This window comes from Gymnogyps californianus, chromosome 1 (assembly GCF_018139145.2).
Source record: "Gymnogyps californianus isolate 813 chromosome 1, ASM1813914v2, whole genome shotgun sequence".
Lineage (NCBI taxonomy): Eukaryota > Metazoa > Chordata > Aves > Accipitriformes > Cathartidae > Gymnogyps > Gymnogyps californianus.
Genome location: NC_059471.1, coordinates 161055210 through 161190658, shown reverse-complemented (window position 1 = coordinate 161190658; position 135449 = coordinate 161055210). Strand labels below are relative to the sequence as shown.

General features: G+C 56.1%; 11 protein-coding genes across 14 annotated transcripts in view; 5 read left to right on the top strand and 6 right to left on the bottom strand.

Moving 5' to 3' along the window:
* The window catches only part of NOL12 (nucleolar protein 12), a 3686-nt gene extending 2977 nt beyond the window's left edge, over window positions 1–709 (bottom strand). The window contains exons 1-3 of the mRNA XM_050915393.1: window positions 633–709; window positions 434–539; window positions 179–227 (exon numbers count right to left, since the gene is read on the bottom strand). Coding sequence (XP_050771350.1) covers window positions 179–227; window positions 434–539; window positions 633–709 — 232 coding nt within the window. The remainder of the gene's footprint in view (window positions 1–178; window positions 228–433; window positions 540–632) is intronic.
* A 1543-nt stretch (window positions 710–2252) lies between these two features.
* On the top strand, window positions 2253–9792 carry LOC127029651 (arf-GAP with dual PH domain-containing protein 1-like). The gene is made up of 11 exons (XM_050915389.1): window positions 2253–2370; window positions 3375–3505; window positions 4447–4538; window positions 4628–4710; window positions 5448–5560; window positions 7161–7307; window positions 7739–7822; window positions 8160–8222; window positions 8733–8804; window positions 9322–9553; window positions 9641–9792. The coding sequence occupies exons 1-11, from the start codon at window positions 2280–2282 to the stop codon at window positions 9667–9669; spliced, it is 1137 nt and encodes a 378-aa protein (XP_050771346.1). The 5' UTR covers window positions 2253–2279; the 3' UTR covers window positions 9670–9792.
* A 3403-nt stretch (window positions 9793–13195) lies between these two features.
* Window positions 13196–14374, top strand: LOC127029656 (urotensin-2 receptor-like). The gene is given in 2 exon segments (XM_050915395.1): window positions 13196–13929; window positions 13932–14374. Coding segments are annotated over 2 exon segments (1104 nt in total). The 5' UTR covers window positions 13196–13268.
* Window positions 14375–16882: 2508 nt separating this feature from the next.
* Window positions 16883–20420, bottom strand: LGALS1 (galectin 1). Its single transcript, XM_050915397.1, has 4 exons — window positions 20365–20420; window positions 19036–19115; window positions 17485–17656; window positions 16883–17091 (listed from the first exon to the last, which is right to left on the bottom strand). Exons 1-4 carry the CDS (start codon window positions 20371–20373, stop codon window positions 16948–16950), a joined length of 405 nt encoding a protein of 134 aa, XP_050771354.1. The 5' UTR covers window positions 20374–20420; the 3' UTR covers window positions 16883–16947.
* Window positions 20421–44182: 23762 nt separating this feature from the next.
* Window positions 44183–45533, bottom strand: PDXP (pyridoxal phosphatase). The gene is given in 4 exon segments (XM_050915391.1): window positions 44183–44407; window positions 44410–44651; window positions 44946–45167; window positions 45170–45533. Coding segments are annotated over 4 exon segments (909 nt in total). The 3' UTR covers window positions 44183–44326.
* A 1108-nt stretch (window positions 45534–46641) lies between these two features.
* Window positions 46642–56212, bottom strand: SH3BP1 (SH3 domain binding protein 1). The gene is given in 19 exon segments (XM_050915377.1): window positions 46642–46832; window positions 46835–46996; window positions 47471–47586; window positions 47753–47882; window positions 48071–48168; window positions 48597–48713; window positions 48820–48900; window positions 49404–49485; window positions 49581–49692; window positions 49777–49919; window positions 50211–50301; window positions 50696–50764; window positions 51404–51539; window positions 52216–52292; window positions 52389–52500; window positions 52796–52872; window positions 53734–53838; window positions 54220–54262; window positions 56151–56212. Coding segments are annotated over 19 exon segments (2004 nt in total).
* A 3838-nt stretch (window positions 56213–60050) lies between these two features.
* On the bottom strand, window positions 60051–69550 carry GGA1 (golgi associated, gamma adaptin ear containing, ARF binding protein 1). 4 transcript variants are annotated; one of them, XM_050915382.1, is made up of 18 exons: window positions 69517–69550; window positions 68785–68869; window positions 68405–68480; window positions 67685–67783; window positions 66248–66371; window positions 65641–65741; window positions 64476–64556; window positions 63920–64057; window positions 63696–63777; window positions 63165–63272; window positions 62708–62863; window positions 61866–61930; window positions 61543–61721; window positions 61315–61431; window positions 61148–61230; window positions 60761–60930; window positions 60404–60514; window positions 60051–60227 (listed from the first exon to the last, which is right to left on the bottom strand). In XM_050915382.1, exons 1-18 carry the CDS (start codon window positions 69545–69547, stop codon window positions 60117–60119), a joined length of 1917 nt encoding a protein of 638 aa, XP_050771339.1. In that variant the 5' UTR covers window positions 69548–69550; the 3' UTR covers window positions 60051–60116. The 4 variants fall into 4 exon arrangements, with proteins under 4 accessions (XP_050771339.1, XP_050771340.1, XP_050771338.1 ...); XM_050915383.1 differs by having other exon boundaries at window positions 61315–61427; window positions 61551–61721; XM_050915381.1 differs by having other exon boundaries at window positions 61148–61431.
* A 5120-nt stretch (window positions 69551–74670) lies between these two features.
* Window positions 74671–86327, top strand: LGALS2 (galectin 2). Its single transcript, XM_050900499.1, has 5 exons — window positions 74671–74731; window positions 79071–79126; window positions 84533–84615; window positions 84907–85066; window positions 86157–86327. The coding sequence occupies exons 1-5, from the start codon at window positions 74671–74673 to the stop codon at window positions 86301–86303; spliced, it is 507 nt and encodes a 168-aa protein (XP_050756456.1). The 3' UTR covers window positions 86304–86327.
* A 1358-nt stretch (window positions 86328–87685) lies between these two features.
* Window positions 87686–95652, bottom strand: CDC42EP1 (CDC42 effector protein 1). The gene is made up of 3 exons (XM_050915386.1): window positions 95532–95652; window positions 91223–92122; window positions 87686–90162 (listed from the first exon to the last, which is right to left on the bottom strand). Exons 2-3 carry the CDS (start codon window positions 91662–91664, stop codon window positions 89354–89356), a joined length of 1251 nt encoding a protein of 416 aa, XP_050771343.1. The 5' UTR covers window positions 91665–92122; window positions 95532–95652; the 3' UTR covers window positions 87686–89353.
* Window positions 95653–110964: 15312 nt separating this feature from the next.
* Window positions 110965–127609, top strand: CARD10 (caspase recruitment domain family member 10). Its single transcript, XM_050900414.1, has 21 exons — window positions 110965–110971; window positions 112857–113102; window positions 113474–113611; window positions 113933–114258; window positions 116192–116374; window positions 116729–116884; window positions 117013–117138; window positions 117312–117506; window positions 117604–117750; window positions 118519–118634; window positions 118889–118929; window positions 119636–119753; window positions 120245–120425; window positions 121244–121367; window positions 121721–121961; window positions 122265–122334; window positions 122681–122780; window positions 123266–123424; window positions 125646–125767; window positions 126416–126531; window positions 126778–127609. The coding sequence occupies exons 1-21, from the start codon at window positions 110965–110967 to the stop codon at window positions 126983–126985; spliced, it is 3120 nt and encodes a 1039-aa protein (XP_050756371.1). The 3' UTR covers window positions 126986–127609.
* A 5132-nt stretch (window positions 127610–132741) lies between these two features.
* MFNG (MFNG O-fucosylpeptide 3-beta-N-acetylglucosaminyltransferase) overlaps window positions 132742–135449 on the top strand; it is a 10240-nt gene continuing 7532 nt past the window's right edge. Inside the window, exon 1 of the mRNA XM_050915390.1 lies at window positions 132742–133080. Within this exon, the coding sequence (XP_050771347.1) occupies window positions 132742–133080 (339 nt within the window). The remainder of the gene's footprint in view (window positions 133081–135449) is intronic.

The following is a 135449-nucleotide window of genomic DNA, read 5'->3' as shown; positions in this document are numbered from 1 at the left end:
GCTTCCCAGGGGCACACGAGAGGAGCGAGGAGCTGACGTTGGGGGACAGCGTGTGAGCACCCCTGCTCCAGCTTTTATCACCCAGCCAAGGGTGTCGGACCACGGGTGCCCACCTCCCGCCTCTCACCCAGCCGCCCCACCGCCGAGGGCCCAGCGCCCGCGGCCGGCCAGCACGTACCGAGCGCCTCCTCCCTCTCGCTCAGCATCTTCAGGTACTCCTGGTGCCGCTGGGGGATGGAAACAGGTCACTGCGGCGTCTCTGCCGCTCCCGCCGCCCGCCCTCCGCCCGGGACGGCCCCATCCCCCTGCAAGCCGGGCAGGGGAAGCCCGAAGATCCCTCCTGCCCCGCGGACCTGCTCCGCTCCCAGCCCGCCATGGCGGGAGGGGACGGACCCTTCTCCCACGGAGGACCAGGGGGTGTTTGTAGGGGTACCTCCTCCTTCATCTTCCTCTGCTCCTCCTTCAGCTTCCGCTTGATCTCCTCCAGCGCCGCCTTCCTCCGCTCCACCTTCCGCTTATGGAAGCCGGTCAGGTACTCCCTGCCGCCGGCAACACAGAAACCCCCCGGCTTTTAGCGACCCCCTCACCGGGGGATGCCTCCGTCCCCCGCCCCGGGGCCCGCCCGACCTCACCTCCGCCTCTCCTCGTCGAAAGCCACCACCAGCCGCCCCTCACGGCCGCCCGCACCCTTCTTCTTCTTGCGGCCCATGGCGTTACCACGCTGCTGCTGCTGCCGCCGCCGCTGCCCGCCCCTTCCGCCGCCGCCCGGCGGCCGTGAGGGGCGGCCCCCTGCTCCACCCGCCATTTTGTGCCGCCCGCGTCCTCGCCGGGCGAAGGGGGTGGAAGGGTTGGTTTTCCTCTGTGGTCCCAGGCGGGAGGCCCTTGTCGGCTGAGCTGCTGCTGGGCTGAGGGCAGAGCGGCCCCAGGGTGCGGGGGAGCCCCGAGCATCACCGGCGGTGGGCTGCGGGGCGGGAGGGAGGGCATGCCAGTGCTACTGCCTTCGCTGCGGGGCGGCTTGAAGGAGCAGAGTGAGGCCGGCATCGGGTCCTCTTGTCCCACTGGTGTGTGGGGCGTCCCCTCGCCCGCTTCTGATGTGCTTTCTCCCCCCCCCCCAGGCTGGGGTGGGAGAGAGGAGCCATCATGGACCTTACAGGTGTCTGTTCCCAGCCCTAGCGTTCAGCCTGGGGTGGACAAGGGGTTTCTTCAGGCTTGGGTGCCTCCAGCTCCCGCTCCTCTTCAGCTCCCTCCCAGAAAAGGCTCTTATGGCACCGGCTTGTGCCGCCAGCGTAGCACTCGATCTTTTGCCCTGAGACACACTCTGCCACTCCTCTGAGTATTTTACACCTGCATCTCTTTATAATAAAGGTCACTCTTCCAATTATTTAACATCTGCATTTCTTCAATAAAGGTCTGAGAGTTTATTTCAAGCTATCGTAATTTCTTGGTGTCAGTGGCACCTGTGCTGCTCTTCTTAGCTGGGGAAGGCAAGTGCGGGCATGGGTCTTGGCTCTGACACTTGAGTCTCAAAGATGCAGGACCTGGACAAACCGCCATAGTTTCTGTAGTCGATGGTGGAGAGAGGTACCAGCATGATTTAGGTGAGGGCACCAGGCCTGCCATGTTTTTGTCTGCTGGCTTGAGCGACTTCGGGCTGAACTCTTGAACCTTTCTTGCACTCCCAGTCCTCGCCTTAAAAATGGGTGTAATGCTCGCGTGGTGGCCAGCTGACTTTGGTGGAAGCTCCTAAAGTGCTGCGGGGGCAGCCAAAGCCAACCCCCCAAGCCCACAGAGCGTGACAAGTCCTGACACGGCCTGGTGGCCGCTCGTCCAGGGCCCGCTCAGGGCCCGCTCGCCTTTATCAGCTTGCTTGCTGCTTGCGCTCTTTTCCTGGCCTGTCCTTTCACCAGCAGAAATGCGGAAAAACCAGTTCTGTGGTTAATTGCTGCACTTCCCTCCACGCCCATGGGGCAGGTCTCCTCCTCCTCCTCCTCACTCACAGTCTGGGTGCACTTCAGCCTCCAGCCTCTTTCCCCCTGCCTGCACTCAGCCGGCTCAGGTGCGCCGTCAGGCCTCCGCATTCCTTCCATTAACCTTACGGCTTCTCCTGCCTTCCCCTTTTCCCTCTGTCTGCCAGAGCTTCTGTCTCTCTGGTGGCTCCTTCTCCCTTGGGTAACCCAGTGGGTTGGCCTGCAGGTGCAGAAGGCACAGGCAGCTGCCCTCCTGGCCTGGCCCTGCCCTGCCCTGCCCTACCCTGCCTGGAGGGATAGCATTCGGACGTGATGGCCAGAGGCAACGAGCGCAGCATGAAGGCCCTGAAGGAGGTGTGGAGAAGAGCGGAAAACTCTTTGTGCGCAGACTGCGGGAAGCCAGGTGAGTCCCTGAGGGCTGCTGGAGGAAGAGTCAGAAGCAGGGAGCCAGGGCTGGTCTCTAGCAGCTATTTGGTGCCAGCTATCTGGACTGCACAGGAGCCTGGGGTGGAGAGGAAGGAGAGGCATTGCTCTGGATATTCGATTCCTCTCCCTGGAGGTGAGTTGGCAAGGGAGGAGGAAGGAAATGCTGCCACAGCACTGGTGGGAAGAAGGACGGGGACGTGGTAGTGCCAGATGAGCAGGGGCTGTGTAGCTGCAGCACTGTGGGTTGTAGTCATGTCAGATCTCAAATACAAATCAAGGTCATGCCCAGTCAGGACCTGACAGGAAAGCTCCCGGTGAAATCCTAACTGCTCCAGAAAGAAGGCATGATTCAGGAGGGCATTGTCTCCTCCATGACTCAGCTCTGAACTGACAACCTGCCACAGGCGCCTCAGAGATTTCTTTTACTGAAGGGCTTGCCCTCTCGAAAGGGTACCCAGTTGGAGGTCCTAGAAGCGCTGCTAAAAATACCCATCGTACTTCTCCCAAAAGGGGCACGTGGAGTGTGCCACCCAAGCCAAATTAAGACTGGGCTAATTAGTACCATTTTACCTTCTTAAATTCTCCCAGGAAAATTTTGGATTCAAGGCTGCTTTCCACTTCCTGAGCTAAATACTGTTGGGGGTTTGCTGTGCTGCACTGAACAGCTCCTGGAGTCTTTTCCCAGAGGTGATTTCATTTTCATTGTGGGTGACCCATTACACAAAGGGAGTTCGCAGCACGCTTAGGAGTTTTTCAAGGTTCAGGTCACTAGAGATTCAGATGCAGTGGTTGAAGCAGGGGGAATGAGGGACTAATAGGTATGCTTTTTTCTGACTGGCATCTGTACCTTGGGTGTTAATTAATGAGCTCAGATGAAACTGTGGTCACCCAGCTCTCTGTTTTCAGGACTACATTCTCAGTTGAGGCATATCTCCCAGGGGAATTTACTGCTTCTAGTCATACCCTTTTTTATACCCTCAGATCCTGACTGGGCATCCTCTACTTTGGGTGTCTTTATATGCCTCAGCTGTTCAGGAATTCACCGCAACATCCCTAGCATCAGCAAAGTCAAATCCCTGAAGATGGACCACTGGGATGATGCTCAGGTGCAGGTGAGATCTTTATCCCCACTGGTGTGTCAGGTGGGTTGGGTCTAGGCCATAAACTAACTGTCCTGGGAGAATCAGCCCTTTGTCCTCACAGAGTTGGAGATTTAATCTGATTTAATCTGTCCCTTTGCTACTCATGCTCTGGATACTCAAGCAGGGATAGCTCCCCATAACCCACTGGGAGAGGTAGGATGCACTTGCCTTATGTGTCTCCCGTGTCCTGTTACTTCATGGCAAATGCAGAGCTCTTGCAACGTATCTTGCCAAGGCTCAGGGTCTTTAGCGCTCCAGGTTACTCATTTCCCACTCTCCAGCACCATCCAGCCTCAATGTCTCCTCTTGGTTTCAGCAGTCCGAGGGGGAAATCTCGGGCAATTCCATGCTCCGAGAAGAGTTTCCAGATATAATGTGATCTCTTGAGAAAAACAGCATTTATGGGAACTTGACTTCTCCCTGTTACAGCCCTCTCAACCAATTAATCGTCAGGGGACTGAAAAAATTTTCCAGAGATCCAAAGAAAATAATCTGTATCTCACTGCTCTTCGGAGGAGAGCGAAGAGGTTTGGAATGTCCTCCTAGACAGCGTTGCAGAGCTGTTGTTGAACTCGGTCTCCCCGGAGATGTGGGGCATGGCAGCAAGTCCACTGAATGTGCATGCACCCAGCCTCACAGAAGTGACATTTATAGCATTCTTTTGATTCAAGTGCAATCAGTGTAACTTCTTAGAGTAGACAAGACCTTTGAGGCCCACCTTTCTGTAGCCAGAAAGCTTTGCCCTCTGTAGGGCTGTAGCCAGCCCTTCGCTGGGATGTTGCAATGGAGAGGAATGAGAATGCTCCATTAGAGCTCGATGTGCATCTAGCCCTGTAGTGGGTCAGGAAAGAAAAAGGTCCAACATGAGCCTGCATCAAAGGAAGGCACTAACTCTCTGTCTAACTCTGCAGTTTCTGGCCAAGCATGGGAATGCTGTGACTAAAGCCACATATGAAGCTCACATCCCTATTTACTATTACCAGCCAACCTACAATGACTGCCAGTAAGTTGCTGCATACAGAAGAAAAGGGGGAAGGGCAGTTACAGGTTCCTCTAGTTCGTTTCTGAGCTACCTGTCACCTCTCTCCCTAGAGTGCTGAGAGAACAGTGGATACGGGCCAAATATGAACGCAAAGAGTTCACCGAGCCGGGAAAACAGCTGCCATATTCTGATGGTAAGAGCAGAGCACAGCATCAAAAGTATCCTGCCTGTTGACTTCGCTGGAAGCTTTTGAGCACCATGAGGAGAAAGCTCATAGTGTCAGTGTTGCAAATCACACAAATACCCCTGAGAACCCAGCTGGTTCTTACAGGGCATTGTTTTTGGGGGGGTTAAATTGTGGACAGCATAGGTTGGCACTGACATGGGTTGCTTCCAAGCCTGGTATTACCAGCTGATATCTTTCAAAGGCATTTGCTGTCCTGGTGGAGCCAGACTTCTGCAGTAAGAAATTTCTATCCTGCTGCATGCCACCTCCTCCAGCCATGGCAGTTGTCTTTGAAATGACACTGCTAGTGCTGTGACACAAGGCACTGGAGCCCAAAGGCCTGCAGAGTCAAGTGGGAAGAGTTTTGGTCCCATGCCAGGGTCTGCATGGGCCAGGACTCTGGTGTTCACAGGAGACACGGCTCTCACACTGTCAGAGGCAGTATTGGGAGCCGGACTAGGAGGTGAGAAGCATCTGGGAATGTCTTTTGGTGACCGTTTACCTGGGCTGCAAACCCAGGAACACCACCATCTTCAGCTGTAAGTCAGAGGTGAGACTTCTCCTTCTCAAGTGTTTGTTCTCAGCAATAGTCCATCATGTGCTTTATCCCAGAGGTGTGGCTGGGATCCCAGGCTGCATGCAGCGCTCTGAAGCCTGCTGTGCCTGTGGGAGGATGCTCTTAAAAGTGGCCTTTCTGCTCCTAGGGGTGAAGGAAGGCATCCTCTGGAAGCGAGGTCGAGACAACGGGCAGTTCCTACCCCGCAAGTTCCTCTTGTCTGAGAGAGAGGGATGTCTAAAGTATTTCACCAAGCAGGATGTGAGTATGGTGGTCAACTCCCACCTCAGTGCGTACTCCACCCACGGCAGTGGGGTCACAGAGATGTTTCTATTTCCTACGCATGTTTCTGAGGTTGCCTTGCTCATCCCAGGCCAGGCATGATAACAGAAACATGTCACTGAGGAGAGGGGTGCCCTTCCTACTGTCAGGGTGACATTTCCCATCCTCCCTTTGTGCTTCCCTACACCTTTCCCTCACTGCTGATAAAAGGTCTGATCTTTCACTTCACCCCTATCCATTTGCCTGGCTGTGTAATCCTGCACCATCCCTGGAACCAGCCTCACCCCGCTGTGAGCCAAGTTGGCAAAAACCTGTTGTTTGGTTTGTTTTGAGGAGGGCTACTTTTCTGCTCATTCATCTCCCTAAAATGAATGGGGCAAGTGCTAATATACTGTCACAAGGGAGGAAATGGCTTGGGGTAGGGAGGAGCAGGAGATGCCATGGCAGAGGGACCTGCACAAGCTCAAGAAGTGGGCCCATGTGAACCTCATGAGGTTCAACAAGGCCAAGTGCAAGGTCCTGCACCTGGGTCGGCACAACCCCCGGTATCAGTACCGGCTGGGGCATGAAGGGATTGAGAGCAGCCCTGTAGAGAAGTACTTGGGGGTACTGGTGGATGAAAAACTGGACATGAGCCAGCAACGTGCGCTTGCAGCCCAGAAAGCCAACTGTATCCTGGGGCGCATCAAAAGAAGCGTGGCCAGCAGGTCGAGGGAGGTGATTCTGCCTCTCTACTCCGCTCTGGTGAGACCCCACCTGGAGTACTGCACCCAGCTCTGGAGTCCTCAACACAGGAAAGACATGGACCTGTTGGAGCGGGTCCGGAGGAGGGCTACAAAAATGATCAGAGGGCTGGAACACCCCTCCTATGAGGAAAGGCTGAGAGAGTTGGGGTTGTTCAGCCTCGAGAAGAGAAGGCTCAGGGGAGACCTTACTGCAGCCTTTCAGTACTTAAAGGGGGCTTATAAGAAAGATGGGGACAGACTTTTTAGCAGGGCCTGTTGCGATAGGACAAGGGGTAATGATTTTAAACTAAAAGAGGGCAGATTTAGACTAGATATAAGGAAGAAATATTTTGCAATGGGGTGGTGAAACACTGGAACAGGTTGCCCAGAGAGGTGGCAGATGCCCCATCCCTGGAAACTTTGAAGGTCAGGTTGGACAGGGCTCTGAGCAACCTGATCTAGCTGAAGATGTCCCTGCTCATTGCGGGGGGGTTGGACTAGATGACCTTTAAAGGTCCCTTCTGAACTATCCTAGGATTCTAGGAGTGGGCTCTTTCCTTTTGAGGTCAGTTAGCCTTTAGACTGGCTCAGCTGTAAAGTCAGATGCACTGTCAGTATTTCACTGGCAGTTCCAGAGTAGGCACAGCTCAAATCTAAATTGGAGGGGCTGGGCCACTCTTTGGGCTCGAGCACACCACACAGTGAAGGGAGTGTGTGCTGCAACAGTTTTGTTGGGAAGAGGCAGTTATTATGTTTTAAAACCCTCTGACCCTGCCTTACCCCAGTAAGTCAGTAGCTCAGGTCTCTTTTCCACTAGGATTGCTCATGCATGACCAATGCCATTCTGTTTTCAGGCCAAAGAACCCAAAATCAATGTTAAAATAGATGTCATTAATGCTACGTTCCAGCCAGTGAAGATTGGAAACCCCAATGGCCTGCAGATCACCTATCTCAAAGACAACAAGACCCGGAATATATTTGTCTACCATGAAAGTGGAAAGGTATCTGGTTTTAGCATCAAACACTGCAAAGCACTTGAGCTGATTTGAGAAGCTGCTGATATTAAGTAGTCTGAAGCATGGGTAGGACGGGGGGGGGGTGTGTGAGTTGCTGTAGGTAACAGGGTGGGGGTTCTGGCTCTGTGTTTGTGTGTCTGTGAGAGAGTTTTGCTGCAGGGAGCAGGGCAGGAGCATGGGCTGAGTTGGTTTGTGTGGGAGGAGCTGCCGTAGAAGATGTGCAGATGTGCTGCCTGTGCATGTGGGGAATGGGGCAGCCGTGCTGGCTGTGTGGGTGTGAGGGAGATGCTGTAGGTGCTGGGGAGGGAGAGCTGGCTGTGTTTGTAGTTAACATAGGGTTGGGTGCAGCTGGGTGAATTTAGATGGCTCACTGTTGCTCTGGCTAAGCTTTCTGTCCTGTCCTTTTTCGTTCTCAGGAGGTAGTGGACTGGTTCAATGCCATTCGCTCTGTGCAGTTCCATTATCTGAAGGTAGCATTTCCCATTGCCAGCGATAATGAGGTAAGGCAGCACTAGAGCGCAGTGTTGAGTCTCCCGCTGGTACTCGGTTATGTGATAAAAGAGCCCATTAGTTACTATTACAACCCCAGGTACAGAAGTGAAAATGGCAGTGTTTAGATAGAGGGATGAGAAAGTGTGTGTAAAAGGGCCTGTGGTGGCCAGAGAACAACCACTCTCTGCTGTTTCTGGGCACTTTGGAGGCAGAAATGACTCTTGGCTAGGCAGTTCTGCAAACATGAATTTAAAAGGCAACTGAATTTGGGGGAATAGAAGGAAGGGTCGGGGACAAAAGCGAAGGAACATGGCTGAGTGAATGTTATTCTTGCCTTTTGGTTAGATTAAAAATCGGCTGACAAGAAACTTCCTGAAGGAGGGATACATGGAGAAGACTGGTCCCAAGGTGAGCTGCTGTGGGAGAAAAAATCTAACAGGGACCTGCCAGAGAGCCACTGACCTTCCCTACTTCAATGTTTTTCTCCTGCTGTTTCCCCATTCCCCCCTGACTCTTTAGACACCCGTGGGAACAGTGTGTGTGCACCAAGGGAGGGGAGAATAAAAGGAAAGGGAAGGACATATGTGAAAGTAGATGAAGCCAGAGTCCCTGCTTTCTCCCAGAACAACAGATCTCTCTGCATGTGTCTGTGTGTGCGTGACCTTACAGGTATTTAGCATCTAGATTTCTCCTGTCTCAACTCTGGGGTCCTTCACAGAAGTCCAAGAGTTGGGGACAGCAGTTGGGACTGAAAAACTTGATACTGATCCTCACTCTCAGCTCAGAAAGGGTGAGGAGGAGGTTGCTGTTAAGGCAGGGGCTTGGTTCAAGTGGTTGGGATGAATTTTGGGTATCCATTTGCACTGCTTGCAGCAGAGGGCACTGTCCCCTTACATATGTCACCTCTTCCCTTCACAGCAGAGAGAGGCTTTTAAGAAGCGCTGGTTCACGCTGGATCACCGCAGGCTCATGTACTTCAAGGACCCTTTGGTGAGGGGGAGATCTGACCTCTGGCAGCTGCAGGCAACAGTGCTGAGGGCAGGGTCAAAGTGCAACCAGAGTCTTTGAGAGTCTTTGCCCTGCAGTAAGGGAGGCTTGCAGGTTCCCCAGCTGCTCTGAATGGACTCTAGGTCTTCCCCTTTTCGTCCCACTTAGTTCATTGCATGCTTTCTGTGTTTGTTTCACTGCCTGCAAACAATGGGAACAGGGAGGGCAGTGGTGTAAAGGTGGTGATGGGGAGGAGAGTGACATGGGGGGTGACATGGAGAGACAGGAGCAGCAGTTCTTCTCTCAGACCTCTTGAGATCTATGCTCTTAAATTTCCCTTTCCGCCACTGCCTTTGAGCATAGCCTCCCTGCTCTTCTGAATCCCCTGACCACCTTCAAATCTTTTTGCTGCTACATCCCTCATCCTCACCCACTCTCCTCCTGTCCTTAGGTACACTGCTATTATTCCCTGGTTCTTCTGGGATTCCATAAATCCCTCTCTTTCCCTCCTGATATGCAGGATGCATTTGCTAAGGGTGAGGTATTCGTGGGCAGCAGAGAGAATGGATATAGCGTCCAGAAGGGATTGCCTTTGGGGACACAGGGCAACTTCTCTTGGCACTATGGCCTCACCATTGTCACCCCCGACCGGGAATACCTCTTCACCTGCGAGACAGAGACTGACCAGCTGGACTGGATCGCAGCCTTCACTAGTGTCATCAACCAGGCCATGACACCACAGGAATATGCAAGTAAGTGCCTGGATGCTGTTTCCTTCCCCTCCTGCCACTCTGATTCAGGGTGTTGCCCTAATGCGCCACCTTTTTCCTTCACTACAGTTGAAGCCTACTTCAAGTTTAAATCCTAGGAAGCCATGCAGGAACCTCGCTATGACTCGACTCTACCTGGTCCTGTTGGGTGGGCTATCAGGAGAGGAGAGGAGATCGACATCAGAGAAACACAGTGCTCTTGAAGCACCCTTTGAAGCACTTTTTTCCCCCATAGATGGTCCACTTTGTTCTGAGGGCCCAATTAAGCTGCTTCCTTTCAAGTGCAAGACTTTGTGAGTCTGAATCCTCAGTGCAACCTGTCACTGTTAAATTGCTGTGATCTGACTGGATGCTGGCAGGCCTTGCCTGTCAGGCGGGCCTTGAAAACTTGGCACTTGCTATGTTGGACATGGGACCTAGCATCACTCCTGCATGAAACTGCAGACAGCCACCTACCTTACGCAAGAAAACAGCTGCCTGGCTGGAGCTACACCCCAGTGGGTTGCAGGGGCTGCTGGACTAGGAGAGACTGTTCTTTACAAGAAATGGCTTCTCTGCTGGCGACAGAGATGTGAAACATCTAGATATTTGATCATTTAGTTAGAGCTGTAGTTGAGAAAGGTCACTTAAAAGATGTAATCTGACAGCCCAATGTGAGGCCTGTTTCCTCCTGCCGTGTATAGGCTTGAAAGCTTCCTCAGACCACATTTGTGTGGAGACCTTCCTCCGATGATTGCTACAGAGAAGATTAAGAGATCCACTCAAAAACAATGTGTGGGTATACATGTATGTATGTGGATAATGTGCGTGTGTGTGTGTGCACGTAACAAAAAGCGATGGGAGGTGGAATACTGCCCTGGGGAACATACTGTGAGGGATATTCATGCCATTGAAGTTCAGCTGTCAAATTTGAGTCTCTAGTCAAACCAATGGAGAGAAGTTGGGTCCTGCAGAGAACAGCTTATGACATGACTGATACAGAGTTCAGACTCTCTGTTGTCTTTACTAGAGCCTAGGGGTTGATGTCTGAAGATAGTAATACGTGGATCTCTGCTCCGTCATTCTCTGTATGTCAAAGGCCTGGCACTTTCATTCTGCCATATACGTTACATATGTTTATATTGTATATCACATATACATATAATTTTATGCAGTAGTATAACAGGGAAGTCTGTATGTTCATGTCCTTCTAGTAACACTTAGCCCTAACCACTAAATCAACCCATGATTCATATCTTAAAGATCATCTCTTAAAGCTCTTCTGGAAGCGCTGTGTTTCACATGCTGGAAGGACCAGCTGAGTTCTGCTGATGACTGTAGTATATCTGATGTGTCTGCAGTTTTACGCAGGCAGTGTGAGAGTAGGCATCTCATGTGTTAAGGGGAGCTGACTGGAATTAATGAGGCAACCAGTATTTTAATTAGCTCCTAAAGAAATGAATAAAAAAATCCCATTGTAATTTATTTTAACTTCCTGAATGAGCTGAGCTGCTAACTGCTAAGGTATGAGGTCATTTTGAAAAAAAGCACAGACAATCAGAGCAAAGAGCCATGGCTATTCATTGCATTTCCTGGGGCACGTGGACTGTGAATCTTCCCATCAGAGCCAAATGGGCAAAGTCATGGTCCCCCTGTGCTTCTCTGGGGACTCCTCTCTGTGCTGAGACCACCACAACCTGTTGGGAGCACCAGCTTCCTGGATGAGAAGCAGCATCACTCATCCTGCTGCCATGGCACGATGGAGCTTTCCACCCAAAAGTGTATTTATTTTCACTGCAGTTTGGTGATCTCTCCCAGTTTGGAGCATGACTGTCCTAAAAACTGAAGGCCATTGCAAAGCTTGTGTTCCAAAACAAAGTGCCTTTCAGTTCTGGTAACATGAAATGGGGCAGATCATTAAAAAAAACCTCAAGCCCCATCTAAACAACCTGCACATTCAATTCTCTGTGAAGAAGAGTAGAGACCGTGACCCAGACATGCCAAGAGCTGATACAGATAACCCAGAGGGAGGCCTCTGAAGTTCCCTCCATCAATGCCGTATGTGCCATACGCCCACTCCTGTGGCATGGTCATGCTGAAGCTGTTGCTGTTGCATGGAGCATATTGCTTGGGAAGGTGCTTGGATCCTACTGCAGCGAGGGCAGTACCGATGGGATGGTTCCTTCTCCTGTTTGCTGCTGACTTATCGCTGCTGGAGGTGAGTGGAGGCGTTTGACTCAGCCACAAAGAAGCTAATATACTGACGATGCAAAAGAGCGTGGCTGGAGTGGCCTGAAAACCCCTGTGACCTAACAGCAGAGCACATTTAGTAGTGGCGCATCTGTCTCTGCTCTGCAAATTCTGTCCCACTGTGTCTGTTTCCTGAGGTGAATGAGGCTCAGATGTGCACGAAGAAAGAGCAGGGTAGCGAAGAAAGAGCAGGGTAGCGTTGAGTGCATGCGTGGGGGCATAGGTGTTGTGCAGTGATGCCCCACCAGAAGGCGATGGTGCCTACCTAACAGGCTTCTGCTCCCTGCTCTGAGGTGAGGCAGCAGGTCCTGGGTGTTCAAGGGAAGGAGGGGGAAAGCTTAGAGAAGGAGGATGGTCTTTGGAGGGAAGGGAGGGAAAAGTGGGTCTGAAATATCCAGCCCTTTGAGTCTCTAGGGGCTTGCTTCTGACTGGGTGACAAGGGTGGAACAGGGCCAGGTCATAGATAGAAAATGTGACATGTCCTACCATCTGCAAAATGGGGGCTACATCCATTGTCTACACCTCAAGGGGCCCTGATGTCCTTGGAAGGGAGTGGGGGACAGGCCCTCTCAGCCTGGCTTGGCTAAGGGCCAAGGAGAGCAGTGTGGCAGCTCCCTGCCTATTGCACTTTCAGGGCTGGCCCTTGTTTCCCTTCTAAAGCCACAGTGTAATGCTTTTCCCCCTCTTGCCACATTAGGGAGTCTTTGAGTTATCTCCTCTCTCAGATGAAGACAACTGTGCGAGGGGAAATGGGAAAAAGAAAGGGAAACAAGAACAAGAAGGAAGAGGGAGCAGGAAGAAGGTGCAGGAAGACATGGGGGAAGAAAGAGCGTGTCTGCAAGAAAGAGGAGGGAGCTGGTAGGACTCCTCAGCTAGTGGCTAAAAGCCCAGTATAAGCTGGGATTGCGTTCGCACCGGTGTGTGAAGCTGTGAGTCAGACACATTCCTCTGTGCAGTGGGCAAGGCAACTCTCCAGGGGTTGGTTCAGGGGGGCAAAGCCCACCTCTCCAGAGGCTGTCTGAGCTGAGAGGACACAGACTTGAGAGGAGAAATCCACTTGTCCACCAAGTCTGCTGGTTTCTGTGGGCCCAGTGAACACTGGAGAAGCAACAAATGAGGAGCTGGTGAAGAGGAGAGACGTTTCCTCCTGGCTGGCAGAGGTTATTTTGCACCTATTGGTCTTGAAGGGGAGGGCAGTGTCCCTTTCTCAGCCCTTTGATGGTTAAGGAAAACCACCGGACAGAGCTTGAGCTTGTAATGGACAAGATCAGCAAAATGGACTGGGCAGCTGGAGGTGAGAAATAGACTTCTCTGAAGTACCCTATGTCTGACGAACTCTCGCTGTTCTTCCCTTCCCTCAGCTGCTTTCCCGTTAAGGCTAGACGTGTCCTGTACAGCGAGGCAGGAAGGCAGGGGGAAGGAACGGGTCTCTGACAGCCTGACTTGCTCTTGCTTGCCCTACCCAAAGATGTCTTATGACCCTTCCTTCATCAGCGCAAGGCCTGGAGAGGATCCCAAGGGTGGCAGCTTCTTGGAGGAAAGCAGTGGCGGGGGTGACAACAGTAGTGTCCTGGGAGGGGACAGCCCGGTCACGGGGCCGCTGGGTGCAGTGCTGCTGGTCATGTGCCTCACTGGGATGGTAGGGAACATCTACACGGTGGTGGTGGCCTCCGGCAGGGTGGCGGGCCACTCAGTGGGCTCCTTGGGTGTCTACGTGATCAACCTTGCCCTAGCTGACCTCCTGTACCTCTCCACCATCCCTTTCGTGGTCTGCACCTACTTCGCCCATGACTGGTTCTTCGGGGATGTGGGCTGCAGGCTTTTGCTCAGCCTGGACCTCCTCACCATGCACGCCAGCATCTTCCTCCTGACCGCCATCAGCCTGGAGAGGTACTGGGCGGTGGCCAGGCCGCTGCGGGCCAGGCGGGCCGGCAACACTTACCGCAAGCTGGCCAGCGCCATCCTCTGGCTCCTCTCACTCCTGCTTACGGCCCCCATGATGGTGATGACCCAGCTGCGGGAGGGGGACGGCCCCCACAAGCGCATCTGCATCCCCACCTGGACACCGGCGGCCTTCCGGCTCTACCTGACGGTGCTCTTCGCCACCAGCATCCTGGCACCCGGCATGGTGCTGGTGTCATTTACACCCGCCTGGCCTGGGCGTACCGGTCCTCCACCTGGGGCCTGGGGCTGCCGGTGGCCGGCCGGGCCCCTGCCAATCGGCTCTTCTCCAGGATCTCTGCCATCGTGGTGGCCTACTGGGCCTGTTTCCTCCCCTTCTGGGCCTGGCAGCTGGCCAGGCTGTACCGGGGCGAGGGGCTGGGCATCAGCCCCACTGCCCAGGCCTACCTTAACTTCGGTGTCACCTGCCTGGCCTACGGCAACAGCTGTGTCAATCCCTTCCTCTACACCCTGCTCGCCAGCAGCTACCGCCGGCGCCCTGGCCACAGCAGGATGGGCACAGCACGGTCCCCGGCACCCTCCCGGGAGGCTGTGGGGGGCTCAGTGGGAGGCCACAGCATCCCCCTGGCTTTCGGGGAGTTGTCAGGGTCTGTGGGGGAAAGCAAGGGGTGAGCAGCGCCCCAGGTTGGGAATATCTCCCAGCCTTTGGCTGGGGTGGAGTCAAGAAATAAAAGTGCATCACCTTCCATGCTGGCGTGCAGTGTCTTCCATTGTTGTTGTTGTGGTGCCTTCCCCTTCATGCCTTCCCCTTTGCAAGGCCGCTCACCTTCCTCAGCTGGGGGAGAGGACGCTTGTCTCAAGGATCCTGACTCCATCCTCAGGTCCTTCAGCCCTCGCATGCCAGCCTCCACCTTGTGCAAGGCTGGGGAGTGGGTGGAAGGGAGCAGTCAGCCTCAATACGTGTAAATTATACAGCTGGGGAACCCTCGCCACCCCTCACCTCCTCACTAGAAACGGGCCAAGCCATAACAAACTCAGGACAACAGTGAGTCACAGATTTCACAGGACCAGTGAGTCACTTTTACTTCAAGAAGCAGCCACGCTAGCAGGAGACCTGAATAAGGTTCATCCTCTTGTGGTAAAGCTTACACTCAGCTTTCTTCCCCCACCCTCCACAAAAAAAATCTTTGAAGAGTCTTTCTAAAAAAAGACTCCCAAGTGCAGTTAAGAGGCATTGTGAGATTGCTCCGAAGTACTGCTCGGGGAGGTCGGCACATTTGCTCAGCTTTCAAGATCAGCCCAGCAGAGGAAGCTGCATGGAAAGAGCTCCACTACATGTCCCTCATCACAGCTCATGGAGGGGACTCTCACCAGCAGCATATCCCTGCTGTGGCTGAGGAAATCCCCAACTCTCTGGCCTACCAAATGCACCCTAGTCTGCCAGACTGTGTCAACACCACTGCATAAACTGGGCCGGGTCTCTTGCCTTGAGGTCATCTAGCTCACTTCCATACAGCTAAAGTCTCTTCTCATCCCCAGAAAGGATGGCCTCATCCATATCACCCCATGGGAAGAGTTCCCAAGCTATGCTGTCCCCCAGCCATGCCTGTGTACAGGGTGGCAATGTTAGATGTTGTGTTTACTATTATAGACATAGCCCTAAAGAGCGGGATGCGATCATCCAGAGCAGACTGGCTTTGGGCAACACAGGGCTTCAAGAGAGATCCAGCTGCAGAGCCTCAAGTTGCTTGTACACCCCAAGTGTTCCTGCCTCTCAGCTCAAAAGCCCATCTTGAGCCCTTGTCTCCAACTCGTCTCTCTCTTCCTCCTCAGCCCCCCAGTTCCTAGCAGCCAAGCTTCCCTCTGCATGGGTACCTGACACACAGGACCTGGCAGAGCCTCATGAATTATGGAGCAAGAACAGGAGGTGCTGCTGCCGGAGGAGCAAGTTCCCGTACTCCAGCTGCTCTGCAGCTGCTTAATGGGAGGAATCAGCCCAGCCAGGCCTGCAGAGAGTCCTTGTAGGACATCAGATTGTTTGTGCTTCGCGCTGCTCATGGCCAAGCCTGGAAGTGAGGGCCCAAAGATTGGGTCCTTCCATCCCAGGCCTACCTGGTAACTGCTGTGCACTGTAGAAAGGTCAGCTCCCACCTTTCCTGTGCCCACCAGGCACAGCCTGCCCAGCAGCAGTAGTCATTGCTGCCAAAGTAGCATTAGACTGGGAGAGCCCTCGAGGCAGCTGCTGGCTGACAGTTTGGGTAACAACCCACAGCCTGGTGAGAACTATGCTGTAAAATCAAACATGCCTCATCATCTCCAGACTCCTCAGAGGCTAGCCTCAGTTTAGACTGAGAAGTGCTCAGGCTCATTTGGGCTAACATGAGCAAAGGGGTAACAAAAGCATAGTGGACACATCCTCAGGATCCCACACCCCAGCTGGACATTGCTGCCTCTCCCAGCTCTGGATGGACCAGGCAAGGCACATGGTGCAGAATAAAAGCAGACCCTTCCAGGTTACTGCCCTCATGCACCACAGGAGGTATAGCCCAACAGTATTTGTGCTTCTGCAGTTATTGGAAGAAAAGATTTGGATGAGGAGCCCACTGCATGCTCTGCCACACCCAGCAAGGCATTCTTTTCTACTGCTGTCGCCATGCAGCAGCAAGAGGTCCCAAGAAGACATGGGAGAGCTGTGTCATGAGTAGGACCAGCCTCTACAGAGAGGTGCAGGCCAAAGCTAGCACAATTGCGGACATTCTGCTCGCTCCACACCCCACTAGGTTTGCCTAGCACAGCAACTCAAGGCTGTCTGAGGCCTGCCAGGAATGCTTAGTTTAGGGAGAAATAGATTTAATCAACCCATTTTACTCAGACAGGGTAAGGTGTCAGTCTAGACCTCAAGAGTGGGTGACTTTGCCTAAGGGACCCTTCCACTTTCCCCCCTAGTCACATCTAGCCCCAGTGCTTCCCCCCAAGACTTTCCTTGGGCTTTTTACCTTCTGCCTTCCCAGGCTTTTGACCCTCACCCTCCTCTCCATCCATGACTTTAAGGGCTAAGGCTGCACAATCCCACCCACATCCAGTACTCAAAGTTGGCTACTCTCCTTCCCCCACTCCCCCAGCAGGGTGACCAACCCATGTGGACTTGCAGCATGAAACAGATTAGATTTTGAAACTGGGTAGACCAAAACTCTTATTTATTGATTGCTTTTTCTGTATCTTGGATATGGAGGTGTCAGAGGAAGTTATTCCCAGCTGATGGACTGGAGTGCAAAGTCCCCTTGTGTATCAAAGTAGTCAAAGACAGAGAGACCAAGCCGGTTAGGGAACGTGAACTGGTGGCCTGGCAGGTGGACTGTCAGATCATTTTGGTTGACGCTGAAAGTGATCTGCAAGACAAATGGAAAAGTCAGAAAAACTTTCTGCCAAGATACCCTCAAGCGTTTCCCCTCTGCAGCATTGCTGTGCCACCCTCCGCTTTGCAGGGTGAACACGCTCAGCAGCATAACCTGCTCTTCCACAGCAGGAATGTTATTCTGGTCTCCCAAGAGACGCCTATTCTCTGCTCAGTTCAATATAACATCCCTTTGAGCTAGACAGAGCTTGCGTGTTTGATCCTCAACCTCCATCACTGCTCAGAGCCCTGGGTGGTGGCACGGGCCAAGTAGAAGCCAGCCACCTCCTGTACAGACAGTCCTGAGACAGCCCCTGCAGTTGGGTGCCCTGTGCCAAACACACTCCCTTCACCAGGGCATGTACAGAGAGTGCATCTCAGGCCTCACCTCTGCTGTGCCCCCCTTCTGGAAAGGGAAGACAGTCTCCCTGTGCTCTGCACCCCACTCTTCCACCTTCTTTGAGTTGCACACAATGGTGTTCACATCACCATGAGCATCAAAACGGGGGTTGAAGTGAAGGCCGAGGTTGGAAGCATCCTTCCCCAGATTCATCACAAAGCTGCAGAGAAAGACGACATCAATACTGTTTTAATCAATACTATGGTAGCATGTTGCTCATTACCATGAACATCTGAGTCTGTTGCTTCAAGCCCAGCTGAGGGTAACCAAAGAGAAACCCTTCGCTAAACTGTACAGCTTCCCTTAAAAGATGGTGCTGTGTCACTAAGGGGTACTCACCTCTGTTGGGGTGATAGGCCCCACAGTGCCATCCCTGGGAGAGACACCACTTAGTTTGCACAAAGCTTTTAACAAGAGAAAGGTTCAGCACTTAGAGCCCTGAACAGGGAGTTATCCTGCACCCAAACCAGCTCCCAAGAAGTCAGTTGCTTTCCACAGGTTTCCTTTCAGCCCCAGTTAGCTGGTGCTGCATCCTGCCTGACAGCCACTGCCTTCTCCCCACCCTGCAGGCAGCTGAAATAATTACCATGTCATTAGCTATCCCAAAGCATCTGCAATGGCAGTGGGAGGAAGCAGCCTCCTAGCCCAGTGTCCACCTTGCCTCCAGGCCTCTTACCCAGATGAGAAGAGAGGAGGCATATTATTTGGCAAGAGAAAGCCCAAGAGGCTTCACTCCAACGCTATCAAACTTCAAAGGCACCGGGAAGAGCTGGGACATATTTCCTGGAACACCGCTAGTGCTGGTACAGCAGCTACGGTCTCCACCTTACCCATCAAGAGGCCCCACCAGCCTCAGACCTGCACGGGGGCTGGGGGCTGCTGCAGAGGTTTCCCTGGTGGCCCCAGCCACCCTGATCCCTGCACATTTAGGAGCACATTTCCACTTAAGCCCACTTGCCCGCTCACCAGCTTCCCTCCTTCCTTCCCCACCAGCATCCGAGAGGCATCTCCACTGGGTGAAAGCAAACTTCAACACCCTGAGACCCCCTGCTGCAACATGCAGCCTTTCCATTTGCACCATCAGCTGGAGCTGTGGCTCAGAGTATCCATGGAGCCAGAGCACCCAAGACCTCCCAGCTGCTTGGGCCATAATCTCCTCCTGCCCAGTGAAGCAGGGCACTGTAATGGTGTCCCTATTCCTGGGCCATCTTCATGCAGGGGAGAGGACGTGGCTGTGGGGATGATCTCAAACCAAATCTCAGTATAGACACAGCTTCCGTTTCCTTTACCCTGCAGTAGAGAGGATGTGGTCACTGCCAGTGCACGCAGCTGGAGCTTCACATCTGCATTGGCTTAGTCCCTTGGCAGTAGAGTGCGTCTGCAACATGCATTAGGCAATGACTCACTGGGAAGCACTGCTGGTGTTAACCCCTTCCAAAGCTGCTCCTCTCCTCCCCAAGGGAGGGATTCCTTTTGTCCCCCACCAGCAGAAGACAACTTAGTGTGGTGCCTTGGCCATGCCTGGGCAGCACAGCTTACCTCTTGGCGCTTGGTGCAATTTTCCCCTTGACAATGAGGCGCTGGCCAGGCTTGAGACCCAGGTTGGTGCACACTGGTCCCTGGGGAATGTGGAGGCAGAGACATTAGCTCAGTATCTGCTGCCTCACTTGCGCTGACTTGGCAGCTCTCCCTGCTGCCTTGCAAGACAGTGCATTGCTTTGGACCGCTGGAGAGACAGGGAAGCTCCCTTCCCTTAGGGCATTGCACCAGGGACATCTCAGAGAAGTTACCCCAGTCACATGGGACATGTGCCCAATTTCCCAACCTTTCTCCTGCTGTTGTCATCAACATATCTGTATTTCACAGCAGTGAAGCTTAAGTACCTGCAAGCTCCCATCACACCCACCCTGTCCCAAACACACCTGTGTGCCTTGGGGGTCTCACACCCTCCCACACAAGCCTGGCTGTGCAGGGATGGAGCCTCCACTCCCTTCCCCTAGCTTGGATTTGAACTTCAAGCCTTGCCCAGGTCCAGGGGCTCAGAGACTTTGCTCCCCAGCTCCCAAGGGCTTGGGGTTTTTTTTGTAGGCTCAGCATTTGCAAGAACATTCTCCTGCTCCATGTACACACCTTTCCCCACTTCCTCTCTAGGAGAGCTAAAATACCCTGTTAAACCCCTATGTACGCATTTTCTATCACAGCAGAGGCAAGACCCCAAGAATACTAAGAATCTTTCCCCCATCCCACTTTAATAAATAAGCTTGCACTTGGGACACTCCCTGATTAACCATCCTCAGTCTAATGAAAGATAAGTTAATCAGAGAAGTGCAATCACTCTTCTGACACAAGCATCTCCTCAGCAGTCCTTGACACTCACAGAAGAATACTTCTGTATAGCGCATTTCCTTACAAGAAAGGAGAGAGAATGATTCAGTGACTCATGAAAACTTCAGCCAGGAAGCAAGCAGCAAGGCTGCCCAGAAGAGAAGATGCTCAGAGAGCAATAAATATTACCACAGCTACTTCCCCAGCGCAGAGCTGCTGTAAAACAGGTTACCCCGGCTTGGGAGCCAACCCAGCAAGGACCCCCCACATACCTCCCCAAAGGGATCCTGCAGGGGAAAAAAAAAAAAAACCACTCCTGCCAGAACAAGAAATAGCAGCCACGCCTCTGTAATGGATGCAGCAGGAATCCTTCCTCCCCAGCAGCAGGCACCCAGCTCCAGCAGACCCTCTGACACAGGGGCTGATGAGCAGGTGGAGGAGGACAGTGCAAGTACCCTCACACCAAGCCAACACACTCCCCACAGTCCCCCTGCCACGAAGCACCACCTCCAGCAAAGCCGCCCCATCCCTTTCTCTACTCACGCAAGACATGGTGCTGCTCTGCAGGCTGATGCTCCTCTCCACCAAGGCACAAGAGTCTCAGGCAAGTAGATGAAGGGGAGCCCCACCCTTGCCTTTAAATAGATGGAGAGCTGAGTTGTCCCACCCCTTCTCCACCCCTCCCGCCAATCAGACTGAGGAAAGGGTGGGCGGGGTTGCTTTTGGGGGAGGGAGGGCCTATCAGGCAGAGCTGCCTCCTCCCACCCTCACCCAGGCTCCTCTCCAGGATGCTAAACCCAACCCTTCCAAGCAGGCTGCCGGCCGCTCCAGGAGGAGGTCCAGCTGTGTGTGGCCGTGAAGCCAATGGAAAATAGTTTCACAATGAGTGTTTTACTATCCAAGGGTTTTATCCCACACGGAAAATGGTCAGATGGATTGAGACTTGGCGGGAAGGGTCTGGGGGGAGGGCTGGGCTCTTCAGCCCTGGCTAAATCAGGAGCAGAAGAAATATCACTGAGTGCACACAGTACCTCAGAAACTCTTTGTGGTCCAGGTGAAACACCAGGAGCAAAGGGCTGAAGCTGGATTCAGGGTCACCCAGCCGCACTATCAAGCCTTGCTGTCCCCAGAGGCTGCCCAGTTGCTGACCCAGCCCTTACCACCCGCTCTTGTAGGTGCAGGAACCAAAGGAGGGAAAATAGTCCTTATTCTGCAGCACCCTAGACGCCCTTAAAACCGTGCAGTTCGTCTTGGCTGTAGGGCACAGCAAGCCAGGAGGAAGCTGTCTTGGAGGGCGGGGAGGAATTATCCAGGAAAGCTCAGCGCCTCGCTCCTGCATCTACCCTGGACACACCTGGGGGACTGAGGAACAAGGGGATGGAGGAAAAACGCTCTATCGCAATAAGCCATAGGATCTATATGTCTTTCATCTGCCTCCATGTTCTCTTTGTGGCAAGTATGATTCATTCTGGGTGAAAGGATTCCTTTGGAAAAAGTTACGCAATTACTACATGGCTCAACTGTAATTACACTGAAAGAGGAGGGAAAAAATTCAGGCAGTGGGCCAAGCCTGTGGCTTAAAGCTCTCCTTGTCTTGCATATTTGTCTCTAAATCACAAGACGCTCTGTGATTTCCTTAAGAGGCCCACAACTGAAACTCACTGAAACACTTTCTTCCTCTCTTTCTATGAGGCCCATCAGTTCCCCATCTCCTGGGACGTGATAGTCCCCATCCCTCTTACCCCCGCCAAGCACAACCCCAGAGGCTGTCACTCCTGGGTGTTTCCAGTTGGCACCATCAATGCCAGCAGAGGTAGCAGGGAGACCCTCCTGCGTGCTGGAGCTGGGGAGGGCATGGAAAGGCTCCAGCCTTCGGCCAGGTCGCTGATCACCCAACGACACAAGGGGGCTGGAGTAAAGGCCAAAGTGGGCTTCTCTGCTCTGACATGCCCGCTCCCTCTTTCCCCCTCTGGAAATCTGCCTCAGGGTTCAGCCCTTGAGCCTGATCCCTTCCATAGGGTGTGGGACAAGGAGAAGTGCTCCATACCAGCAGGAGAAAAAGTAACTAAAAGCTTCCCTCTGCTTGGGATGTGTGTGTAATTAAATCAATTCCTTTCAAATCCAAGATTTTGTGAGACTGAACCCCTGCAAAGGACCCCAGACCTCTCTCCAAGCAGATGAGCTGCTGCTGGAGCCATGGTCTAGCAGGTTTCATGCGCCGGACTAGAAGGGACTGTTCCCTTGCAAGAAATGTTGGACAGGGAAGGGAAATGTGTAGATATTTGCTCACTTAGAGCTGGAGATGGGGGAGGCCATTTAAAAGGTCAGGGGTAGTTTCTGTGTTTCCTGCAGCGTTTCTGGCAGCTAGGCACTCTAACCCAGCCTTAGCAGCCACCAGCTCCTTGAGTCCTGCCTGTCCAGGGACCTTCCTCCAAATGCTGCCGGGAAGATTAGAGACCAGCTCATGGATAACAGGTGATAATGAGGCAGGGGATACCATCCCAGAGGAGATGCTGGAAGGGCTATTTACATCAAGGAAATTCATCCTTCAGACTTGAGTCTACCTCAGGCAGCCTGTGTTTGTCTGATGGAAGTCCAGGTGTTCCCGCTGGCTTTCAAGGAGCCTTGAATTAAATGGCATTAGCACAACAGGCTAATACCACAGGCAAGGGGGCCATGAGATGTCCCATTGCCTGTAGGCCACAAGCTACCTCCATCAGTACAATGCCATGTCTCCCTTCCTGCCTCTGGGTTGGAGCCACCATGATGAGGTGACAAAATGTAAAGCTCCAGGATCAGCGTCCTCACAAGGTATGGCTGAATTCAGAGGAGGGAAGGTCCCTGCTCACCCTGATGGCACACCAGACAGGGATGGTGTCCCCAGCTGCACTGACACCTGCTCCACCACACTGAAGATGCAGAGGTGCTTCCCCGTTATTTTCAGGAGCAATGTGGTGTAGGAAGAGCCACTGTGAATTGAGAAGGGCAGAGCCAGGCTGGCTAGAGCTGGCAATCCTCACCTCCTGTCACCTCATTCCTTATCAGTGTGTGGCGGGTCAGTCAGCTAGGGGATGTGCCAGCAGGTTATCGGCCCATCCAATCTGCAAAGGATGTAGATGAGGAAGATGAGGACAGATCACAGCAGACCTTGGTGGCATGGGCTTATCCTGAAGTGTGGGAACTCAGCAGTGAGACAGGGCTCTTCTCCTCCACCGTTCCAGCCAGGCTATTTGTTACCGGGAGAGCTCTCCTGCATCACATTGCAAATCCTTACTTTATATTAGAGGGAGAGACACTGATCTGCACCGTACCTTGGGAAGCAAAAGATCTTCTTTGCCCAAGCCAAAGGGAGTGACTGGACCTGGTGCTGTTACTGCAAACAGTGCCCTTGGCCATGCCAAACTCTTGGCCAGAGGGAGCCGCAAGTGTGGAGAAGAGAGTAATGTCTGTGGGATATTACTTCAGCAGTGCCTCATCTCTGGTTATGAGGGTGAGGCAGGTGGTATTTGCATCTGCACCTGCTTTCTCCAAACTGGGATTGTGTGTCCTGGACAGGACGGGGCCAGGAGAAGGTGGTGTAGAAGAACCAGCTGCCGTGACAGGGGCAGACCAAATTCACAGCCAGCACATGTGTGCAAGACCAGAAATCACAGCAAAGACCCCACCAAGCATGTACTATGCTAGGGGTTAGGCATCCCACTCAGGTCCTGACCCTGGGCACCTACACTGTGGCCCATGCTTCAGAGACAGCCTGGCTCCTGGGAGCGACTTGCTGCCCTCTCGCTAGCCTTTCCTTGCACAATGTCCCCATCTACTCACTCCTCCTTGGAAAGTGCAAATTGGCCTTGTACGGTGAGCAATCCCAGACAGTCCTCAAAGAACTGCTGCTGCCCTTGGGGCCTGAGCTCATCCCTCGACGCTGGCGGTGACCCATTATTCCCATAGAAGGGACTGGACATCCCCATCTGTAGCTAGGGCTGCCCATGATCTTTGTTGTAGCTCTTCTCCCAGGGCCTCAGCCTTCTTCCTGCACTCTCCTTGACACCCAAAGAGCCCGTGCTGATCTCTCCATGCTGAGATGGCATGGTTTCTTGAGTTCCCAGCTTTCTTCATGGACATCCCCACCCCTCCCAACCTCCAAGCTGTAATTCAGCTTAGGTTGAAGAGGGAAACATGATTGCTAAGGGTGAGTTTCATCACTGTGAGTAGCTTTGATTTAGGGCCTGCCTTCTGGTCTAGCTGATAGGCACTGGTATGCCTCAGCATACCCGGACTAGTCCTGCATGCTGAGGACTGGAGTCCAGCTACTGCAAGCTGTAGGGTTGAGTTGAACTGCTCCGCTGAGCTGTTGGGTGGCTCTAACCAAGGTGGTTTGGCAGCCGCCAAAGAAATAGCCCAGTCAGGCAAGTGTCTGAAGCAAAAGAGGGAAGATCTGCCCCCAAATCTGCTTGTGAGAGATGCAGCGATAGACGGGGCATCCCAAGTCATGACCTTGGAGGACTGGGAAAGGGCCTGGCTGAAAAGCCCGTGGACTACGTGACCGGAGTCCACCTGTACGCGTTGCTCTCCAGCTGGCAAAAGCCTGTTTCGGCTGCAATTACTCCTTCCGTGATTTGCAACATCTTTCCACTGGGAGAGCGTCTTTGTACCTGTTCAGCCACTTTGTGTTATGTGGGCTGTGGTACTTTAAATTCAGGATTAGGTGCACTAAACTCAGATTTATTATCTCGCGGACACAGAGCCTCACATCAGGAATGAGCCACAGCAGGATCTCCCAAGCTTTGCCGGCTGAAATGTTTCCAACCACATCCAATTTCCTGGATTAGGAGCCGTCTGTGAGGCTCCGGCTCCTGCTGACTCCAGAATCTTTGCTTTCATTAAATCAGTATGGAAATATGTTCCCCAGTGGTGAAGATGATCCTGCAAATGTTATCAAAGGGTACCTGGACAAGGTGATTTATCCGGGCAAGCCTGAAGTTACAGCTTGGGGAAGCGGGAAAGACTCCTGCTCATGCTAATGACACCGGGATGTGTTAGACACACCTCAAAGTGCATCCCAGGAGCTCCCCAAATCCGTGCTCCCCACCTCCTCCCCCACACTGCTGGCTGCTCACATTGGACTCCATCTCTCCTCTGGGGTGTAAACCCTCCCCGGGCACAGCCGGTGGGCTTTGCAGCGGTTGGCGGGGAAGGGAGTGCTCTTGGTTTGCCAGCCGGGGTGGTATCCCTGCGGCTGTGGGACAGTCACAGTGCCCTGGCGGGGAGGGCAGGGAGGGAGCCGGGTGCTGGGTCGCAGCCGCGGGCAGCACGATCAGCCTGCGTCAGCCAGCGGAGGTGGTTGGTCCAAGCCGTTCCAGTGCCCTTCTAGCATGCGAGAATGGCGAGAAGCCACCGACTGGTCTGGGTTAGCTCCTCCGCCTGGGCGATAGGCAGGAGGACTCCTCGCCTGACGGTGCTAGAAATACTGACAACACAGCAAAAAAGCACCAAGCCTTCGACTAACTTGGACGTGAAGGATCCTGACTGTGAGGCTGGAGCAGTGGAGTTAGCAGATCTTTAATCCCAGCCAGGCGGTGACTGGTTGGGAAGGCTTCAGGCCATTTGCATTTCAGTTTAAGGGCACTTGGCCCAGGGCGGCACAGCAAAGGCAAATCAAGGAGGGGCAGCCTGATGCTTTAGGAAAGCACGTTCTTGGTTTTGACACAGAGAGGCTGCTCGCAATGACGCAGCCCAGACCGGGTGGTTGCTGCACGTAGAGTATTTCCAAGAGCTGCACATGCAGGTTAAGAAAAGCCTTGCAGCAGGTCGGGCAATCGCTGCTAAGCCAGAGGGGGACAGCAGACTGGGGAGAGCTGCAAGGTGAATGGAGTAAGGCTTAAGTTCTCCTGTAGGCAAAGTACAATTAGGGACCTCATACAACTCTGCCATGCAGTTTGAAACTGATAATGTTCTTTTGATTTAAAGAAAATGGGAAATCAACTTCTGACCGGTGGTGTGAATTTCCAATTTTCTTTAAATAAATCTAGTTGAAGAAATAGAAGGAAAGGAAAAGGTAGAAGTGAAAATGAGTTGGGGTGCAGCATGCGTTGTTCAGGCTGTGCAGGCACTGCAGGCAAGGCTTCAAACCTAACCTTTAAGAAATGACATGTTTCGAAAGCAGAGCTACAAGCTCAGCAAATGCTGCCTATAGAGGGGAAAACGTTGCCACTGCTTGCCTGGACGTTGGCTAATGACTTCCAGAGGGCCTGCAACACAAGCCCAGTGCCACCACTGCAGGAGAGAAAGGGAGTATTGTGCTAAAATATGATGCTAAGGAATATTCCTGGGCTGCTGGTTAGTGCTGGGAGTTCAAGGGCAAGGAAGTGCAGCTCCATGTGGGAGGGTCAGATGTTTTGGCACTCATGTGCCGGAGCAGGAGAGCTGCAGGCTACCGACTGACTGTGGCCACCGGCTCTGCACTACCGTAATACCCAAATTGATGTCCTTGCAACGCCTTAGAAACCTGCCATTTGTTAAGCCTATTTCAAGCCTAGAAATTACCTGCTGAGGCATATTCCTTGTGTCAGGTTGTGTGTTAAAGTGACTTTTGAGACGCGCTGGGCAGAGGTTTGTTTGCTGTACTTAATATGCAAACTGTAAGTGGATGCTGTGTTTGAACACGTTACAGCAACCCAGAAGGTGGTTTCAGCCCTTCCAAGAAACAGTGCTCAGGAGAAGTATGTTCGTGGAATACAGGTACGTTCTCCTGCAACACCCTTGAGACCGAAACTCAGCAGCATGCCGTTTTTCAGCAAGTGATGTGTGTAAAAACCAGTCTGGAATGATAATCCTGAAGAAAAGGGTTGTCTTGAATAGGCTTTGCTGGCAGGAATGACAAAGAAGCCTGAAAACTCCCTTTTTTTTGTGCATGCAAAGTGGTACCTAGGGTGTAGGATGTGGTATTAGTCTCGACACAGGGCAGAAATGGCATCAGAGCTGCTCAGGAGGTGAGGCTGGCAGGGAGCCTGGACCACATCAGGTTTTTCTCACTGAGATGTACCCTTCATGGGCCATTGCATCTGCTTTGGCTAATGTGTTCATCTGGAGCCAGCCCACGAGCCAGCGTTAGGGGCAAATCTCATGCTTGGAGAGCCTCCAAAGCACATGGGACCACAAGGCATCAGCACAGCCGAGCTGAAGCCAAGGCAGGCAAAAGGCCAACTCGGCCTTTCCAAGGGGCAATGGGGCCCTGCCAGGCAGCAGGAGCTGGAGAAAAGAGGATTGCCTTGGGTGGACAGGTTCCTGCCCTCCCTTGGTGTCCTGCAGGTGGTACAGCTCATCATTCCCCAATGCGGACACATCCTCCTGGCCCCAAAGCCAGTGCGGCCCAGGACTCCCCTCCACTTATTGACTGGGGACCCCCTAAAACTCCCTCGGAGGTTTCAGCTGCATGTGCCATCCCTCACTTGGTGCCCCAAACAGTTAGGCAGTACTGAGCCCTGTTAGGCAGCTGCTGCCTGCCACCCTACAGCCAGCTGGAACAATTACCCTCTCACTAGCAAGCTGTCTGTTATCCACCGGGATCGGCTGCTGAAATGGGAGGGTGTTTCGGCAGAGCTTGGCACCCTCCCTTCCCCAAGGCTTGTGCTATTTGGGGAGAGAAAGCACAGGGCGCTCCTCTCCGATGCTATCACGGTTTGGAGGCAGTGGGAAGCGCTGGGATGCGTCATCCTCTGCAATGCTGTCGGTTCCCACTCCCTTGCAAAGGGGGCCCAGGCACCCTCTGGGGTCGGCAGGCACATGCACATGACTGCTGTGGTGCAGCTGTGTCACTCTTTTGGGAGTTTTTGCAAGCGGATCTCTCTGAGAAAGCCCTTTGCAGAGTCATCTCTACCCCTGCCAGCAAGCACGTCCATCCATCATCATGCCCCACACAGGAGCTTGCTCTTCCTCACCTCTGGCTTCTCCGACTTCCTCTGCTCCCCAGGCTGAAGCACCCCACCGATGCCAAAGCTGGGCTTCGCCTGCCTTCAGCACTCAGGAAGAGCTGGGCTTGGGTGCTCAGCCCAGTCCAGGTGTCAACTGTCCACACTTTATGGCAAAAGATAGGGTCCACACTTGGGATCGCCTCAGTTCCCTCCTCCAGATGCGGAGCTGGGGCAGGTTCACAACAGCAGCTGGTGGGGTGGTAATACAGGCCATTTCATCAGGAGCACAAGCTCACACTCCCCCAGCACTGGTGGCACAGACGTATCCTCCCTCTCTTCTGCCCTGTGCTCCAGGGTTGGGCTCCTCAGCCTTTCTCAAACAAAGGACCTTCTCATTTTTCTGGAAGAAAGCCAAGGACCAGCTCACATCCCAGCAGAACTGGGTGGCTTGGAAGAACGGAGGAAAGCATGTTGATGCACTTAGCACCAAAATAAACAACATGGCTTTGTTCTATGGGATCATAGTCTTGCTTTTGTTATAATGGACATTGAGGCTGAGCACTGACAAACTCCTGACTTTGTCCGGGGGCATAGATCTTGACATGCCAACTGACTGCGTGGCCATGTGCACATGTGTGGGGCTTTTCTTTGGGGCAACTTTGAGGATTTTACGAAGCATTGTTGGCCCATGTGCTGCTGGTTGAGAGACATTTCAGTAGGGAGTAGGGTCACAGATGGGGCAAGGGGCTGGTTAGACATAATATCAGCTTCTGCTTAGCCTCTTTGCAGCAGGAGCCTGGGGGAAGAGGGATGGACATTCACTTGGAGCATCTGTGCACCAGTGATTTGGCAGCAAGCTCGCAGCATGAAGCCTGCTCTTCTCTCCCAGCGCAGAATGTAAGGGAGAGTCCATCAGCCAGCCAGGTATTTTTGGGTGTACCCTGTGTAACCCCTAGGTAGCCAGTCTGTGGGGCATACATCGTGGGGCAGGTCAGTGCTGTCTGTTCAGCCCACAGCAGGTTCACCAGATACACCGAGAGGCCAAGGGCCGCTGTGCTGGCGGGAAGCTCAGCCCTTACACCCTGGGGTGCTGATCCCTGGGACTCCCCCAGAGCTGGGGAGGGCATTAATGCATTTAGCTTCTCTCTTGGCAAAAGCAAAGTAAATGGCTGCAAGGGAGTGCAGCCCAGAAGGGGAGGGCGGAAGGCACTGCCTGAGGATGGGGGAAGGCGCTGGGCACATCCCTGAGGGCATGACAAGACAGAAGCATTGAGAAGCAGAAGTGGGACCCCTGAGAAGCTCCCTTGTGGACAGAGGGGCATTTATCACTTCCCCTTTGCTCCAGCTACTGATGACAGTTACCCAACAGGGTTACTAAACCTGCCTGACTTCCCCTCCTGCCCCAGACCCTGGGCTGGTGACAATGTTTCAGAGATCACACTGAAATGGTTCACGTGGTGTCCCCTGCGCCCCTGGCTCCGGAGGGCTTGTTCATGCCTGTTCACCCTCAGCCCGGAGGTCCACAGCCTTAAGTCCTACAGTCTAAGAGTTTTCTTGTGCAGGGTGGATTAGCTTCAAAAACCCTGGACATCTGAGAGGTACCGTCCTCCAGGCCCTCGGGCATTTGCTCCAGAAGCAGGCGACAGCCGGGATGTGTCATTTCCATTCCCACCAAAGCAAACAGGGAAAACCAGGGAGGTTCTCCTGGCCTCTGCACTGGCTAAATTTAGTCAGGCAGGTTCAAGCTGTAATATAGTGCACCTTCTCCCATTCAAAGGGAAGATGGGGAGGCGAGAGTAGTCCCCAGGTCAAGCCCATGATAAGGAGGTAAGCTTAGAGGGAAAGCAATGTCCCTACAGGGTCTGCTGTTGTGTAAACTTGCCCCGAGCAGGACAGGCCCTTTGCAGGACCCAGCACTAAGCCAAGCTCTGGGTGAGGCATCCCCCAACTCGGGCAGGCTGAGCATCCTGGGCTTGTTTCACTGGCTCTGCCGCCCAAGAGCTCCTGGAAGGAGCAACCCAAGGGCCACTGCTGGGTGCAGATGTTGGGTTGGAGTGGCGTGAGCTTGGTGCTGGGCAGCCCCAAGAGAAGGCCACTTCTTTAGAGCTCAGTTTTGGCACCCCATTGGGTGCCTGCCAGCCCAGAGGCACATGGAGGAGTCCAAAAACAGGGGCCTCCCTGCACACCCCTTGACGAGCGCCAAGCTGGTGTCTGTTCAGGATAAAAGCCGTTGGGGAGGGAAGTCTCCCTGGGCAAGCAGGCATCAGCCGTGACTTTCCTGGAGAGAAACAAGCAGGGGGGCAAAAGCCCCAGCCCTCCCAAAATGAACTCCTTCTTAACAATAGCACTGTCAGCAAGGACTTGTGCTGAGTGGCAGGGCTCCCCATGGCCCTTGGGGACTTATCTAACCCCTGACGAGACGCAGGGAGACATGCCATTCTGACAGTCCTTCCCACTTTGGAAACAAAGGCGTTTGTCTCTCTTTGTGGTGGTCTGTTTATTTCAGGGAAAGGGAAGGAAAAACAACAGAGAGCAGAACAGGGCCTTGCCCCACGTGGTGCTTTATCCGGCTGCCCTGGGGATGCGAGCTCAGCTTCATGGGCAGGGAAGGTTTTACCTGCTGAGCAAGTCGAGGGCGACCTGCGCCCATGAGCAGGGATGAGCGGCGCAGGAGGGAAAGCAGTGGATGGGAGAAGGACCCATCGGGGCTGGTGGGGCAGGGCAACTGGGGGCCAGCCCTGCATGTGGACAGGACTGCTTCTCCAGCCGTGAAGGTCTGAGTCCAAGGAGGGTGGCCAAAAACACAAACAGCCTGCCAAAAACTGCGAAGGCACTCAGCCTTCCCTAGCTGGCTCCCCACTGATGATAAGAGGTTACCTCACTTGACCCAGGCACCCACCCACCTTCCCTAGGGGTGGGTCCCCTCTCCAAATGGCCCAGCCAGTCTCTTGGCTTGGATGCCACAGAGGAAACAGGGCTGCTGCTCCCCATCTCCTCCTCCTCCTTCTTCTGCTGTTCTGAAGGCTGCGGTAGGAGGACTGCTCGCCTCACCTCCCCACCATGCTCAACACTCCCAGCTGGTGGGCGAAGGTACTCCTGAACTTGCTCAACAGGTAAAACCTTCCCTCCCTGTGAAGTCTCTCCCTGCGTTTATGACTGCCTGCCTCTGAGCCAAGGATGCCTTTTTGGCAGCCCCAGGAGTGGGCCCGGCTGGGTGCGGAGCACTGTTTTTCTCCGGGATTTTATTACTTGCTTCGTTTCTCAGGGTGTCTCAGTTGGCCTTCCTTCAAACTCTCCATCACTTCATCGCTATCTGCTCTCTTCCTTCCTCCAGCCCTGCACGGACCCCGCACACAGCAGGGAAACCACAGATGGCACCTGGCAGCTCCCAGAAATCTCTCTGGCCGAAACACCCGCTACTGCGCTTCGCTACAACCTCCACGTAGACTGAGCCATGCAGCATCCTTGCGGCGCGGCCGGTGGGTTGGGGAGGAGATGGGGGCTCATGCAGGACCTCTGCTGCTGCTGTGCTCCCATCTCCTCCTGCTCGCTGGCTGTGCTGGGAGCCTGTCACACCAGTGCCAACACTATCTCTTGCTGGGCAATGGGGCTGAGCCCCCTACCGTGGCACCAGGCCACCTAGCCACGTGTCCTGGGCTACCTATTCCCTGTCCCTCTGCCTGGGGATTACTACTTGCCTGCAGGGACCCCTCAGGGCAAGGGAGTGGGCTGACCTCCCTGGGCCTAGGCAGGACCCTCCAAGGAGCACCACTGAGGCTAGTGCATCCATCCTTGCTGCTCAGACCCTCCAAGCACAGCCCTGGAGCTGAATCAGAGAGAAAGGAGCAGAGAGCCCAGGACTGATGTTCATCTCCAGATGTCTGGGGCAGCCCTCTGGCAGGGCAGGGTGCTGTGACAGAGGGATCTGGTCTCACCAAACACCAACCTTCATCTCTTCTTGCATTGTGCAATGTCCATCAGGCTGAGGCTTCCTGAAAAACACCTCCTCAGGTTCCCAAGACCAGCCAGGGAAGCCCTGTGAGCTTCCAATAGCCTGGACCGAGAGGATCTTTAGGTACTACAAGCTGTTAAAGGATTCACAAAGGTGCAAGAGGGCAAGAGGGTAGGAACCGACAGCAGCCGTTCTTGCTTTGGTGCAACTCTGTCCTTTGGGAACCGCAAACCTGTTGCTCCTGGGCCCTGCGTGTATTGTGGCCTGAGCAAGGTCAGGATCTGTGCTGGGACTGGTTCACTCAATGCAATGGGGTTGGAAAGGGTGGCTTCAGGGTTGTCAAACCCTTGGCTGGGGGGAGAGGCAGGCCAGGTCGCTGCAATCACTTGATTAGGATGGATGCAGCTGCATGTGACCGTGGGATGCTGGAGGAGCAGCTGTCAGGGCTCTCCGACCATCTGCTCCCAAAGCTCTCCTGGCCTCTTGGGCACATAAAGGGATTTGGGATGAAGGCCAGAAGGTGGGCTGCTGTGCCTATAGGGCTGCTAGCTGTCATGTCAAGGAGATGGCTTGCAGAAAGACTTTGTCTCCCCAAAGAGCAAAGACTAATGCTGAGAAGCCATCACACCCCATGTTTTGGGACACAGGAATGGGGGACAAAGGGAAGCGTCATTTAGCCCTGGAGAAAAAGGTCAGCAGAAGATGGGGATGAACCTTAGTCCCCAGAACCAGGGCCGCCTCTGTCCAACCTAATAATAAGCCCCTAGTTGAGCAAGGGTAGTCCCAAACTGTGTCTGTACAGCTCTGCAGTGAAGCCCAGGGCACTGGGCCAGCTGGAGCAGCCCTGCCAGAGGAAACCTAACCCCTCCACACACATACCCACCCTTGGGGATCACAGGGTTGCTGTGGTTTGGGTCAGGCCAGCCTCAAAAATGCCAGGCTCAGCCTTCTTGAAAGCAGGCAACGTAAGTGAAGAGCATGACTGACCAAAGCTAGTGGGCTGCAGCTGCCCAGGGGATGCTCTCAAGGACTGGCCCTGGATGCTGACCAGCTCCCCATCAAATCGCCATTTCCCCTTTGGAAAACCAGCACAGTCCCGCTGCAGAAAGGTCAGGCTGTGCCCGGCACGCAGCTGTGTCTCAGCTTGGTTGGGGGACAGGCGGTTTTACCCCTCAGAGCGAAACTGAGATGCTGGGCCCTGCGCTGCTATTCCCAGAAGCAGAAGCGGGTGAGGATGCTTGGCCGTGTTGCGAGCTGGCCGTCCCTCTTGCAGGCAGGAGGGTGGCCGCTGGCTCAGAGCGATACTCCCTGTGGGGAAACGGGACGCTTTCCGAGAAAGGCAGGCTCTCGGCAAGCAGTGTGCCAGCAGCACCCTCTGGGCAGGGGCGAGAGCTGCTGGAGATGGGACGGCCCAGTTTGCTGGGCATGTGCTTGCCCTTTTCAGGGGAGACTCACAAATGGCAGAGAAAAGTTTGCATCTTTGGGTTTTTTGGGCTGGCACGGGTCTGCCCAAGGTAGAATGATACCCCTGTGTGTTTGCAGGGCCTCCCTCTGTCCTGAGTGCCCAGGGAAGGACATCTCAGCCCAGCCCTGCAGAGCCCCAGCGTTGTGCCAGGGTGCGGGTACCTGCAGTGGGCAGGGAAGGATGAATCCTGGGCGAAGGAGGAAAGCAGGACATGCACTATGGTTCACAGCTGAGCTTATCTTTTTTTTTTTAACTTTCTGGGGGTGTTTCTAAAGACAAGACACTCTTTGGTCCCTCCAAGAGGCTGAAACGTGAAATGCACTGCTTTTCTTTCTTACTTTCTTTTTTAATGCAATGTTGTTCAGTCTTCTGGGTCGTGTGTGCACGCTTCTGGCAACACCATGACATCCACTAAGGAGAATCACCCAGCGCTGTAATACCATGGACCAGGCCTCAGCAGCACCAGCAGAGCTGATAGGAACACAGGCTTAGGTGTGTGGCACAAGAGGCAGGGTCAGAGCTGGCCTGGCCAGAGGGAGAGAGGATGGTGGGTGAGCAAGCGGTGCCTTGGGGATGAGAATGGGGATCCTGAGCCCTCTCAAGGCATCTCCTCCCCAGGGGATGTACCCTACTGCACTGCTCCTGCCTCCACCAAGCTGAGGGTGGAGGATGCTCAGGGCACGCCAACACCCACCACTCCTTTTCGGTAGCCACAGCACCCTCCCCAGCTCTGGGTCTCCCCATCACCCCCCAGAGCAGTTTTGAGTGGAAGTTTTGCAGAGTGCTGGCACACCAGCTGTTATCACAGCAAAACTGGGTGCCTGGAGGAAGCTCTGCCTCTCCCTGGCACCTTGCGAAGGTGGCTCCCCAGGCTCCCACTGCTGGCAGCATCTCAATGCCACACTAGCTGCAGGTGGACCAAGTCCCTGGTCTCCTCCATCTGCAACTAGGACAAGCACCGACAGGCCCCCGCTCCCCAGCACACCTTCGCCCAGCCGGTGTGTTTCAGCTCTGCCTGCAGAGGAGCAGAGAGCTCCCTCTCCGCATTGCACTGGGGTGCCAAGCCTGACTTGGCTGCCGGTCATGCCTGCAGGCCATCTGACCGCAGCCCTGGCTCTCCCGGGGCTGGGCTGGCTGGGCACGCCGTGGTGGCAACCTCGCTGGCGTGGCGGCTGCCCTGCTCCAGCTGAGCGTCTGTGGCCTCCTCCTGTTGAAACATCACCGCTCGAGGGCAAACCAGCTGGGCACCAGCGAGTGAGCTGGGCTGAAGGTGAGGGCTGCCATTACAACAGCAAGGCTGTGTACGTGCAGCTTCCCAGCATCGTGCAACCACAGTCCCAGTTGCTCTCCTTCCCCCTACCTGGCCAGGCCTGCGTAGCCACAGAGGAGAAGGGGCACTGCCCGGCTGCGCTGTGAAATCTGGCTGCTCACCCAGCCTGGATCAATAACTGCCCTCCACGTGGGTATGGAAACGGGCACCACACATGGATTTGGAATCGCTGCACCCCTCGGAAGGGGTTGTGGATGGCTCATTGCGGATGGCCCTTTTCCCCATCCTGCTGCTCCAGACTTCAGGTCTGATTCATAGAGATTCAGGCACTTGAAACTGCTGCTAAGGGCTTTACAGCAGTGCCTGAACAGATTAGGTCCTCCTTCACTTTGACTTGGATAGGGAAAGAAATGTGGAAAATAGAAAATGTGATTCTTATAGAGGTGCAGCCGACGGAGCAGCAAGTAAAGCAGCGAGCAGGGTGTCTGGCGTTCATCAAGGGATGACGAAGAACTGCGTAAGACAACTATTGAAGGGAGGATGATGTGCAGACTGGAAAACATACATCTATAGCATTGAAACTATAGGGCATAGATGGAGGGCATGGTCCCACTAAGAGCAACTGCAAGCGTGACAGAAGATGCCAAGCAACAGCGCAGCGCAGCCCAGCACAGAAGGAGCTGATTAAGCGTGCACAAAAGGGAGCCGTGACTTGGATGCAGACTGCAGGGCTGTCAGCCACATTGTATGCCATTTGCTCTCCAGGACACAGCCTTGTGCTCACCAGCAACCAGGCTCTCCTGAGCAAACACGCTTGCGTGACCAAGCCACTGCCGAGTGGAGCTGTGGGGGGAAGCAAGGATGAGCTGTGATGAGAAACAGCTCCGGAGTGGAGAGCTGCAGCCGCGGGGTGGCTGGCTGCACCCAGGGTCCCAGCAGTAGTTAGGGGCCCTGCGGTGTCGACAATGGCCAGTGAAAGAAGCTGACGCCCAAAGAACAGCCAAAACTGTCTGTAGTTATAAATCTGGCTTTTCAGCCCTCGGGAAGGGGGCTTGTTCAACAACTCAGAGGAACACAACTTTTGAATGTGTGAAGGGACAGGACTTCACACTCTTTTCCCAGCCAGCTGCCATTTATCAACCCATATTTCACATCAGCCAGGATGACGCTCCGGACCACCCCATCCCACTCTCCAACGTTCAGTTGTTTGCCCCTGCCTGGCACGGCCTCCTCTCTTGTGGTGAAAGCATTCTTGTCGCTGAGCATCAGGCCGCTGTGAAAATAACTGAGTTTTTTGCAGGCAGCACCAGCTTACCTTGGGTTTGCAGAGCTATGGAGCAACTCTGATGTGGAACCTCCCACTCCTTGCCTTCTACTGAGACAGGCAGACAGACAGGAGGCTCAGGCAACAGCAAGTGAGGTCTGCTGGAAAACAATTTCAGCTGCACTTCTTTCTATACAGTTGCATTTTTTTCCTCTTACCCTGCCTAGTGATGAGGCCGCTAGGTATCACCCAGCTGTGTGTTAAAGGACAGGGTAACAACTGGTCTTGGTGGCGGGGATTCACAGCTCACACTGTACAAGGATCTTTGTACAGGCAGCGGAGCCCATGGTAGTTGCAATAGAAAGGAAAAAGGAGACAGAAAATTTGACATGAATATTATGAAATGGAAGAGAAATCTGGTGTCAATTCACCCCAGCCGGCATAACGGGAACACAAGGCAGAAGCCTCTTACTTCTAGATTTATTTTCAGCCTAGAGAACAACAGTCCAGGAGATGGGAGAATGAGAGCCCTAGACGGATGACTTACTAGTGGTGTCTAATTTGCTTATTGCACCTGGCACAGCATCCAAGTTCAAGAGACAAGGAGCACATAAGGATGATCCTTTGCAGGCGCTTTACTCCTCTGCATTGCCGAACATTGCCAGGGCAGGAGGAGGAAATATGGGTAGTGAACGGATGACTTCATGTTGCTGAGCTTGGAGCTTGCTGCCAGAAGTCTCAGGGTAACTCACAGACTCCTTTTCCAGGTAGTTGTATCTCTTCCTAAGTCACTATAGGGATCAGACAGATTTGCCTGCTGCTGTTTGTGTGCCATTGCTGGAGACCCTGTTCTGGAAAGCTTATGTCACACCTAGAAGTAGCAATGGCAGAGTTTTGTATTGCATCAGCAAGCAGCACTAGGGGGTCTGCCTCAGATCCTGACACTTAAAAGGTATGCCAGCGAGGACTATGTGCTACTTGCAGTGACCAGCCACCTCCATCCCTGGATTGACCTGAGGAACAAGCGTGCTCCAGTAGGAAGGACTGCGCTGCTGCCACCAGGCCATCAGCAAGTGACAAGTGACCTTTGCAATGAGGAAGACCACTTCCGTAGAGAGTTCTCTTGAACATCCTTAACATCAGGCTGCCCAAACAGATAACTGAGAAGAAAGCAGCTCAAAACCCTGCACCAACATGTAGATTTCCAGCAACGTTTGTTCAAGGGCATTCAGAGTTGCCTGTGCCCAAACAGGAGTCAAACACAGTGCGGGATTGCTCAATGACACAGGTCCTTTCACCCCTGAAATTGTTGAGGGAAGGCAACTAATGAGACTGTGGTGGATTACAGGGCAGTGAGCATCGTGAAGCTCAGCCTAAACACAGCCTACACTCTCCATTGAAGGGGTATGGCCGCCCCATCTCATGAGACGTGTCAATCTCCAGGTTACCAAGGCTATGGCAGGCACGTGGTCCCCTAGTTGTACTGGAGTGCTGAACGGGAGCATATCGCCATTCTTCACACTTCCGTCCCCAAACTTTGCAAGTGCACAAATAGGGACTGGCACTGCTCCACACCACTCCTAGGCTCCGCTCAAAGTTAGCTGAATCAGCAACTTCCACGCATTAGGCCAGAGAAGGACACTGAGTCAGGAACACCTCTGTTTCGTGAGGAAAGGGCACCTTGCCAGGGCCACAATCAATGTTGTCCTAGCAGATGGGAAATCTCTAATCTACAGCCCATGAAGACTCAATTTCCTCTGGCATCTGTGCTGCAGAGAACAATTACTTAACTTGCACACAGGCAGCTGTAGTACAACAGCAGAATGCACCTGGAGAAAACAGAAAACCGTATGAGTTGTTTCAGGTTACTTGAAACAGGTCAAGTAGGGAAGCAATTCCTGCCCCCAAATTTAACTTTCTGTGCAGCTTCTGTGGGAGTCAGGCTAGAGGTTCAGCAAGGGCTGGTGAGCAGAAAGGCTGGCACAGGGCTTCAGGCAACCTGATGGACAATGGTGTCCATTTAAAGGACAGGTTTCTCTCACCCGAAACAAGTGAAGAGAGCATCTCAGTGCTCAGCAATATCCTGTTTACAGAATGGAAACTGCTGTTTGCTGGAGCTGCACATTTAGCAGGCTAAATCATGGGGCAGAACAACCTGGATGGTCACAGGCAGCTGCCCTGTGATCTGGGAACGTTTCTGGCATCACGTCTCCCTTGTCTCCATGCTGAAGGCTTACAGAGCTGACAGTGCTTTGCTGCAGTGGTATACTGAAGCTACAAAGACCAGTATAACTCTCTAAGTTGGTAGAGTTCTTAATGGCTTTTAATTGGTCTCAGCAGGTTCAGCTGTTCAGTATCTCCCAGGGATTACATGGAGCACCAAAATAGCTTGTCTGCCAGGAGCACTTCCAATACATTATCTGCACACAATTCCCAGGCAGGCAGAATCCAACAACATAGCAGCAGTTCCTGGATGTGCATAGCCACGCAAGTCTCCTGGGCTGCCTGGTGAGTTTGCTGGGGTCAGAGTCCGTAGAGCAAACGAGGCAGCAATAAGGAAGGAAAAAATGGATAATGACACAGGGGTGGCAAAGGGGTACCTGAAAGCCCATGTTATGGGGTGGAGGGGGCAATGCCTTGCGTAAGGTGCAAGGAGAGGGAAGCTGTGCTGCAGAGGACGGACTTCTACCCACAGTGCTGCTGGAGGAACAGCAAAGGCTGGCTGCTTCCCCAGGGCAGGCAGTAACAGGCTGCTGCTCCTCACCTTCTCCTCCTCCTCCCTGCTCCAGCTGCTGCGGGACAGGGTGGCGCCGGCGCTGCCTGCCTTGGCAAAGGGGGACTCTCACATCAGGTTGGGCAAGTATTGAGCGAGTTCCTAGGATCATGATCCTTTCTTGGCTCTGGAGGCACTTTCCCATGCAAAAAAACCTCCTCTGTCCTGCCAGTCCCAACATCTTCCAGATCCTCCCAGTTCTCTTACCATGTCATGTGGCTGAACACTAACAACTTCCCAGCCAGGATGGTCATTAGTTCCTCATATTAAAGGCATCTACTCACCGATTAATATCTTTGGGCCCATTTGTGTCTTCCTGAAGCGTCAGTTGCTTGACTGACTTGATATACTTCTATGATGAAATGGTTGGCTTGGTAGATGAGGGGAGAGCAGTGGACAACATCTACCCTGACTTCAATAAGGCCTTTGACACTGTCTCTTGTAAGATTCTCATAGAGAAGCCAATGGACATATGGACTAGGTGAGGAAACAGTGAGGTGGACTGAAAACTGGCTGAACAGCTGGGCCCAGAGGGTGGTGATTGGTGGCAAAAAGTCTAGCTGGAGGCCAGTAACTAGTAGTGTACCCCAGGGGTCAATACTGGCTCTGATCCTGTTTAGCATCTTCATTAATGGTCTGGATGATGAGGCAGAGTGTACCCTCAGCAAGTTTGCTGATGACACAAAACTGGGAGGAGTGCCTGATACACCAGAGGGTCATGCTGCCATCCAGAGGGACCTTGACAGGCTGGATAAGTGGGCTGGCAGGAACCTTGTGAAGTTCAATGAGGAGAAATGCAAAGTCCTGCACTGGGAAGGAATAATCCCAGGTACCAGTAAATGCTGGGAACCACCCAGCTGGAAAGCAGTTTGGCAGAAAAAGACCTGGGGTCCTGTTGGACACCAAGTTGAACATGAACCAGCAACGTGCCCTTGCAGCAAAGGATGCTAACAGTATCCTGGGCTGCCTTAGGACGAGTGTTGCCAGCAGGTTGAGGGAGGTGATCCTTCCCCTCTACTCAGCACTGCTGAGGCCACACCTGGAGTGCTGTGTCCAGTTCTGGGCTCCCCAGTACAAAAAGAGACAGGGACATACTGGAGAGAGTCCATGGAAGGGTCACCAAGATGATTAAGGGACTGAAGCATCTTTTCTGTGAGGAAAGACTGAGAGTGCTGGGACTGTTCAGCCTGGAGAAGAGAAGGCTCGGGGGACCTTGTCAATGTGTATAAATACCTGAAGGGAGGGTGCAAAGAAGATGGAGCCAGGATCTTCTCAGTGGTGCCCAGCAACAGGACCAGAGGCAATGGGCACAAACTGAAACACAGGAGGTTCCCTCTGAACATCAGGAAACACTTCTTTTACTGTGAGGGTGACTGAGCACTGGCCCAGCTGCCCAGAGACATTGTGGAGTCTCCATCTTTGGAGACAGTCAAAAGCCGTCTGGACATGGTCCTGGGCTGCTGGCACAGGGAGCGCTGCTTGAGCAGGGGGGTTGGAACAGATGACCTTCAGAGGTCCCTTCCAAACTCAACCATTCTGTGATTCTGTGAAAGGGAAGAAAGCAGTATGCTTGAGAAGGAACATAGGAAGCACCTGTTAATATGCTGATCCCAGGAAAATAGGAGCATGATGAACATTTCAAACTAGGGGACATCAGGTTGCCAAAGCCTCAGTGCCCTAGAAGTCAGGCCGGTGAGAGCAGTCTAGCCAGAGGTCACGAACCAGTAGAGGAAAGTGGCAGACGGCCGTGGAGGAGCAGACACAGACCGCTTCCAGGTTACCTGCCATCAAATCACGAACGCTGCACACAAATGGGAGCAATATAGCTCGGTCCACTCTGGCTCAAGGGATAGTTTCTTATGGAAGCAGGCTCACGTACTTATATATCTGACCCTTTTCCACATTGCCCCAAGATCCCAAGAGCCCAGAGAGACTTCTCGCAGCTCTCTGCCTCCTCCACCTGTCCATGCCTAAGGATGGCTGGAGTCTGGGAGGCAAGATGAAGTTACCTCTCCCCAGCCAGGGGAACACAGGCATCCCTAGCCTCTCCCTGGGCCTTGCCCAGAGCAGGCGATGCTCGGCGGATTGCTGCTTACATCATCCAGCCAGCGGTTGCCACAGTAACCGCACGGATGAAGGATATGAGGTTCCTGGGGTAACGGAATGACTGCCACCAGCCTGGGTGTTGTCTCTGTTGCACGGCGGAAAAGGATGATGCAGTTTTCTGAAGGTGAGAAGATAAATACCCTTCCCTGCACTACACCAAGCCAGGCTTCCCATCCGCTCCACCCTCCCATGCGCTGCCGCAGCTCCACTCTCCACAGCCCTGTGCTCCCTGGCAACTGCACTGCTTCCTTGAACACTCAACCCAAGAAGAAAAACTGCTTTAGACAAGAAGAAATCAGTCTACCCAGGCAGGAGTCATCACTTTCTTCAGTTTCAACAGCAGGTGTGCTCTGCAGCCCCACCAGACCCACCCCAGAGGGAACCAAGGCCTGACCCCCATGGGGATCACAGACCGCTCAGTGTCAGTGGTTGAACGGATGTCTGAAGGGCTTGGATGGAGAACTCACTGTCCCTCAGGGACAATTCCAGTCCAGTTTTCTAATAAGATCTGCTCACACTCACCTTCATTACGTGCAGGAGTGATAGTAGCAGAGGGAAGCCACACAAACCCAAAGCCTGGCAGACCTGATGGACCCCTATAGTGCTGCTGTCATCCCCATTCAAAGCAAGAGCAGTCCCATGGCTAGAGGCAGCGCTTGTCCCTCTGCTTCCATTGCTGGGGAGAGGAAGCATTTACAGGACACAGGTCACCCCTGCCTGGTGCCCTCAGCTACATGAAGAACCAAGGGAAGGCCAGGTAAAGCCTATTCCTCTTCTGCTTCAAGTCCACCTCTGCTTCATAGCAAAGCCCTCAGGGAGAGGTGCACCAGATCAAAAGAAGTTACATGGTTATAAGAGATAGGGATCAGCCATTGCCTCTGCTGAGCTCTGTTTTCAGCAGCAGCCACGTGAAAAAGAAAACCTACTCTGCAGGCTCACCATTTGGGATCCAAAGGATGAACTCCAAAGTCTCTTTGGAGAGAGCCCAAACACAGGCTGTAACACTCTGATTAGCTACTGGATTCCCTTCTGTTTCCCGGTGTGCCAGCCTGGGAGACCACAGCCTGCAACCTCCCATCTGCTGGCTGGGAGAGCTGGAAAGGACAGAGCAAACGAGGCAGAGAGCATGAGAAGCGTTCACCCTCAAAGCACCCTAGAAAAAAGGGGGCATCTCCTGGGGATGCTCTTGCTGTGCACCGTCTCCTCTGTACACGCACATGTAACCAACTCAACCTATGCAATTTGCAGCCATACTGAGCATTCCCAGCTGTGGCCCCAAGTCACAACAACAGTGCTCAGAGTTTAAGCCTGATACAAGAACTGAGAGCTCTGAAAAATAAATCGGGGTCTGAGTATCTCTAGTTAGGCAGCCAGAGTCAGCAGACACATTATGTCTCAATCTTGCTCTGCTTGATGATGCAAGTGTTGGTCAGGCACTCATTAAGGGAGTACCAGTCTGCTGGTTGTCTAATTGGAGATGGGACAGACAAAAGGGAGAGACAGACGCATACAAAGGGGACCGATTAAGATGACAGGCAGTCTTCAGAGAGCTCTTTGGATCTTCTTTTATTTTCTAGGGCTGTTTCCCAAGTTATTTTGGCGGGGGGGGCAGACGGGACAGACACATGGGGGAAAGACACTCGGCACCTGGAATTATCCCAGGGCCAGTAAATTGCATCCTGTTCTGCCACGTGAGCTGACACATCACTAACTTACACTGAGATCGGTTATTGAGCTGAACAGCTGATCTCTCAAGTGGGAGATGCACTGCTTGGTTACCATCAACAGCTGTTAAAGGCGTCTGACAGACAAAGGGAAGGATTTGGCTCCCGTGTGAGGAAGGGAGGCGAAGTACATTCAAGCAATTTCAAACTCTTTTTACCCAATCCGTTTTCTCCCTCCTGGCTGGGACCACAGCCAAACCCAGGGAGAGGACGCAGGGCATGGCAAGCTACAGTCCCGTGAAGGTCACCTCCAGGGGTATGGTGACACCCACCTCCCCTTCACTCAAAGCTTAGCGTAGTCAAGAAGGGTCACAGCAAAACCTCACCTGGGCAGTTCTCAGCCCTCTGCAAGCTACATGCAGGTGACAGAGATGGCACCTCACCCCTGCCCTAGCAGAGCTGGACACCGCTGCGCAGGGCCACACGGATCATTGGGGTCCACGTGAATAGCAGCAGGCAGATTTCAGGTGCAGCACAAGAAGTCACTGTTCCCCAGCAAGGAATCACCCACGCTGTGAAATGCAAAGGCAGCTGGCAAAGATCACATCGCTCACTGCTCCAATTCACTGGGCTGGACCCCGCACGCTACGGCATAGCCCCACTGGCCACCTCCACCCTTGACTCCAGTTCTGAGACTCCAGTAAGACAGCAGCAAACAGCAGCTCGAAGACACTGTCCACAATATTGTCCACCCCTCTCTTGTCTACCCAGCAGCACCCCCTTGAGTGAGGAAAGGTCTTGCCTTGTCCTCATCTTCAAGGGCTCAAAGACACCTAGGCCATTTTCATCTTGATGGGACCATAAGTGAAAAAAGGAGGCCATTTCCAGCCTACGCTCACACTTTATTATATACAGAGACACGGTGAGTGTAAGAACATCAACATGGGACATGGACAGTAAGGGAGGCCCAAAGGCACTGCCTCCTGTCCCCTTGGTGCAACCAGTCAGCATAGTTTATACAAATAATACAATATTTGAACAATAAATAAATCTGATAAATAAGATCAAGAAATTAAAAAAAAGTAGAAAGACAAAGCAGCAAGGAATGATTTTGAGGGCTGTGACACATTCACAGCAGTGACAATACCACGAACATCTCACCTGCACACCAGCAGCTGGAGCACAGACCCCCATCAGCCCTTTTCTCTCACCGTACTATGGCAAAATCCAACTGAGGGGGGAACTGGGGAGAGTCATACAGTTCACTACTGCTGTGCTGTTGTGGCCTAGGAGCCCTCCCTCCTTCACAAGCTCCTTCGGAAAGAGTGCTTGAAAACAAGGTACAACCGCAGATCTGCTGTGCGCAGTCACAGCTTGTCTGTTTGGCACAAAAAAACCCCTCAAACCAGTCTCTTCCCTTTCCATAGTGCTTCAGATGGACACTGGCACAATTATCAACTGAGTCAGGGCAGGGGGTGGTAGGGGAAACATCTCTAAGGAAAGGGAGAGAGAAGAGATGAGGCAATGCTCCCTTTCACTTGTGGGAGGCAGAGATGCTCTCATTCATCGCTCCAGAGCTCCGGCACGCTCCTTCCACACGCCCTGGCACTGATGGAGACCGGGTGGGTGGCAACACCAGCCAGTCCCCTGGCAAGGAGGAGGTTACCACAAGGACTGCAGGGATGCAGCTCAGCAGTCGAGAGTTACGCGAGTGAAGGGACAGCAGTAAAAGGCCGCCACTGGTTATCTAAGAGAAAAATAACAATAAGACAGCCGGTCCCTAACCCCTGCAGGGGGGAGGCCACACAGACACACTGATTTGACCCCCCTGTCAGCCTCAAGGCCTCCAGCTCCCTCCCAGAGACGCTGGCAGCTGGCAGATGAGGGAGAGAAGGACTCTGTCCATCATGGATAGCTCTCAGCAGAAAGGAGACAACTTGAACCCTGCCCCCTCCTGCCAACCCCCGCCATTTTGCCCCCCTACAAGGGCGCTGGAATGTGAAGAAACCAGGAATTGAGGGAATAGGGCAGTGAGAGAGAAATGGGAACAGATGGAGATCTGGGATGGGGAACCTGACCCCTCTGCCCTCACACGTACAGACTGCTACTCATCCAGGCCCGGTATCAAGTCTGCAATGCTGTCCACATAGTAATTGGGCACCAGATCCTTGGCAGCGGCACTGTGCTGGCCATGTAGGCCTGCGCCTCTTCCAGGCGGGAGACACCTGTCAGGGTGAGGATGGTGGAGAGGCCGCAGTTCTTGCCGAAGAGGATATCTGTCTCCAGACGGTCTCCCACCATGAGGGTGCGGGACGGGTCGACGCCGAAACGCTCCACGATGCAATCAAACATGTATGTGTTCGGTTTCCCCACCACCAGCGCCTTGCGGCCCGAAGCAGTTTCCACCGCGGCTGTGAGGCTGCCGGTCCCTGGAGGGGAGGGAGGGGGGGGAAGGAGGAGAAAAAAAAGTAGCCACGGGCTAACTGGCTGTGAGCAGCTCCGTGCCCTGGGTCCCGCCAGAGGACGAGCAAGCGGGATGCTGGCAACACGGCTTCAGGAGGGACGCCCGAGGGCAGCCCTGCCAGTCCTGATGCTCAGGGAACCGCCTCGCCCGGGACTGGGACAGCGAACCCCAACCGAGGCCAACCTCGCCACCAGCACCCCCGCCGGCCTCGGCCCCCCGCACCCCCCCGGGGCAGCAAGGGAGAGGAGCGCGAGCTCACCGGGGGTGCGCTGGCCGTCGCTGAGCGGGTGCCAGGGGTCGGGGTCGGTGGCCACCAGGAGGCACTGCGGGTCGCGCAGGTAGCCGCAGGCCTGCGCCAGCTTGGCGAAGGTGAACTGGTCGTCGTAGCCCACCAGGACGGCCCGCACCGGCTCGGCGGCGCCGGGCGCCGGCTCGCCCTCGCCCGCCAGGCGCAGGCCGGCGTCGCGCACCTCGCCGCGCAGCCCTCGCCGCCCAGCACGAAGACGCGGCCACCCCCGCTCCCGTTCCCCTCGCCGCCGCCGCCGAGGAGGCGCTGGCGGAGGAAGAGCGCGGAGCAGAGCGCGGAGCTGAAGACGTGCTCGGCGCGGACGCCGCGGAAGCCGAGGCGGCTGAAGCGCCGCTCCAGCTCGGCCACGGAGCGGCGGCTGTTGTTGCTGACGAAGAGGGCGGCCTTGCCGCTGCGCCGCAGCCGCTCCAGCAGCTCGGGGGCGCCGGGGACGGCGCGCTCGCCCGCCCACAGGACGCCGTCGCAGTCGAAGAGCAGCCCCTGCGCCGGGCCCAGCACCTCCCGCAGCCCCGCGCCGCTCAGCCGCCGGCAGCTCGCCATGCCGCCGCCGCCGCCGCAGCCCGCCCGCCGGCCGGCCGGCCGCCGCGTCCCGCCCCGCCCCGCCGCCCTGCCAATCACCGCCCCCCTCCCCGCCCCTCCCCGCCCCCACCAATGGGAGGCGGGGAGCGAGCCGAGCGGCAGCCGCGCTGCCCTGTCGCCCTCGAGGGGAAGGGGCGGGGCCGAGCGGCAGGAGGCCTGCTCCCGAAGTGACAGCCGCGCTGCCCTGTTGGCGGCTGAGGGAGGCGGTGAGGAGGCGGGACAAAGCCTGAGCGCGCTTGCCGATTGGCTAAAGCTACTTTCCCCAGCCACCTCCTCCCCGGGTGAACGCGCGGCGGCAGGGCGCCCCCTGTTGTCCGGCGGGGCCTGTGGGCAGCGTGAGCCGCCATTACCCCTTGGGCCTGTCCCTCCGCGGTCTGGGGCAGCCGGCTGCCGCTCCGCGTTGGCGTCCCCGGGGAACTCTCCTTCCCTCCTGCCGGCTGCAGCCTGCGGGACAGGTGGTCTCCCGCACCTCGGGCTGCCCAGCGTGCCCTGCTCACACCTGCCTGCGACTGTGACACCAGCTCTTTAAATAATGCAGTTGCAAAATATATATATATATTTATATATATCTGTCTGTGTGTTCCTGGGGCAACATATTTTAAGGCAAAATGCGACAGAAGGGGCTGGGATCATGGCTCTGCGCCTGCAAATGGCCCCATGGGGCCAACCTGCTCCTGCTGGCCCAAAAACTGCAGGCAGTGCCTGGGAGCCTCCCCGCCTCGCCCCCTCCTGCCCTCTGGGTGCGGGAGGACCTCCACAGGGACCTGAGGGGGTGGCTCACCCATGATCGGGGGATCCTGGGCAGGGAGCTGGGTCCCTTAGGGGTGGCCTGGCCCCGGCAGCGACATGGTGGTGCGCAGAGGAAGGCTCTGTGGAGACGGGAGAGGAAGAGGAGGGCGGGTGGAGGGTCCCAGCTGGCGTGAGCCAAGGGAGCAAGATGGAGGAGCTGGAGGGGCATGCCATCCATCCCTCAGGCCACCTCGGCATTTCCACAGCGCCTGCTGGGTCCAAGAGGGGCACCAGACCCCATCTCCCCGGCCCTGCGGTGCCCCTGCGCCCCCCACCCTGCTCAGTTCTCCGTGGGCTGTCCTGCTGGTGGCGATGTGGCCAGGGGGCTCCTTCCTCCCGCAGGCAGCGGCTGTCTCTCATCCGTGGCTCCCGGGGCACAGTCCATGGCAGCTGCTGTGTCGGCCTCGCCGGTGGGAGGCCTGGGGGACGGTGGGGCTTCTCGGCTGTGGCGGCGTGCTGGCTGGGGGGGAGCGGTGGTGGGACGGTGGGGGCTCGGCTGGGCGCCCCGACCATCCGTCGCGGCCGGGCTTTGGGGCTGGCTGCCTGCTCGGGGGCCGCCGGGGCAGGAGCCGTGCTCCGGGGCTGGGCCACGGGCGGTGGCGGCATCATGGGTCGGGCTGGAGCCGGGCGTTTGCCTGGAAAAAAAGCTAGGGTGGGCTGGGGTCCCCTCTGCTGGGGTCTCTCCGTGGGGCAGAGGGGGCCACAGTGCCGGCCGTGGGTCAGGCAAGGGGCTGCAGGCAGACCGACAGACAAACTGCCCCTTGCCCAGCTCCCATACTGGAGACCCAAGCGCACACCAGCTTTTGGGGGCTTTTCCCACCCTCTTCCCTTCATATGGGGCCGTGAGCTTTAATGGCCTCTTTACAGGGGATGTTCAACCCGACACTGGAGGACCTACCATGTCCATCCCACAGTCCCACCTTGGCTGGGGTGGGAGCACGCAACGAGGGGCTGGATCCTGGACATGCCAGAGGCCCTTCCTCTTATTTGGTGCCAGGGACGTCCCCAGCACCCTTTCGTGTGGGGAACGGCAGGATGAAGGCAAACCAGAGGAGGTGGCATTGAGGGATGTCATTTGCCAAGCACTGTGCCGTCTGGGGCACCCTAACCTTTGCAGGTGGTGTCCTCAGTCATCATTGGGGCCGGTGGCCCCGCAGCTTCGGGAGACTGTCTGGTCACCGCTGGGGGTGCTGGCTGGGACATGGCCTCAGGGTCCCTCAAGGTGCTGCGCAGAGAATGGGGCAAGTCAGGCTTTGGTTGGGCATGGTAGTCCTGGCCGCGAGGCACCTCGCGTCCGCCTGCGAGGGTACGGCCCCTGGTGTGGGGTGGGATGGGGGGAGGACATGGGAAGAGCTGGGACAGCCAGAGCCCCCAGCTCCCACCAGACTTACGCCTCTCCATCCGGCAGAGTGGGGGTGCTGGCTGGAGGGGGCTCGGGGGTCAGCTCTTCCACCGGGGCAGCCTCGTCAAGTCCACCGTTTGCGGGCGGCGTGAACATGCCCGAGACATTGAAATCTACCTCTGGGTGGAGAGAAAGGAGGAGAGCCTGTGGGGAAGTGCTTGCCGCCCAGAGCTTCCCCCAATGACCCCATGGTGGGGAACCGGAGCAGCCCCCCGCTTCCCTCCTCCTAGGAGTGGAGAAATATCCCTTTCCCTTCCTCCCCCCTTCACCCTGGGCTGCGGCCCCCTAAGCGAGGCCCTGGCCCTACCTCCGGGGAAGAGGGTGTCTGCGTTCTGGATGAGGGCTTCCACCACGCCCACCACCTGGATGGAGGAGACCGAGGCCAAGTCCAGTTGCATGGGGTTGCTGAGAGACAGGGGTGGGGGAGACATCAGAAAAGGGGTTTCGGGGCATTAACCCTTTTGGTGTTCATTCCTGAGGGGGCAGAGCCCAAAGGGGAGACAGCCCAGCCGAAGGGGGTGGTAGGGTGGGAGGTGGGCCTTGTTCCCTGTCCTGGAAACCCTGGTTTGGTGTTGGAGGCCATCCATGTCATAAGTGCTTTGGGTCTCAGCCTCTTCCTCTGCTACTTTGCAGAGTGGCTAAGAGGGCACGTGCTTGGCGAGGGGACGTGCCACTCAGGGACTGTGGGGACAAGGGACAGGACGTGAGGATGGAAGAGGCGCAGGTGCTTTAGACTGAAGGCTGCTGGATCAGCCTTTCCCATGGCATTTGCGCTCAGGGCACCCCAGCCGGGGCTGGGGAGCTGCCTCCCACCCCTCCAAGCCAGGCCTTACCCTGTGCTCTGCTGCGACCACAGCAGGTTGGGGCCCAGCACAATGGCGATGTTGCTGGGGGTCATTTTATTCACCTCCTGGTGTTCCGCCAGCTTGGCCAAAAATTTGATCAGATACCTGTGGGGTAAAAGGAGGGCGAAGGGCGGTAAGTATGGATTCGGGGAGGGAACAGCTGCCCCCGGTGATTGCTTGGGGCCGAAGAAGCCCTATCCCTGCAAAACACCTCAGATTGTTGTAGCTGTCCTGGGGCAGGCGGCTGCAGGTGTCTCGCAGTCTCTGTATGCGGCCGTCAACGTCCTTTAAGCTGTGAGAGAGAAGAAAGAGGAGCGGAGAGCTCAGCCCGCTCCCTATGGCAGAGAGGGACACAGCGTGCAAGGGAGGAAGGCCAGTGTCAGCCGCCCCGTGTGGGCCATAGCCCTAATGCTCTCCCCCTTTCCCCAGGCTTTTTGCTGTGCCTCCTCCACCGCCCCTTCCATCCCGAAAGCAAGAGGCCAGACTGGGCTGGTGGGCTGGTGAGATGGGGCTCACACCATTGAGGCCAAGTGGGCCTTCACAGACTAAGCTCTTCTTGCAATCAAAAATCCAGCCTTCCCCCTCACCCTGCCATATTTTTGATTGCTGTTCTCCGAGATTTTGGGCCATCTGGATCTCTGCTGAGCATGGGACAGACCAGGCGCTGTGTTCTTATCTCCCCACATGGCAAATGAGGCCAAGCAGCCCTGCTCTGAGTGCCGGGAGGGATGGAGGGGGGTGACTGGGGGCATTTTGAGCCCCGCCAGCCTTTTACGCCCCAACGCCCGGACCCACCTGGCCACTTTGACCCATTCGTTGTAGAGCTCGAAGGTCATCAAAGGCTGGGGCAGCTCCCTCAGGTAGGATTTCAGTGCACCTGGGAGGGGAGGGGGAGTGGCAGGGGTGATGGCGGCTGGGGGACGGCAGGGACTGCCTGATCGTGTCCCCCCGCCCCGCCTCGCCGGCACCCACCGGCCACGGCGTGGGGGTCCGAGTAAAACTCCTCCAGGGCGTTGGAGCCGCTGGCCAAGCTGCTCTTCAGCTTCCTCAGCACCGAGGCACCCGCTGCCAGCCGGAAGAGTCCCTGGGGATGGGGCGAAGAGGGAAGGGATGCGGGGGGCTGCATTTTGGGGAGGAGGGTGGCAAGGGGGTCAGGAGCGCTGCCTACCTCCTCCCTCATGCCAGAGGCCAGCAGCATCATGACACAGGCTTCGATGGGCAGCGCGATCTCCCGGCCCAGGCTCTTGAGGTGCTTCTCTAGGGGCACGCCGTAGTACCCTGCCACCGGGCTGTCTGCAGTGAAGGAGGGCTCTGGAAGAGAGAAGTGAATGTCGGGAGGGACAGCGGCCACCGGTGCCATCCGGCATCTAGACACGGCAACATCTCACTCCAAGTCAGGGCTGGCTGGGTGGAGGCAGAGGCAGGGCAGGCAGCATCCCCAGCCTGCCTCAGGCTGCGGTCCCCGACCCAGCAGCCCGATGTGGGAGGCAGCAGCAGGCGCAGGGAGGGAAAAACCCATCTTTCCCAGCCTTGCCGGTGACACTCGCATCCCCCAGGCTTGGCTGTGGCTCTCCCTGGGCTGCGTGGAAAGCTGGTGGGTACCTGTCTGGCTGTGGCTTTCCTTCAGCTCTGCCAGAGCCGAGTCCAGTGATCCTAGGGACTGCCGGTGGTACTGGGCTTGGATTTCCAGCAGCTGCCGGACAGGGGACAGACAAACAGCACTCAGTTTTGCACCGGCCCCTCTCAGAGAGACCCCTATCCCCAGGACATTGCACCCACACAGAGACAGGGCGAAGGGGGAGCTGCAAGGGGAATCCCCTGGGGTCCGTGGAACCGTGGCTATAGTGAGGGGTAGCGTGCAAATTAGAGAGGGGGGGTCATTGGGACAAGCTGTTCTGTTTGCAGTTGGTGCTAGTGGTGCCATTAACCCGCAGTACACAGAGCAAGGCCAGCTTTGGGCATCTGCTGGTGCCTGGGGCTGTCCCCTGCCCTGGCTGGAGGGCTTGGTGCGGATGGGGACAAGGCTGGGCTCAGTCATACCCCAGGAGACATTCACTCATGAAGGAGGAGTGCGAGAGAGGACTCACTCTGATGAAGTAGCTGGCATAGCTGTCCTCTTTGGTGGAGAAGTGGTAGAGGTCAGCCATGTACTCGTCCTGGGAAGGGAGACACAGAGAAGAGCAACCTTCCACCTCCTCCCTGGCACCCAAGGAAAAGGGGATGCCTTCACAAAGCCCCCCGTCTGGGCCATGAGTCGCCCAGACAGGGTCTCCAGGGTGTGGTGGGGAGGCAGGCTGGGACCATGTGGGGGTCCCTCCTCGCCCCCATCGCTTGCATTCAGGTAGTGGCAGCAACCTGCCCTACGATCAGGGTCCTGGCACAAGTGGCTCAGGGACAAGAGGTCCCTGCACCTCCAGCTCTGGTGAGCCCACGGGCTCTGCCAGACAAGGCACAGGGCTTTTCAGAGAAACAGGGCAGAGGTGGAGAAAGCTGATGTGAAAGTCCCCTGCCACCCAGCACAGACCCCAGCTTGGCTGGCTCCCAGCCTGAGGGGACCCCATAAGCTCTCTGCTCTAGCCCCTGGAGCCTCCTCTCTGCAGCAGCTTGTGCTTCAAATTCTTTACTCTTCTTCTTCCCTGGGCTTGGGGCATCTCCCTATTTCTGCTCCTTGAGGGACTGGTTTGCTGGCTGGCTGCATGTGTCTCGGCATGGGGTCACCTCGATGGAGCTGCTGGAGGGGAGCAGGTCTCTAGCCCCAGAGCTACCCCGTGGAGTAGAGCGAGTGATGTTCTCACCTTGCACTGCTCCACCTTCCTCTTCACCTCCTCCTCCTCTTCTTTCAAGATCTCCAGTTTGTTGGCAGCAGAAGACACCCCTGGGCCAGTGCCAGCGCCAGTGCTGTTACCGGAGCTCTTGGCAGCTTGGTTGAGCCTTTGGGGTGGGAGGGGAGAGAAGAGGCCTCAGTGCCAGGGACACAGGGTGGGACGGGTGTGCAGAAGGGGTATGGGGATCACGAGGGGGACAGCAAGTCCTGGTACTGCCCTGTGGTGGTTTTACTAGGCCAGCACCTCTCACTTCCCTCACCCAGAAGACGCTGCCGCACCAAGGGGTGCGACCTGGTGAAGTCGGGGATCACTCAGCAAGGCTGGCTGAAACACCTGGGGTCTGCAGGACCCTTCCCAAGCCCTGTTCTTGAGATGTCCCCTCCCCTCCTCCCTCCAGCCAAAGGGAGGACAGTGTGGAAACGAGCCATCAGTGACCCATGGCTGCCCCGCTCTCCCAGAGAAACCTGGCATGGCACGGGCTACCCCGCAAGCGTCGGACCGGGGCGATCTCAGTGGCACCGAGCGGTGCCGGGGCACTTTGCTGCCTTTGGCAATGGCACTGCCCTTCTCTTCTGTGCCATGGAGCCAGCAGCTCAGCCCAGAGCGGGATACACCTGCAGAGAGAGGCTGGCTGGGCGCTCCCAGAGAGCTGTTGCCTCCTCTACTTCATCCCCAGCTCTTGGAAATTCGCTCCCCAGGGCAGTCATCTTCCTCTCTCCCCCAGCCTGGCTGGGGGCTGTACCCCATATGCCTTGGCCCCCCAGCTGCAATGTGCCCCATACCGGCTCTTGATTGTGTTCCAGTCAGAAATCAACTTCTGGAGGGTCTTCTTGCGCTTCAGGATGATGGGAAGCTCCTCCTGGGGGAGAGAGGGGCCACAGTGAGTGGAGGAGGCTTGGGGACAGGAAGGGGAGGTGGGATGGGAGAGTGGAGCTGGGAGGGTGGCCAGGGCTACCTCGCTGAGCTTGTTGAGTGGCTGCAGGACATCGCGCTCCAGGGCGATCTCAAACTCGGCCAGGATTTTGGCCAGCGAGCTCTGTATGCAGCAGCCCATCTCCAGGGCTTTCCTGCGTGGGGACAGAGATGAAATGACTGTGGGCTGGAGCCATGCCACTCTCTGACCCAACACCCGCCACCGTACCCGTACCCACAGGGGACCCTGAGCCAGACCCCGGCCCCCTCTGCAACTGGAGGCTGAAGGTGCTGGCTGTCCCCTCTCCCACTCCAATGCCAGCATTTGCTCTGAGAACAAGGTTTGACAGCTCAGCTTGGCCGTGGGAGCCCCTGAGCCAAGACAGTGGCTCTGCCAGGGTCTGGCATCTTTTGAGGTTGCCCCCAGCACTTTCTCCCACTGGCACTTACCCGAGGCTGGACTCTGTGTCCAGTTCCTTGAAGCTCTCAGCCATTGTTGTGGACAGAGCCATCAAGGGCAGCTTCTTCTGCACAGAGCCAAGGATTCGAGAAAGGGATGGTGAGCTTGCATGTGGCAGCTCCCTCCCCGTGAAGCATGCCACCATGGCACGGGAGGGTCCCCACATCTTCCCCTGGCCCACCCAGCCCCGTTGGCCCTGGGGCCTGAGGAGGGGCCCTTTGGACGTCCCTTCAGCCAAAGCCAGGATCCGGTTAGCTAAACAAGGCACCAAGGCTCCACAGTTGGTTAGAAAACCTGCAGTCTTCTCTAAAATAGTCCCCTGTGGTGGACTGTGACACTGATGGAGGCCGTCACCAAGCCCAGCCCTGCCACGGCTTCAAATGTATGGAGCAGTTTAATCACTGAGAATAATTAAGCCAAGCTGGGGCTTGTCAGGCTGACAAGAAGAGAGAAGCCCACAAAATCATGGGGGGGGGCTAAGGAAAGTGCAGGGGGATCCACTGTTTGCTTCCCAGACAAGGGCTGGTGAGCACCAGCCGGGAAGAGGGTGGCAGGTTCAAACCAAGGAGGAGTAAGTGGTGGCACCACTGTGCCCAGCCGTGCTGTGGTGCTCCTCACCGCAGGGCACCGTGGGTGCCAGAGCTTCACAGGGCTTCAGGAAGGGACATGGACAACAGGGCTTTGGAGGGTTATTCAATGCAAAAACGCCGTCTTTGTCCCAGGAGGCCTCAAGTTAGTGATGGTTGAGAGGGTTGTCCTGCTCTGCTCTACCTGGGCACCTGCTGGTGGCCACTGCTGGAGATGGGACCTGGGCTGGGCTTTGGGCCACCCTTTGGCAAAGCTTGCAAAGCAGGGGCCTGGCATCCCCTTTGCTGGTGGGGGACAGAGCCAGGGCGAGTGCGGGCTGTGGAGGGAGGACTCCACTCACCACTCGCTTGTCCATCTCGGAGCCGCATTGCCCCTGCAGGCAGGCTTGGAGCCTCTTGGACACGCTGTGGGCTGCTCGCTTGGCCGGCTCGATCCTCTGCTCGATCTGGGGGCAGAAAGGTGGGACTGGGGAAGACCTTTTGCCAACTGTGGGCGCCCCAAGGCCATCTCCCCACCACCCAGCTCGGAGCACGGGTGGCCCGCCCAGCATCCCGCCGCAGCCCAGAGCATCCCCCGTCCAGGGAAAAGGGAGCACAGCTCCTTGTCAGGATTCATCCCTCTGTGAGCAGCTGGGGAAGCTCTTTCCTGTGGCAGGAGCCTGCCATTCCCTTAATGCCGTGGTCCTGGACTCGCCCTCCAGCACGGGGGCAGATCCCAGCCCCGTGACTTGGACGTGCCAGCAGGGCAAATCGCAGGCAGGAACGGGACAGGTTCCCATGCCCAGGCACAAGCAGGCACATGCCTGCCGGCCCAGCCCATGCCTCACCTGCAGCAAATCTTCCGGCAGGAGCTCAGTTGCTTCTTGGGCTCTGCAGAGGAAGGAGAAAGAGCCATCAGCAGATGGGGGTGACCTCCACCCAGCCTCCTCGGGAAGGCAGGTCCTTATGCATCCCACCTGCTTCTCTTTGGGCTCCCGGGAGCAGGAGACACTGGCTATGGCCTGGACAATCGTACACAAGGCTATGGGCAGAATGAACCCAGGGGGACGAGAACAGCAGGAGCAGGGCGAGGCAGCCAACCTTGCTGGCTGGTGGACACTCCATCAGACAGGGCTTCCAGTTCAGAGCACCACAGTCAAAATGTCCAGATGTGGCCTGTTTTTTGGAGACAGGGTGCCTAGCAGGGCCATGGCAGGGGTGGGATGTTTGCTGGTGAAACCTTCTACCCCTGATTGCCTGCCTCTCCCCTTAAGGCAAATCCAGGGCAGTGCTGTTGGAGCCCGGCACGTGTCTTTGCAGGCCAGTGTAGCCAGAAGGTGTGGGGCCACTGGTGCCGGAGCAAGGATGTCTTTGTGGTCAAGCTGGGGACTGAGACCAACACCAGCCCCTCCAGAAACGCCTACATGAAACCAGCTTTCTGCTCAGTTTTGCAGCAGATATTAGGAGCAAATCTGGCAAAGGAAGCTTCTGGTTTGCAGCAAATTCTGCTCAAAACCAAATTCAAAACCCACCAGCCGCCATCACCACCAAACCTCCCTGATGCCTCCCATAGAGGAAACCTCGCTTCACGGCCCGCTGCCATTGCTATGCATCGGGAACCCCGTTTGCTTTCCCTCTGCAGCTGCTGCTTTTTCCCCAGTTCATCTTTCTGTCTTTTCACCGCCCGCCAGAGCCGATGTGGGACGAGGCCGTGGAGCCGCAGGAAACGGGGGCGGCTTGGTTGAAGGCGAGAAAAATCACGTGAGATTGCGGCCCGCGGAGGAGAGGCTCTGCAGCGGGTGAAGAGCTTGCTCTTGGACTGCACGAGCTGCTTGAGACCTCCTGCCTGCCTGGCATTAAATGAAAGGGAGGCGCATCTAACATGGAGATGAGACATCTTGAGGGAGGAGGGATGGGAAGGGGGGTCATGCTCCCCTCCGGGGAATGCAAGAAGAGCAAGAGGCCACCAGGTTGTAGGAGCTGCTTCCCTGTGGCCAGTCTGCTGGGCTGGCTGAAGGACCTCTGCGGTCCAGGGGACATGGTTGGTCCCACTCAGCCTCCCAGCGCTGGGGAACCTGCGGAGGTGGCTGTAGGAAAGAGGGAGTGAGGGGGCTGGGAAGGGAGGGCCCAGCCCTGTAATTTCAGTTCTGGGTTTTGCAAGGGGAGAGCTTTGGAAAGCCGAAGAGAAAAATAAGGAAGCGGTGGAGATAGAATGGGGCCAGAGGGATTTGTGTGAAGCTGTAAGTTCTCCATGGGTGCTCCAAGGATCCCCGGTCCTCTCCTTGAAGGGCATCCCAGGACACCCACGCTGCCGGACCGGCTAGAGCTATGCAGGGCATCTGGCTCCCATGGGGAACCCCGGGCTCAGCGGAGAGCGCAGGTCCCAGCTCCTAACACCCTCCTGGTCACCGCACAGCCAGGGGCATGTGGCTGGAAGGTCCCTCCCCATTACCCTCACATCCTGAGGAAGCCAAGCTTGGGAAAGGCCCGTTTCCAGGTGGACACAGCATCTGTGGGCCCTGGGAGAGGTAGCCGGGCTTGGGGATCACGTCCTTGCTGAGCAGCACCAGTGCAACCTCCCCACTGCCCCACGGGCGCTGGGGAGCCACAGCCCCTCGGCTTACGCTGAAGATGCTCTAAACCCAGGGTCGTTCCCCCCTTTCCCCTTTTTTCCTGGCCACCAGCCCTGGGAGGTCAGTCCAACCCCGGCGCAAGCCCTCCAGGACCCGCATCCCGCTCCCTCACAGCCCTCTGGCACAGGTAGCACAGAAGTCCTTACCGGCTGGTGATGTTGGGATGGGACAGCTGCTGCCGCATCCGATTAAACTGCCTCTTCATCATCTTGAGAGCTGGGAGGAGACCACGAGAGCTGCTCCGCTCAGCTGTACCTGCTCAGCACCCCTTGGTGACGCTTGGCATTGGATGCCGGCAGACCCTCGGCTCCCCAGAGCCGCTCTGCCCCTTGCTTTTCCGTGAGGACCTCTCCCTCCTTCCTCCTCTCCTTCCTCCTTCCCTCGTTCCCCCTTTTCTGTTTCCACGGCTGGTCCGCCCCCTCGTCCCTCGCCGGGGATGCCCTGCCTGCTTTCTCTTCCCCTCCCTTGGACTCCCTTCTCTTGCTCCCTCTCTTTTTTCTGAGCTTCCTTCCTCCTCTGTCTGCTTCTCTGCTGCAGATCAGGTAAGAGCAGTTCAGGGCTCCTGCTCCGCTCTGTGTTCCTGTCACCACCCCACAAGTATAAATAACTTCAGCCCAGCCTTAAAGGGGAAATATTATTACAGCAAACACGTAACAAGGCAGGACAAGCACATGCTGCTGCCGAGCCCGAGCGAAGGGCCCACGCTCTGTTTCTTGCTCTGTGTCTCAGCTGGTGTGGTTTTTTCCCCTCCTTGCCTTGCCCACCACCAGCTGCGCCACGGGGCAGCCCGTGGCCATGCCAGCTGGCTGTGCGGTGCATACGGGGTGCCTGAGGTACACCCTGCCCTACCTGGTCACCCAAACTCTGCCAATGCCCCTCGGGCACCTCTCCATGCTCGTGGGTGCAGCTCCATCCTCTTCCCCCTGCGACATATCCCCCTCGTCATGACAAAAGCGGGAGGACGAGCAGCAAAGCCACCCCTGCAACCCCTTCTGTGCCCCCCGCCCTGCTTTCCCTCCCTGCCATCGCTGAGGCTCTGCAGAGCCACCGCAAAGCTGCGGCCAAGGGCTGTTGCCCTGTGCCCTGGGGAGGCCCCCTTCCTCCCCGCTCCCCCGCTGCTGGCAGAGCTCCTCCGAGCAGGGCAGCTGGGCCAAGCGCAGAGCAGCAGCGCCTGTGCACGCTTGCACGGGGACCACAAACTCCCGGTTCCCAGGCTCGGGTGCTGCCTGCTCTCTGCAGAGCTGCACCAGGGCTCAGCTTTTTTTGTCTAAAAACATCCCCCTCACACCACTGCCACCTTTCCTCCCGGCTATATGAGATGTAAACCTCGCCTTATCTCTGGCTACCTGCAGCTGGGACTTTCCTCCTTCTGCACTAAGAAAGAGCAGAGGGTGCTGTCGGCTGGGTTACGTGGCTGGCAAAGGAACTAGGACCCAAGCCCAGACGGGAAGCGGTCAGCTTGTGGGCAGATGATACAAGCAGCAAAGGAAAAAGAGGCGGAAGGGCCGCTCCACCTGTGCCCCAAAGCCTGAGGAGCAATAATTTGGGGGCTGCTGGGCTCCACTCCTTGGTGGGGGGGCGAGTCTCCAGTGAGTGCGTAGCAAAGTGGTGCTGGCAGCTGTTTTCAAGCAGGGACCGGGCGAGGGAGCACCACGCTCCCTGCCCGAAACACCAGGCTGCTCTAAACCTTTGGCCAAGCACATCTGATCCCCCAGCCATAAGCCCTGGGGCTGCTCCTAACAGGCATTGTGGTCGCTAACAGCAGGGAAGGACTTCAAGCACCTATTGCAAAGATGCAGAAAAGCCTCCCCCCAGACCCTCACTGGCTGCATCAGGTGGTGGCCAAGTTGTGGTCTCCTTCTGCTCATGCAATGTCAGAGACCTGCTCCCAGCCCTGGGCTGCTGCTTGCCAGAGCAGATCCCCCTCTTTGCACCCCTGCAATAAAACTGCCCCACGGAGCCGCTTCCGAGAGGCAGCCCCGGGGAAGAGGAGGAAGTGCCGCTACAGGCGGTGGTGAAGCTGCAAACAGCCGTGTGGGGCACAGGAACGAGCTCAAGCCCTGCTCCCCGTGGGCTGTGGGCCATCAACCCCTGCCCACCGCCTCTCCCCGGGGAGGGAGGGAAGCAGGCAGCACCCAGCTCACAGCCTGGAAGTGACTCTGCTCTCAAACAGGAATTGAGAGCAGCTGGGGGACTTCCACCATCCCCTCTCCCTGCTCACGGGAGTGGGGAAATCATCGTGGCAAGGCCCTGGGTGACTGGGGGATGAATTACAGGGGCAGGGTTTGAGGTGGAAACAACCCCTTGCAGGCTGGAAACAGCTCCTTGGGGGTCAGGGAAGGCAAGGGGAAAATGCATTCCTTGGGTCAAAAGGCAGAGGGACAGGATCAGGAAAGAACTCTTTATTTCCCATAAATACAGCAGATTCTTCGCGCCGGGCGTTTCGTTTTAAATGTTTGTTTGTTTTCTTCCATTTACAGAATTTTGCACTGAAAATATATACAAGTCTGTTCAAGAACCAAACAAGATCTGCAAAGAAAAAACCCATACAAAACCCTGAAAAGAGACCAGAAAGGGAAGTAAGACACAGCAGAACCCCAGCGTAAAGACCTTGCTTCCCCCTCTCCTCTACCGCTTGCTGTGCCCAGCTCCGAGACACCCCACCTTCGCTGCCCCCAAGCCAAGAGTGCGAGGCATCCCGCTCGCCTCCATCTCACACAGGCCTCCTTCTACCTCTGGCAAGCTGATGCAGGGTGCACCTTGCCCCTGCTTTTAAGATCAGGCCCTCTTAAAACCAGCTTAGGGATGGGAAGCGGCTCTTGCGGTTACAAGTCCCATGGGGATGAGGATTGCTCGGGACGTGCCACCCCCGGTTTCCTCCGTGCCTGCAGATCCCCACTCTTGTGTCACAGTGATCAGGCGGCTGGGGCAAGCCCCGTCCCCGCCGCAGGGAGCCAGGCCTGCCCACGGCTGTGGGCAAAGGTGCGCAAGGCACAGCTGTACCCCCCACCCCCGTACCCCCCTCCCGCGGTGCAGAGCTGGGCTCCCAGTGCAGAGCTTAGTGGTGCCCCCTGGTGATGGGCTGGGCTCCAGTCTCTCCTCGACTCCTAGCCCATCGTCACCTACCCCATGGTGAGAAGACGCTGAAAGAGCCGAGAAAGCCCCCTGCCCCACCACGCTCTCCAGCCCAGCCAGGGTGAGGAAGACCATGTGCTGCATGACCACACATCTGACCACGGCAGACTCAGCCTCCCCCAGCACAGCCCTCTCAGGGCTGGCACGCGGGACGAAGTCTGGCAGCAGTCCCCAAAGCTTGCTGTGGTAGATGAAGCATGGTGGGAGGGTGTGGACTTCCTCACTGCAAGGGTTCAGTGCCCAGGAGCTCCAGCTGAAGGGGACGGGAAGGCACAGAGCAAGCCCTTCCCAGCCCCCGGGGTCCCACCCCAGGGCCCACCTCCCACCAACAGCTCTCTAAGCAGCTGAAAGGAGGGAGATAAGGGAAGATCACTCCCCCTGATCCCCGCAAAGCAAGGGCAGCTGCCTGCTCTCTGGTGCTGGAGAGACACCTAGAGTCTGTCCAGCCTTGTTCCACGCCAGCTCTAGTGTGATCCCACCAGACAGGGAACCACTGGGGCCCAGCTCCAAGGAGGGGGCAAGGGGGGCAAGAGGGAGCACCACAGAGCACAAAGCAGCTGAAGGGCTGGGAGGTGCGAGGGGACAAAGAAAAAGATCTTCCTTTGCTAGGCCTTGCCCCAGGCTGAGGCTGTTAAAGCTCCCCATCCTTGTTCCCCACTGCACCTACAGGGGGAAAGCAGGGTTAGAAGAGAAGCTGGACAGACTGGGGAGGGAGTGTCGCCTTCGGAAGAGCAGGGAAGGCAACTGTTCACCCACACGAAGCTTTCCACTCCACTCCTAGTCTTGCGGGATGAACATCTCCTGGCATCTCTGCTCTCCTCCTCGAGGCACGCTCCCTCTGGCCCTCACCCGGCCATCTGGAGAATAGAGCGTGAGCAGCAGCCCCCCACCCGCCCTCCCCATCTCCTCAGGCTGCTCCAGCCCCACAGGGCTGGCTTCCCAAGGACTCTGCAGTGTAGTGCCTGCAACGTGCGGCCCTAGAGGTTTCCCCAGGACTCCGGCGGGGGGAACTGGTCCACATCCCCCATTTCATTGTAGGTTTGCTCTCCCATGGTGAAGGTCAGCTTGTATCGTAGCCTCACTTTCTCCTGGCGATGGGGGAGAAAGGATAAGCAGTCAGAAGGGGGGGAAGAAAGGCAGGAGGCACAAACCATTCAGGTCTCTCGGAAGCTGCAGAGAGCAGAGGGCATAGGGACAGGGTAGGCAGGCTTTGCCCAGTCAGCAAGACCAGCCTCTGCTCATGGCCCAGGGACTGTGCTGTTACCTTCTGTGGGTTAGCGAGCAGCAGGACTTGTGTGATGGCACTGGGGTGGACAATGGGGTTGAACGCCGGCAGCTCCGTGCCTGAGGGAGGCTGTAGCTTCACCTTCATCACCTAGGGAGAGAGAAGAGCATCCCACATTCCTGAGGGGGACTTGGCAGCCAGAGGCCCTGCTCCCGGTATGTGGGGAGCTTCCACTGTCTAGTCAAAGAGAAAAACGTTGTGCTGGCTCCTGCTAGTCTGAAGGCAACACAACTCGCTCTCAGCCCCAGAGCTCTCTCCACCTGCCCTGCCTTTCCTGCAAAGGGTGAATCACACTTCAACCCAGTGTGGGGACCTCAGCCCCAGCAGCTACCTTACCTTGGGGACGGCGGACTGAAAGACAATGTTGCGGATGGGCTGCGGGGCTGTGCTAAGCATGGAAATCACCACCACAAGCACATCGGGCCTCTCGGGCAGGGCATCCTTAGCAAAGTGGAAGAGGACACGGAAGCCGTGCTGATCATACACTGTCACAGGGAGGATGCTGCCTGTGGGAAAGGCAGGGACAGGCAGCAGTCAGCCAGCAGGGAACTGGCCCTGCAGCAACCTTTCCCCATCACCCAAACTCCATACAAGTGACAGAGACACCACTCCTCCTCAACCTCCACAAAATCCGACAAGCAAGAAGCTTCCTCACATTCTTTCCTTCCATGTGCGCACGGATTGTTCCCCCCAAGCTCGCCCCCCTCTTTCGCCCCGGCTCACTGGGTTTGATTGACTCCAGAGGCACAGTGATGTTGGCCAGTGAGATCTCTTGGGGCAGCGAGGTGGCAGGAGGCCGCGGTGGGACTGCAGTACTTCCTGCTGGTGTGGTGGCAGCTTTTGGAAGCATAGCAGGGGCAGGCAGCTCTGAGGTCAGGGGCACTGTGGGGTTAGGGGAAACACTCTGGAGCACGGGCAGAGCGCTGGGATTGTGGGCCGTGGTGCCAGAGCTGCTCCTGTTCTGGAGATCCCTCAGGGTGAGCCGGGGGGGTGGCTGCTGCTTCTCCCTGTAGCGAGAGAGAGAGCAAGGAGTACAACAGGGCACTGAAATGTCATGTCCAGCAGCCTAGAAATGGAAACGATGGGGAGAGATGCAAGATTGCACTACTCCTGCTTACCATCGCACTTGTTGAGACTCTGGAGGCAAAGACTGTTGCAGCAGAGTCTTGCCCAGGAGGTCCAGGTCATCCAGGCCACTGGTGAAAGGAGAAGGTTTGGGGGAGGATGCGCCAGCATCTGCTTTGACTGGTGGCATTGCCGTGATAGGGGTGATACTGAGCTCGTTGCTATCTGATGACTGTAAAAAGAGTGCACAGGAGAGCCCCCCCCAAGCAGGGTTGCGTATCAGCACCAACCATCAGATGTAGGACGTTTCCGTACCTACTCCATTTGTTCCTTTCACCACCCTCCCCACCCTCTGCCCTGGCTCCCAGCACGTTACCTGGAAGCTGTTCCAGCCACTGCTGTCACCAGGCTGGGCAGGATGCGGTGCTGGGTCATTCAGGCCTGCCCGGGGGTAAAAGCAAACATGAAGCTTAGCTACCAAGTGGGTAAGAGCATTAAATGGGGCCTGAATAAGACATAGAAGCAGCAGGGCAGAACCACCAGTGTGGTCTCCATCTCTGGCCCCCATCTCCCTCATGGGGGAGAGCTGGGAGGGTAATAGTGTTTTTTCTGCCCAGAGTTCCTCATTTACAGTCTAGTTCTCACTGCAATTGGCAGAGAAGTGAATACTACTGGGCTGACAAGCCCGACTGACCACGTTGTCTACTTCACGCTGTTGTACTCAAAGCACCTATCTTAGGAAACAGACACTTTGTTGGGAAAAGCAGGACTCTAGAGCCTTCTAGGATCGGCACCTCACAAGATTTCCACGTGAACAGTTCTGGAAGTCCCATGCATCTATTGTCAGCTTGTGATTTCAACTGCAAGAAGTAAACGTGAGGAGCTGGGGGTGATCCACCCTTGTGATCCCATCTGGGGATGGCCATTGCATCACTCTTGATTTACCTGCCAGGTCAGTTTTCCCAGAGCAAATCAGAGGGCACATCCCTGCAGGCTCTCTCTGGCTAGCCAGGAAAACACCACGGGACTGAAGTTCAGAATCATAGCGGGTCTTTCCCTCCTTCTCCCTCACACTAAGTGAAGGACACCTCTTGGTCTTTCATTATTCACCTTTCCCAGAGCTCTCCCTTATTCATGTTACTGCCCCAAGGAGAACCATCCATGCAGACTGGCCAGAGTCAAGGAGAGAATAAAGAGCTTTTGCTCTGGATTTCTCACCTAAAGACATGAGTTCATCATCCAGCAAGGAGACAGAGCCAGCTTGGTCAGGCACAGGGACTGCTGAGCCACCTGAAAGGGTGGGCAAGGCTGGGTAGGAAGGGCCTGTTGCTGGAAGATCCAGGCCCGACAGATCCAGAAGTGCTGAGGTGCTGCCTGCAAAGAAGGAACAAGCTGAGAGACAGAAACCTTATCCAGTCCTTCTCCAGTGTGCTGAGGCCAGTTCCCATCCTTCCTCACACCTGGGAGAGGGAACTCCCCCTCTGCTCTCCCTTCCAATTCCCTCTCTTCATGCATCAGTCATCTCCACAAGCCATTTCCTCAAATCACCAGCCCCACTCTGACCTCCTGCAGGTTTCACCTTTCCACTTCTCTCAATCTTCTCTTACATTGCAGGAAACCAGCAACAGGGTCCCTCTGCTTGACCTTCCTGTCCCCATTCCCCAAGTCTCCTCACCTCGAAGGGGACCGGCCACCGTCTCCCCATTGATCTCTTCTCCTCGTACAAGCTGCTTGTAGAGATTGATCACCTGTGTCAGATTGTCATTGGCTTGCAGGATCTCCGCTGAAATGGAATAGGTGGGAAGTTTGAAAATTGTGCAGAAACAGAGTGACTTTTATAACCCAACTCTGTCTATTCCTTCAAAGCAAGGCTCAAGGAGCTGATAACAGCCCACTGCAGATAGCGTTTTCGCAATTGTTGCTGCAGACTGCACCAGGGTACAGTGACACCTCCATGGCAGTCTCAGCAGGACAAGCTCAAGCATCATTCCTACACTGAAGTGGAGGAAGCCTTTAACACTGCTGATTGCTGCCACGTCCCCCTGCTTAGCACCAAGCCATAGACTAACTAACCTACAGCGAGCAGCCACCCTAAACAGAGCGGGAGCTGCTGACAGATGCCACGCCATGGGCAGCCCAAGCACAGGCTCCCTGAAAGAAGATGGAGGGAGAAGGGGACAGAATGACAAAGGCCAGATACACTTACCCAGAGCTTCATCATTGTCTTCTGTGTCACTGGCGAGCCGGAAAAGCATGGGCCTCATGCGCTCGCAGCGCTGATACAGCTCCTGGGGGAGAAGAGAAAGGGATGTTGAGGCAAGCAGCAGGATGCTTAGCCGGGGGTACAAAACAGACAGGAGGAACTTGGGGGCATAAGGGTCACCCATCTCTGCTAAGCCCAGGGAGGCTGCTGGGATGGCCTTTCCTCACCTTCATTAGGTCCTCATTGCTTTCCGTTGTCTCCCCCTTGCTGTAGTTTGTCACCATCTCTGTCAGCAGCCTCACATTGTTGTTCACCTCCTCAATGGCATTCACCCTCTTGGAGATCTTCTCCATGCGCTTCTGGTCCTGGAGGGGAAGTACATGGGGAAGGATGTCCTCGCTCTTGTCTGCAACTTGGAGAGGAGGAAGGCTGGGCCAGCCAACACATCAACTCCCTGAGCACAGCAACGCTGCCCTCAAAACAGCTGCCACTCCAGTGGAAAACTCCAGATCATCTCTGGGCCAGCACTTGCCAAACAGGGATGGAATTGCCACAGATCTAGTGCTGCAGCACGGCTTGGGCCACAGAAAGTTCCCAGAGCCATTCGTCCAAGTAGCCAAGGGATGGCAGAAATCACACAAGGACTCTTTAGCAGCTGCCGCTGCAAAATTTTGGGTAGAAGCTCTGCATGTCTGCATGAGGACAGAGAGCCACTGCTCCCTTGGTGTCAACCATTGCCACCCAGACCATGACCCCCCCAGCTCCCCTTTTCCTCAGCCACACCTCCTGAACCATCTCCTTGATGAGCTTGTTGGCAGCCCGGAGGTCCTCAGGATGGGAACTTTTCAGGAGACGAGCCAGTATCTGCAAAAGAGAGGGTACCTCTGAGCCTAAGCTGAGGGATGGCAGCCAGAGTCACTCTTGCAACACTAGAGCCAGTAGTTACCCCTGCCCCAAACCTGTATCTGGCAGAGGCAGCAGACAATGCCAGCCGTTTGAAAGCCCAGCCACGAGAGCTTGTGGGCTATCAAGAGACCAGGGAGAGAAGAAGTACAACTGGTCTTCCTTTTCCCGTTGTGGTTCCGGTTACGTAAGATAGGTCTTTCCCTGAAGATCCCCTGCATTCAAAACCTGCTCCTGCCTGCCTGTTATGTACCATGGAGACCCTGGTGCACAGCAGCACTAGTACTAGGAAAGAAAGCAAGCCTGGTTTATGCAGGAATTGCCATGGGATTGTAATGGACTCTTGCTCAGACCTCTTCGCAGGTGCAACTGGTGAGGAGGGAGAGCTCCCACTTTCTCTCCCCCTCCATAGTCAGCGAACAGTCCCACTGACCACCTACAAATCCTCATGTGCACACTGTGACATATGGAGGCAAAATATATCCCCTGCAGCAAACTGGCATCACACCTCTGCTGCAGAACTAGACCCAGAGGAGCCTAAGACTTGCTGAAATCTATCAGCACTGATAATGCAGAGGTTCGTCTGAGTGGCGACACAACTCTGATGGAAAGGCAATATAGGATGGGTCTAGGAGGGTATAAGTAGTTAGGCAATAAGCAGATTGCAGTACTGGAGGTGGGGAAGAGATAACAGCAGCAGCATCTGGGGCTGGGATTTAAACATCATGGCCAGATAACTCAGAAGCCTTGAGAGTGCACAGCCGCAAACCTCCCAGAACCCGCTGGGCTAATGTCAGTGCTTCACCCTTTGCACCATCCTGCAGCTAAGCGCTCCAAACGTCAAACAGACCCACATGCCCCACCTCTGGCTGTTTCCTTTGTCGTGATTTTGGAGCAGGCCCTCAGCATTCCTGTGATGCATTTTCTGAAGGACAGCATGTGGAGCAGGGGCCTTGACTCTTTCTGGATCTCCACCTCAGGGGGACAGGAGATCCTGGAGCAGGGAAGATGTCCCACTGTCCCTCTCCGTGCACAGAGCCCTTACCTTGGATTTCTCTTCATCATCAAAGATGATGTTCTTGGGCCGAGGGGGAGGCGGCGGAAAAGGAGCGTCGTCAGGCAGTTTTGGGTCGCACTTCACAATCCCTGCAGTAGACACCAACGGAGAGGTCAGGAGGACTCACCCACTGGGGAATGGCACTGCCACCTAGGGCTCTTCTTCCCTAATGGCCCACCAAACCCAGCTGGGACTGAGGGTGTGTGGGTTTTTTCCTGCTACCCATGATCCTGGATTGTGTTTTCCTGGAAGAACTGCCCTCCACTCCCCATAAATATCCTTGCTTAGAAAAACCCAGCAGCAACTGCCAAAGCAGTCACAGCCCTTCAATCTCAGACCTTTCCTGTGCCCCATCTCCTGTAGGAGTAAGCAGATGTCCCATTCAACCCATCAAGCAACTCAGACCACCAGCAACTCCCTCTCGCCAGCTAGGAGCCCCGAGGCACCTGGTCCTGCAGCTGCCCCTGGTGCTGAGCCAGACTGATGGATGTGCTGGGTCTGGGTGCAGGAAAGGGAGAGTCTGTTTCGGATTCTGCCCAGACAAAAAACAAGGGAGGGCAAACTGTCCGTCCCCTTCCAGACCACTGCTTCTCACCTTGTTTCTTCAGCATCTGGTAGGCTTCTGAGATCTTCACCTCATGAGGCAGCCCTAATGTCCAGCTGTACATCAGCTCCAGGATCTTTGACTTCACTTTTTCTGGTGTCCGGCTGCCAAGATACTAGAGGAAGAGAGAAGAGGTGCTTGAAGCTGATCTGAGCCGTTGCAAGCCTGGCCTGTTCCTCTCCTCCCCTCCCCCAGGAGAAGTGAGACCGTTCCCAACGGCACAAGGAGGAGGAAAGAGGAAGCAAGCAGGAAAGCTCACGAGGCCCTTGCAACATGTCCTATGCTGTGCTTGGTTTCCACCACAGGAAACACAAGAGGTGGGAGAAATGCTGCACCAGTAGCCCCTCAGCGACACGCAGGGGCAGGTGGGAAGGCTCAGGCAGGTCTCTGTCACCTTGTGAAGGAAAGGGTACTGCTAACAGAAGCTGCTCGGCACGGCAGCCCTTCAGGAATGAGGGGACAGCAGGGCTGGGAGAGGAAGGACTGTGGGTAACGGTCCCTCGGGCAGGGCCCAGCCCTCTCTCTCAGGGGCACTCTCCAGCACAAGTGCCTGGCACCCTTTAGAGCTAGGTGAGCCCCAGATGACCAGCACCCAGCGGTGAGATGTCCAAACGTTACAGCTCTCCCCCGCCATGCAATCATCCTTCACCCTTCTCCCGTGGGTCTGCTGGGGGCACTGGTGGTAGAAACAGCGCATGTGCCACCAAATGCCAGTGGCTTAAGGTAGAGGACATTCTCTAGGGCGCCTAGCATGAGGACTTTAGGATGCTGCTGTCACTGTCCCTGGCTATTCATCATCACAGATCACAAGCTGTGACTGGCAGATAAAGGTTTTCCTTAGTCATATTTAGTCTGTGTTCCCTTAACTCTATACTTGCTGGTGTTAACTGCCTTGACTGAACAGGAGAGCACGCACAGCTTGTCCTGCTGCAGGAACAGCAGCATCAGCAGAGGAGCAGGTAGTGACTTGGTGCTTCAGATGGACTCGCCAGAGCACCACTGACCAGGCCTGGGCTTGCCCTCTGAGAGTGTCTCAACCAGGTTGGGACACCCCAGAGAGACATGGTCACAATGTCACAGGTCGGGGAGGTTCCTGAGCACGTGGAGCACAGACGGAGACCAACAAAGATGCAGCGAAGGTGACTCCAGGCACGCACATGAGCTCAGTAGTCTCACAAGCGCTGGTTGCATCATGTCTAGTTGGCCCTCAGCTCCCTGCATCAAGAATCAGCCTGGAGCAGAGGGGTGGAAGCTCAACTTCCCACCAGAAAACTCACCAGGGAACAAGGACTAAATCTCCTACTAGCACTGTCCTGTTTCTCCCACATCCCAGCGGGTGTCCGACCTTTCTGCTCAGCCACCACTTCTTCCCAAAGCCCTGCTGCCACCAGGCTCCAGTCCCCTCCAGCACGATGCCCTGAGACCCACCTTGGGTGACACCACTTTGATGAGCTCATTGAGGAAGCGGAACTTGCCCACCTCGTCGTGGAAGCGTTTGCCGCAGCTCTTCATGCAGGACTCCAGCACCTGGGGAGAGGGGGCCGGGTGAGCCCCAGCATGGGGTCAGCAGCAGGTTCAGGAGCCAGCTCCCTCCTGCTCCCCCCTTGCCAGGCATGGAGCCTGTGGCTATCCTCACAGCAGCATGGAGGGACACCGCCTTTCCCTCCCAGGTGGCCAAGCACCCTCCCAAAGGGAAGCAAGAAGATTTTCCTCCTTGGGGTCAGTCTTTGCAGGGGTGGCTCAACAGCCCATTGAAGGGGATACCCTTAGAGAGCTCACAAACACTGGGGTTTCACAGCGTGGATCCACAACACGATTAAGAATCATAGAATCACTTAGGTTGGAAAAGACCTTTAAGATCATTGAGTCCAACTGTTAACCTAATACTGCCAAGTCCACCACAACAAAAACCAAAAAGCTCCCTATCAACTTCGACAGGCTATGATCCTTCCTAGGAACAAGACCTTTCCTACCAGTCACCCCTCCTCTCTTGTGGAACCACATTCAGCCCCTCTCCCACCCAAGGGCCCAGGCACTCCAGGGCTTTCTCAGAGGGAATTCAAAGCTTCCCGTGCTCCTCCAGTCAAACTGGAGCAACTCCACACCCTGGCCCTCCATCTAGTTCTACCAGCCTGCAGATGCCCTTACCGTGAGGGCCTGGATAGCTTCCCATTCCTGCGGAGACTGGATCTTGTGGGCAAGAAGTCGGGTAGCAAGTGGAGGACTGGAAGGAGTGAGGGGAGAAAAAAAAAGCTAGCTGGTTATTGCTGAAAAGCCTGTTATTTGTGTTTCTATCTGAGAATCCAGGGTTCAAAAGCATGTTGCAAGATTAAGGCACTGATAAGGCACCAAGACACCTCAAAACCCTGAGGGAACCTTCCGTTAGTGGACCAGGACCCCCCCCCCCTACTTTGAGGGCCTTTGTACCTATTCGGCTCTTGGGACAACCCCACTGAATTTTACCAGGTGGGGAATCATAACCCAGGCCTGTGACCTGGAGCAGCCTGGGGAAAGGATGAAGCACTTACCCCTCTAGCTCCTTATTGAGCTGCTCACAGAAAGCATTGATACCATCCCAGTCCAGGTCCTTGTTCAGGGGGTTTGTCGCTTTGTCTGCGGGCGGGAGAAGGGGACGGTGAGAAAAATCTCCCCAGGCTCCCACCACCCTGTGGAGACGAGGGGCAATATTGCTCCCACCCCCCCTCTGCCAGCTCCACCAGGTGCATCAGCGGAGGATGGCGCGGGAGGAAGAAATCACTCGTGTCCACTCGCACCTTCCCGCAGAAGCCCTGTGCACAAACCCTCTCACCACCACCTCCCTGGTCGCTGCACGGACCCCTGCCAACAGGCTCCCTGCCCCACGCTCAGCTGCAGGGTCTCCTCCGCAGACCCCTGGTGCGCCCACAGCCACGGCCACCCACCCCTCGCGTGTGGCCCCAACCCCCCCCATGTGCCCCAAGCCGCCCCCTCCACACGCAGGCGGGCCCGCCCCGATACCTCGCTACCTGCGACCCCCAGCCCCTTCCCAGCTCCCCCCCTCCCGCGTCCTGAGCACCCTCCCTTCCCTCACACCCCAGTGCCTCCCCAAACACCTGCCCCCCACCCCCAACCCCCGAGGCCCCCCCCCCCCCCCCCCCCCCCCCCCCCCATCCCCGCCCCCCCCACCCCCCAGCCGTGGCGGCCGGGGCCCGCTGGCGGCGCGGCCGGGCCGTGTCGCGTCGTGTCAGAGGGAGGGGAGGGGTGGTCCCAGCCGCACTCACTGATGCGCGCCTCCAGCGTATCGGGCTCCATGGCGGAGGGCTCCGCCGGCCCGCCCGCCCGCCCGGCGGCTCCTCAGCGGGGCAGCGCCGCGCCGCCGCCCACCCGCCCGGCCCGGCGCCGCCGAGCCATCGAGAGCGCACCGAACCGTCTAGAGCGCCGCTCCGACGGCCTCACCATAGAGCACCGGAAGTCGGCGGCGCACAGCGCCGCCTCGCTCCCAGCGCGCCCCCTGCCGGAGCGCACCCCCCGCCGCGATCCACCATAGAGTTCGCCGCGCAGGGGAAAGAAAGGCGCAGGATGGGGAAGGAAGCGGAAGGCCTCCAGGAGAAGGACATAGGGAGCAAGTGAGAGCAGGGCAGGCCAGAGCGCCGGAAGCCTGCCGCCGCACGCAAACAAGCCGACCTAGCCCTTCCCGGAAGAACCCTCGTACTGGCAGGTGAGGCCACTTCCGGTGCGGAGACCGGGCACTTCCGCCTCGCCGGGGAGCAGCGTGTCCTTTAAAAGGACACGAGCCCGCCCGCTGCGACGCATGCGCGTTGCGCGCCTCCCCGGCCCTGGGGAGAGCGGGGCGGCGGTGGCGGCCCTGTGATGGCGGGGCCCCGGTGCCTCTCCTCAGGCCTTTGTGGCTGTGTGGACGGCATCTCGGGGGGCGGGTGGTTTAGGAGACATTATAAATGCTAGTAGGCGAGCTCCCGTGCCATGGCTGGAGTCATCTTTAAATAGCTGCTAGTCCTGGCCTGGCCTGGCAGGGCCTGGCCTTCTCCCGCCTGGCTGAGCAGCTGGGGGGGGCGGGAGGGGAGGCTGGTGAAGCCCTGGAAATAACTAAGGGCTCCGGGAACATAAACTCCATTTGTCCTTTTTCTCCTTGCGGCTCTGGTAATCCAGGCCAGCCCTAACTGTGTCATTTAATATCCCTTGTTTTCTCAGTGCTCCAGTGGTCTCAGAATGAGCAGTGTGTCTGTGTCCCTGTGGCGATTTATTGCTTTTGTTGTTTTTTCTTCTTTTTAAATAATGCCGGTGGAAGGTGCCAACTCGATGGGCTTTAAGGAGTGTCGGCCTCCACCTGTTTGAAGTCCTGGGTAACACCACATCAGCTCCAAGCCGCCTGCTGGGGCTGGCCCTGCCGGAGCCTCCACGCTAAGAGCATGAGTACGATACAGCCTATTCAGCCTTAAAGTGTCTGATCCTGGAGACAGACCTCTGAGTCAGAGCGGGCCTGTGTTGGGTTACTCATTTGCAGTGCTAATCCCACAGATGGCAGGCGAGGGAACTGCCCTGATGTCACACCTAATGTCTTTTCCTTATGGATAGCCATTGTTTTGGGGGGGATTTTTTGGCCATTAAAAAGTACCTCTTGGAGCCTGAATGTAGTTCTTTTTTTAATTGTTACTGTCTTGCATCACAAAGCCTTTTTTAAGTGCCTTTCATACAAAATTGCCACATCCTTCCCTCTGCTGCGTTCAGGCACGTTTTACATGGGTTATTTTAATCTTATGAGTCAGCCTTGCCTGTCACTACTACCTCTTTGATTTTTCTGAGAATCCTTAAGTCATCTTTAGGAGACTGAGGCCTAGATATTGCTCTTCTAGGTCATGTACGATCTGCGTAGAAGCATGCGTCTCTTCTCTGCAACCCACAAAGTGATGCCTCTGAAGGAGCGGTTTTGCAGTCTGGTGTTTCACAGCCCCCTTTTGCTCAGGTTTCGATCCATCTGAGTCTCAAGGTTGTTTATTTTCCCCTCTCTGGCAACACCCAGTGGTTAGCAAGTCTAGGATGAATGGAAGGCTGCACCTCTTTTCAGCTGGTTGCAAACAATGGCGAGTGAACTCATGCATAACAGTCGTGTCAGCAGCGGCCTTTCAAACCTTGCTTTTGTTTCTCAGAGATTTAGGAGTCTCTTTCCCCTTTGGTTACATCTGCTTCCCATATAACAAGGACCTTAAGTGCAACAAAAAAAAAAAAAAAAAAGAGATCTGAGTCTGAATTTTGCCCCCTGTAACAGTGGCTAGATGACGTGTGAGGAAAAACCTTTCTCCTGTCCCTCGACTTATTTTTACCGACAGCTGGAATTCCAAACTAGGTTTGGATGGAGTGAGACGCTCCATGCTGTAATGAACACCGCTCCAGAATGAAAGTACTGGAACTATAGTTAGCTCGCAGCCAGTTGCAGAGGAAAGTGATTACGTGCAAGCCAGAGGCCCGGGTAGTTGGCGTGCCAGCGAAAGGAAAGCTTGTGCTGGCAAGAGGGGTGCGGGATCCCAGGTTTGGCAGGCCCTGCAGCAGGCTGTCCCGCAGAGGGCAGCAGCAGGCAGGAGAGCTCCTGCCTGATCCACCTGGGCTTAGCAAATGCTCTTGCTGCCTGTACAGTCGAGGTGAATCGCAAAACAGGCAAAGTCCCCCTCGGTCCCGAAGGGGAGGCGGCCTTGCAGGAGTGGCCGGGTCGCCTGGGAGAGGGGTTTTCCACCCACCGGGTCGTCTTCAGCCAGCTAGAACCGCCCTGTCACCCTCGCTCTGTCCCAACGTTTGTTTGGTTTCTCTGCCTTGTGTGTTTATGCGAACCCTGCGATGTTTTTCAGATGCGCTTGTGTGCGGCAGCGAGAGCTTTTGTGTGCTTCCTGCTGGGTTGTCGGCTCTGGCCTGTGAAATGAAGTTCCCTTTCTCCTGTCACATTCCTCTTTCCTTGGCAAGGCGTTCTGCCGGAGACCTTTCACTTTCCTGAAGCTCGGTACTGCTGTCTTTTGTTCCCTTTTCTTGTTTTCCTGCTCCAGCTGACTGCAGCAGCCAGTTGCTGGGGTTTTGGCTCAGTTTTACCTCTGCTACTTTCTCTTGGAACAGGGCTGGCAGCACCTCTCCTGACATCACCTCGGACCACGCACCTCTTACACAATCCTCTGGATTTGCAGCCCTGCTATTCCCTGACCTTGGCTAATCTCCTTCCTTTTGCAATACTTCTAAGCACCTTTCCCAGCGGAGGGCTGCAATTAGAGAGGCAAGTATAGAGTTGCATACTTCTCTAGAGGGAGAGCAGGTTTGAGCTCCTTTAATCTAATAGGAAATGTCTCCTTCCCTTTCATGCAGCACTTTCTTGTGGTATGCAGTCATCCACCAGGATTGCTCCCTTCCATTTCTTTCAGCGTTTCCCTTTTCGCTGTAGGAAGACCTGTCCCTGGTGATCAAAGGCATCCTTCTACAACTACAGGAGCAGAATGAGGAAACAGGATGCTGGATAAGGGATCAGAAAACCTGCTGGCTATATCTCTGCAATTAAGCATGTCTCGGAGCAAGACTCAAGGAAATGCACAGCTATGCTCGCTGCCTCAGTTTCCCCGGTCATTAGCGTGGGGATAATTGCACTTGCTTCCTTTGGGGGATTGCCTTGACCTCTGTATACTAAATTTCCTTTTCACGTTGGTTCTGTCATTAGAGCAACTGGCTCAGCGAGACAAGCAAGCGAGAGAAGCAAATACCAGAGTTAGAGGCGAGCTGTGCAGCTTGCTGCTTCCTTGTGTTCGAGCCTTCCTTCCAGACTGGGCAACTCAAGGGGTGTCTTGATCCCTCGACTTAGCGGGTGGCAGTGCCCTCCTGGCCAGTGTAAGGAGTGGCAGTGCCTCGTTACCCCCTGGGGAAGGCTCACCTGGATTTGCTGTTGCCGATAGTGTCTTCCCAAGAGAGCCTGGGACAGTCAGGGGATGCTCTGAGAACACAGGAACGCTGTTGCTGCTGAGGAATGGTATCGGCAGCAGGCAAAGATGAAAGAAAACCGACAGGACAGAAGCCCTAGTCATAGCCGTGGCTCGGGGACTGATACGTTATGTATCTGGGTAAGCCAAAAACAGAACAGGGAGAGGAAGACCTGCCAGGTTAGAGAGAGCAGCTTAAATTTATGGGGCTGAAGGCCCCAAGCCCGCAAGGGGGAGCCTCGATGAAGTCATTCACTGCACCGCTGATGAGATCAGCTCCAGACTGGAACAGATCCGCTACCGATACAGTGCGCTCGATTCAGGTGTCAAGAGAGGGACTTGAAAAGGTGACAAGATTCACCTGTTCTTGCTCGAGCCCTGACCTGCTGTGTTATCGCTAGCAGATGAAAGGGCTGTCATTAGAAAGCACAAGTATTGGGAAAAAATGGTTTAAGAGCCTGGATTTTGCTGAGATACAGTTTGGCTCTAAAGAACAGCAGGAGGGAGAAGGAAAAGGAGAAAAATTCTATTGCAAAAGCATTATTCGTGGGCATCTGAACAGAGATCGGCGACATGAAACTAGGCATCCTGGAGCAAATCAGGGAGCCGAGCTGCAGCAAATCCCCAAGCCGGGATGATGAATACATCCCTGCATTGCGGCGACAATGAAGTGTGACTTAGTGAAGCGTTTGCCGGGGATGTTTAGCGTAGCAGCCGCCCGAGGAGCTCAGAGACGCAGCCGTGTGCAGCCTCTCTTTTACAACGCGGCACAAGGAGGAGGCATTCCCACTGCGGGGTGCCCCGGCGCCGAATGCACGTGCTCTCAGCTGTGCAGCTGGCTCAGGTTTGGCAGCTGGTGAGCTTGAATAGATGGGTTTTGGCCCGGGCTTGAAAATCCCCCATTGCCAGCAATCCTGCTTTGGCTGCAGCTGCCTCAGGTTCCCTAGGAAACTTCAGCGCTGGCTTAAGTCCGGACTGTGAAATGGCAGGAGGAGACAGTCCAGTGGCTCCCTCCCTCCAGCCTGGCTGCTCGGCCTCTGCCGCTTGGCAGCGCCGCCAGCTTCAGCCCTGCTTTTGGCGGTGGCGAGGAGCAGCAGGGCGGAGTGAACCCAGTGCCGGGGCATGGCAGACGTGGGGTTAGGAATAAAAAGAAAACTGTGACCCAGGAGGAGGAGGAGGAGAGAGACGCAGAGTCTGCGTACGCAGATTTCCCGAGGGTGGACCTGGCCTTTTGTAGGCTCCTTTCTGGTCCCTCTGGCTTCGTCTGTCTTTTAGTAAACGCAACAGGAGCAGGGCCAGGCCTGAGCGCTGCCTCGGGATGATGGCTCACGCCGTGTGGTTGTTAGCACCCTCCCTGGCGTGGTTTTGGGCTGTGCCAGCTAGCAGTGCCGCAGTGCCCAGGCACGACTTGGGGACAGGGTGGGCTGGAGACTGTTCCAAGCAGAGCCTTGGTGTTGCCGAGCTTTTGACCCCATGGATGGGAGCTGTGCCCTGCTCCTTGCTTTTGGGGCCAAGAGCGAAACAGCTACACCCTGTAAGCCCAGGTCCCTCTGAAGGCAGGCTTTTGAAGCGCAGTCCCCTCCAGCCTGCATATTTACCCCCTAATTTTCCACTTTTTCCCTCTCTGAAGATGGGAAATGTCACGCAACAGGTTGTAGGTGAGTGTGTGGGATGGGAGTGTGTGCGCCAGACTGAAACTGGGAAACGCTCTGTCTGCTGGGCACGGCTGAACACAGGGTTGTGACTCAGTGTCCTACACCCCATGCTATGGATCACTGGCCGCGTTTGACCTCCTGCCTTGTGGGGTGGGAGAGATGCTATGAGGAAACATTGCCTGAGCGCATGAGGTCATGGGCTTGTGGGGGCCAGCTCCTGGATGCCGGGGATCAGACAGGCCTGCGTGCACAGACACGTTGAATTTGCCCCTCTGGCTCTCCTGCCTCAGGCAGGCAGAGCGAGGAGCCCATCATGTTGCCCACGGAGCACACGATTCTGCAAGGGCTCCCCATGCACGCATAGCTCTGTCCTGTTTCCCCCACCACCCCAAACTACATCAGGTCTGGGAACTCCCTCGGGGGGCAGAACAGGGGCAGAGCTCGTGTATCCCCCATTTAACGTGCTGCTGACAGACGAGTCCCCCAGCCAGGAGAAGGATCAGGCGCACACCTCCGAGTGCATCCGAACGGCCTCTGCCTTGTCTCTGCCTGGAGGGGCTGCGTTCAAGCGGCACACTGCTGTTCCCCTCAGCCCAGTGGGCATTTCGAAGGCAGTGTCCATGTTCTGGGTCTCACTGCAACCATGTTGCAACTTTGCCATCCCCAGTTGGCAGTCCAAGCCCCCCTCCTCTGTGCAGAAGGAGGAGATGCTCCCAGCAGAGGCTGCTCCTCTTCCTACCTCCCTCCTCTCACAGAGTAGCTTTATATCTTGAGTAGCTCGCCTCCCTGTAGCGGCCCCCTGGCTGAATTTCGGGAGGAAGATGCGTGCTGGGAGTCAATGGGGTTAAAAGCAATAGTGTCACAGCGTGGCTTAAGAGCGGGCTATGAGACTTCTTCCCTCCAGCTGTCCTCTAGCTGCCGTGCTGCTCCTGCAGCCGGCCAGCTGCTTGCTGGTGTCCAGAGCAGGCACTAGGCTCTCTTCAGCTCATCCTGAGCCGGCTCCCTGGGGAGCTGCGTCTCTGCTGGAGCTGTTCAGGAAAGATTCCCACCCCTTTCCTAATGAGACCGAGTGAGTAACAGAGATGTTCCTCAGGGACAGTGTTCTAAGGAGTGCTACGTGCATGTTCAGGACCAGAGAGCAGGTCTCCACTAGCTTTTCACTGCTGTTGTGCGGCAGACGTTGATGCGTGTCCCATCTTGACAGAAGAGATAAGCTATCTGCGTGCGGATGGGAACTTGCCTGGCAGTTGCAGCCACCAGTCCTCCTTGCATTGTTCTTCTCAGATCTCCTGGCTTGGCAAGTCTGTTTGTTGCACGGTGAATGGCAACGTGTTTGGGGCTATTCAGCCTGGGATATGATAAGATTTGTCTGGCGTGAGTTGTGTTCAAAGCATTTAGTTTGTAATACCCTTTTCCCCTCTCGGGAGCAAGTGTTCTCCATCCAGGAATCTGACTGCAATTAAAGCCGGGTGTCTGCTTCGCTGCTGGGGGGCTCTTGGCGGGGAGCTGCATGAAGAAACCTGGGGGCAGCCAGAGAGACACAGCCAGGTTCTGGCCCGGGTGTGTTGCCAATGGTGGGGAAAATAAGGACAGCAGGGAGAGGCACAAACTGGAGGGAAGGGAAGGGAAAGAGAGCCAGAGAGAACAAACAGCCTAGCATGACTGCTGGGAACGCAAAATAAGCATCCACTGTGGTCAAGTGAGGGCTGATGTACTACTGGCTATGTGGGATGGGTCAGAAACAGGAGTAGAGGCTCACAGGAGCAGTCCAGAGGAGGGACAGGATGCCCATATGGGACTGGTCGGCAAACCAGCGTGTCCTCAAATGCAGAGGGTGTCCCTTAGTGCCCAGTATAGTGCTGGAAAGGGAGATGAGGTGTCCCAGCAGTGTAAAGCAGCTGCAAGCAGCTGCTGCCCTGCTCCCTGCGGTACCGTATGGAGGTGAAACATCTCTGGGCAGTGCCATGACCCAGCAGGCTCAGGTGCTGACTTTGAAAGCTCCTTCACCTGGTGGCAACTATAAGCAAGGCTGTGGCTATAGCTTCTCACTGGGAAGCAGGGAAAAAGTAATTTAGCACTTCTCATGCGGGTGAGAGTTGGGACCTCCTCTGCAGTTTGGTTGTCCTTGGAGCTCCTGCAGCAGGTCAGGCTCAGCTCTTTTCCCTGTGGCTCGCCCTGAAGGTCCATGGGTTCATGTATTTCTGGTGCCCTTCCCTCTGGAAGGGGGGAGGAGAGGAGCAGGGAGAGTCGGTTGTGTGGGCCTGGTCTTTTCTTAGGTCTCCTTCAGATGCCTGCAGTTCCCTCTTTAGATGCCCATTTCCCGCACTGAGTCAGTCATTTCGGGATCTGGATTCCCTTTTTTTTGGCAGCTTTTCCTTCCCATTTCCATCTGGTTTGGTTTTTACCATTTAATTTTGCAGGGCCATCAAAGGGAGTTTGTTCAAGCTGATTTTGGAGCAACAGATAGTTTTGACTTGACAACCCCTTCCTCTGCAGACCTCAGGCCATGGCCTTAGATCCAGGGTGGATCGCCCCTTCAGACCCTCTCAAACCTGATGGGTGGCAAGGTGGCTTGCTGCTTCCTGGCGGGGATGAGGGATACTTGGCTTTAATGACGTGAGCATGGGAGAACAGACCTTTTTTTTTTCCCTCCCCTTCTTTCCAGCCCATGAGCTGTTAATTCTTGTGGCTTTTCAAAACTTGCTATTTCTCCCTTAGCATTTCTTTCTCTTTCCTTTTTTTTTTTTCCAGTGGATAAGCCACCCTTGGCATTGTGCCTCGTGCGTGTGACTCAGACGGATTCTGCTTGTCTGAAGGATTCCTGCAAATCCTCAGAGTTGTCCAACCCGCCTGGGCTCAGCTCTGGAGCCCGTGAGAAACACACTCAAAGCAAGTCACGCAGTGCCAGCAGCCTTGTTCTCCCTGTGCGGGATGGACCGCTGCATGCGGGGACTCAGCAGTCACTCTCGCTGCGTGCCCTTGCTGTCCTGTGGGGTTGAATCCGGGATGGCTGCTCGGAGCTCAATGGAGGGAGGTCCCCATGGACCTTTTGTGTATGGCGCAACGCTGCGTTTCTTTTTTGCTTATTCGAGTTCCAGCCAGCTGGCCTCACGCTGTCTTTGTTGTGGGAAATGGTCTCCTTGAAGTAAGGGGAGTTGAGCTTGGGGCATCTCGGAAGTCCCCTGGCTTCCACTGTTGGAAGGCGTCCGTTCATTTTGAATGCCTCTGGTTTTTGGACTTAATTGGACCAACCCAGGGGCTAATTTTTTTCAGAGGCAATGAATGCCTCAGTACCTCCTACTGATAGTAGATGGTGTGGTGACAGATCAGCATCTCTGATACTCAAGCTGCATTAGTAAAGGGAGCCCAGCTTCCTTTAGCTTCTAGGACAGGTTTGCAAAGCTGGATTTTTTAAAATTTTTTTTTTTTTTTAATCTGTCCATGGGAGCTTTAAGATGAGTGTCTTAAAACCTCTAAACAAGAAGAGGGTTTTTTTGGATGTGAACTTGGGTATCTGTGCCTCAGTTTCCCCATGTACAAGATGAAGGGGCTACCAGATAAAGCTGTTGGAGATCTTAATCTTTTGGTGCAAGATGCAAGTGGAGCATAAGACCTCATGAAGCTGATCCTTTGTGGAGAGTTCTTTGGAAGATCCTTTTCCCATTAAGCTAATAATATCTCATCCAGCAAGTCTGGGTAAAGCTGGGAGATTCCAAAAGCCCAGGAGAGGGGGAAGCCATGAGCCTTCTATGCGTCTTCTCTTTGCCAGTAGGGAAGCTTTCAACACAAGTGCATTTTTATCTCCAGGCGTGTTTTTGAAAGCCTTTCCCACAACCCACACTCCTGGCATGCCCCCATGAGGGAAAGAATTAGAGAAATGAAGGCTGGAAACGGAACTGGGTGGCATGTAATCAGTCCTCTGACCTCCCTTCCCCACCCTCTGCCAGTTCGGTTCGTTCTCCTGCCCCTCGGGCAAGCTGAGGACCTGTAAGACGTGACTCATTGGGATGCTTGGGTTGATGAAATGGCCCTGATGCCTTATGAGCCAGCTCCCATGCACATGAACTACCTTCCTCCCCTCTCTGTGCACAACTTGTAGCACACAAAAGTGCTGCCACAGACTTCAGAGCTGCCTGAGAGAGATGTCCCCTGCAAAGGTACAAGGACATAACTTGGCCCTGGGGATGGAAACCATCCATCCATCAGAGCGCATTTGAGCTCCCCATGGAGATGGGAGATGCCAGTCACTGTGGCACCAGCGCCTTTCTGATAAGGTAGGGAGAGAGATGGAGTCTAAGGCTACACCCCTCCCCTGTGCTCTTGGTCTGCTCCACTGCTTGGTGCAGGTTCCCTCCACTGCTGCCCCTAGCCCTGAAGAAAGGTGGGTTTTTTCCACATTATAGCTCTTCAGCTAGCTTTGTCCTTCCTCCTCCTTATTCCCCACATCCTAAGGAAGTGAAATTGCACCCTACAGATGAAGCGGGGTGATGCTGGTGGAGAGCCTACCGGAGGCTGATGGTCTCTAATCCCTTGCCCCCAGGTTCAGAGCATGGATGCTACTTCCATACTTCCCACAGGGGCTCTGGATGACGCACTGTCAGGGAGCTGGGGCATGAGGGGTGGCAGGAGATTCACCTCCAGTCCTTTGTTCCTTCCCATTTTAGTTGATCCGAATGCGGAGACTTCAGTGCCTTGCCTAGAGGAGCCGTCCCACTCTGGTTAACCTCTTAGGCAGGAGGTTAGTGCTCATGGGCACTAGTTTCCTTGTGCTCATCATTGCCTTGGCTTCTCCTGCATCTCCTGGACAATCCTCTCCTGTACACACCCTCCAGATCCACAGACCTGCTTAACCAGTCTCCTGCTTACCTCAGTGTTTAGCTGAGGTAAGTACATTTTGTTCTCTCGGTCCTCCTCCTTTAGGAAGCTGGCTGGCTTTCAGAGCTTAGGGGTTGGTTGGGTGAAGGTTGCAGCACTATCTGCTGAGAGGCAAACCAACACCTCTCGACTAAAGGGGAAACCAGTCCCATCAAACCTATCTGGGAATTTCTGTGACTGTCAGGTGGAAGACTGAGCATCTCCATCAGGAGGTGGTGGAAGCCTCTTCTCAGTCACGTCCTGAGCCCTGGCCTCTGAAAATCCAGGACTGAGCTTCTTGAAATCCACCCCACAGCCCTCTAAGGCAGGGGGCATTCCCCCCTTGGCTTCATAAAAGGGGAAAACCAAGGCAGAAACGTGGCTTAATCGCAACTGCCGGGAGGAACCGCAATCAGGGCCCAGATGACGTCAGAGAACACAGTTTAAATCAGGTCACCGCTCGATATTTATTGTGTGGCGTTTTTCTTTTTTCTTTACTCCCGCACTGAAATCCTTCCCCAGAGGCTATTCAAGGAAATAAATAGCCAGTGGAAAGGGACAATAGCTTGCTGTGGAGTACAAATTATATGAAGCAGTAGGAAATAATAGCAGAGTGAGCAGCTGCTACTCCGAGAAAGAATGCATGGTTGGTCTCTCCAGCTCCCTTTGCCTTGAGCGGACGCTGATGCCTGCTCCACGGCACAGGCTCCCTGGTGCCTTGAGTGCAAAATGGGACAGGTGCCTTTTCCCCTCTGCAGCATCCTCCTCCGGGGCCGCTTCTTTGGTGTCTAATTAGCGCCGAGCTGCAACCGCAGCCTTCTGTGAGGGTGCTAAGGGGATCTCTCGCCTCTTCTTGCAGAGCTTGGTTTGATGTGGGGGCAGCGACACATGCATCCATGCACTTGGTGTGGCCGCCTTGCCTTCCCCTCTCCTCCCTCTTCCCTTCTGGGCTGAGCATCACGTCTGGTGATGACCCATGTCACTCCTGCAAGGGACTGTTCATAGCTCATGTCATCTAGAGAGGATGTGTTGGCTGCCCTCTCCTCTGAGCCCCTTGGAGCCCTTCCTCAGAGCACTGTTGGGAGGGATGGTGGGGACCATTTTGGTGTGCTGGTGTGGATTTTGGGGGCTGCCCCTGCCACAAAAGGCCCTGAGAAACCTCTCACAGCTGGGTCGGTTTGGCTACATTGGCTGGGAAGTGGGGAAGCCTGTGGTTTTCCTCAGGGCTTCACACCTAGCTGGCTTATCTCCTGCACAAGTAAGAAAACAAAATAAATACTACTGCCAGCAATGATATTGCCGAGGATCTTGGCAGCCTGCTGGGGATGGTGGCATTCAGTCTGTTCTCAACAGCTGTGTGGGTGCCCTGTGGAAGAGGTGGCAGCTCTAGGCTATGGTACATGAGGTGCTGCTGTCTGGAGCTGCCACGAGGGTCCTGAGATCCCGTGGGTGCTCCTGGTGGCCTGAGATCTCCCCAGGACTGGCAGGAAGGCTGTGAAGGACTGTTAACCCCAAAACCTACCTTATGGGACCTCTGCAAATGGAGCTGCCACATTTCATGGGGTGAAAGCACTCTGCAGAGGACCTGCCTTCCCACCCTTCTGTCTGAAAGCCAACGTGGTTGCATTGGTCTTTTCCCTCCTTAAAATGTGATTTTTTTGGTTTTCTCCATGCAAAATCACAGGCCTGCCTGCTCCCTGTTGGAAGCTCGCCTTGCCCTTGGGTCGGGCATGGCTCCCACCCTCGCGCCAGTGACTGCTTGTTGGGTCTCTGCTATTCCAAGGCACCCTCTGGGAATGCAGCAAAGCCTCCTCTGGTGCCAGTGGTGTGAACATGGGCGTCCCACACCAGTACAGACCAACTGCCCTCCGGCCAGGATGAGCATCTATATGGGGCCCTGGAGAGGCACTCACAGGCACGTACCCTATTATAGGATCATCTCTCTGGGAGTGAAGGGTTCCTGGATCCCTTGCACCAGTGGCTGCCAGCTTCCACAGCCATTGCTTGTGTTTTCCTCACTGCACAGACCCTCTGCCTCCTTTGCAGATGCCCTTTAGCAAGATTTCCTCTTTCTTTGGGATTTATGTTCCCATCATATCACTGTTTCCCCAGGCATTCTGCTTTGCAGTGCCTGCAGGGAAGTATCATCAGCCTCCCCCTTTCACCCTCCTTTCATCATCCCAATCGCCACCTCCAATTGCACTGGAGAATTTCAGCTCTTCTGGGGTCCCTAAAGTCTCAGCCCCTTCCTAGGTGGGGAGCACATACCCCTGCATGAGAGAGGCCATCTGCACAGGGCTGGTGTCTGACCATGCGGAGGCTCAGCTCTGCAGACGAAGGAAGTCACCAGCGCTGGCAGAGTTGCTGCCTGGTTTCCCACTATTGTTCCCAGTGGCAAATAAAAGGGGGGTGAACGCCCCTGCTGAGCATTGTAGGAGGGGGGTTAATGTTATCTCGATAAAATCTCACAGCCCCTCTCTGAGCAGCTCGTGCCTCTTTCCTGCCCGTCTCCCTCCCTGCATATTCTCACATCCGTGGTACTTGCGGCTCCACACATAACTCTCTGCGCAGGTAGTTGTCCCCATCCCTCAGACACATGCTGCTCTCTCTCCCTCCTGGGCAGCCTCATGCTCTGCCAGTGGGATCGGTGGATAAATTCCAGCGAGAGTGATATTTCTGTCTGGTCTGCGTGGGAAGCGGGGGGAAGGCTCCTCTATGTTACTGGCCCGGGACCTGGGTCTTGTCTCTGCCACAACACTCCTGTGTCACCTTGGCCAGCCACGTAGGACAGGATTTTTCTGACTGAGTTTAGGGTCTGTCTTGGGATGTAATCTCCTGAGCCCTAGAAGTGTGTGTTTCTCCCTGCTGGCTTAAAGTGAGTTCAGATAACTAACCCTGATGGTGGCTATGCAAACAGTGTCTTTGTACTGCCGTTGTCCCTGCAAAGGGATAACATCAGTTGCTGGAATGAGAAACCTATCGTAGCCAGTGGGATGCCCCGATATTTTGAGAGGGGGGCTCTGGGCTCTGTGATCTCCCTGGGATGGCTGCGGGGGAGCAGGGTGATGTGAAGGTGTGTGCAGGTGGGACACAGCAGCGTGATGGGAAACAGACCCAATGCCAGAAACCACCATCCCCAGCACCTGCTCCTGCTGGCTCCACACGCAGCCCTGGGGAGGTTTCACCAACAGCTTCAGTGACCTCAACAGCAAACAAATTTCCCAAGCCTGCTGGGCTTTATGACCCCCTGCTAATAGGAAACACCTCCGGGAAAGGAGTGCTTATCAGCACTTACCTCTGCTTGCTTCAGCAGCTTTTGGGGAAGGGCAGAAGCTGTCTCCCAGCTGGCTGTGCAGCAGCAGGATGACTGCACTCAGCTGCTCTCTGCCGGGCTTGGGAGGGGGGCTGAGGGACTGCTGGTCCTGAGCCTTGGCCTCCTCCTCCCTCTCGCTTTCCCACTGACTTCTGGGGTCTGGCAAAACACCACCAATTTGTTCAACCAAATCTGGGACACTGTCTACTGACTCATAGCTTTTATCTGGGAAGAAGACAGCAGGGATGATGCTCCCCTGTGAGGACAACATTCCTGTGTCTCACAGTTAGGGAGGATGGGGCTATTGAACCTGATGTGCATGGTTCCTCAAGCTAGAAGGTTTGGGTCTCGATGGAGCTTGGATGGGAGGTTGCAGAGAGCTCCCATGTATTGCTAGTGCAATCCACACAGCTGGGGCTGAATCTAGAGCCACGAGAAGGGAAGGAGCTGGGATGCCACTCACGTTGCTCCTGCGAAGGACTGTTCGTAGCTTGGGTCATCTAGAGGGGATGTGTTGGCTGCCCTCTCCTCTGAGTCCCTTGGATCCCTTTCTCAGAGCACCATGGGGAGGGATGGTGGGGACCATTTTGGTGTGCTGGTGTGGATTTTGGGGGCTGCCCCCTGCCACAAAAGGAAGGAGCTGGAATGCTTCTTTTGGCTGAGCTGTTACATGCAGAAAAGAAGTGAACACGGTGGTCACACCTCCATGGCCAACTGGGAAGATGCTTGTCCTATGTGGTGGCTGGAGTAGCACCCCTAAGGGCTGTGTGTGGTCGTCCCTCTAGTGGGAGCCCACCGAGGAGGCTGGGAATTGATTAAATCTCCTGAAGTCCCTAATGAGAGGAAGTGTACATAGGGAAGCTGTTTCTTTGGATCAAAGTCTCCTGGCTTAATAGCAGTTGGTGGGGCCTTGCAGAGGGGGGGTGCTGTTAATGTGTAAGCCACAAGGAACTCTAGGGATGTAAGATCCTCTGTGCGAAGCGTTTCTGAGCTAAACTGCTGGTGGCTCCCTGCCTGGTTACTCTGCCCTCTGAGGAAGATGACTGTAAGGGCTGCTGCTCCTGTCCTCTGTCACCCAGGGTCCCCAGCTCAGCAAGGCTGAGCGAGGGACCGGCAAGCCACAGCCACCTTCGCTCTCGCCACTTGCCTTTCTTGTGCTGCAGGCGATGCTGCCCACCAGACCCTGGGCTGTGCCCCTCTGCTTTAACCCTCTTTGTACCTCTGCTGTCATGCTCTCCTTTCCTTCTGCTGAGGACAAGCCTGTTTTCATCTCCTCTCTCTCTGATGTCTTTTCTCGCTTGCTGGCTTCACTCAGCCCACTCTTCCCTCACTGAGTGAGAAGCCCATGCAAGACCTCCAGCACGGAGGGTTTTTGGCCATGAGAGGAACACCAGCTGAGAGCAGTAGAAGTTCTCCTGGCTGGGGCACCTTCTCCAAGCAGCACCCTCTCACTTGCGGTGGCAGGGGAGGAATGGCTGAAGGAGCGCCGCAGACTATTTTCTCTCTGCCTTAGGAAAAATTTGAAATCTTCAACCTGGATATGAAGACTGGGGACACCCTGAAGGTCAGGGGCAAGATATCCGATGATGCTGACGGGTAAGTACAAAGAAACCACCGCGACTTGCCAGAACTGAAGGTAGGCTGCAGAGGGAGGTGGTTTTCCAAGGTTGCCAGGTACAAAAAGCGTGAGCGTAGCTCAGTGCTAGGGGAGCCCCGACGCCACCACCGTGCAAACTCCCCTGGTTCCCGAGCAGAATGAGGAAACAGGAGGCATTAAGCACCTACAACGCCGATGGAGGAATTGGGTGCAGAGCCGTATGTTGGATCTCAGGTCTTCCAAGACCCTGTCCTGCCCATGCAGCTGACCTTCCTCCTGTTCACCCACAGCTTCAGCATCAATCTCGGCTGCAGGTCCTCGGATCTGGCACTTCACTTCAATCCCCGCTTCAATGAGTCTGTCATCGTCTGCAACTCCAAGTGCTCCAATACCTGGCAGGCAGAGCATCATGATAACCACCTCTGTTTCTCCAGGGGCTGCACTGTTAAGGTGAAGGGTCTGTGCCGGCACGGGGTTGTGGGGTGTGTGTGTGGTGGGGGGAAGCCCCTGGTTAGCAGATTCCTGTACCCTAGTCCTCCCAGTCCCATCCAATGCCTCCTGCTCCCTCCCAACAGCCCCTCATCCTCATCCTCATGGTTTTTGGTCCTGATTGTTATTTCCACTCCTCCTTCAAAACCCCAATGCTTCCTCTGGGAACTTTGCATGAGCCCTGTCTGTCTCAGGCTTTGTAAGTTCTTCCTGCCCCTCAAACCTGCCCAGCAGGTGAGTGAAGGTGAAGGGGGTGTCCAAGAAGCAGGATCTTGCTGCTCTCTGTCTTATTTCTCTCCCTAATTCCCTCCTATGCAAACACAGGCTTTAAGGCAACCCAGAATTTGGAGCAATGTCCAAAAACCTCTCCCTCAGCTCTTCTGTCCTCACTACTCCTGGATCCACGCTGCCAATCTGTCCTCCCTCTCCTCCTGCCGGGGATGCTGTCCTAGTTGCTGTCTCACCCCATCTGATGTCCCGAGACATTAACAGGGGTGCATTTAGGAGCAGTCCTGTTCCTGTTGCTGTGGAGAGAAAGCTTGTTTCCTCAGTCATGGCTGGCTCTTGGGGAAGGGGTGGTGAGGTGACGGCTTTGGGGAACGATCGCTTTAATTCACGATGGTCGGCGATGTGTTCTCGTCCTGTCTGCTTGTGTGTGTTTATCAGCAAATCTTCTTTTTCGAGGTCGTGGTGAGCTGCTGAGGGCATTGGGGTGTCAGGTTTATTCTGCCCTGTTCAGAGCAGATCTAAGCCATGTGGCATATAAAGATACACTTGGGTTTAACTGCTCTGAGTTTACAATCGGAGTAGCTGAAACAGCCCCAGGAGAGATCCTGTCCCCGGGTCATAGTCTAGATGCCAGCTCAGATACCCTTGATATCAGCTGCTCATTTCCTGCATCATCCTCAGCCCAACCCCCAGCACCTTGCTTAAGGCTGTAGGGACCAGGTCTGACCCTCAAGTATAACAGTCAGGCCTTTCGCCTGAATGCTCACCTCCTAATCTTCTCCTTGTCCCCAATTCCTGCCCTTCCTCCCCTCTCTTCTCCCAGATCATCATTGAAATGCTGGAAGACAAATTCCAAGTGAAACTACCGGATGGGCATGAAGTGGAGTTCCCCAACCGGCACTGCTACGACAAGATCAGCTACATGAGCGTCAAGGGAGGCTTCAGGGTTACCTCCTTCAAGCTGGACTGATGGGCGCCGCTTCCGAGCTCTAATAAAAACCCAAGCAGCTCCAGCTGCTTTGGCTTCTGTGAGATCTCTGGCTCTGTGGCTCTGTGCGAGACACCGACAAAGCCCAAGGTTTTTCCACCAACAGGAAAGGAGCCCTTGTTGGATGGAAATAGCTCCCAGATAACACCAAGTGCCTTTCCAGGTCAGACCAGGGTGTGGGGTTGACCAGATAGTAGGTAGGGCAAAGTGGGCTGTAGGTGGGGTTCAGGAGGAGGAGGGCACTATGTGATTGCTCAGGGAATGGTTGTGTAATCTCTTCACAATGCACCATTTCTTCCTGCACCCAAGTTTTTGGGAGGGAGGGAGGGAGGAAGGGGAAGAAAAGCGTGGATGTGAGCAATGTGCCATTCAGTGTGGCATTCGGTGCCACGAAAGCGCATAATTAAATGTTAGGTTTGGGAACCTCAGGGCATGGGTTTGATGGGTTCCTCTTGGCTGCTCTCGCAGCCAGCGGACAGGAGGAAGGGGTGCCTTGCCCTCCCACAGGAGTGGTACCACTTGAAGCGGTGGCACGGGGAGGGCAGCACAGGTGTGCCCCTGAGCCAGCATTCCTGCCATTGATAAGGAGTTGTCTCCTCCGACTTTCCCCCTTATCTCACCTCACTTATCTGCTGGCACATTCCAGCCGGGTTACCCATTACTCTGACATTTCCACACCGAACCCTACTCAGCGGAAGTGAGGCAGGGGAAGGCAGTGGGGAGGGAGGACACGGGGTTTGGGCTGGGTTACGTGGCTCAGCACCTTGCAGTCTGTCCCTCGCACGAGACTACAGGCAATTAGTGCTGATTATCAGATGCTGCTGCTCTAATTAAAAAGTGTCTCGCCAGCCTTAAGTGAGACCGATGTGTGACAGCAAACATCGGGGCACTTTAGGCTGGGTGGGAGGAGAGCAGAGTAGAAGAACATCTTACGGAGAGCCTGGTCCAAGGCAAGGCGGCAGTGCCCCTGCCCTCCCTCTCCACTTCCTCGCTGCCCAACCCGCGGGACTTGCTGCTGCCCGAGCGCACAGGCAGAGGATGTCTGATGGGCTGGAAGGGCTGTAGCCAAGCCAGCTTTGGGAAGGGTACCGATCTGTTTCAGGCTGCAAATGAATTGTTGCTGGGCTGGAGAGGAAGCTTTGCACCCTCCTGCGTGCTACGTGGGGTTGGGTGGATGGGAGGTTACTTTGTGTTTTAGCCACGGTGAGCGGGAAAGTACCGGGCTAGTTAATCCAGGGATCCCAGAGGTGCTGGAAAATCCTGCTGAGAGTGGAGAGGGTGGGATTTTGTGGCTGGGGCACCAGCAGACATAGCAAGGAAGATGATAAGGTTGCTGCAACTGAGAGGAGGCACCAGAGGAGAAGTTAGTATCAAAACTGTTTAATAAGGACAATAATAAGTGCATGGGATACAGAGTGGAGGCAGAAAGGATATTCCACGGATGTGGGTCTTTGGTCTGGAGCTTGTGTTACAGTCTGGAAAGCAGAGGGTGGGGGAGCTTGTCCTGAGAGCCAGAGTCCCTGCTCCGGAGGGTGCAGGGGTGATAAGGCTGATCCTGCTGGGTGCCAGTAGCCAGAGCTGGGGACTCCCTGAAGCTGCTGCCTGTCCCGGCTTGCTGCTGCCGGCCGGCATGAGGCAGCCGCCCAGGGAGGCTGGGGGAGATGGGCTTGCCTGTAACCTCGATGGCCTGACTGCCAGCGGCACTCCCATGTACAACACGCGTGCACGCTGGAGCCTCTTTATTCTGCTCTGAAGAGCTCCCTGCCAGAAGCAGCCGGGGGCGGGTGAGCTGCGTGGGAGCGGAGCCTTGTGGCCACGGCCCAGCATCTCCCCCCGCCGCACACCCCCTCCTGTCCTGGAGAACAAGAGGGGTCCTGTGAGGGTCCCTCTGGTGACCTCAGCCCCCGAGCATCTCGGCTCCACGTTGCGGCACAAAGGCGCTTCTGTGAGGGCCAGTTTGCACGCGGGGCAGCGTGGGGGCAGCTCGTTCCAGGGAGGCCATGTCGCCCAGGGCCACTCAGCGAGGGGCATTAGCCGTCCTCCATGCATACCCCTGGGAAGGGGCATGCTGGAAAGAGGGGTGTGCGCGCAGGGAACGGGGAGAGGGGGCGAGGATGGAGAAGAGGTGGCACAGACCGAGTGGCTGCAGAGTGGGAGTCTCCTTGTTCTGAGGTGGGGGGAAAAGAAGGGATTTTTAAGGCCCAAGCTGCAGAATTTGGTGACCTGACAACCCCGCCTCTGCCTCCAGCCAGCCAAGAAGTTTCTCCCCTCCCTGCTGCGAGGGGGCGGGGGTTGGAAAAGGAGCCGTCCTGAGTGACGCTCAGCAGCAGGAGGCAAGTGGAAAGACCCCTGCGATTACGTCTGTGCATGCTCTCACCTCCTGAACGCTGAGCTCACGGCTTTTTTTTGGGGAGGGGAAAAGAGAAAGCTTAGCTCTGTGGGGTTTGCCTGCCCCTTGAGCTCCCAGCTGACCTCCTCTGGTAGACAGATGTGCTATACGGGAGGGTCTTGAACCAGCTGGAGCTGGGGAGACCTCCATCCCCTACGTGCCAGAGCTATCAGTGGGAATATCTCTGGGAGGGCACGCATGCCAGTGCAGGGGGTGGTTGGGGGCTTTGGTGGGAGGACAGGGTATGTGCCTGGAGATGCTGGTGGGGCCAGGCTGAGGGATGGGAGAGAGGATGCCAGGGGGAGACGGGATGGGGTAGGAAGGGGTTTAGAGTTTCTTTGGCACATAAGAATGTCCCTTTGGCGTCTAATTGCAGTGAGGTTGGCAAAGGGCCGTGATGTCCGGCGCTGCGATGCACAGCACTCACCAGCCCTCCACAGCAGCCTGGCCCAGCCCCAGGGAGCCCCCAGGAGACGGGCTCTCCTCCTGCTCCCCTCCAGCCCCCCAGTGCCCCCAGCTTGGCAAGGAGGTCGCCTGCTGGGTCTGCTGGTGATGCTGGTGCCTGAGGGTGGGGGACAGGGAGGAGGGCGAAGACCCCGGCACTGGTGCCTCTGGCAGGGGCCGTGACAGGAGGGATGGCCATTCACACCTTGACTTCATCATCCTCCTCCTCCTCCTCATCGGCGTACTCGAAGGAATTGCTGCGCCTCCCCCGGGCACCAGCGTACCCCTCCTGCAAGCTGGAGAGCTTGGCCTCCTCCTCCTCCTCCTCCTCCTCCTCTCCTTGGTTCCAGGTGGCCTTGGGGGACTGGCTCTCCCCTGTCACTTGCGACCGCCATGAGCTGCTGCTGGGGCTCTCCCACAGGGTCTGTGTCCGGGCCTGCTGGGGACCCTTGCCCTTCTCCGAGCTCCGCGGGGTGCTGGTCCCACCGTAATGGCGGGCCAGGACCTGGGCTGCCCGGTCAAACTCTCCTGCCTCGATGGTGCAGTCGTTCCAGTGCCCCTGCCACGGGGTCCCTCTGGGTGCTGCCCCCAGCCCTGAAGCCCAGGCAGGGTCCTCTCCAGTGCCCTCGATGGCGTGTGCCTCTCCGTTGGCATGGACTGACAGTCCCAGCAGCGAGCTGGCCCCCGACAGGCTGCTCTGCCTGGAGTGGTCCCAGAAGCTGGACGTTGCCTTGTCCTCTCCGTGGGATGCACCTGATGCTGGAGGGACCCCGTCCTTGGTCCCCTCACCACACGGGAGGTCTGGGCCATCCTCTCCCACCTCGCTCCCGTTGGTTTCGGAGAAGCTCATCACCTGGAGGAGCTCGCTCATCAGGGAGGGCCCCAGGTCCAGGCGGAAGGAGAGCAGGGAGTCCGAGCGCTTCAGCTCTGCTTCCCCGGGGAAGGTGCTCTCTTGGGCCTTTTCCAAGCGAGGGACGCGAGGGATGGTGCAAAACCCGGACTCCAGCCCTGTGAGGCAGAAGGGATGGCTGGTGAGGAGGGGATGGCTAGGTGGGAGGAAGCCTGCCTTACATCTGCAGAGGACAAGGGACACTGCCACCGAAGTGGCACAGGTCACGCCAGTTGGTGGCACTGGCCTCTAAAGGACAGGCTAGTGTCTGTGTGGACACCTTCAAAGCCCAGAGTTACAGCGGAGGGTCTCCAGGTGGGCTCTGGGCTTGGTAAGATACCAGTGGGGGCTGAGCCAGGCAGGTGGGACCAGGAGATGGCAGCATTGCCTCAGCTTGCCTTTCCCTCTGAGCCCAGCCACCTCCCCCGGCTGCTGCAGGACCCCCAGATCCCGTGCCCCCGCCCCCGCCCCGAGACCCTCTGCTCCAGACCTCCCTCCCTGGGGAAAGCTGAGCCACAGCCCAGTTCTGTGAGCCTGGAGAAGAGCCACCCAGCTGTCCCGTCCCGTCCTTCCCACAACCCTTCCCCAAAGGCCCCTCCTGGACCCTGGCCAGCAGGGAGGGATATGGGCACAATGGGGAAGGGGGCATGGAGTCCCTTGAGGAGCACATGGAGATGGAGGGGTTGGCACAGCTAGGGACAGGGTTAGAGCATCTGCCTGGAGGTGGGGAAGGCCGTGCCATGGGTCCCCTTGACCTCGCAACCTTGGTGTGGGCATTGCCCCACTGTCCCAGCACCTTCCTGGCTTCCTCAGGGAGGCTGCTCATGTGGAAGGCATAGGGCTGGGGGAAGATGGGGGGCACCCCCTTACAATGACTGCACACAGGCTGCCGGCTGTGTGGGGCTATGGGGGAGGGAGAGGAGGAGAAACCATCCATGCCCCACTTTGGGGGGCACCCTGGGAGGAGACCCTCCAAGGGCAGGAGCAAGGACCACGGTTGAAAGCAAGGTTAGAGTTATCTCCTCTCAGGGATTACCAGGACTGGGGACTCTTAAATGTCCTGCCTCTGCTGAGAGCCTAAAGTCCCTCAGTGGGGAAACTGAGGCATGGGGCAATGGAGAAGGGCTGCAGAGGATGCACCGCGCCTGGGCACCAGCCTCTGCCCCGCGCTTCACTCACCGTAGGCCTGGTGCGTTTTGGAGAAGCTGTTGGAGGCACTTTTGAAGGAGAACTTGCTGGTCAAGCCCCGGCCGCCGCTGCCGTCGTATGTCCCCTCGTTGAGCTGTGGCAGCGAGACGGCATTCTTGATGATGGGCGAGACGGCCGGGGGGGCAGGCGATGCCCCTGCTTGGCCCCCACTGCCCCGGCTCCTCAGTGGCGTCCGGCGGACGTGCCGCAGCGTCCGGGCAAAGAAGTTGTTGGCTTTGGCCGTGTCGGCCCCGCCGTGGTTGCTGAGGAAAGAGGTGTCCCCGAAGACGTCCCCGCCGCGCCCCACGTGCATGGTGTGCCGAAAGTCCCCCAGCGGCGGGCTGATCATGTCCGGCGTCAGCTCCGACTTCAGCCGCCGCTTGCCGTGGGAGCCCGACACCCAGCTGAGCACCGGCAGCTTCCCCAGGCTCATGTTGCACCCCTCACCTCGCCCCTGCCTTTGAAAAAGCCCCCAAAACCAGCCCTTGCTGGGCTTCCAGCACTGGGGTGGCCTGTCACATTCCCGGCCTCCCCATCGCTCCTGCTTCGATGCTCTTGGGGGAACGGCTCACGTCACCTTGGCTTTCAGCAAGTGGGAAGGGGTGCCTGTACCCCTGCTTCCCTGCACTACGTTGCGCTCGTGAAATCACCCGCAGCGGGTGTGTCCCCGGTGGTGAGGACGGTGGCGCAGAGATGTCCCCAGCGGGTGTCTGGGGCCACCCCCGGTGCTGTGGAGGCTGCTGGAAGCTGCGTCTGGCCACGGGCTTAGGGGTTAATCCACCGTCTTCTGCCACCGCCGGGTGAGTGGGAGCCGGTCACGGATGGGGCAGTGGATGACGGGAGCTCAGGGTGGGCCAGAAGGGCAAGTGCCTTGGTCCCCTCGTTGGCCACCTAAACAAGATAAGAGGAACAGTGAAGCCCTCGGAGAGGATTTTCCCAAGCACGGCGGCTGTACCCCTGGGACTGGCTGGGGAGGTTAAAGGCGGTGCATGAGCAACGGTGGGGAGGTTGCTACCAGCTGTCTCCCTTGCCTGGCACTCCTCTTGGGGAGGAATAAAAAGACTTTCCCCCCAAAACACGTGCTCTCCCTCACCCCTCTGACCTCCCTTGGTGCGCCTCAGTTTCCCCTGCCTGCAAAGCAGCTTTGCTGGACTCATGCAGCAATGCAGATTTCCCTCCCAGGCAGCACCTCCTCCTGGAGTGGTGCCCTGCCCAGCTTCCTGGGCTCCCGGGGCGAGAAACCTCTCCCTCATGTTTGCTATTTGGATGAACCCTTAGGGAGAGGGTGAGGCCTGGGGACCATGCGTTTCTTGGGGAGGAGGGGTGGCAGGGAGGGAAAATGCAATATTTGTGTATTGGTTTGTCCTCCTCTGGCTGGGTCCCTGGGTGCTGGGCAGACACGTCGGAGCAGCAGGGAGCTGGGGGTGCGGGGAGGCAGCGGCTGGGCTCACAACAACAGGGCGATGACCTTCCCTGGTCATTGGGGAGGACACTCAGATCAGCAGATCCCCCATCGGTGTGTGTGGCAAGAGGAAGAGGGCAGGCTGGGGAAAGGAGAGGATTCGGGATGCGGGGCACCTCAGAGCATCAGTGGTCCAGGTGCCTGCCTTGGGACATGTCCTTTCCTGGGCTCAGTCCCCACTCAGGGGCCAGGGGAACAGGATGGAGCTGGGTCCCTTCAGCAGGGCCAGTTGTGGAGGACAGCATGCCAAGAGGCGACACAGGAGGCTCGCATCCCTCTGTCCCTGTGTGCCGGGACCCCATCGCTGCATGGCTCTGTCCATCTCCCCCTGCCATGCCGCCTGCCTCCCCCACCTGTCCCCGGGTCACCTCGGAGCAGTTAGGCAGTGCCAGGGTGGCAAAGCCCCTGGCGAGGGGGAAGCCCTGGACATGAAGCTGCTTTCCTGGCTGGCTACACATGTTTTCGCCTTGCCCTGGCCTTGTTTGCTCACCCGGGGCCCCTCTTATCTGCCAGGGGTTAATGCCTGGGGAAGGGAAAACAAACCACCCCCCGACAGCTCCCAGCACCATTGGCTGCCTCCCAGGGTGGCAGTGGCTGGTGGCAGCGGGATGGTGGCAGGCTGGCTTCCTGCTGGCCCCCAGCTCCCTGGCTTACGTAGCCCATGTCTGCCTCCTGCTCACAGAGGCCATGTGGTGCTGCCTTGCAGCCTGGACAGGCCAGGCACGTGGCAGATTTGGGATGGGAGGACAACTGGGGAGCAATTTCCTCTCTCTGGCAGAAGCCCACCCATAGCCTACATCAGGGGTCTCCAGGAGTGCAAGGAAACCACTGGGGTGGTCCCTGCAGCACAATGGGGGTCTCAAGACCACAGGGAGAGAGATGTGACCCCATTTTTGAGCTGTCCCCGAGTCGCCCAGGAAGGCGCGTGACCCCAGGAGAGGGTATTAGGCGAGTTACAGCCCTCGAGTTTTCCTTTCCCTCTGCACATTGGAGCCCCTGAGAAACCCAAAGCGGGGACTGTGCCCTTCAGCATGTGCTGCACTGGGCACACTGAGGGGTGGACCCCCCCACCCCACCCCAGGTCCCCGCACAGCAAAGCTGCCCTGCAGACCCCTGGGGGTCTGGGGCTGGCATCACCCTGGGGATGGGGTGGGGAGGCGAGGGAAGGGGGGATGTAGGAGGAGAGCATCGCCTTGCTCCCTGCCTGGGGAACTATTGAGTGGGGAGCTGGGAGGAGGAAAGCGTTTCTCCTTCCTTGTCCCTTGGCCACCACAGGGACACAAGCCAGCACCTCCTGGCCCCGGCTCTCCCTGCCTGCTGGCAGGCAGCAGGCGCTGGGAGAGGAGGGAGGGAGGGAGGGAGGCAACTGGTGCCCAACCCTACCTGGATGGCAGGTTTCTGGCAGGCCTGTTGGGCTTTTTCTCCCTCCAATCTCCCCCTTTTTCCTCCTTCCCTCTGCCCCTGGTGCTTCTCCCTGCCGGCTGTGCCCCTTTGAGCCCTCCCCTCCGCCCAAGCAGACTCCTCCATGCCAGGGAAACTCGTGATTCTGTGGGCAAAGGGTGACCCGTGCGCTCTCCTTTCCTCCACTGGGCAAGGGGACCCCCCGTCTGGCCACCCGTCCGTCCAGACGCCGCTTCCATCCGGCAGCCTGCCGCGTTCGCCAGCCCCAGGCACAGCGAGCCCGCAGCCCATCCCGACCTCCCCTTCCCCGGCATCCTCTCCCTGGCTCCCTTCTCACCTCTTCTGGGAAGCCCCCTGCCCTCAAAGACCAACCGCCGGCACCTCCTCCTCCTCCTCCTCCCAGCCTGGCCTCCCCCATTTCCCCCCCTGAGTTCAGCTGGTTTCCACTGGTTTTCCACTCGCCAGGAATGGCCAGAGCTGTTCTGCTTGTTCGGAAGAGCGGAAACCAGAAAGGGGGGGAAAATAATCCAGATGTCTAGTTGGCTGGAGCTGCTGAAAGCAGCCTCTTCCCTCCTTCTCCTCTCCTTACACACCCCCTCGCAAAGGGGACATGCTCCAAAAGAGGGTGAGGTGATGTTTGGGGTGGTCTCAACAGGGGGAAGAGCGGGTGGAAATGGCTGTGGGTGGCCAGGAAGGCTTTCCTAGCCTTCCCGAGTGCCGAAAAACCTCCCTTTCCCCGGAGGAAGGGAGGCAGAGGCTCCCCTGTTGGGTCACTGTTCTGAGATGGGGAAAGTGGGCAGGGACAGGCTTTTGGGGAAGGGGGAAAGGGGCTCGGCTGGCCGGGCTGGGCCTCTTCCAGCTCCCCTGGAGCAGTGCCGGGCAGTAGGCGGACAAGCCTGAGTCCGACTCCCGTGCTGCCTGCTGCTATATATATATATAGTTATATCTCTCTGTATAACAAGGGTATTTTTCCAAGCAGACATGCTGGGACGTGGAGGGAGGCTGGGGCTCCAAAGGCGGGTGGTTTCCAGCCATCTTCTCCCTGTCCCCTTGCCCAAAAGCGCTCCCTTTCTTCCTCCAAACCCCCAAAATCGAGGCGCTGAGAGCCTGTGGGGCTTCGAGCGGTATCCAGAGCGAGGTGTGGGAGGGGGGTGCCCCGCTGCCTTCCCCCATCCTTGGGACCCCCTTCTCGCCCCCTTTCTCTCCTGGCTCCCCCCCCCGGCCTGTCTCCCCTCTCCTCACTCCCGCTTTCCTTCCTCCCGGTTTCCTGTTGCATTCCTGCCTTCTTCTCCCTTTCTTTTTCGCCGTCCTCCCCGTCTCCATCGCCTTGCCACCCCTCCCGCTTCTTCCCTCTCTGACCACCCTCTCCACCCTTTTCCTTCTGCTCCTGAACCCCCCAGCTCTACAAACTGAGGAATCAAAACTTTCAGGATTTACCTCTTCCGAACCAGGGTTATTATTTTTTTTCCCCGTCCTCCGGCCGAGAAGTTGGGAGACACTCCCCGTGGGCCCCCGTCACTTGCTCCGAGGGCTACCGGCACTGCGTCCCAGAGTGGAGGAGGGGAGAAAGGGGAAGCATGCCCCCCTCCCTTTTCCCACAGCTGTCCCCCCAAAGGCTGGCTCTCCCAGGCTGACGCCCCAATGCCACGGGAGAGAGGGAGCGAAGCTGGCGGGGAGGGGACGTGGGAAGGAGGAGGGCGGGCTGCAGCACCGCCGAGCCAATCCTCGCCTCGGCAAGGAGACCAGAGAAAATGAGATTTATTCCAACTATCCAGGACAGAAAACTTCAGGAACTTCTCTGCCGCTCCCCCCCTCCTCCCCACTTCCCCAGTGCCATTTCCCGTCTGCCGGCATCAGCTGCCTCCTGCTCCCGGGCACCCGCTTCAGTGAATTTGGGGGAAGGGGGAAGCCCAGATTGCTGGCTAACCCGGTTAGGGGAGCGTAGCCAGGGGGCAAAGGAAAGGAGTTTGCCTCCTGTGTGTGTGTGACCCCTCAGGTATCACATAGGGTCATCCCATCCCATGTTGGACGGGAAGTCCCCAGTGCCCGCAGAGTACCGCTGCCAACCAGGAATGGGGTCTGGGGGTGGGTGGTCATGCCAGGACCCGTGGGTAGTGTTGGGTTGAGCTTTAGCAGGATAACAGCCTCCCCGAAGGCTGCGTGGGCCAGGCTGGCGTTCGTTACAGGGTCAGGACAAGTATTACAGAGTCTGGACAACCGTCATACCAGCGGCAGCATGTCAGACCAGGGTGAGGGGGTGGCAGTGGGTAAATTCAAGGAGGTGCTCTTTGGTGGCATCAGGGAGGGTTTCTGCCCACACATGGGACACCACATCCCTCTGGCATCGTGCTTCATTGCTTTGTCCCTTGATGGTCACAGGGCGGAAGACCCTATCAGTGCCAATGAGGGGCAACCTGCTGGTGGGCACAGCATCGCCAGTGCCATCGGTGACCCTCATGGCCTCCAGTCGAGACTCAGTGGCTCTGCTGGGGAGCACTTGGCCAGGCACAAGCACCTATTCAGGGCCCTGTGGAGGAGAAGGGAGGTGTCTCCGCTTGCGAAGGCGAGATGAGACTTGTTGGGGTTAAGCAGGGCCTGGCTGAAGGGATGACAAGATGTCTGCAGAGGAGATGTCAAAATGGAGCCTGGCCTCTCGCTAGGCTCCGGTGGCTTGTGCTGGGGTGCCCAGGCAGGAGCACCTTATTGCTCAGAGGTTTGCCAAACAGCAGTAGGGTTTTGGCACTGTTCTCAGCCTCTCAGCCTCAGGCTTCTCCTCTGTGAAATGGGATAGCTGGGGTTTCTGCCTTCTGTGGAGGTCTTCTCCATTAGGAATTAAGAGCACATGGACTGTGCATTTTGGTGGTACTTCTAAGTGGGTCTATGTCTTGGAGGGAGATGGGAACTCAGGTCTGAGGGGGGGGTGAGCTGTGCCACCAGCAGGGAAAGGAGGAGAAATCGTGACCTGCATCCTCCCTGCTTGCCAGAGGTATGGTAGGCATCTCTTCCCCATGTCCCGCTCAGAGGAAGCCAATGGGGGTGGTGGGAGAGGCAGAAAAAGACCGTTTCTTTGGGTCTCCTCCTTCTGCATGGCCTGCCAGGGCATCTCCCCCGCAGCCCGAGGGGCTCCCCCTCACTCCCCTCGCCCCCGTCCCCATGCCCTGCAGTGGGGGCTGCGGCAGGGAGCGGAGCCTGGGCGATGGCAGCCGCCTCCGCCGGGGAATGCAGAACAAATCTCTTCCAGATGGGACAGGGGCCACGTTCCGCTCCTCGCGGGGCGGCCAGCTCTCCACTGCCTCCTCCTCCTCGCCCCTGCTCAAGCATCTCTGTGCTCCGGGCCAGGATGGGCTCCATTTCCAGGAAAGCAACTGGAAATCCCCCCTCTTCAGTACCCCTCCCCAAACCTTGTGGTCTTGCGGCCGTGCCAGCCAGACTGTGACTTTTGTCCTTCTGGGGCTGGCACTGAAGTGATTTGGAGACCTCCAGGGTATGTGCCAGCTCCAGGACTCAGTACCTATCTTGGCCTCTGGCTGCCTGGGTATGAGCAGAGGTGGTGCGGCCCCTCCAGCTGTACCCTAGCAGAGGCTGCACCCTCCCAAGACCCCCTTCTTTCATATACAGCTGCCTGGAAAGCAAATCCATACAATCCTGCCTCCTGGCCTGTTTATCCTTATTATCTTGGCTGATAAATGAGAGGTGGCTGTGGGGCTGGACAGTGCTGCAGAGCCTCTGTACCACCCATGGGTGCCCTGGGCAGGAGCAAATGCCTGGACCCCTCCCAGCCTGGCTACCTCATTTACCTTCAGTCACCCCAACCTTTCATCCCATCTGTAACTCTGTGCCCCAGGCAGCAGTACCAGTCTCACCATTACAGAGAGACCGGCCATTGGGCTTATCATGGGAGCAGACAAGTGGCCCCGCAGCTTTCCTGGCTGAGGATTTGCTTTGATTCCCACATCAAAGATGGGGCTGTGCAAATTGCATCCCCTCTTCTTCCCAGCACTCATCCCTCTGGCGTGGGGCCGAGGTCTTACAGGTGGCTGAGTGCAATGGCGATGGAGAGAGGGATGGAGGGATGATGAGGGGGGCTGAGGTCTCTGCCCCACACCTCCAGGTGCTCAGTCCTTCCTCCCATCTCACTTTGCAGCCCCTGCTGCTCGCAGACCCGATGCTCGAAGAAGGCTGATGCAGGACTCCTCTCTGGAGAAGAAAAGTCCCCCTTCTCGGTTTCCCTGGTGCCTGGGGGGAGCTGAGGGAAGGTGACAGGGGCATCCCAACTTGTGGATGGGGCACTCACCCCTGGGTTTCTATTCCCTGCCATTTCTGTTCGCTGCCTTCCCGCCTGCCCTCCTTCCCCGGGAAATTTCCCGGGGAATGCTGGAAATTTCCTGGGGAAGGAGGGCAAGCAGGGGGCTCGGTGGGAAGGGGGTGCCTTGGTTGGTGCACAAGAAGCAGATATCCTGTTGCTGCCCAGGGTCTCCGGCTCATATTTCCTCATTAACTGGGAGTGCTGCTCGTTTGCGGGTGACTTCCAGATGTTTCCATTCTCCTCACGGCAGCCGCGAGGGTGCATACCGCACGGGTATGGGAATTACTGCCGGCAGTGGGGTGGGGGACAGATCCCTGCCATGATGGGGAGGGGGGTCCATAAGGGCCCCCTACTGCACCATGCATCCCGGCGTGGCCTCATGCAGCTCCTCCCTCCCTGCTCCCAGCCCATGGCCCTCGGTACTGCCTCCAGCCTGCGTCTCGCTGCCCTGGGGACAAGCTGGAGGCAGAGCTGGTTTTAGGATGAGCAAGCTGGGGTGGTGGCAGGAGGTGACACCCCAGGGCGAGGGATAGGTGTAAGGCACCCAACGTCTTGCCCAGAGCATCCCTGGTCTGATGCCAGCACTGGCTTTGTGAGCACTGGAACCCTCACGTCCCGTAGTTTCTTCACCGGGATGATTTCTCCTCCAGCAGCACCGCCAGGGATGTGCTAGGCCGGGCTCAGCCCATTTTCGGGGCTGTGCTGTGGGTCCCTTGCTCTGTGCCCATAGCCTTTGTGATAACCGGGGAGAGGGATCAGACTGGTACGGTTACTGGCATCCTTGTGCTGCACCGGGGAAGGAAAGTGGGTGGGTTGTGGTGAGCACCACCAGGCAGGCAGCAGCGTCGGGTTAGACCCACTCATGCTAGAAGAGGGTGAATTGACCTCTGTAAAAGCCCATTTCTAATTTCACCCACGAGTTCCTCCAGCTCCCCTCTCCTGGAGCAGCAGGAGGCCGAAGGAACGGGATTGACCACGTCCTGCTTGTGGGGTTTGCAAAGGGGGGGCGGGGGTGCTTTTCCCCTGGGAGCTGGGCTGGGAACTCAAAGCCTCGGGGTTTGCCAAAGCCCGGGAGGAGGTAGGGATGAGTTCCCAGGCTTGCTGGCAGGCTGCCTCCCTCCCTCTGCCCATCTCCTCCTATCCCAAATGTTTTCATCCTTCTTCCTCCTCCCACCCTCCCTGGCTTCCTCCTCGTATGCTGGTCTTGTTCGCTGGCTGGGGATGTGGGGTGCTGTAGGGGTGTTGGGGAGTGTTGTGGGAGGGAGGATGGAGGGACAGACCCTGGGACAGACCCGGATCTGTGCTCTCCCTCCGACTTTCCCTTGGGCACAGAGGAGAGGGAAGGGGGGGGGTGGGACACGGCTGGGGGAGGGAGGAAGTTGCATAAACCAGAAGCAATCCAGGAACAGCTGCCTGTGGCCTGGAAACACCTCTGTGATTCCGGGCACTGGGAAAGGAGATGTAAAAATATATAGATATATATTTTTTTAGGTATGTGCATTACATCTCCCCAGAACAAACCCCCCAAAACACCACTTGATTCTCCGGTTCCTTTTCATAGACCTTAAGGAGGTGCAGGAGGGACTGGGAGAGGGGGGCTCAGATATCAATTTGCTGCTTGGAGAAGCAGCTTTCTGTGTGCGGGGGCATCTGGGGGTCCGTTTGCCCTCCCCCAAATATGTTTCCTCGGCAGGATAAGGAGGGGTAGCACATCTGCAGGAGTTTAAAGCCCGTGCAGGCTGGAGGGAGCTGGGATGGAGGTTGCTGGGGTGAGGAGAGAAAGGGGGAGATGGTGAGGGTAGGAGGGATGCGGGGGGGGGGAGGGAGGGTGCACAGGGGATGGGGGTGAGGAGCAGGAAACTGGGGGGACTCTGGGGGCAAAGAGCCTTTTGGAGATGAATTGCGTGAGGAGGTGGGGGAAGGTGCTTTGGGGAAAGGAGGAGCTGGGGGGTCTCAAGAGAAGGGAGTAGGTCCCCAGGGTTTGCGTGGCATGGGAGAGGGGATCATCAAGGGATGGGGGATGCATCCATGGAGCAGACAGGGAGCAGGGTGCAGGGATGAGGAAGGGTGCGATGTGCGGAGAGAGGATGTGGGGGATATAGGAAATGAGGGATGGGGATGAAGAGGTAAGTCATCCATGGCGGGAGAGGGAGATCATGTGTGAGGAACCTGTCCTGGTCAAAGGGAAGAGGTGAAAGCCAGGGGAGTGGTTGGACACAAGGCCTGGACAACTCTTTTATCATAATGATTTTGCCTGTCCATCCAGCCCATGTATTTTTGGCCCACGGAAGGAAGGGGGTGGGGATGCAGAGGCAGCTAAAAATAGGGGTGTCCCTGCCCATTCCTCCAAGGCGGGCATCCGTCTGCCTGCCTGCCTGCCTGTGGGGTTGCTGCGGGATCTGGAGGAGGGGAGCGGGCCCAGCCTCCTCCCCACGGTGTCTGGCTCTGCTTTTGTTTGTCTCGCAGCCCTACGGGGACAGGAAGAGGCCGCAGGGCTGGGGAACAATGGCTCATTCTCTGGGAGTCTGCGCCTGCCGAGGAGCGATAGGGGACGCGGGACGGTGGCCAGAAGGCGGGCACAGCCTCCCAGCACCGCCGCCACGGGAGCTCGCCCCCCAGGAGGCGATGGGGTCCACCGGTGGGATGCGGAGGGACCTTCCCCACCCCATCCCTCTTCCCCAGACCCCAAACCAGGCTCCTGTGCCTGGGTGGAGAGGGGATGAGGGGCCATCTCGCATGGGCGCACTTTATGGAGGAGATGAGGGAGGCAACGCCGGCAACCCGAAGAGCGGTGGGAGCATGTCTCCAACCAGCACTGGGGAAACCTGTTGTTTTGCAGCCTCTCCTTGAGCCTGTGAAACCTGCAGGGAGGGTGGCTGGAGCTGGCATCCCCTGGTGGGAATGTCCCCAGCTGGAGCTGGGGAGGTATTTATTTGGGAGATGTAGCGTGCCTCTCTGTCCTGGCTGTCACTGCGCTCGCCGAGGCAGTGCCAGTACTGCTGGTGGAAGCTCTCTCCATGCTCTGTGCTCCCTGCTGTCTGGGAGATGGCCAAGGGGCATGGATGGGTGTGCATGGTGTGGGGGGTGGGGTGATAAATCCTTTTATCCCACCTCTTTCTTCTCCAGACCCTCCTTTTGTGGCACTGTCTCTCCCAGGGGCCTTTTCCTCCCCGGGTGTTAGATCTGACAGCCGGGTGCTGGAACGCCTCAGGGAGAGTCTCTCCCCACACTTCTCCAGACGTGTTAGGGGTGAGAGGAGGTGGCGTTAGCACCTGAGGTAGGGGAGAGGTTAGGAGATATTTTGCAGGGGTTGAGCAAGGAGGGGACAGAAGAATCTCCCCGTTTCCAGCCCCCTTTTTTCAAGGTCTCAGATGCTTGGGGCTGAACGCTTGCCAGGGCTCCTCTTGTTTACTCAGCCGGGGAGCTGACACATCCAAGGTCTCTGCTGACTCCACTTTCCCACATGCTGCTGGCGGGCGCATTCCAGGGCAGAGTGGAGATCAGCGCAGAGGCATGCCAGAGGTTTCCATCCGGGATGCCATCCCCCCTCCCCGCTCTCCCCAGGCATCCGGCACCTCCTGCCAGGCTGTGAAGAGTGGGCATCACATCTGGCCAGTATCCTGGGCTTTTACAAGCCAGGGCTGGCACAGAGCCCAAGCATGGGCCGGGACCCCAGGGACGGGGATCTGCCTCTGAAGCCGAATGCCTTCAGCAAGGCTTGGTTCTTCTCCCTGCTCCCCTCTGGAGATCTCAGTCCTGCTCCTTGTGATGAACCATGGGAGACGTGCAGAGGGGCAGGGGATGCCTGTCTTAGCTTAGTCCTCCCTAGAGGGACCTGGGGTAAAGGGGACCTTCCTAGGCAGTAGTCCCAGCTTTTTCATCTTAGGACAGGCACCTATTCCTGCAGCTGGGCTTAGCTTGCCCGAGGGTTAGCAGTGCTGGGCTCTGCAAGGGCAACGGGTGTGAGCTGCAGGAGGATCTGAACCCTTCTCCTGCAGGCACCAGCTCTGGTTCCTCCTGGGCAGCCACCCCGACCCGGCGTGGCTGCCTTTGGTTTTAGGAGGGAAGGCCACAAAGCTTTTAAAAATAAGAGCCAGGAGATAAAGAAGGGTTTGGAGAGCCGGCTGCAGGGCCGGGGCGGGAGCGTGGCCCTCGCCCTGTCATTTCGGCCGGAGGCTCCCTGTCCCAGCGATGCTCCCACCTCTCCCAGGGCAGCTGGCATCTTTGCCTCCTCGGACCTCGGGTTGCTGGCAAAGGACCGCCGTGACCTTTCCTCCCCGCCCCGGGCTGGCCCGCAGAGGCCCCTTTACGCCCAGCCCCAGCATCTGGAAGAAGGGGCCTCGTCTCCCTCCTCGGCTGCCACAGGAAATGCGGAGCCTGGAGGTCAGGGGCCAGCCGGCAGCTTCTCCTGTGGGGGCCAAGCAGCCCAACGCTGGGGCTTGTATCATGCCGGCGCCCGCCGGAGAGGAGGAGAAGGAGGCAGAGCCGTGGAAGGGGAGGGGGAAGGGCCAGGCTTTTCCTGTTTATGTGACTACCAGACCCCCAAGAAAGGGAAAGGACTTGGAAAGCTCGTTGCTCTTGGGCGGGCTCCAGCTAGCGTCTGTCTGCGGCTCTCGGCCTGGGGATCGCATCCCTGGGGCAGGGCGCGACTCCTTCCCTGGGGAAATGGGCATCCAGCTCCCGGGGAGGGGGGGCTGGGGTTACGCTCCTGGGGCTTGCAAAGGTCTGGTCTAGGGGGGAGGCTGCAGTTGGCTTCCTGGGAAGTGAGGCACGGCTCCTGCTGCACCCCAGGCTTTGATTCCTCCCATGGTTGTCTCTGGCTTTGGCTGATGCTGGTCTCTGCAGGACGGTCTGAAGGGCAAAGAGCCACTCGGGCCAAGACGAGGAGGTAGCTGGGTATATTGGCTTTGGGACACAGGAGTGGGGAGCTCTGGGGACACCAGGCATGGAGGAGTGCTTAGGGGAAGGTTACAAATCACACCACGTTCAGCCACGACAGCTCCAGCATGGATCCCATGTGTCAGGCAGAAGGGCTGCAAGACCTCCCGTGTTATCTAGGGTCACATCCTGCAGGGCATCTGGTGTGGCCATGGTGGTATGCGGAGAAGGAAATGAGGTCCAAGATGTTGTGCTCTTGCCTTCACTGATGGCACCTAAGTGCTTTGGCTTAGGTCACATCTGTACCAAGTTTGTCAGGTCTCAGCTTTGGTTAGTCCTTGGGCCATGCTGAATGTGGGTTGAGGGGTGCTCTGTGCAGACCCACCTCTGACAGATGCCCTGGAGCACACCCCATTAGGCGGTGTTAACAAGAGCAGAGAGGAGTTACAGCCCCTTTGCTGTCCCGCAGGTAAGCCTGGGCCTGGCTCAGTGCAGCAGCGATCTCTGATCAGCTGTAGGATGAGAATAGCTGGGCCCAGTGTAGGTCAGGGCGGCGGAGGGGAGTGGATGCATGTTGGTGTGGGTCCAGCATCTTTGGAGTGGAAAGGCTTGGGAAGGGCCTCAGCAGTCAGGAGTAAGGAGCCCTGGCAGGTCTGCGTGGCAGGAACAGGCACAGCCTTTGGCTCCCCACATCCTTCCCTTTGCAAGGACTCCAGCATAAGGCCACGCTGACCCAAAGCTTTTGGGCTTTGCCCAGCCACCTCCTTCCCCAAGGGGTTGGACGGTGGGGTGGTGCCACCCTATGGCTCTGGAGCAGTGTTACAAGTGCTGGTGGCACTTGGCTGTTCTTTGCCCTCTCCAGAGAGACTTTGCCCTCGTTAGCATGAGCTCAGCTCTTTTCCCTGTGTGTGTCCTGGACAGGTTTGCTCTCCAGCCAAGGGGAAAAGGCCCTGGCCTGGTCCTGGCCTACTGAAACCGCAGCAAAGTCTCAGCATGCCTCCCTCTCTTGCAGTTGCATTGCCCTCCCTAGGGCAGCCAGGTATTCCTGGGGCTAGAAAACCACCAAGCTGGGGTTTGTTGCCCAAACCATGAACTGCAAGGCCAGGTGCACAGGTGAACAAGGATCTGTCCTCTGACAGTTGCTGCTGGAGCTTTGATGGGTTGCAGGTTGAAAAGCCAACATGCCTTTCCACGTACATCGCCAACCTGTGCCCTCAAAGCTCCAACTATTGTAGTAGAAGGGAGTTTTTTGCGACTTAATTTATGTTGTCTGTTGCTTTATGGAGCAAATTTGCTGGTAGGTCTGAAAGAGCAGCATCTTCCTTCCCCAACACATGAACCCTGTCCCTTTCCCTGATATGGCACATGTTTAGTGTCATGGGTGTTATGGGACGGTATCACCCCCTCCTGCCTCTTCTCCATCAACATCTGGCCAGTCTCAGTCTGACAGCGACTCTTAGGGACTCTGGCTGCCAAAGACCCTGGGGCATGTTTGTGTACCAGCTCAGGAGAGAAGCCATACGGGACTTTGATCATCTCAGGGAGGAGGAAGGGAAGATGGAAGTGGTGTTTTCCATCTATGCTCCTTCCTTCCCTCCTGTCGAAGCTGCATGAGGGACCAGAGTATTTCTGAAGTGGGCTGAGCAGAGCTCCCAGCTAAGTAGCTAATCTCTTGGTGGCAATTTATTCTTCTGAATTCAGACTGCTCACAGTCATTTTGCTCGTCTATATGATGGCATCTGAGCTGGTGCTGGTGATTCTCACTGTCTTGGTGTCTTCGACGTCAGCTGCCCTGCAAACAGAAGGTAGGGTTTGCCTTCTGGTCTGTCTTTGCTCCCATCCTAAGCTAGTGCTCATATGAGATGGTGGAAACATGCTTGGTCTGGGCAGCTGGCTAGCTTTGGGCAGAGGACCACTGATGATCCTGTAGTCCAGTGGAGTCTTCTTGGAGAAGACGATGTCTCTTGTCTACGGAAACCTGACATCCCACAAGGCTGGAGATGAGGCTGGAGCTCTGCTGGAGGGGGAATAGGCGTGTTTTGTTTGCTCTGACTTAGGTGGGTGTCCACATAGATGATAAAGGAGTTGGGAGGCTGGGATGGAAAGGGCCTCTCGGTGACTGTTTGAGGAGGTCTAGGGGAGGACATAGGTGAGATGGAGAGGAGAAGGTAACTGGTACGCGTGGGAGTGCAGAGGAACAGCTGGCTGTTACAAAGCTATCTAGACATATTGATTTCTGTTCTGCACAGTCCCATCTTCCCTGTCTGACTTGTTCTAATCCAGATTGATGACCCTGCTCATTTAATCCATTTGCCTTCCTCTGGCTGCAGGTCAGCTACTTGTTTTATTCAGCCAGCCTGGATCTGTGGCAGACCTCATTCACTGTGACAGACCTTATGCCCCAGGGAGCAGAAGCAGGACTCGGGGGAGGACAGGTAGCCCATTTCCACCTGTTGCTAACAAGGCAGGTCTGGGACTGGCAAGAACACCTGAGTGACACTGAAACCTGCAGTATGAGACATGCCCGGAGTGACTGGAGCACCTGTGGGGTCCTGTAGGACCGCAGGCAAGTAACAGGGTCTCAATTCAGAGTGTTTGCAGGATGCTAATTGGGGACATTGTCATTCTCAAGCCCTTTTTTCCAGGATAGTGCTGAGGTCACGTTGTGATTAATGCTTTGAATGTTGGTTTACATGCAAATCTACCCCAAAGTTATGTCCTGAGAGGTGGAAAACGCTACCTACTTCGTATTTCTGTTTGTCGTGCCAGTTTCAAAGGGGCTCTGTGCAGCACCCAACAACAGCTGGTTGAGGTTGACGTGGTCACATTGACCTCTGGTGGCTGCAGCCTTAGCGTGCAAGGAAAGCACTAAGGAGAAGCGGGTGGATTTGGTGAGCTGTTGCCTGCTGCAATTAAAATGCAGTTGGGTTTGTTCCTTCTCTGGGCTCCATCCCCCATCGCCTTGCCTCTTGGACAGTCATTTCTTTTCTGCCCGAAGCAGATGTGATCTACCCCCTCTTTGTGTGTACATCTTCAGTCCATGTGGTTCTCCTCCCTTAGAATCAAATTCTGTTTGCACACACACCAGTAAAAAACAAAGGTGGATCCTTTGTTGGAGAGCTGGATTCACTCCCAGTTTCTAAATAGAATGGGTCATACCTGGGGAGAGCAGATACTGCTCCCCTGACTTCACTGTAACCTCTGTACGGTCAGCATTTGGACCCTTCTTACGCAGCGGAGAGCAGACTTTAATGGTTCCCTTGCAAAGTCTGATGCAGAAGCAGCCAGCCAGATTGGATTCACAATGAGCAGCGAGATGGACTCTCGGTTGGTGCATTTTCTGGAGAGAGAGGAAAAAAAAGCTAGGACCGATTCCACAGGGATAATGCTTTAAAAATAAAGCAACTGCGAGCAAGGCTGAGGTGGGAGCCAGACTGGGTGACTCGAATCCCGTCAGCCTGCTCTAATTCAGGTCTTCCTTGCCACCCTGCACACCTTGATGCCCTAATGAGGACGGAGATGTGTTGCCAATACCTTACCAAAAGGCTCCCACACAGTTTTGTGTCTTGCAGCTCCAGGCAATGGGTGTGTGTGTGAGGGGGAGGAATGCTGAAGGAAATACTCATTTGTTTTGCTATCTCCACACACAGATACATGCATTTCCTTCCTGCCATGAAGGCTACTCGTCCCTTTTTTTCTGGGGTTGGCCTTGTTCCCCCTCCCCTTCTGCAGTCATCACCGCCACCATGAAGGGAACAAACCACTGTCAGCATGCCGGGCAGTCGTACATCGGCAGTCGTACATCCGCTACGAAAAGCGTCGGGGAGATGAGCAGGTAGTCAAAGTCCTTGCAAAGGTTGTTAATATAAACACCGAGTTTGATGAGTGTCATTAGGAAAATAAAAGTGTTTTTTTTTTCTGTGTGTGTTAACTAATCCGGTGTGAACCAGCGTATGAGCCGATTAGATCAGGCTGGAGTTGATAGTTCTGTTTCACAACCTCTTTCGAGTTTTCAGCATTTGTTTTTGTTCCACACAGGAACAAAAACTGCGGAGAGTTTTTTCACGACACCAAATCGTGTTGGGACAGCTATTGCAGGGTGGAAGTTATTATTAGGGGGGTTATTTCAAACTCTCTTCCTCGACCTGCCTAGGGAGACCACCCTGGACCTTAGCAAACCTCCCCCCTAAAACTTCATTGGAAGCTGTAGGTCTTTGCAAATCACTGGGCTGCGAGAAGAATAGCATATTTTGATTGGAAAAAAAAGGACCAAGCAAAAAATATATTATTGAAGACATTCTGAACAGCTCAGATTACGGACACTGCATGGATAGGAGGTTTCAGAGCAGGTTTGTAAAGATACTGTGCTTCCCAAAACACAGGGCAGGACTTCACAAAGCATCTAAGCTCACCATCTGTAACCGCAGCTTGAGCTTTATACTGACAGTGTTTTAGCCACACGATTGGGAATTTAATGAATTCCTTCCCCACCTCAGACCTTCCTAAAGCTGTTTCCAGGAGGGGGCAAATGATGCAGTGCTGTGGCATAACCGGCCCTGCTCCCCGCAGCACAGGCTTGCTCGCCTCCGAGGGATCCCACCGACCTCTTAGCACCATTGGTCGGACCCACACCACAAGGTCCTGCAGAAGACCCAGGTGCCTGTCACGCTCCGTGGGCCATGTGTGCTAAGCCCTTCCCCTGGCGGTGGAAACAACGTGTGGCTCACCATTTGCTGGCTTGTCATAGATTTCCTGTGTGAGCCGGTGTGGCTTGGAAAGTTTTACCAGTGCGACTATTTTGGTTAGGATTTAAAAAAAAAAAAAATCCCCAACCAACAACCCAACACAAAAAAACCCACCCAAACACCCCAATATCATTCCTAGTGTGAACTCAAGTGTGCCAGCACAAAAGTAGCTGCTACGGGTAAAGCTATTTTGGAAATGTAATACCTGGCTGTGAGCATGTGAAGTCTGGTGGGACTGCACATCTCAGACGAACTGAGGGTGTCTTGTACAACTGCAGCTTCCCTCCGAAGGGCGAGCTCTTCATCTCTGTGCCTCCAAACCCTGGCCAAAAAACAGAATGGAACATACCCTTCCTCTCAGGAGCTGTCTATCTGATCTGTTGGGATCGGCCGCCCAGCCCAGAGCCTTCAGGGGCGGTCTGCTTGCTCCTGGGGTACCTGCGGAGCTCAGAGACCCTCCATGAAGGAGAGCGGCTGATGGTGCTTGATGTGGGACCTGCTCTGTCTGATGTCTGTGCGCTCTGAGTCACAAAGCACCACAGCCATTGCCTGTGGGGTCAGGGCGGGTGGAGGGAGAGGTTTCCTTGACATTAGCCTTGAGTTCGTCTTTCTCTGGGTGAACGAGAGAAACCAGCCCTTGTTTTGGGGCTTTTGTCGTGACTGTGAAGATCTTATCTTCTATCACCACATAATATCCTGCTCAGGAAATCTTTTCACTAGAGAGAGAGAGAGAGAGACCGACCTGGGTTGTTTTCGAGAGAATAACTAGCAGGCAAAAATTGACATGGCTTGAGTCAGAACAGGTTCCCTGCAGGCAGCCTTGCTTGTACTTGTTTTTGATCACTCAACTGGATGCCTCTGGCTGGTGGTAAGGGCTGGAGACCGGAGCTGTGCCCTGCTGCTGGTGGTCCTGGGTCAGCACACACCCTTTGGGGGGGTGAGCTGTGCAGTGCTGGGCTTCCAAGGGAGGGGAAGGAGGCAGTTGGGACCCCTCGCAGGCAGGGTGAGTCAGCAGCAAATTCATACGCTCAGGGTGTCAACCGGTGCCTGTTGGGACGGATGCCATGCGAGAGGAGGTGGTGTTTGCCGAAAGCCCTGCGTGCACACGTGTGCTTGGTGTTTGCTCAATACCTGTGTATATTTTGCAACAAAAAGGCTACGTATCTGTGTGATGCTCTGTGCATCACACAGATACAGTCTCAATTCCCAGATGGTGGTTGTGCTTGATCTTGAACATAGCAGCACAGGGAAAGGATCTTGCTAAAGCCTCCCTTCCCTCAAACCACCTTGTTGAAGCTGGTGCAGGAGCCCTGTGGGGACCAGAGGGGATGCGTCTGCCATTAGCCCTGGAGGAGAAACAAATGAAGATGTTCATTTTGGGTGCAGCGGGAATCCTTTCGGGCAGGGGGCCTAGTTCATACCTCAAGATTGTTTCATACGTCCCCCATTTTGGTTTCTTCACTTATCCGAGGAAGGAGAGAAAGGTTTTTCCATGCAGAGGTGGGGTCTGGAAGCTGCAGTGGTGGGATGCTGAGGGCATCTCCCTTTCAGGAATGTGTTGGCAGGGGCAGGAGCAATGTAGGTCTCCTTTATGTTGTGTCCAGAGCCCTGCGGGGATGCACAGCACTGCTGTGGGCTACCCTGTGGGCTGACTCCAAGGCTGGAGGCAATCAGGTGAACTTCCATTTCTTATGAGCTTGATATTGCATTGGGAATCTCTTGCACAGAGCCTGTGCCGTCTATCCTGGCCACTGAGGTCTGAGGTTTAACACGGTTGAGAGTGATGAAATGAGAGTGAAATGGGGTTGCTAGAGAAAATGAAAAACACCTTAGCCTTGGAGGGGGAGGCATATGATGTTGGGACCGAACCAAAGTGTCCGATTCCAGCTCTCCCAGACCCCTTGTAGTCCCAGTGGTACCCACAGATTTGGGCAATCTGGTGCAGGGCAGGGGTGGAAGTTATCCTATGCGGGCTCTTTGGGATGCTGTGCGGACACACAGATCCACTCCTGGGACTGCTGTGGCCCCTTGGGCCGGGGGAGGAGGAAGGCTTCCTGGCATCTACCGCTGGCCCGGGGGACTCAGTGCTTGGTCAGGTCGGCTGGTGCAAGCCCCTGCACGCCCTGGGGTACAGCTCAGTCACACTGCCCTGGGGTGCCTCCACGCCCAGCTCCACCCACAGACACAACTGAGAACTGCGGGCCAAAATTGAGCCTGTGGGACCTCCTCTCGGCCTGGATCAGGCTTCTTTCAACCACCCCCATTTTCTCCCCTTTCTCGACCCCCCCCCCCCCCCATCCAGAACCAGCCCTCCACCTGGGGTGGCCAGGCTACCATTTCTGGAGCCCTGGAAGCAAAAAAGCTCCTCTTTATGCAACTCTTCTCTGCAGGCAGAGCTGGGGAGGCTGCGCCCTGCCAGGAGAGACTCCCCCCGTGCCCGGGCAGGGCCCCGGCTGGGAGGCCGAGCCGGGCACCCCCTTCCCCCGCCGGTCTGTCGGGAGGTGAAGCCGGGTGCGTTTCGGAAGAGAAGTTGCTGGCGAGCCACATCCTTCCGGAGAGCGGCTCCAGCCCGGGACTGGGGAAGGGGGGTGGGGGGGAAGACGGGACAGACGCAGAGAAAAACCCTTCCCCGCCTCGCCCAGGTGAGGAGCAGCCGGAGGGTCTCAGAAACCGGGAGAGGCCGCTGGGGGGGGGGCCCGCCCCCGCCCCGCCGGTGAGTGCCACCGCCACCCCCGTGGGCGGGCAAGGCTGGGCTCTGCATTGCCCAGGGGGTTGCCGGTTCCCTCCCAGACGGCTGGAGGAGGGAAGGAGAGAGGGAGGGAGGGAGGGAAAGTGCAGCAGGGTGGGGAGAGCGCTTCAGACACACCTGCCGGGGCGGCGGCGGGGCGGCGGCGGCGCGGAGCGGGGCGCGGAGCGGGGCGCAGCCCGCCCGGCGGCGGGGATGGCGGGTAAGGGGCGAGCCCCCGGCGGGGAGCGGGGGGACGGGCGCTTCTCCCCGCGCCTTGCGGAGCCCTTGGGGGCGGCGCAGCCCCGCTGTTGACCCCTCTCCCGCGGGGGCCGCTACATCGCCCCGAGGCGGCCGGGGGCGTGGGTTTCGCACGGGCTCTGGGGGTGGTGGGGGTGTTTGCTCTTCTCCTCCTCCTCTTTCCCAGCCACCTCCTCAGGGCTGGCCTCCGGCTCGCCATTCCTCGAAGAGCGCCTTCGGGCTGGCCGAAAGGGGAAGCGCTGCCTCCCGCCTGGCCCCCCGGCCTGGAGGGGCCGCGGCGGGCGGGAGGAGGGGTACCGGTTCCCAGACCCCTCCGCCCTCGCTCTCTCTCCTCTCTCTCTCTCTGCCGAGCCTGCCTGCCGAGAAGCTGGTCGCTGCTTGCACAGCCGGCTTGGCTTTCTTGGAGAAATACTTTGATTTAAAGGCATAAATCTGCTGCCGAGGAGCAGAGCTCAAAACAGTGCAACTTCTGTGACTTGCTGTCACGTCCTCCTTTTGCATACTTGTGTCCGTGTGGCAAGCGAGCCTGTCCCAAATGAGAGAGATCGGTTTCTGCAAGAAACGCAGTTTGTTTTCTTTATTCAACCTAGGATGATCCAGATCTGTATTGGTATTTAGGCTCCTGAGCCCTTTGGTGCTGGAAATCAGACACTTGAGTATCTTTTGTGGATTCAACAATTCTCTTTTCCTGTTATCCTTCATCCAGCAGGCTCTGAGCCTCTCATATTTCTACTTGGAGGATTAACTTCTGCACAGCACTCTCAGCCATCCTCCTTGCTGTGCTGGTTGGCTGTCTGAAATTGCATGATATCATTCTCACCACAAGAAAGAAAAAAAACCCCAAAACCCAAAGAAAAGAAAAAAGAGTGGAAGATTTCCTTCCCTCTGCCTTCATACAACATGAACCTCTACATTGCCCCTGGGAATGTTTGCGTGGCTGGGGTAGAAAAGCTGGACTTGATGCCAGAACCAGAGCGGCAGGTAACAGTGCACACTGGGGAGGAGAGATGGCTTCTAGGTCTCAAGATCTTTGCTGTGCTTTGCCTTGCCAGCTAAAAGGGTTTGTGCTCACCTGTGAAGCAGATTTTATTTCTCAAGAAAAAATAGGTAACGCTGGTTGAGTTGATACACAGCTGGGAAGAGAGCTCCTTGCACATACCTGCTCCATCACAACTTGTAGGACTTAATGGAGCAGATTCACCACTGCTCTAAGGGTTTTGGTCCATTGACTTCAGGGCATCCCTCTTGCTTATTTGGTTGACAGAGGGATTGTCTTGTTGCTACGTATTTCCAGGGCTACACACGGATGTGTGGAAGATACATGGAAGATACGCTTCTGCAATTCCCCTTTGGCTCTGGTACCTGTAGCCAAGGCGCTCCATGGGACAGTGCCCTTGAGAACTTCAGTTTGGTCACCGACGCTTGGGGCATGCACAGGGCAAATGGATCCCCAGGGAAACCCTCCTCTCCAACCCCAGTTTGAGAGAGCATGTCCCAGGCTGTGAAAACTCTTGGTCCTGAGAGTTTCCCATTGTCAGGGATGGGGAAAAAGGGAAGATGTGTGATGGTCAGTGGGATTTAAGAGCGCTTCAGGGATGAAGATGACATCTTCCCTAGACTTCCTATGTATATGCTCCTAACTCCTTTATGCACCACTGCCTTCTGCCTCCTGTGTATATAAGGCCCTGGGTGGACACTCAAGATCCTGCTGGACCGATTTGTATGTAAAATGGCTTCTGATGTATCTGAGTCCCATTTGTAAGACTACCGAATCATTTGCAGGATCATACCTCGACTCATGTTCTCCCACGCCTACTCATGCCTTTTACTCCTCCATCATTCCTCAGACCTTCTCTTTCCTTTTATCCTCCCAGCCCTGGAGAATGCCCCTGTCCAAGCCTGCAGCCTCTCGGAGCAGGAGGAGGAAGAAGACACCATCTGGGAGAAGATTGAGAGTGCACGGCACCAGCTGACCCGCTCCCTGAACCCTGCGAAGCTCACCCCATACCTGCGCCAGTGCCGCGTGATAGACGAGCAGGATGAGGAGGAGGTGCTGAATTCATGCCGATTCCCTTGCAAAAGCAACCAGACAGGTGGGAGAAAGCACAAACTTGCACTTAGATGGGCCTGGTTTGTGGGGGACAACCTGGTTTTGACACACAGTGGATGCTACCTAGTATGTGGTGGTGTGGCCTCCTGGTCCCTCCCACTGCAGTGCTACCCCAGCTTTGTTGTTCTGTGGGATGCTCTGCAGCCAGACCTCCCTCTCATCCTCTGTGGGCCTCCCCCCGGGTGTACACAGACGAGCGCAGTGCTCCCACCCCGTTCCCTCCTCCAGCCATTCCCGTTCTTGCGGATGGAAGCAGAACTGGTGGAGATGCTATTTCATATTACGAAGCTGGTCTATGCTGTTTTCTCTCTGGTTTGCAGGGAATTCATCCTAGCTCTTTATCCCTTCTTCCAGGTTACCTGATGGACATCCTCCGGCGCCGTGGGAAGCGAGGCTACGAAGCCTTCCTGGAGTCTTTAGAGTTTTACTACCCCGAGCACTACACCCGGCTAACAGGGAGGGAGCCAGCCCAGCGCTGCTCTATGATCCTGGGTAGGGGCAGCTGCTCTGTCCCCCCTTCAGCTGCTGCTCACATGGGAAGGGCCAGAAACCTGTGCATGTGCATGTATAAAGCCCTGGTTCACGCTACCTGAGTGTGAGTAACCCTCACAGCTCTGTGCTCTGGATCTGGAAGGGAGGGGGCCACATGTACATGTTTGATGGACCGTGGTGCTGTAAGCCTAGGACAAGAAGGGCTGCAAACCCACAGGAGAGCTTGGCATCCCTTGATGGAAAACAGAGCATTGGGTTGCTTTTTTTGGGGTTGCCCCTGTCTCAGCAGCCAGGACCTGATTCTCCTTTGTCTCCTCCCAGATGAGGAAGGTCCTGAGGGACTAACACAGTTCCTGATGATGGAGGTGAAGAAGGTGAGGGCTCAGCGGAAGGAGCACCTGCTGAAGGAGCACCAGCTCCAGGTGAAAAACCAGGCGTTGGAGCAAGAGCAGGCCCGGCTGGAGCAGCAGCTGCAGGAGCTGCTGAAGGTGCAGGAGCGTTGCCAGCGGCTGAGAGAGGAGTGGGACACCAACAGCGTGGAGCTGCTGAGGCTGAAGGACGAGAACTACATGATGGCCATGCGCTACGCGCAGCTCTGCGAGGAGAAGAACATGGCTGTGCTGCGGAGCCGGGACCTGCAGCTGGTGGTATGGCCCTGGGGAGCGTGGGGGTTGGCAGCGGGAGGCGGTGGGGGTCTGACAGCCGAGAGGGATGCACGCAGATGTCCATGCGTGGTGGCCTGTGAGCGTGAAGGCGCTGATGGCAGGCGGGACGTGTGTTGGGGTGCATGCCCCTGCTCTTGATGGAGAGCGTGCCCTGAGCAGGGCAGAGTGTCCAAGTCATGGGCATGGCATGGGAGACTCACCGCTGCCCTGGGGCAGCTGGAGATACATCACCAGGTCCTGCTGCAGCTGGAGATACTTCACCTAGAGGAGCCAGAACCAACTCCTCAGAGGAGCTGCCAGGGCGATGCCTTCCCCGGCATCTCTCAGCTCTCTCAGCCTGGCCGTTGGTACCATGAGATGCCCTGTCTGCTCCTGCATGCGCTCGCTGCCCTGCACTGCCTCCTCTGCTGATGGGTGCCTGCGCTGTGTCTGGGCAGCGCAGGCATGCAGCTAGCAGCTGATTCTGTCCAGCTGCGTGTTTGTATTTACTCCTTCCCTGGGAAAAGGCTTGCATTTTCCTCTTTCTAGTGGGGATGGTGGCTGTGCAGCCACCCGCACGTGGGGCGCTGGGTGCGTGCGTGCTGCCTGCAGCTGCCCAGCCTGCCTTGCTGCTCATAGGAGCATTTTGGCCCAGGCTCCACACCCCCCCCCCCCCGCTGCTCCCCACCGCCTCCTCGTCTCTCTCATGACGTTTGGGAGACTCATGTGCCGCATACCTGAAGGAATTCGTGACAGCGCACTCCAGCTGCCAAGCTCTCACCTCCAGCAAACATGCGCCCATTTCCTGCCTGGGCAAGGACAGCCCTACCTTGAACCTATTAATAACCCAGTTTCCTCGGTGCTCTGCTGCCTCCTGGCATTCCCCTTGCCAGTCTGGGCCTGGACCTCTCACGCAGCCCTTTCATTCCTTATCGCGCTCTGCCAGCCCTGGGATTCTCCACTGCCTTTTATCTGGTATTCCTGCCAATGCCAGCTCCCCTGGGCTTCCTCTGAGCAGGGAGGCGAATCGCTTGCGGGTGAGTGTGGGGTGGAGAAATGCCCCTGGAAGCAGGGTGGGCCACCAGGTCCCAGCCTGCCTTCCCCTCCTGGATCCAGGGTCCAGAAGTGACCGGTCTCCAAAAGTCGTTCTAGGTCTTTTGGGCAGATCTGCAGAAGTAATCTGGTTCCCGACTACCTCCTTGGCAATTTTGGCAGTGCTGCTTAGTGCTCAGTGGCTTTGATAAGTTACCCTGTTTGCTCTGTTTGCTCGCAAAGCCTTACCTGACTGCGCAAGTCTGGTTCTCTGATCAACCTCATCAGTCGTTGCAGGTCTGTGAGGACCTCCCTCACTCCTAAAAGTAACTGACCTCCCCCGTCTCCAGTGACGTGTTAGTGGAGGAGTGTGAGAGCAGGCCAGGGTGTGATGATGCATCTGTGGTACCCTGCAGCCTCCAGCAGCTTGAGCCTCAAATGCTTCCCAGGCCAGAGGTGACCTCCCTGCACTGGATAGCCTCCAGTGGATTTTTCTGCTGCAAATTTGTTTCTCAGCTGTTTTAGGAGCGAGGAAGCCTTTGAGAGACTCACAGCTGCTGGCCCTGGCAGCGCACCAGAGGTCCCTGGTCCACCCAGGGTCAAGGCGAGCTGCACTGAGGATGCCCCAACGTAGCAAGAAAGTTGTTGCACCAAGAGAGGATCCTGAGACTGAATGCGCTTACGCAAGTGCATCTTCCTCCTTTGCCCTGCAGGGAAAAGCTTTTGTGTGCAGCTGTGCTAACCTTGGCCCAACAGTAGGATACTCCTTCGCGTGGTTGCCCAGCCCTTGCTTTCCTCGTCTCCAGACCCTTTTTCTGCCCAGCGTCCTCTCTGCTTCACTCTCCCGCTAAGGCAGAGGTGCAGGGCCGTGTGTGTCAGACTATGTTTCTTCCCTGTGTTGCAGGTGGACCAGCTGAAATGCAAAGTGACCAGCCTAGAGGAGGAGTGCAGCCTGCTGCGGAAACAGGCATCTGCACCGCCCCAGCGAGAGGCGGAGGAGCGGGCCCACCCCGATGCCATGTCCGAGCTGTGGGCTGAGAACCAGCGGCTCACAGCATCGCTGCAGGAGCTGCAGGGCATGTTGCAGGTACCTGGCAGGGCAGGCTCCAGGTCACCTCCTTTCCTGGGGCACCCCCAGTGCTGGTGACGTGGGCACTGGAAAGATGGGGGAAATCACTGTGCCAGGCTGGCCTGTCCCTTCCTCTGAGCATATCGCTTGGCTGTGGTGGCTGCCGTTGCTTCTGAGTCTGGGTAGTGATGGGTCCTTGTTTCCAGCTCTGTGACTCTTGGATGTGCTCACAAGTGTGACTTTGTGCCTTGGAGCACACAGTATATTAATGCAGGAGTGATGATGGCAGTCACGCCAGTCTGCCTGTCACTGCCCTGGTCTGGTGCTCCCTTGGTGCTTGTGGTGCAGTGACAGTACCCTCTCACCTCCTAGACACCCGGCGAAGGCCCAGTGCCAGGCTCTGAGCAGATCCTGCTGGACATCCTGGAGCATGACTGGAAGGAAGCCCAAGACGACCGGCAGGATCTCTGCCAGAAACTCAACTCCCTGCAGAACGAGCTGCAGTGGGCCGAAGAGCTGAGGGATAAGGTAGAGCATCCATCACCACCCCCGGTCCCACACACTGAGCAGGGCCTGCAAGAGAGGAGAGGGAGGGGGCTGGGAAGCCACAGCAGTCGCTTCCAGGAGGGGTAATGCTTGCTGCTTGCTGTTGCCAGTACCTCCAGGAGGTGGAAGATCTGCAGTTGAAATACCGGACGCTGCAGAAGGACTGTGATCTGTACAAGCATCGTATGAACACAGTGCTGCTGCAGCTGGAGGAGATCGAAAAAGAGCGGGACCAGGTAAACTGGTCTCCCCCCTGGCTCTCCATCTCCCAGCAAGACCAGGGCTTTTGTCTCTGCTCTGGATACCCCCTCTTTCCCCAGTGGATCTTCTCCATTCATGCCAGGATGGGATGTGGGGATTAGTAGTGCAGTTCTCTGCCTTTTCTCACTCTCAGCCTGGCTCCTTGCAGGCAATCCAGAGCCGTGACGGGGTGCAGCTACAATACTCCCAGAGCCTGATCGAGAAGGACCAGTACCGCAAACGCGTGCGGGCCCTGGAGGAGGAGCGGGACGAGCTCCTAAGCAAGCTGAGCCAAGCAGAAGGGCTGAACAGCACGCTGGAGGCACAGCTGCAGCGATGCCAAGGCAGCCGCAGCCTGGGCAAGGTGAGGGTGGCTAAAAGAAGGGGGAACAGAGAAGGCAGAGGGGTCAGGACTGATTTCTGGGGGACACAGTGGGATGATGGAGTCCCTTCTCTCCCAGATGTGCAGCTCTTCGTACTCCCTCTGCTCCAACCTCAGCAGCACCTGGAGCCTCATAGACAACCCTACCAGCTTTACGACTGGACTTGTGGATGCGCTGGGGGTTTCTGTTATCCCGTTCCCAGGAGATTCGGCCATTCAGAGCATGGTGAGTGCTTGACCATGAGAGGCTGACCCTCAGCTGAGGGCTGCAGGGACCCACGCTGCTTAGGAAGGGCACAGAGGCATTGGAGTGGGTTCATCATGGGGCTGTGACTTGGTGGAAAACTGGACACGGGGCAGTGTGTAAGAAGGGAGCAGATCCCAGGCGCAAAGCTTTGTTCTCTCAGTCTCTGACAGACCGGCCAACGCTGCACCAAAGTGTGCAGCCCTCAGCTGGGTGGGAAAGAGGGGGAAGCGAAACTCTCTTTATCCCATATGACACCCTAGAAATCAACAGCCTCAAGTAAGATGTTATCCTCCCCAAAAAGCTGTTTAATCTACACATGCTGGGGGAGAAATCCTAGCTCTTTGGAATCCTGTAGCAGCATTGTTTTTAAGGGAGTCAGGTTCTTTCCTTTGACTCTTTGAACTCTCATCCTAGAGCACCCTAAAATGGGCAGTCCCACAGGTTACTCACACCTCTGGGTGTGCGGTGGCTAAAAGTGAGATATAAGGACAAGGCTGGATATTCCCTTCATCTGCTACTACTCCCACAGCTTGTACATTGCAAAAAGATGGGGACACAGTGTCACGCATCTCCGTCTGTGCTCTCTCCTTGGGAAAACAAGGTGCCCCTGGGTGTTTGGAGGGATGTGGATTGTCCCTGAAGAGGCATGTGGTACCTGAGGAGGTGTTTGCAGCCTGGCCCGAAGGGAGGGGAGAGGTGGTGCTGGGTGTTGGTGTTAGCAGGCATCTCTCTCTCACTCTGCCCAAGGAGGTAACTCCCGACAGTGAGAAGGATATCAACCGCCTTTCCACCTTCCCCTTCCCCCCTTGCATCGGCTCCATCCTCCGTCGGCAGCGGGAAGATAGGTGCATGCCCTACAAAAGGTGATTGCCAGGGGCTGCTTGAGTCTGTGTCTCCTCTGTGGGGCTTGTTGGGGGCCAGGGAGAGCAGGCTGGCAGGGGAGGAGGGAAGCTGGAGTGGGGACTGAGAGTGGGAAGGCTGGCTGGGAGCTGCATGCTGGCTGGGGGGGTGCTTCTCGGGGGTGGGGGAAGGCTGTGGGGATGGGGTTGAGAACATGATGCCAGCGGGCTTCGGAAAAGCTGCTGCCTCACAGCTCCTCTTTGTGTCTCCTTTGTAGCTTGTCCTGTGGCTCCTTTAGCAGCATTGAAGATGCAACAGGTACCAGGGTGGGGGCTTTCCCCAAAGGGCTTAGCTAAAAAGAAGTGGTGGCTGTGGGGAAAGAGGTTGGACAACTAACCCTCCCTCACGCCTTTGGTTTGTGCAGCTCACTGCGAGGGCTCTGCACCCGTAGCAGGGTGCTATGGACCCACACGTCCCCACGTGCCTTGCCAGGCACAGCAGCTGGAAAAGCTGGCTTTTCCTCTGCAGAGCAGGTAGCTATTCACATCAGCTCTGTTTAATTCATGGAGAGCTGCATTGATGGAGAACTTGATGTGGAGTTTGGGGAGTAGGTAACAGAAGAGAGAAATGCCTTTGCCCTGGGGTGTTACTGGATATTCCCCTCATCTGTTATTACCTGGGTGATGGGTTGTGAATCTCCTGGAGTGGAGCTCCTGGTGCTGGCAGGTCCTGTGGTGGGTGCTGGTGGCTGATCTCCGGGCACATCCAGGTGACCCTGGCTGCTGCTGCCTTCTGACCGAAATGCTGATGAAGGGAGCAAAGATTTGCTTGTTCTCAGGAGACATGGGAAAACTTTTCCAGGAGGGTGACTGCTCAAAGCCTCCCTGCAGCCTCAGTTTCCCAGTCAGATGCTAGAAAATGCTCAGGAGGGGGTGACAGACCATTGCCACCCCAAGAACGTGAGCTCCCTGCAGCGCTCGGAGAGGTGATGTGCCCCCTCTCTCCCTCTTGCTCTCTTTCCTAGGCAGTGGTTTTGCTAGTGCCTCGCTTGGGGCCTTCTCTTCTTCCAGCAGCACCTACGCCAGGGTGAAGTCGGAGATCTGCTTGTCCACACTTCCCAGCCGTGAGGAAGTCACCAGGAGGTGACTGCTGCTCTCTGAGCTAGGCACTCTGAGCCGGCTGCTTGGGGGAACGTTTCGTGGTGCTGGGGGACCATGCTTGGGAAACCCTTCCTTTCTGCCTTCCCGCTTGCGGACTCTTTCTTGCTATTGGGAGAGGAGAGAAATTAAGATCCTATAGTCCTTGCTTCCTAGCAGGACTCCAATTTTTTGTGCTGTCCCCTTTGTTATGGCAGGGGTGGGGATGTTACCCTGGGCTGGACACTCATCTGTCTAGGTAGGGACAGGACCGTGCGAGCCCAGCTTGGCTTCGGTGTTGGGGCTGGTGGGATGGGAGGGGCTGTGAGGGTTCATAAGCTCTGTGTGTGTGCCCTGGTGATGGCTGTGAATCATGAGCTCTCTACCACAGTGCTCAGTACAATAAACACCCTGTAGCTGGACACAAGGCATGGGGGACCGGTTCTTAGAAAAGGCAGCAAACTTCAGTTGCTGGACTTGGCGTTTCTCCTTGCCAGGTCACTGGTGGTACAGCTCACTAGCATGGGTCACCCCAGCAACCCCTCGCCCCAGGAGAAGAGGCTCGGAGCAGACATCTCCATCCTTGGAGGAAACAGGACAGGGATTTACGTCCAGTGGGTCAAGCCAGGCTCACGAGTCGAGGATGCAGGACTCAGAGAAGGGTGCAGGCTCATTGAGGTGAGTCCGGGAATGGGCTCACTTTGTGGGTTTGGAAGGCACCTGGGATGATGCAAGGAGTGTGGAGTGATTCCCAGTGCAAGCTGACCTCTACTCAGCTTGGAAGTCCGCCTCCATTTCTCTTGTTTCCCAGGACTGCTCCCTGCCTAGAGCTTTATGTGGCATAAACACCCATCCAGGTCTCATGGCACTTGAGTGTCAGCGCGTAAAAATGCTGACACCTTCTGAAACACTTCCTTCAGCTGTGGGAGGGGAGAAACAAAAAGGAGTCACACAATTAAGACAGGAATATGGCTGTATGTCCCTGGAGTTGTCTGTCACCTTGTAGTATTTCAGAGCAGTTTGCATCCTGCATCCCGCACATGCCTGTTGCAAAGCAATCAATTCTGAAGCAAGATTTCTCAGGCCTTTGTGACCCTCCTGAGCTATAGAGAGTAATTGCTCTGAAGAAAGCTCCTGGAGGGAGTGAAGGGCATTTGTTTTGGCAAGAATGACACCACTTGAAATACAGCTACACTACTTGAATTAATATTCCACCTGTAACTGAAAATAAACCAGCTCTCCTGCCCCGACTCCCACACGTGTTCATGCACGCGCATTTGCTTTCACAGCAGCCCAGCATCCGGACTGGGTAGTGGGTATTTCAGAGGCAAAGGAGGGAACCAGAGGCAGACTGAGGATGCCTTGTCCTCAGGTAGAGCTTTCCCCAGGCCTGCCTCACTGTGTAACATCTCTTGTGCAACCCTGATGGGTGAGGGAGCTGGGCGGGGAGCCTCCTCTTCCAGCGCTTAGGTCTAATGGCATTGGGTCCTTGCTAGCTGAGGGTGCCGTCGCTGAAGGAAGAGGTGCTTTCCCTGGAGAACTGCACGCGGGAGGTCGCCTACCTGAGCCTGCTGCATTGGGATGAGCCCTCTAGTCTCGTCTTTCAGCTGGACCTGGAAGGTAAGGCCCTGGCAGCTAGGTCTCCTTTGAGCCTGAGCTCTTTGCCTCCCTTTCCAGACCCTCCACCCAGCCCTGGAGGTAAATCTCAGTTATTCTCTCTCCTCTCCTGTTTGGTCCTAGGCCACCATGTCTGACACAGGGGTTGGCTGTCGCTCCGGTAGCTTTCCCTGTCTGGTGTGGCTTGTGCATCCTCTGAGTTACAGGATGGAGGTACAGACCTTCTGTCTGTTTGCCTCCTCTGCACCCCTGACCCCAATCCGTAGCATCACAGCTGTGCTGGGAACTTGGCTATCTTGTCGGTGATGGTTGTCTCCTGTGTCCCTGCCTGTGGTGACCTATGTCTCCTGCTCCAGGATACCAGCCTCTGCGGGAAGCCCTGGAAGAAGGGAAGAAGTTTTCTGGAGACTCGTTTTACGTACGCACCAACCTGTCCCTCCTGGAGCCGTCAGACCCTTACGCGTTGTGTGTCAAGTGTCGGGAGATCCTCCATGTCACGGACACCATGCACAAAGGGCGGCTGGAGTGGTACTGCTCCCGTGTCGATCCCTTGACCATGCGGGACCTGGACAAGGGGACAGTGCCCAACTACAGCAGGTAACCAGGGTGAGGAGGAAGGCAGGGGGTACCTGGGTTACCAGCCCCATTTATCTGTGGTGAGCATCCCCTAGGAGCACTGAGGGGTGCAGACTGGCCTCTCGATAGTGTGGGCTGCCCAAGCCTTGTATGGGGGACCAGTGCAGTAGTGTTTGGGTGCCCTTGAGAGACTGGCAGGTTGACTGAGAGCTTTGATATGCCTATGCCTCAGCAGGTCTGTGGGATTTGGTGAAGAGAATCACAGCAGGCTATGGTCCCTGGGGGCTCTAGAGTTGCTTGAGTGCAAGCTCTCTGTCTTTTCAGGGCTCACCAGCTTTTGAAGATCCAGGAGAAGGGCCAGATGCCTGGGCAGCAGAGGGGCCACAGAAATAACGTAAGCCAAAGAAGCCATCAATGAGAGCCGTGTGTGTGTGCCTATGGCCACCCTACCACCTCGGCACGCAATCTGCCCCACTCTGTTGGTAAACCAACTCGTATAGAGGTGGCAGCTGGGTTAGCAAGCAGAGCAGGGGCTTATAGCCCAGGCAGTGTTACTGCTCTGTGGCTGCTTTCCTACCTCCTCCCCACTTCCCAGACTGAACGTGATGGGCAGCAGACCCAGTCCCATGCTTTTTGTATGTGGGCACCATCCCCTTTGCCAGTGGGTGTTCTGCAGCCAGCTCTGTGTGTGTGTGAAATGGTCTATGCTCTCAGCTTTATTGCCCTCACTTTCTCATCAGCTAAAGAAACGGGCCTTGGACCAACTGCGCCTGGTGAAATCCAAACCACAGAGGAGCCCAGAACAGACTCCTCAGCAGCTGTGGCTGGACCCCTGCTCAGGTGAGCTGTTATCCCTGCACCTGCCCCATCACCCTTGGAGACCCAGTTGTCCCCTCTGGGCACTGAAGGGACGTTGGCATCTGGGATGCCTCAGTCTCTCTGCCCAGGATCCCTCTTATAACTCTGCTAATGGGATTTTGGGAAGCCTGTGCATCTCTAAAGCCCCTGTTCCTTTTCCCTGGTTTTCTGGGGCTTTCCATTGCTTCTCTGGTTCTTGGGGGCATCTAACTTTTTGTGGAGAATAAACTGGTGTGTAACTCAAGGGAGTCCCAGGAAATGGGCAAGGGGGGCTACAGCCAGGGTATCTGCCCATGAGTGAGTGTTGTAACCAGGGTAGGATCTCTCCTGGGACATAGGATGGTTGGTAGGTGCCTCCATGAGTCAGGATGAGGGGATGGTACAGGAAGAATGGGATGGTCTGTGGGCCAGTAACAGGCTGGTCTCCCATGTTCTCACCTTTCTCTTCTTCATTCCTTGTCTTCCAGACTCGGACATGAACCTGAAGCCTTACAGCCTGGTGCGCCCTGTGGTGGTCAAGACACCCCGTCCTGTGGTGCTGTCACCTAACTGCATTGCACCGCGGCTCATCAGGAACCTGCTGGACTTGCCCACCTCTCGCCTGGACTTCCACGTGTGCCCAGCAGGTAGGCAGCAATGAGTGGTTGACATGTCCAGGGCTGTTTTACGAGCCTGTGGCTGAGTGAGGTAAAGTATGCAAGTCTCCTACTTCCGAGGGCTTCTTTCCCCTTTTACCTCCTGCCACTTCTTAGCCATACAGTGGAAGCTAAGGTGTTGCTCAAAGAGGTCACTTCTGTGGAGGCCTTGGTCAGCCCAATTCAAGGAAGAGGTGCTCTTAGTCTTGGAAGTATGAGATGTGGTCTCATGGGACTCTTAGAAAAGAAAGCACATGAGATGTCTCTTCAGCAGCTAGGTGTGGGGGTCTCTCAGTCTTCCCAGACGATACCTGTTGACAGGTCACCTTTTCAGGCTGAGTGTCTGCAAGATGTTCCCTCCTATTTTTAACTGTGTCCTATTCCTTTGGCCCACAGGGAAGCCAGCCCTCCCTTCTGATCTCCTGGAGCATGGGGATCCTCTCTCTTCCCTTGAGTGGGTGGTGGTGGCATTACCTTGCTGCTCTGGGTGGCTCTTCCCAGAGGTGAAGCCCCTGGCTGAGGTGGGATCTGTAGGTTGACTTCATACCAGCTCTTCCTCCCCGGGAATGAGAGGATCCAGCCTCAGTGCTGTTGTCCCCTTCCTTCTGCCAGCAGCATGAGGCTGACACACCACTACAGAGGCTGCTGGGGAAAGGGCTTTTCTCCCATAGGGAGTTTTCACAGAGGAGAACTCCTTCTTTCCTCCTTCCTCCTCCCTTCTCCATCTCTCTCCTTTCCCTGTGTTTAGAGTTCTTCCTTTGCCAACTGCAGGACTGAAAAATGAGTCGGTATATTTTTTTGGGGGGTGGTGATGGAGGTAGTGAAAAATCTCTGGTTTGCTGAAGAAGGATGGCTCTGCAAATTTTGGCTGCTGGGCTTCTTATCTGAGTGACTTGGCCGTATATCTTGTCCTACTGAGCCCTCTGCAGGGTCCCCCTCACATTGCATGGGGACACGCTTCGAAGCCATTACTGCGGCTGGGAATTTACACCGAGGGCAAAAACTCTGTTCTGCCCTGTCAGTTTTGCCTGTTGCAAGGGAAGGAAAGTGATCCGGGAGCCCCAAGCCATTTCTCTTTTCTTTGCTGCCTGTATTTTCCTTTGGAGTACTCCCCAGCCAGTGCGGAGTTAGTATAAGCCAGCTGATCTTCCACAGGAGCCTGCTGCCCCCAAAGGAAACAGATGGCTTTGCAGGATCCAGCTCTACCTGGGAAGTACCTGTGCCACCAGGCAGAGGTAGCAGAGGATGCCCAGCCAGCCTGGGGCTTGGGAGAGCTGGAACGTGCTCTGAACCCAGTTCCAAACATGCCTTCTCCTAAATACATTACTCTTTTTCTATCTTAGGGGTGAGCAGCTCCTAAAAGCCTTGTTAGGTTCCTTGCTTGTGTTTCAGTGGCTGTGTAGGCAGCTGCCTAGGGCGGCAGGGTCAGCAGGTAGAGCCCAGCGCCTGCTTCAGCCACGCCAGACTGTGGAGCCTGTGGCTCCCAAGTGAGGTCTCTCTGCGTGCGCGTTGTATCATCTTCTGTTGGGATTACCAGGGGCACCTGGCAGTCTTTGCTTTGACCATGCCGGACCTCGCTGTCCCACCAGCTCTGCCCCCAGTTCTCTGTCTCAGCATCACCTCTCTGCTGCTCTCCTGCCTGGCGTTGGCTCGGCTGCTGGGTGCTGTCCTTCTACCTCCGAGCAGGGGGAGGTGGCTCAGGCTGCCACCAACAAAAGGAGGTTCAACTTGCCCCCCATCTTCCTGCCACTCTCCCACACCAAGATGCACACTTCCCCAGTCCTGCTGCTCACTGGAGCCATCTACGAGCCCATGCAGCTCACAAACCCTGCAGAAAACCTGCCTGGCAAAGTAAAGTGATTATTTTTCTGCCATACTCTTTTACGGAGGGGGTGGGACAGTGTGGCAGTGGGGAAGGGGGAATAATGGCTGTGAGCTGCTTAGGCTGCTGTGGTACTGCAAAACAAGTGCTGCTCTTGCCCTGCAAGGTGTCTTCAACTGTGATATCTTGCTTGTTCTGTACACAGAAAACTGCAGGAGATCCATGCCAACATGTAATGTTGTATAATTAGACTCGCTTTCCAGAATCCATAAACACTGAACTCAATAAGCATCAGCGCAGCAGCAGACGTGCGGGATCTGAGGTAGAAAGTACGTGCAAGAGGGAGAAAGGGCTGACATCTCCCTTTTCATATCTCCTCTTGACTCATAGAGAAGCTGGCAGAAGGGGATCCCAGCGCAACCCACGCTCAGGAGCACCCTGTGTCTAGAACTGCCTCCCAGGACCAGAGGGAGAGCGGGCGAATCCGCATGATCCGGGAGGCGATGGAGAAGGTGCTGAGCTGTTCAGTGTGGGGAGAGAGGGCCAGGATGGGGCACCCTGTTCAGATTGGAGGAAAGGAGGGGACAGCTGAGCGGGGGAAGAGGGAGGGTGGTGTGGTGATAGAGAAGGAGCTGCTTGCTTGGGGGCTGTGTAATTTGGAGGATGTTTTAGGTGCAGGTGCTGTGGGGTTGTGGAGCAGCAGATACGGACTTTTCCCTGTGTCTCTGTTGAGCTCAGGTGAAAGAAATGGCAACTGGGGATTTGTAGGGGAGGCGGTGGGAAATGCCATACGCAGAAGTGACCTCCCTGCTCTCACATTCCTCATCTTTGCCAAAGCGGCAACAGCTCTGCTCAGGGCAGGTGGAGAAATGTGGGGCTGTGGGTGACAATGATGACAAAGGGGATGTGAAGATGGGCTATGGCTGAGTGAGGGGTCCGGTGGGCTCTTGGGTTGGGTTGACGGTGATGGAGTGGGTGACCCTGCTCTTTAATTCTCCCCTTCCCTCTTGGCACTGTCCGTAAATCTCACATTTAATGGAATTACTATTGGAAAAGCAATGATATTTCACAGTATGGGGTTTGATTTAATGTAACTGTCAGGGACTGGGGTTATTTTTTTCTCCATTTAAATCAGTAAATCTATTCAATTTCGCTTCCAGAATAAACACTGCCTGCTAGAGCTGGGAGTTCAGAGAGTGAGGGATCTAATTAAAAGTGAGATATACCCCATCGTTATCCATGTCGAGGTCACCGAGAAGAACGTTAGAGGACTCAGGTAAGAAAAGGCGGAGTGGCATAGACGAAGGGTATCGTGGGAGGAGAGAAAAGCCCTTGTCTCTGTTCAGAGGGAGAGACAAGGATCAGGGTGAGAGCACTTGCTGTGCGTGTGTTGGGGTTGGCTGCTGTGAGGGGGGAAAAGGGCAGGAAAATCAGCTTTGTGTATGTGTGAGGGAGTTCCTGGGTGTTTTTGCCACCCCATCTCTCTACGCCAAGGGTAATGCTCATCCCTGTGTTTCCCCAGGAGCTTGCTGGGGAAGGCGGGCCAGCGGGACTCGGAGGTGCTGAAGGTGTGCCGCGGTGCAGAGCAGGCTCTCCACACTCTGCCGTGCTCCTGGGCCCGTGTGGAGCCCCATGCCTGGAGCCACGCTGAGGAGCTGCCCAAGGTGGTTCGGGGATGCATCTTCCAGGAGCAAACCCGCCCGCTGTGGATCGAGGAGGGCGACGACTGAGCTGGGGGTAGCAGAGTGGGCACTGCCAGCTACTGTCCCCAAGAGACTTTCTCGGAGGTCCCTGCCTCCCCAAGCTCCTCCAGCTAGCGTGTCCTTCCTCCCCGAGGGATGCCGGCAGCAAAGGCCCCCATGGGTAGCCTTTCTGGTCCCCTTGAGGCCACCAAGAGCTGGGGAGTAACATACGCTGCCTCCCCGTTCTGAGCTTTCTGTATTTTATTGGAGAGACGTCTTCCACCGTCATGGTGGAAACCACCCTCGTGGGCTGTTCCCCATCACCTTGGGCTGCCCTTGTCTCTGGTATGTGGTCAGATTGCCAGATGGGGAACGTAGGGGAACTGTGTGGGATCATGCTGTGTAGGAGCATATCTCACACACATTTGAAGCCCTTCTCCCATCACCTCCGTCTCCCCTGCCCTGTGGCACTGTGTGCTCTGGGTCCCCTCTTCCCCTGTCTACCTCACCTCCGGCCCCACGGCGCAGGGAGCACGGATCGTGTGCCAATACCCCGCCGCGGCTGGAGTTACACTAAGCTTGCAGCACACCCTCGTTTTATAGGAGCTGTACTCTTTATTGTTTGTAAATTATTAATGGAGCCTTTTATTGGCAAACCGCATGTAAAGGAGAATTAAATACCATTCATAATGGGAATGGGTGGCAGGCTATGGGCTTGTGTGTTACTGGGCAGGTTTGGGTGATGCACGATGGGGTATTTTTCTCCTCTTTTAGCTGGGACCCAACTGCCCAGCCCTCCAGGGGAAGGAGGGAGCACTGCTTTTCCTGTTGTAGGGCAGCAAGAGGTGTGGGGAGAGGACAGACCAAGCCCCTTCCCATTTCTACTTGCCCCCTGTTTTTCAGTCCCTTGCCTCTCCCCAGTGCTGATGTTGGTCAGGTTGCTTTAGGAAAGCCAGGGAAAAGCTCACTTGATGTGTCTGGCTGAGGTCCCTAGAGCTTCGCATCCCTCCATGCCCTGGTTATCGTGAAGTGACAAGCCAGCTACCTCATCCTCCTGGGGGACAACAGTGAGACGGAGCCCAGCCACACTGCCAGGAGCGTGGGGGCAGTGCCCCTCCAATGGGGGCTGTTCTCACCCTGACATGAAGCCGAGTGTTGGTTCAGACTCTGGCAGAGGGAAGATGGAGGGTTTGGGTAGCAGCAGCCATGCTCACCCCCCCAGCATGGTCCTGACTCCTAATCAATCGCCATTATCAGCCCTGCTATGGGAAAGGGGTGCCAGGATACCCATGCCATGGAGAGGTGGTGGTTGTGGTGGTAGATGGTCTTTCTGGGGCATGCAAGAGGAAAATGGAGTCTGTGGCTCTGGGAGGCTCTGTGGGGCATGAGGCCAGGCAGATGGCTGAGCCCACTGATCATAGGGTCAATGGCAGAAGGTGGGCAGCCAGCACTGGAGTCAAGTCCTCTCTGTCCTCCTCGCCCCTGTGATAAGGGCACTGCTGGTGCCATGCACTTTTGAAGCTCTGAGCAAAGATTAACTTGCTGATCTTCACGGGTCCCCTGTGAGGTGTTATTTCAGGTTCTAAACCAGTTGCCTGTGTCTTTTATGAGGACGAGAGTGAAGGGGGGAAGGAAAGAAAATGAAAAGATTTTAACCTGCAGTCACTAAAATGTAGAGCAAAGTCCCAGCTCTGCCCTGGAGTGATGTAGCTCTCCTCCCAGGGAAGGGGGAACTGGTGTAACATATGGCTCCAGATGAAAGCTCCCAAATGACATCCACTCCAGGGGATGCAGCCTGAGCATCCCGGCACAGCCAGCCCACTGGGAGGGTGCTTGCCCTGCAGGCAAACAAAGTGGGACTCTTGTTGAGCTGATGACAAGACAAATCCCAAAGCAAGCTCCCATCCATCCTGACATGGATTTGGAGATTAGAGTTTGCATCTTTGCAGGGAAAAAAGTAGCGCTTGAGTACCCAGGGAAAACACTCCGTGTGAGGCACTCTGATTCAGGGCTTGACAACTCCTCCTGCTCCTGTTGGCACTGGGAACGATCCCCAGCCTGATGGCCTAGGCTGAGGGTAGCTAAGAGCAAGCACCCACATTTTGGATAGTCAGGCTGTGCTCCCAGCTTGGCGCTTGCTACCTGCCCCCCCCCCCCAAAATAAACAAATGTCCCCCAGCACCTCCCTGGGCCATCGGTGTTGTCAGCTGGAGGGAAAGGAAGGCAAAAGAAGGTTGCTGGGAGGCAGGCTGGCACTGCCCAGCTCTCCAGGCAGCAGGCGGCACTGCCTCGCCTGCTCCCAGGCTTCTTCCAGGCCCTCTCTTTATCAGTCTTTTCTCCCCCGAGGCTTTCAAAATCCAGCTTCAACTCGTTCTGGACACGGGTGAGAAGCGGGACAGAGAGCCGCAAGGCAAACATAAATGACCCCCCCACTACCCTGCACACCCCAGCCCACCTTCTTTGTACCTCTGGAGGGGTGGCTGCCTGCTCGGAGGAATGAGTCACGGGTTAGGTAACAGGCAGAATGCAATTAGCAGCCCTGGGCACCAATTACCAGCTGTAACAGCCTTGTGCAAGCCCTTGTAACGAGTCACGGAGAGCAAGATTTCTCCCGCTAGGGAGGGGATTGGTGAGGCGGCATGTGTGTCGCCCTGGGAAGTCACCAGCCCTTTCCACGCTGCCCCCCTGCCCCAGCAGAGCTGCAGCAGTATGGGGTCTCTGTCCCATGCGCTCCTGCGATGATGAGTCAGCCAGCCCCACCCCGGGGCAGGATTGGGCACCGAATGACCCCCCCCCCCATCCCTGGCACCCCAGAAGAAAGAGGGATCTCACAGCGCAAGAAGCAGGCTGTGCTCACCTCTAGCATCGGGCATGTTCTGGTTTGTACGTGGTTGGGTCTGACCTGTTCCGCTTCCCAGCACCATGCTCTGTACAAGGTAGCTTTGAATCATATTTTTATGTCTTTTGGGGACATCACTAAGGATCTTCTGCCTGTGTCTCCCTTTCCCTCCCAGATGATCTCCTAGGCCAGGGCTGGGAGGTGCTGCAGGATGCCTGGGAGCCATGGAAGCTGCCTTTACAGCTGCCTGGGGCTGCTGGCGTGTGGCTGAAGCGCTCAGAGAGGTTAATTTCTGGTTCAGGAGCAGTGGCTAGCCATGGGAGCAATCCCAGTATTTAGCACAGAGGCAGCAGATTAGTCATACCAGCTTCACATCCCTGCAGTAATGTAAGGCCTGAAGGTGAATGACTTCTCCCCTGCCCCAAATCAGTGTAAGAAAGCATTGCTATTCAAAGGGATCTAAAAATAAAACCTGCAGGGACCCTCCAAAGGGATATGGGAGATCCTCTGGAGATGTTCTTGCTTCAGGGGAAAGCTAGGAGTCTTGGAGACTCGGAGAAATACATGGGAGGAGGGAGGAGAAGTGGATTCAGTGGTTTCTTCCTTACAAAAGAAAAAAGTTGTAGCCAGGGACAGGGCTGGGCTGAAAAGTGTGTGTGCAAGGCCTGCGGAAACTGAGCACGCAGTTTTAGCCCTGCAGGGAGGTCTTCCCTGTGGTCCTGGAAAGTGTCTGTGTCCAGACACACGGTGGGAGTGTGGAACAGAGGGACCCTGATCCCTGCCCTGACCCCCTTTTCTAAGGTCTCATGATCTGACATGTGCGGGGGGGGGCCCTTTGCCACACAGCGCCATGTCCTCCCCACATTTCCCCTGGGTCCCCATCTTATTACTTTTTATTTTTATTTTTTTGGTATGCTGACTTTGGATGCCCACAGCTTGCAGCTCCCTGAGGAGGCGCTCTGATTTCGGCAGCTTATGTAGAGCACTACCGTCCTGCTGTCCCCACGCTCGCTGCACAGGGAAGCTGGAGTGGGGGTGCAGGTATCATGCCCCTCCTGGGCTGGTTGCCTCTCTGTACCCCCTGGCTGCTCTGTAAAGTGGCCTAGAGGTAGCGTGAAGGGGACCTTCGTGGTCGTCCACCCCATATCCAACTGAACCAGCAACAGCATGCAGCAATCTGTGGTGCTGACCCCAAAACTTCCCGTCTGCGGTGGTCTTTGTCTTGGGAGGGGCTCTCACGCCTTTTGAGGGTCTCTGATATCCTTGTCCCTGGGGAAAGCCTTCTCCGTGCAGGACTTGCTCAGCTACGCTCAGCATGTTCTGTGTCATGGCCCAAGACTGCCCTGGCCTCGCTGGGAGCCAGAGGGCTGGGGTGAAGGTGGCACAGGGGAGATGTACAACGGGGGGGGAAGGAGCTGGAGGTGCCAGTTTGCTGCTGTGCCTGCGGGACTCTCTGGGGCTCTCCATAGAGGGAGAGGACACCCCCCTTTCTTGCCCGGGGAAGGGGAAAAGGAAGCATCATCTTGCACAGCACAGGAGCCACAAGGAACAAGTTGCTGAGCTCAGCCCTGCTGCAGTGGGCAAGGACCTGAGTGGGATATAAACTCAGCGGTGATGCTGAGCCACGGATATTGAAAAGGAGGTGGCAGGCCCTCCCTCGCACTCTCTGGTGCTGGTGTACCTGTTCCTGTGAGTGTCACTGGCTCTGCAGCCACCTGGGCAGCAGACTGTCCGCGGGCATCCCCGGTGGGGATGTGAGATGGAGCAGGGGTGGGGGGCGCGTGGCTGGAAGCAGAGGGGAAGGGACCTTCAAGAGTAGAGAGGGTCTGGCTCATGGTTTGGGGAGACGGGTGTCAGAAGTGGGGGTCAGACCCTAGTTTGAGACTCTGGGGCATGTGGGGGGGGGGGAGCAGGGGACATACAGTCCTGCTTTGGGGAGGCAGGGTGGGGTTTAAAGGGCAGGGGCAGCAATTCAGAGCAGTGCCCACAGGAAAACTCTGGGGCTGGGGGAATTCCTGGGGAAACATCTTTCTTCCCAAGAACAATACAGGGCCCCGCACCTTAACTTCACCAGAGCCCACATCCGTGCCACCTTCCCCTCCTCCCGCAAGAGCGCAGGGCTGAGCAGGGCTGCAGCGACCGGGCTGGACTGTCACGGAGGAGCGGGGAAAAGAGTCAAGCAACAGGTTCCTCCTCCCACATCAGCTGTTTGTCACCTCGGAGGTGTCCCAGCCTGGCGATGCCCTGGTGAGGCAAACTCACTGTCAGACCCAGGGCTCCCCCCTCTCCACCCTCCATCCTCTTCCTCCCGCGGGGCTGGCGCCCCGCCCCGTGCCCGGAGGCGGGACCGGGACCGGGGCCGGGGCCGGGGCTGGCAGGGAGCAAGAGCGGGCTGCACGGAGGGTGCAGGTGGAGAGGCAGCCCTGCCGCACGCATGGCACCCAGCCCCTTCCCTGCAGCCCTGCGCCCGCTGCTCGCCTCCGCCCCGCAGCCCCTGGCTTGGATGCGTGGGCTGGTGTCTTCTGGGGAGCTGATGCCTTCGGTCCAGACTCCCCACCGATGGCTCTGATCTCCTTTGCCGCCCCCTCGACCCCCAGCCTGGGACCCTCGGCCCCTCCGCCGGGAGTGGGGATGCTCGCTTTTCTCTTGGCAGGCTGTGCCAGCCACCTGCTAGACGCCTCGGAGTATCTTCCCATCACGTGTCCCTGCCTCGCTGGGTCATCGAGCCCTCTTGCTCTGTGAAAATTCCCCACGGCTTCACTGGTATCCTCCGGGGCTGCTGTCTCTTTGGCTTTCTGGTCTTCAGCCACCCTATTCCTTGGCCACATCCTATTCAGACCTCGCTCTCGGCTGGTCCTGCTCCTTCGGAAGCTTCGAGAAGAGTGGACAGCTTCACGTGGAGGTACAGGCAGAGGTTGTCCTTGTCCAATAGGATACTGGCTGCGGCGGGAACAATTTGGGAGCCATGGGCCGTCGGCTCATCCATGGTCTCTCTGGAGCCGCGGTCTTCCTTGTCAGCGTGGCTCTCCTCTCCGTGCGGCACCATGGGGGTCAGGAAACAGCTCGGTACCCAGGGCTCAGGGAGGGGATTTCAGAGAAGCCAGTGCAACGGAGCAAAGCGAGCCCAGAGGGAGGCGGTGGCAGGGGGCAGAAGGACCTACAAGTCCATCCTCCAGAGGGATATAGGACTGAGGGAAGCCTGACGCTTGGGGACATTTTCATAGCTGTGAAGACAACCAAGAGATTTCACCAGAGCAGGATGGAGCTGCTCCTGGACACGTGGATATCCCGGGCCAGAGAGCAGGTGAGCGTGTGGATTCGGACTAGAGAGGGGGTGTTTGGTAACGGGGCAGGGACAGGGTGTCGGTGGAGGGGGATAAAGGCCAAAGGAAGAGGAGGCTGGGCACTGCAGTCCCACCCAGTACTTTGCCTCATTTTCCCTAATTCTCGCTTCTGTTGTTCACGTTGAAAGGGGAATGCTACGCAGCAAAATATTTCATGGGTAGCTGCTTCATGGGAAAGGCTGGCAGAAAGGATGAAGAGCTTGTGTGGGCTCTTGCCATGAAGGCTGGGAGGATAAGTGCTCTTAGCAGGCATCACCTGCCCCTAATCTAAGCCTGACTCTTTCAGCTTGAGGTGGAAGGGATTTAATTTCCTTTTTTTAACCAGTAACACTGGGGGCCGCAGACTGCCTGGGCCACACCAGACTGAGAGCACAGACCGTCCTGGGTCTATGTGAAATGTTGGTTTTCTACCTCCTAGTGCCATCAGTTTGCTAGGTTTCAAGCTGAGTGGCTCCCCCTGGCCCTCCATCAGGATGCCTGCATTGCGCCTGGGCACCATTCGCCCCGGGATGGTGTGGTCTAGCGGGCAGGAGAGCGAGCCAGGACGACCTGGAGGACCTCCTGGAGTACAGGAGGGGTGTTTGCAGCCCTGTTCGCTCCCCAGCACATCAGCACAGTCCATGCCTTGCTTTCTTGGGCAGATCCCCTCACGTGCATGATCTTGAAGTGATGTGGGTGCATATTTGATTTTTTAAATTTTTTTTTTAACTGGAGGTCTGATGTTTCCACCCTTTGCTAAAGCAGAGTTTGGAGAGTTTCCTTCCTGTTAGAGGAACTGATGTGGGGCACCACGTTGGTGGTGCTGTGCAGACTGGCTTACTGGTGGGCAGATGTACTCCCCAGAGCCTGGGTACTTGTCTCCCTCCCTTGCAGAGCTGCTCCTCAAGAAAGAAGAAATCCTGTGGTTTCCCTCAAAGGGTGGGTTTTTTTGCCTCTGCCTGTGTGTGACGGGCACGTAGAAGACAAATTCAGGCCTCAGCGAGGAAGGGGGACGGGGGCGGAGGTATTGGGTAGGAGAGCGCTTGAAGCAATGCAGGGTTTTCTGGGTAAGGGTGGTTTTCCACTTCATGGTACTGCAACTGTCTGGTCTGCTGCGGTCGTCACAGGAAGCCCTGTCCTATTTTGAGCACGCTTCCTCTCCTGTCTGCGTGTCCCTCTCAGCATCTGAGATGCCCTACTTCCTCCTCCAGATGCACTTCTCCTCTCGGTCCAACCTCAGCCCAGCAGCTCTTTGGAGAAACCAGACCCAACCACATGCCTGCACTGGCATTAAGATATTGTGACTGGGGCTTTTGGAGTGGGTTTTTAAGGAGCAGCTCACCTTTCCCTCCTCGCGCGTTTGACAAACAGGTGCCTGGCCATTCCACTGATGACAGGAATTAGATACTAGCTCCCCAGATTCATCTGACCCTCTCTGTTTGGCAGGCAAATGATGTCCAAACCTGGGAAGAGGTGTTGAATTTTCCATGCTGCTGCCAGCCTCTAGGAAAGCTTCACAGACTGAGCAGGAGAATAGGAAGGAAGGGTAGAGTGGGAGTGTCAGTCATTTTTAAACAGTGTTTTTTCATTGTTATCAGTTTTTGTTGCAAGCTCAGTGTTTTCCTCCCCCCTCCTCAATTTTCCATGTTTTTCTTCTGCTTTTTTTACTAAATGACCTTGAGGGCAGGGGAGCAGGGGCAGGGAGGGGGGTAAAGAGAAATACATGAAAGTCAAAAGCCTTTTTTTTTTTTTTTTTTTAAGTATACTGCTGCTGGAGTGGTTTTTTGGAGGTAGGGGAAAGGGTTAGTTTTGAAAAATTGACAATAAAGAAACCTCACTTAGCAAAAAAAAGAGAGCTCTCAATTTGCAAAGGACATTTAATTGTTGTGGGGCCAGGGCCAGGGCACCAGACCTCCTATTATTGAGTCTTTATAGAGAGACATAGGCGTTAAGAGCCAGTCTCAGAGAGATCCAGGTCTCAGAAGCCCTGATGTGCAGGGACAGCCTCCTCCTAGGCCTGACCCACCGTCTTGCTGTCTCACTCGCCCTTACTCATGGCTGGAGATCGATTCAGTGGGTCCTTCTCTGCAGGTGGCCATCGGGGAAATTTTAGCAGCTGGCCATGCTGCTGATGCCAAGCCTGGTTTCAGAGCTGATTACCTGCATGGTGTCCTCCCGGAGGAAGCAACCCAGACCTCACAGGTCAGGCTTAGGTGACAGTAACAGGAGGCAGGAACAGCTGTGGTTTTTATGGCTAGGACAGACTGTATGGGAGCCAAATTAAAAGTCCTCGATGTTGGACTCTGTCGGGGTAGACAATAAGAGAGAGTGACATTTTCCCTGAAACTGC

What these genes read in the sequence shown, in the direction of transcription:
- LOC127029651 (XM_050915389.1), top strand. Translation starts at nt 2,280, where the DNA reads ATGGCCAGAGGCAACGAGCGCAGCATGAAGGCCCTGAAGGAGGTGTGG. An exon ending in GGGATGATGCTCAGGTGCAG is followed by an intron (nt 3,506 to 4,446) that starts GTGAGATCTTTA and finishes CTAACTCTGCAG; the next exon opens with TTTCTGGCCAAGCATGGGAA. An exon ending in TCTACCATGAAAGTGGAAAG is followed by an intron (nt 7,308 to 7,738) that starts GTATCTGGTTTT and finishes TTTCGTTCTCAG; the next exon opens with GAGGTAGTGGACTGGTTCAA.
- CDC42EP1 (XM_050915386.1), bottom strand. Translation starts at nt 91,664, where the DNA reads ATGAGCCTGGGGAAGCTGCCGGTGCTCAGCTGGGTGTCGGGCTCCCAC. An exon ending in CAAAACGCACCAGGCCTACG is followed by an intron (nt 90,163 to 91,222) that starts GTGAGTGAAGCG and finishes TCTGCCTCACAG; the next exon opens with GGCTGGAGTCCGGGTTTTGC.
- CARD10 (XM_050900414.1), top strand. An exon ending in CCGAAGAGCTGAGGGATAAG is followed by an intron (nt 116,885 to 117,012) that starts GTAGAGCATCCA and finishes TGCTGTTGCCAG; the next exon opens with TACCTCCAGGAGGTGGAAGA. An exon ending in AAGAACGTTAGAGGACTCAG is followed by an intron (nt 126,532 to 126,777) that starts GTAAGAAAAGGC and finishes GTGTTTCCCCAG; the next exon opens with GAGCTTGCTGGGGAAGGCGG.
- LGALS1 (XM_050915397.1), bottom strand. An exon ending in ATTGCACCAAGCGCCAAGAG is followed by an intron (nt 17,657 to 19,035) that starts GTAAGCTGTGCT and finishes CTTTCTCTGCAG; the next exon opens with CTTTGTGATGAATCTGGGGA. An exon ending in AGAAGGGGGGCACAGCAGAG is followed by an intron (nt 17,092 to 17,484) that starts GTGAGGCCTGAG and finishes TTTGTCTTGCAG; the next exon opens with ATCACTTTCAGCGTCAACCA.
- GGA1 (XM_050915381.1), bottom strand. Translation starts at nt 69,547, where the DNA reads ATGGAGCCCGATACGCTGGAGGCGCGCATCA. An exon ending in ATGATGAAGAGAAATCCAAG is followed by an intron (nt 64,557 to 65,640) that starts GTAAGGGCTCTG and finishes TCTCTTTTGCAG; the next exon opens with ATACTGGCTCGTCTCCTGAA. An exon ending in GCAATGAGGACCTAATGAAG is followed by an intron (nt 63,778 to 63,919) that starts GTGAGGAAAGGC and finishes CTTCTCCCCCAG; the next exon opens with GAGCTGTATCAGCGCTGCGA.
- LGALS2 (XM_050900499.1), top strand. Translation starts at nt 74,671, where the DNA reads ATGGATGGGAGCTGTGCCCTGCTCCTTGCTTTTGGGGCCAAGAGCGAA. An exon ending in GAGCGAAACAGCTACACCCT is followed by an intron (nt 74,732 to 79,070) that starts GTAAGCCCAGGT and finishes AGCGCATTTGAG; the next exon opens with CTCCCCATGGAGATGGGAGA. An exon ending in CCAGGGGCTGCACTGTTAAG is followed by an intron (nt 85,067 to 86,156) that starts GTGAAGGGTCTG and finishes CTCTTCTCCCAG; the next exon opens with ATCATCATTGAAATGCTGGA.